Source organism: Durio zibethinus, chromosome 16 (genome assembly GCF_047325235.1).
Source record: "Durio zibethinus cultivar Kanyao isolate XHJ-2024 chromosome 16, ASM4732523v1, whole genome shotgun sequence".
NCBI lineage: Eukaryota > Viridiplantae > Streptophyta > Magnoliopsida > Malvales > Malvaceae > Durio > Durio zibethinus.
In genome coordinates this window covers 18,280,826-18,425,004 of record NC_143177.1, presented here as the reverse complement: position 1 = coordinate 18,425,004, position 144,179 = coordinate 18,280,826, and the positions used below count along the sequence as shown (strand labels likewise).

General features: G+C 25.1%; 3 protein-coding genes and 3 pseudogenes across 6 annotated transcripts; all 6 read left to right on the top strand.

Moving 5' to 3' along the window:
- The first annotated feature begins 18,716 nt into the window (after positions 1-18,716).
- Positions 18,717-25,443, top strand: LOC111289186 (aminoaldehyde dehydrogenase 1, peroxisomal pseudogene; annotated as a pseudogene).
- Positions 25,444-43,296: 17,853 nt separating this feature from the next.
- LOC111289185 (N-terminal acetyltransferase A complex auxiliary subunit NAA15-like) lies at positions 43,297-68,471 on the top strand (annotated as a pseudogene). The gene is made up of 26 exons (XR_016328629.1): positions 43,297-43,521; positions 44,561-44,639; positions 45,302-45,384; positions 45,475-45,624; positions 47,184-47,299; positions 48,029-48,134; positions 49,104-49,175; positions 49,277-49,392; positions 50,233-50,363; positions 51,019-51,098; positions 51,204-51,257; positions 51,390-51,463; positions 51,826-51,895; positions 51,994-52,089; positions 61,945-62,073; positions 62,177-62,259; positions 62,345-62,575; positions 65,715-65,838; positions 65,916-66,023; positions 66,145-66,276; positions 66,633-66,689; positions 66,810-66,907; positions 67,027-67,085; positions 67,174-67,285; positions 67,390-67,490; positions 67,984-68,471. The product of XR_016328629.1 is annotated as an N-terminal acetyltransferase A complex auxiliary subunit NAA15-like (transcript).
- A 1,893-nt stretch (positions 68,472-70,364) lies between these two features.
- Positions 70,365-123,796, top strand: LOC111295792 (N-terminal acetyltransferase A complex auxiliary subunit NAA15-like). 2 transcript variants are annotated; one of them, XM_089745282.1, is made up of 8 exons: positions 70,365-70,769; positions 71,513-71,598; positions 71,738-71,866; positions 71,969-72,051; positions 72,135-72,365; positions 73,410-73,586; positions 73,747-73,843; positions 123,689-123,796. In XM_089745282.1, exons 3-6 carry the CDS (start codon positions 71,804-71,806, stop codon positions 73,414-73,416), a joined length of 384 nt encoding a protein of 127 aa, XP_089601408.1. In that variant the 5' UTR covers positions 70,365-70,769; positions 71,513-71,598; positions 71,738-71,803; the 3' UTR covers positions 73,417-73,586; positions 73,747-73,843; positions 123,689-123,796. The 2 variants fall into 2 exon arrangements, with proteins under 2 accessions (XP_089601408.1, XP_089601409.1); XM_089745283.1 differs by lacking the exons at positions 73,410-73,586; positions 73,747-73,843; positions 123,689-123,796 and having other exon boundaries at positions 70,509-70,769; positions 72,135-72,683.
- On the top strand, positions 111,320-133,078 carry LOC111295791 (N-terminal acetyltransferase A complex auxiliary subunit NAA15-like; annotated as a pseudogene). The gene is made up of 26 exons (XR_016328628.1): positions 111,320-111,552; positions 112,264-112,342; positions 113,005-113,087; positions 113,178-113,327; positions 114,901-115,016; positions 115,743-115,848; positions 116,819-116,890; positions 116,992-117,107; positions 117,942-118,074; positions 118,728-118,805; positions 118,909-118,962; positions 119,095-119,168; positions 119,531-119,585; positions 119,699-119,794; positions 120,277-120,405; positions 120,509-120,591; positions 120,678-120,908; positions 124,027-124,150; positions 124,228-124,335; positions 124,463-124,588; positions 131,249-131,305; positions 131,428-131,525; positions 131,644-131,702; positions 131,791-131,902; positions 132,007-132,107; positions 132,601-133,078. The product of XR_016328628.1 is annotated as an N-terminal acetyltransferase A complex auxiliary subunit NAA15-like (transcript).
- On the top strand, positions 126,821-128,639 carry LOC149514387 (uncharacterized). Its single transcript, XM_089745043.1, has 3 exons — positions 126,821-127,028; positions 127,190-128,304; positions 128,420-128,639. Exons 1-3 carry the CDS (start codon positions 126,821-126,823, stop codon positions 128,501-128,503), a joined length of 1,407 nt encoding a protein of 468 aa, XP_089601169.1. The 3' UTR covers positions 128,504-128,639.
- A 2,984-nt stretch (positions 133,079-136,062) lies between the features above and the next one.
- On the top strand, positions 136,063-137,171 carry LOC149514386 (N-terminal acetyltransferase A complex auxiliary subunit NAA15-like). Its single transcript, XM_089744961.1, has 4 exons — positions 136,063-136,071; positions 136,540-136,668; positions 136,771-136,844; positions 136,937-137,171. Exons 1-4 carry the CDS (start codon positions 136,063-136,065, stop codon positions 137,169-137,171), a joined length of 447 nt encoding a protein of 148 aa, XP_089601087.1.
- Positions 137,172-144,179: the final 7,008 nt, after the last annotated feature.

Here is a 144,179-nt window from a genome sequence, read left to right as displayed (position 1 = left end):
AGATAATTGTTCTAATAGTCTTAACTATTTAAACTAATTCAACAAACACATTTATTTTTAAATCTTTATTAATTTTTGAAATAGTAATAAATTAATATCATTTTATTTTGAATAATTTTGCATGAATACCAATTATTCTAAATCATTGGTATTATTTTACAACAAAACAAAATGTCATAACGATTTGAAATAGATAATAGTTCAAATGGACATGACTATTTGAACTTGTTTGCTAAATAGATTTATTTTTTAAATCTCCAACTTATTAATTGTTAGAATATTAATAAATTAATATTATTTTATTTCGAATAAACTTTTATGAATAGAAACAATTGTTTTATGACCAAAGAAAAGATCATAATGATTTGAAATAAATATTTGTTCAAATAGTCATAACTATTTGAACTTGCTTGGTAAACAAATTTTTTTTAATCTTTTACTTATTAATTTTTTAAATTTTAATAAATTAATATTATTTTATTCTAAATAAGCTTGTATGAATAGAAACAATTGATTTATCACAAAACAAATAGTCATAACAATTTGAAATAGATAATTATTTAAATATTCATAACTATTTAAACATGTTCAGAAAAATAAATTTATTGTTTAAATTATTATTTATGAATTTTTTGAATATTAATAAATTTATATTATTTTATTCAAAATAAGCTTTCCTGAATAAATTCAATTGCTTTTTGACAAAACAAAAAGTCATAATGTGTTAAAATAGATAATTGTTTAGATAGTCATAACTATTAAAATTTTTCAGTAAACAAATTCATTTTTTTAATTCTCTTACTCATTCATTTTTGAAATATTAATAAATTAGTATTATTTTATTTTAAATAATTTATATTAACTGAAACAATTGTTTTATTACAAAACAATATGTTATAATGATTAGAAATAGATAATTATTCAACTAGTCAGACTATTTGAACTTCTTCAATAAATATATTTATTTTTTAAAATCTTTTACTTATTAATTATCGAAATATTAATAAATTAATATTTTTTTAATCCGAATAAGCTTGTTGAATAGAAACAATTGTTTTTTTGACAAAACAAAAAGTCATAACAATTATCTATTTCAAATTGAACTTAAAATAATGCTAATTAATTTAGAAAAAAAAATCAATAGGCCTAAAAAGGATTGCAAATGGATATTTTCTTTTTTTTTTTAAGTGAATTTCAAGGATGGCCATTTTTCATTTCAAGTATGGATATTTCTATTGAAAAAGAATTCTTAGGAGATGAAGTTATTTCTTTATTGATTTTAGATTTATTTGAATGTCTCATTTGCATGTTGTCACAATCAACTCTTTTCTTTTTATCTTTTTTTCTCTATCTTTTTTATATTCGTGTTTAGAATGTTCTATCTCAACTTTCTACTTAATTGAAGTCTAATGTTGAAATCTTTATTACACAATCCACTTTAGATGTTTATCAATCAGAATGGTGTAAAGGTTTAATTATTTAGTATGCAACCTACCTAGGTTTGGGTTCAGTGGATAGTAGTCATAAAATGACTAACAATTTGAAGTTTTTTAAACTAGTTTTAATGTCTTATATTTCTGCAATAATAATTCAAGGAATGGATGGCTTTTGCTAGAATGGTTAGTGTTGCATTGACTTTGTATTATAATTGATCAACAAAGTCTATTACTATGACATCAACATGTCCAATGACTTTTGGAAAGACTACCAATCCATATAGAGCTATAGCCATTGCCATTAACCCCTGATTATCATCCAAATACCCCTAGATGAAGTCTCACAAAAAACCTTATAGGATAACCTTACTTTCACATTTTGTCTTGACACATGTATCAATTTAAGGCAAGCTAAGTCCAAGCATTTGGACAAGCTTTTTACGATAACCCACCTTATTTGACCAATAAATCTTCTCTGGGTTTGGCAAGTCAAAATGAAGTAAAACAATGTACTCTTTAATTGTGGGCACTATATTTGTTTCATTAAAGATGAAACACTTATAAGAAGGATCCCAAAACTAAGGATGGCCTTGATCAGATTATTGTCCACATCCACTTGGAGTAGTGAAGCTGTGTGTCTATATTTATTCTTATATACCTTTTTCTTTGTCTTACTCATGCATCTCTAAATATTACTTGGGTCAATTAGGTTATTTTGTTAGAGATTGAGATGAACTCTTTCAGGCAATGATGAGATAAAACCCTTAGGCAAACAATTACCCTATTTTCTTTGACCTTTCTCTAACTTGATTTTCAATTAATGAGTAGATTCATAATAAATTGATGTAGACTTTGATTGCATTTGGCTTTCCATGGATGTAGGTATGAATAATATTAAAATCAATATAATTATACAAATCTTTAAAAATCTAATTATCATACCTATTATTAATTTTTGAAATAATAATAAAAAACCAATTAGATTTATAAATTATAATTATTATCTATATTAGATTTATAAATCATAATTATTATCTATATGGCTTTTTTTATTTATAATAATTTGAAATAGATAATTATTCAAATAGTAATAACTGTTTGAACTGGTCATAATTATTTAAATTGGTTAGGTAAATAGATTTATTTTTTAAATCTCTTCCTAATTTTTCAAATATTAAAAAATTAGTATTATTTTATTTCAAATAAGCTTGTATGTTGAAAAGCAATTGTTTTATGACAAAAAGAAAGGTAATAACAATTTTATTTAATAAGCTTGTATGTTGGAAAACAATTGTTTTATTACAAAACGAAAGGTAATAATGATTTGAAATACATAATTATTCAAGGCCATAATTATGTGATCTAATTTGGTAAGCTGATTTATTTTTTAAATCTCTTATTAATTTTTGAAATATTAATAAAGTAGTATTATTTTATTTTGCATAAGCTTTTATACTAAAACAATTGTTTTATGATAAAACAAAAGTTCATAACAATTTTAAATAGATAATTGTTCAAATAATTATACTATTTGAACTTGTTTAGTAAACATATTTATTTTTTCAAATCTCTTATTAATTTTCATAATGTTAATAAATCAGTATTTTTTTATTTTGAATAATTTTGCATGAACAAAAAGAATTGTTTTATGAAAAAATAAAAGGTCATAATGAATTGAAATAAATAATTATTCAAATGGACATGACTATTTGAACTAATTCGATAAACAAATTAACTTTTTAAATCACTTAGTTACTAATTTTTGGAATATTAATAAATTTATTTTATTTTATTTTGAATAAGCTTGTATGAACTAAAATAATTATTTTATGACAAAACAAAAGGTCATAATGATTTTAAATAGACAATTGTTCAAATAGTCGTAGCTATTTAAATTTGTTAATATTAGTTTATAATATTAATTATTAGTTCATACAAGCTTATAAAACAATTGATTAATATTTGCCTTGTCTCAAATATCATATTTCTGTATAATTATTATTTTAATTATCGATAATTTATTATAAAAGATCAAATATACATTTTTAAAGTATTTATGATTATTTTTAATAATTATTTAACAAATTTCATAAATTATATTATTATTTTATAGCTTATTTATTAATAAATATCGATAATTAAATAATAAAAATTAAATATTTAAAATTTAAAATTTAAAATTTTTAATTATTAACATTCAAAAAATTAATAAGCAAAATATATAAAAAAATAAATCTATTTACTAATCAAGTTTAAATAGTTATGACCATTTGAACAATTATTTATTTAAAATCGTTATGACCTTTTGTTTTAACAAAAAAAAATTGTTTTAGTTCATAAAAGCTTATCTAAAATAAAATAATACCAATTTCTTAATATTTCAAAAATTAATAAGCAAGAGTTTAACAAAATTAATTTGTTTACTTAACAAATTTAAATAGTTATGACTATTTGAACAATTATCTATTTAAAATCATTATGATCTTTTATTTTATCATAAAACAATTGTTTCAGTTCATACAAGCTTATTCGAAATAAAATAATAGTAATTTATTAAGATTCCAAAAATTAATAAGTAAGTGATTTAAAAAATGATTCTGTTTACCGAATTAGTTCAAATAATTATGGCCATTTCAACAATTATCTATTTAAAATCATTATGATCTTTTGTTTTATCATAAAACAATTGTTTCAGTTCATACAAGCTTATTCGAAATAAAATAATAGTAATTTCTTAATATTTCAAAAATTAATAAGTAAGTGATTTAAAAAATGATTTTGTTGACCGAATTAGTTCAAATAATTATGGCTATTTCAACAATTATCTATTTGAAATCAATACTACCATTTGTTTGGTCATATAACAATTGTTTTTTTATCATATAAGCCTTAGCATAAAATAATATTAATTTATTAAGTAAGAAATTTAAAAAATAAATTTATTTATCAAACCCATTTAAATAGTTATGACTATTTGAACAAATGTATAGTTTAAATCAGTTATTTAAAAAATAAAACCTTTTTGTTCTGTTATAAAACAATTATTCATGTTCATACAAGCTTATTTGAAATAAAATAATACTAATCTAATAATACTCTAAAAATAATAACTAAGAGATTTAAAAAATAAATTTATTTACTAAACTAGTTTAAATAGTTAAAACTATACGAACAATTATATATTTTAAATTGTTATGATCTTTGGTTTTATCATAAAATAATTTTTTCAATTCATACTAGCTTATTCAGAATAAAATAAAATGAATTTATTAATATTTCAAAAATTAATAAGATATTTAACAAATAATTCTGCTTATCTAACCAGTTCAAATAATTATAATTATTTGAACAATTATTTATTTTAAATAATTATGACATTTTGTTTTGTCATAAAACAAATGTTTTTCTCTATATAAGTTTGTGCGGAATAAATTAATACTACTCTATTAATATTTTAAAAATTAATAATAGATCTAAAAAATAAATCTTTTTAGATATATATTAATTAATAAAAATTAATAATTAAAATATTTAAATTAAAATCAATATTAAGATAATTAATAATAAATTATAAGTATTTATAATAATAATTATAACTAAGAAATAATTTAATTTATTAAAATTAACTGAATTAAGTTAATTAAATATTTATAAATAATAAATAAATAAACTAAGAAATAGCTATAGTTTTTATTAATTATAAATTAATTGATAATTAAAATTATTTAATTAAATTCATTCTAACTGTATAGATTATAACTAAGAATTTAATATTCTTATTTAATTATTATTATATATATTTTATTAGATAATTCAATTTGAATTAAATTTATTTATTACAAATTAGCTAATAGTAGTTATAAGATCACATGACAAATTTAAAGCTTTTATTCAGAATATAATTATTAATCAGTAAACATATTTAAATATTAATTTTTATGATTTATATTAATTTATAATTATTTATTAATTATGAATAAATTTATTAGATTGCTTATAAATTTATTCATAATTAATAAATAATTATAAATTAATATAAATGCTTATAAATTTATATAATTATGTAATATAATTATATTAAATAACGAATAGTTTATTTTTATTATAATTTATTTTTAATTAATAATTAATATTTGTGTTAATTGTAGCTATTTTGTTAAATATATATTATTTGATTTATTAAGTAGCTAATTAAAAATTATTTATAACAATAAATATAGTTATGTCAATGCATTCAAATATTCATAACTATTTGAATATTATTTTAATTTAAGTTTAAATTTGTTTTATTTTAAATAATAAGATACTAATATTTGAAATTTCTAAAAATTTCATAATTAGATAATTATTATTTATTCTCAAAAAATAACTATATTATTATCTTAATTAATTAAAATAATTAACTATCCTAATAATTATCTAAATTTATTATCAAAACTATTTAATTTTAATCTTTATTAAATTATTATTTAATTAAATATAAAGTTAAGTATTATAATAATGAGTATTTCAATTAATAAATATTAAATTGTGTCATGAGAAAATAAAAAGTCATAACAATTTAAAATAAGTAATTGTTCAAATAGTTATAATTGTTTAAACTTATTTGATAAATAGATTTATTTTTTAAATCTTTTACTTATTAGTTGTTTGAATATTAATAAATTTGTATAATTTTATTCGAAATAAGCTTGTATGAATAGAAAATTTTGTTTTAGGACAAAATAAAAGGTTATAGCGATTAGAAATAGATAATTATTCAAATAGTCATAATTATTTGCACTTGTTCGATAAACAGATTTATTTTTTAAATCTCTTATTAATTTTTTAAATATTAATAAAATAGAATTATATTATTTCAAATAAGCTAGTACAGATAGAAACAATTGTTTTGTGATGAAATAATTATTTTATGATAAAACAAAATGTCATAATGATTTGAAATAGATAATTATTTAAATAGCCATAACTATTTACACTGGTCAGGTCAATTAATTCATTTTTTAAATCTATTACTTATTAATTTCAAAATATTGATAAATTAGTATTACTTTATTTCGAATAAGACTGTATAAACATAAATAATTATTTTATGACAATACAAATGGTCATAATGATTTGAAATAAATAATTGTTCAAATAGTTATAACTAATTGAACTGATTTAGTAAACATTTTTTTTTTAATTTCTTACTTCTTAATTTTCAAAATATTAATAAATTAATATTGTTTTATTCTGAACAAACTTATATGCACAAAAACATTTGTTTTATGACAAAATAAAAAAAACATAATGATTAGAAATAGATAATTGTTCAAATAGTCATAATTATTTGAACTGGTTAGGCAAATTAAATTGTTTTTTAAATCTTTTGCTTATTAAGTTTTGAAATATTAATAAATTTGTTTTACTTTATTCCGAATAAGTTACTTAGAAATGAAAAAAATTGTTTTACGACAAAACAAAATGTCATAATGATTTGAAGTAAATAATTGTTTATATAGCCCTAAATATTTGAACTAGTTCAGTAAACAAATTTATTTTTTAAATCTTTTAGTTATTAATTTTCAGAATATTATTATATTACTATTATTTTATTTCAAATAAACTTGTGTGAATAGAAATAATTGTTTTATGAGATAACAAAAGGTTATAACAATTTGAAATATATAATTGTTTAAATAGTCATAACTATTTGAATTGATTCAGTAAACAAATTAATTTTTTAAATCTTTTATTAATTTTTGAAATATTAATAAATTAGTATTATTTTGTTCCAAATAGGCTTGTATGATAAAAAACAATTGTTTTATGACAAAACAAAGTTTATAACGATTTGAAATAGATAATTATTCAAATTCCCAGGATTATTTGAATAATTTTATAAACTGATTTATTTTTTAAAACTCCAACTTCTTAATTTTTGAAATATTAATAAAGCAATATTATTTTATTTTGGAAAAACTTTTATGTACTGAAACAGTTGTTTTATGATAAAATAAAAGGTCATAACGATTTTAAATAGATAATTGTTCAAATATTCATAATTATTTGAATTTATTCAGTAGATCGATTTTTTTAAAATTTTTTATTAATTTTCTAAATTTCTTATTAATTTTCTAAATTTTAATAAATTAGTATTACTATATTTCGAATAAGCATGTATGAACTAAAACAATTATTTTTTGACTAAACAAAATATCAGAATAATTTGGAATAGATAATAGTTTTAATAGTCTTAACTATTTGAATTGATTCGAAAAACACATTTATTTTTAAATTTTTATTAATTTTCAAAATAGTAATAAATTGACATTATTTTATTCTGAATAATTTTGTATGAATAGAAACAATTATTTTATAATAAAACAAAATATCATAATGATTTGAAATAAATAACAGTTCAAATGGACATGACTATTTAAACTTATTCGATAAACAGATTTATTTTTTAAATCTCTAACTTATCAATTTTTAGAATAATAATAAATTAGAATTATTTTATTTCGAATAAACTTGTGTGAATAAAAACAATTATTTTATGACAAAACAAAAGATCATAAAGATTTGAAATATATAATTGTTCAAATAGTAATAACTATTTAAACTTGCTCGGTAAACAAATTTATTATTTAAATCTTTCACTTATTAATTTTAGAAATATTAATAAATTAATATTATTTTATTTCGAACAAGCTTGTATGAATAGAAATAATTGGTTTATGACAAAACAAATTGTTATAACGATTTGAAATAGATAATTATTTAAATAGTCATAACTATTGAATGTGTTCAAAAAACATATTTATTTTTTAAATTTTTATTTATTAATTTTTGGCGTTTTAATAAATTTATATTATTTTATTCGAAATAAGCTTGCATGAACAAAACTAATTATTTTATGACAAAACAAATGGTCATAATTTTTTAAATAGATAATTATTTAGATAGTCATAACTATTTGAACTTGTTCTATCAATAGATTCATTTTTTAATTCTCTTACTCATTAATTTTTGATATATTAATAAATTACAGCTATTTTATTTCAAATAAGCTTATGTTAACTGAAACAATTATTTTATTACAAAATAGATGGTCATAATTATTTGAAATAGATAATTATTCAAATAGTCTTGACTATTTGAACTTGTTTGGTAAACATATTTATTTTTTAAATCTTTCACTTGTTAATTGTCAAAATATTAATAAATTAATATTATTTTAATCTGAATAAGCTTGTATGAACAGAAACAATTGTTTTAATACAAAATAAAAAGTCATAACAATTTTGTTTACAAAACTATTTCAAATAATTATGACTATTTGAATAATTATCTATTTCAAATTGTTATTACCTTTTGTTTTATCATAAAACAAATGTTTTTGTTCATATAAATTTGTTTGGAATAAATAATATTAATTTATTAATATTTCAAAAATTAATACATAAGAGATTTAAAAAATAAATATGTTTGTCATACCAGTTCAATTAGTTATAACTATTTGACCAAATATTTATTTCAAATTGTTATGACCATTTGTTTTATCATAAAACAATTGTTTCTGTTCATATAATCTTATTCGGAATAAAGTAATGCTACTTTATTAATATTTTGATAATTAATAAGTAATGGATTTAGAAAATGTATCATTTGGCTTGACCAATGCAAACAATTATTACTATTTGAACAATTATGACTATGTATCATTAACTTTTTCTCCTTTAAAATTTTTCTTTTTTTACTTTTTTTTCATGTGCTTTCATTTTTTTTTTGTTTTCATTTTTTTTTTGTTTTAAAATTTTCTATAACCTTTTTTTCTTTTTGTTTTATTTCATATTTTTGCCTTTTCATTTTTATTTTTTTCTAGTTTTTCTCATTTTTTTCAAATTTCTTTTTATTTCTTGTTTCCATTTTTTTTTTTTTGCACTTCCTTGTTTTGTTTTTATTTTTATTTTGTATTAACTTTTTCCCTTTGTTAATTTGTTTATCTTTAATTTTTTTTATTTTTTTCTTAGTAGTTTTTTTTTTGCTTATGTTTTCTAAACTAAATTTTTTTCTATTTTGTCATCCCTTTTCATTTTTTATCTTCTTTTAATTTTTTATCTTTGATTTTTTATACCTTTATTTCTTATTATTTGTTATATTTTTTAACTTTTGTTCGTATTTTACAAACTAATTTTTTTCTATTTTGCCACTTTTTTTAATTTTTTTCTTTTGACTCGATATTTTTTCATTTCCTTACTTTTTTATTTTTTCTATTTTGTGCTTTTGTTTATTTTTAATTTTTTTTCTCTTTTTTAGTACTTATTTTTTCTTTTGCTTTAATATTTTCTTTTATTTTATTTTTGTTTTTTTTATAAAAATTTTATAATGTTATGGATATTAAAACATTGTTGAATGAGACTTTGGCTTCATTAGAAGTTGAAGGTGTTATGTGCATGTATACTAATTAGATATCTAATTAGGATCATCTTGTATTTTATCTTAAAATTTGATTTTATTTATCGTGTAGTTTATCTAATTAACAAAATTATCTTGTATAATATTTTATCTTTTATTTAATACAATTTGGATTATTTTATTTATTATTTTGGATTGTATAATATTTATCTTTTATTTAATACAATTTGTTAAGAGATAATAATTATCTTTGTTATTTTCTTTTGGAATTTTATTGGCTTATATATAATAACACTAGTTTGGAATTGTTATATTTATCACTATTTACTTCATGTATCTATATTTTTGAATTTTTAACGATTTAAAAATTAAAAATTCTAAATTTAAATCAATAAATTCGAATCAAAATATTTTGCATCTAAACTTTCAAATTCAAATTAAGTTTTAAAACATAAATTAAAGATTGAACTTTGAAGAATTTTTTTATTTCTTTATTTACTTCTTTTTTCTTTTTTTTTTAACTTTTTTTGTTTTTTTTTTTTACTTTTTATGCATTTTCTTAATTTTTCATTCATTATTTCTCTTTTTTTTTATTTTCATTCATTTTTTTTTTCTTTTTATAGAATACTTTCTTCCTTGTTTTCTTTCTATTACTCTTTCATTACATATTTTCCTTCTTACTTTGATTTTCTTTTTTGTTACTTCAATCTAATTGGTCATTTATATTATTTTCTATTAATTTTTTTCTTTTTGTACTCTCTTTAATTTCATTCTTTATTTTTTTGAGTTTTTTCTTTTGCATTTCTTTCTAATTTATGTTTTTTTTTCCACAATTCCTTCTTTTGTTTTTATTTTTTATTTTGTATTAACCTTTTTTTTCTTTTAATTTTTTATCTTTGATCTTTTATATCTTTATTTCCTATTATTTGTTATATTTGTTATTATTTGTTTGTATTTTATAGACTAAATTTTTTTCTATTTTGTCATTTTTTCCTTTTTTATTATTTTATTATTTTTTCTTTTGACTTGTTATTTCTTCATTTCCTTACTTTTTTATATTTTTTTATTTTGTGTTTTTGTTTATTTTTAATTTTTCTCTTTTTTTGTATTTATTTTATCTTTTTCCATTTGCTTTAATATTTTCTCTTATTTTATTTTTCCTTTTATTTTTAATTTTTAATTTTTGTTATTTTTATAAAACTTTTTTATAATGTTATGGATATTTACTTTATTTTTTAATCTATTATGCTTTTGGTTTTTCTCATTTTTTTGTCACTTTTTTATTTTTTTGCTATTTTCTATTCTATTTTTATAATTTTTCCTTAATCCTTTTTTTTTATTTTTCTTTTAACTTATTTGTTCATTTACTTTCATTTTTTTGTTTTAATTTTTTTCTTTCTATTAAAATTCTTTATTCTTTTTATTTTATTTTATATATTTTGTATTCTCATTTTTTTATTTTTTTCTTGCTTTTTCTTATATCTTTTTGTTCGCACTTTTTTTTTATTTCTTATTTACAAATTTAAAACCTTAGACTTTTTTTTGTGCACTTCCTTTTATTTTTATTTTATTTTTTATCTTTGACTTTTTATATCTTTTTCCTATATTTGTTTTTTTTTTTTTTGTTTTTCTTTCCATATTCTAAACTAAAAGTTTTTTCTATTTTATATTTGAAATTTTTATTCATTTTGTTTTCTTTTATTTTTTTGTTCTTTTATTTTATTTTTTCCATTTTTGGTATTTTATTTAATTTTTTCTTTTATATTAATATTTTCCCTTAAATTATTTTTTCATTTATTTTTTACTTATATTTTAAAAAAATTTTATCAAGTTCAATTTTTTTTTTATTTTTTGAATGTTTTTTCTTTTTTCATTTTCTTATTTTTTATCTTTTTTTGGCTCTTTTTTGTTCTATTTTATAATTTTTCAATAACTTTTTCCCTTCAATATTTTCTTTCTTTTTGCTTTTTTATTTTTCATATGCTTTCATTTTTATTTGTTATAATTTTTCATTGTTTTAAAATTTGTTATATATCTTTTTCCTTTTTTTATTCCAAATATTTTGTCTTTTCATTTATATTCTTTTCTTGGTTTTCTTATTTTTTTTTCACAAATTTCCTTGCATTTCTTATTTGCATTTTTAAATTCTCATACTTTTTTTTTCCATTTTCTCATTTGGTTTTCATTTTTATTTCGCATTAACTTTTCTCTTTTTTAATTTTTTGTCTTTGACTTTTCATATTATTTTCTTATTATGTCTTATATGTTTTTCAATTTTTTGTATTTTTTGAACTAATGTTTATTCAATTTTTGTCTTTTTTTAATTTCTTACTTTTTATATTTTTGTTATATTTTTCTTTATTTTTTATTTTTTTCTTTTCTTGTGCTTTATTTATCTTTTTTATTTCGGTTTAATTTTTTTTATTTATATTTTCATAAATTTTTATAATGTTTTGGAATTTTTTATTTTTTTATTTTTTTATCTTTTTTCTTTTATTTTTTTATTTTATCATTGTAGGTTATTTTTTATTGCATTTTTATAATTTTCATTAACTTTTTCTCCTTTCAAATTTTTCTTCTTTTTTTAACTTATTTTTTCATGTCCTTTCACATTTTTTTTCGTTTCACTTTTTTTCTTTTTGTTTTGTTTCATATTTTTGCCTCTTCATTTTTTTTTTCAAATTTCTTTTTGTTTCTTGTTTCCAATTTTTTTTTTGCACTCCCTTGTTTTGTTTTTATTTTTATTTTGTATTAACTTTTTCCCTATGTTAATTTTTTATCTTTGATTTTTTTATTTTTTTCTTATAACTTTTTTTTGCTTGTGTTTTCTAAACTAATTTTTTTTCTATTTTGTCATCCCTTTTCATATTTTATCTTCTTTTAATTTTTTATCTTTGATTTTTTATACCTTTATTTCTTATTATTTGTTATATTTTTTTATCTTTTGTTCGTATTTTACAAACTAATTTTTTTCTATTTTGTCACTTTTTCTAATTTTTTTCTTTTGACTCGTTATTTTTTCATTTCCTTACTTTTTTATTTTTTCTATTTTGTGCTGTTTATTTTTAATTGTTTTCTCCTTTTTAGTACTTATTTTTTCTTTTTCCTTTTACTTTAATATTTTTTCTTATTTTATTTGTAGACACCCTATTTTGTCCGGGGTCTTTTATCAATTGAAACCAGTGCAAACTCGATTGTAAAAATTTTTATTTATTTTTATTTTAGATTTTTATTTCATATTTATCATTTTTTAATTTTTATCTTATGGTCTACTTATTGTTTATTTTCTTTTTCTATCTTCATTATCTGATTATTTAAAAAAAAGATTGAGATAGGCGTGATGATGATCAGAAAGCATAATTAGATGCTAATCTTTAGCATTGGATGACTAATTGGAATTGAACTGAAACTCTATCAACATGGTTTTATAAATCATTGTGATTCATAGTTTGAAAAGAATGAGGCAAGATAGAAGAAGAATCCGAATAAGAGAGAGAGAAAAGAGAGAGAACAAAAATAAAGTAAGAGTCGTAAAAAGACTCCGATATTCACCTATTTCCCCCGACTCTAGTAGCAACTTAGCCCAACATCACCCTTCTCCATCATTGCCATCACTAGCCTTAGTCCCATGTGATGCCATTACCAAATTGAAAATCAGACCTCATATTACACTGCCATTTTTGCTTAAGCCAAACTCTCACCATTACTACCAGAACCACTATTTCCATCCATAACCATTTCTAGTAGTATCCAAAACCAATTTTCACCTAACCACAATTCCATATTCGATAATAGAACCCAAGCAGCCAATAGCTAGCACTCGATATTCTATCAGCACTTGTAAATATCCCATTGAGAGTCTTTCTTGTCAATTCCATTCAACCTTTCAAAAAACCAAGTTTGCCACTGATTTTTGATTTATCGCTTTTGGTGATCCTCGATTCTCATCCTTGTCAAGCTGTAAAAATCAGGTTGGCCTGAACACAGCCAAGTCAAGTTGTAAGGAAATTAGAGTTCAGACAAATCTAAGTGCTTGTCTTGATCTTTCTAAGAAGTTACATGGCATCTGAGATTTGCCAAGTGACCAAAAGTTTAGAAAAAATCAGATTCATTCTTCATTCGAGTGCCATTTCGATCCTGACTTCTTTGGCACAACAATAGGAGACAAGCCTCGTGTTGGGTTGACGCGACGAGTGATGACAATGTTGTTTTATATTGGAAGAGAAATCGATGGTGAGAGATTATTGTTTCTAATATTTCATTTCTCGTCTGACTTCGTGTGTCAGCTCATCATCAAAGCTCGTCGTAACTATAGTAATATCGGTGTCGCACAAGTAGTTACTGTTTCGTGATCGAACGATCTTGCTTCAGATTTACCCTTCTCGACGGTGGTTGTTGCTCAGGCAACTGCTATCAATGTCTCCTTCGTTGATAAGGTGACGGTTATAGAAAGTTGTATTGACAACTATAGCGGACAGATTATGAGGCCTTAATGATGTTTTTACTGGTTGCATAAGTGGTTCTGAGAAGTTGGTTACTGAAATTCGTACTTTACATCATATTTTGGGAGGTACTTTCAACCTAAATGCTGCGTATCTGATCATCAAGACACTGCATCTCGTGTACCCAAGGTGCAAGAAATTGTTTCAAAAATTTTTGGTAAGTCTCCAAGCAAAGGGGTTAATCCTGATGAGGCAGTTGCAATAGAAGCTGTTATTCAATGTGGTATCCTTCGAGGTGATGTTAAGGAGCTGCTTCTGTTGAATGTAACTCCTCTGTCACTTGGTATTGAAACTCTTGGTGGAATTTTCACTAGGTTTATCAACAGAAATACAACTATCCTTACGAAAAAATCACAGGTTTTCTCTACTGCAGCAGACGACCAGACTCGGGTTTAAAGTTCTTCAAGGTGAACGTCACCTGGCAGCTAACAATAAGATTTTGGGTGAGTTTGATCTTATTGGTATTCCACCTGCACATAGAGGTTTGCCCCAAATTGAAGTCACATTCGACATAAACACCAATAGGATTGTAACTATTTCTGCTAAAGATAAGGTAACTAGAAAAGAGCAGTAGATCATAATCTGATCATCTGGTGATCTTTCAAAGGATGAGATTGAGAAGATGGACAAGGCTGCTAAATGAATTGCATTTGGTTGCTTTTGGATAAACGGACAGATCTACAATACAACATCTCGTCTTGTTGCACATGAAAGCATTGCAAAAGAATTTCTGGACAGGCTTATAAAGTGGACTAAAAAATATCAAGATTTTAGATCCTGTAGAAAAAGATTGTAGGCAGGCCCCTGCGTAAGGATGACACGCATAAATCGAGAAATGATCCAAATTTTTGTAAGATATTTCTTTCCCGATTTGACTTTTTGGTTGTAGCATGTCATTTATTTATTCATTTTTTTAATTTATTTTGTGTTTTCATGATTTAAAAACATTGGTTAATAATAAAAATAATAATTTCAAGAAAAAAATATTTTTGAGAAAAAGTTGAAAGTATCAATTTTCCTTGAAAATAAGTTTTCTAAAAAATATTTTGAGAAAAAGTTGAAAGTATCAATTTTTCTTGAAAATAAGCTTTCCAAAAAATATTTTGAGGAAAAGTTGAAAGTATTAATTTTCCTTGAAAATAAGTTTTCAAAAATGAATTTTTGAGGAAAAGTTGAAAGTATTAATTTTCCTTAAAAATAAATTTTCAAAAAAAGTTTTTTTGAGGAAAAGTTGAAAGTATCAATTTTTCTTAAAAATGAATTTTCAAAAAAAAGGTTTTTTTTTAGGAAAAGTTGAAAGTATCAATTTTTCTCGAAATTAAAGTTTCTAAAAAATATTTTAGGGAGAAGTTGAAAGTATCAATTTTTCCTGCACAAAAGTAATCATTTTTTCTTCCTTTTTATTTTCTTTTTATTTTCTTTAATGCTAAATAATCTGACGATGAAGCCTCTGCAAGTGAAACAGTAGTTTTCTTGCATACTCTTGAAGTGAGGAGATTTTTTCAATTTTTTGCTAAAAGTATTAGAATCAATTGAGAATAATTTTTAATAACTAATTACTTAATAAATTTTTAAGGCTTATTGGATAACACAAAATTAAGTTGGTACCATCTTTCGATGGGCATTGTGAGGGTGCTATAACCTTTCTCACACATAACCGAACTCTCGAACTCTGTTCTGATTAGTAGACCCAAACCTATTCTTTTAGGGACCCTTAAACTTAGGTGTTTCCTGAAAAGATAAATTCCTTAGGTGGCCAATCGTACCTAGATAAAAAAGATTGGTGGTGACTCCTTCAAGTCAATGTCTAGCGATAGATCCCCGGATCTCGACGCAGCTTGGTGACTTCACTGGGGACCTCTGAGAGTCAGGCCAACAAATAAATTTGTGTTATCTAAAAGCCTAATAAAATTGAACCTTTTTGTATAGATTTTTTATTCATTCATGTTTATTTACTTTATTAATTATGTCATTCATATGCATATGCATAACATGAGTTCTATACCCGAGCTCTGTCCCTCTATGAGAGAGTAAAGTACCTATTGCTTTCGTGAGATTTAATACCTCCGTAGTGGCTAATGAAATACTCTCATTCAAATTGAACATTTTTCGCTTGTAGCCTATAATGGGTGAGTATTAGGGTACCTTACTAGTCTGTGATAGACAATGATGTAAGGAGCAATTTGGAAACCTTTAGACTTTAACCTTGAACCACATATAGTGAACCTTAAAAGTGCTTAACCCTAAGATAGAGCAATTTCTACCTAATGATAGATATACCCTGAAACTAGGACACAAAAAGGGTGTTTATCTAATCATTTGATTGTCTGACTTTGTGCATCATTTTCATTATCATATGTAACATTATACCTCGGCATTACTTTCATTTCATTTATGAAACTAACGATGTTATTTGTCTGATTTTATACATCTGCATTATTTTCATGATCATGTTTTAATACAATCATTTGCATCCATTTCATATTAGATTTCATTCATAAAAATGTACATTTCATTCGTGCATAAACGTATCATACATAAAGCTTAGCATAGCATTTTTAATCATAATTATAGTGTTAAAGGTTCAAGGATAGCTCCACCAAATAACCCCACTCACCAATACAATACAAGAGCTCAAACTAGACTAATGGAATGAGAAAATTTCAATTGTCTCGAGAGAATAGAGAAACCTCAGGAGAAGTTAAAAGGGGAATTGAATAGGATTTTAGAGGCTTTGAACAAGTTAAACAAGGGGAAGGCAATAGAGGAGAATGCTAGCCAACAAGATCATCCCCTACAAGAGGAAGATGACCTACTATACCCTCATGGTTTCAAGCCACATCAAGTCCAATCTGCACAAAGTCCACCATCACAACTGTTCACCTATCCTGTAAGGTACATATATCCCAGAATGCCATCAGCTTTAAATCAAGGACAGTACCAAAATTATATAAATCTTGTCTTTACTGAAAAAGTAGTAGAACCAATATCAGTCCCTAATTTGGATGATCCAAAATAAAGAAAAAAGTTAAGGCCTAAGGAGAATAGGACTTTAGAAGCCTTAAAAGCTGAACAAAAGATAAACTTGTTGAAGAAAAGGCTACAAACAGTGGATGAAGTTAGTTTTTATGGCTCAGTTGATGCTTTTAGACCCTGTTTAATCCCTGATGTGGTTATTCCTCCAAAATTCAAGGTGCTGAAGTTCGAGAAATACGATGGTACAAAGTGTCTGAAAATTCACATTACTATGTACTATCGAAAAATGATTGCCTATGTCAATAATGAAAAGCTCTTGATACATGCATTCCAAAACAGCCTCACTGGTTCTGCTACTAGGTGGTATGTCCAACTGGGTAGAAATCGTATTCATTCTTGAAGTGATATGGCTCATACTTTTATTAGTCAATATCAGCATATAATAGACTTGGCTTTGAATCATCTTTCTTTACAGAATATGAAGAAGAAAGTAACTGAATCATTCAAAGAATATGTTCAGAGGTAGAAGAACATGGCTACTCAGGTGCAACATTTTTTGACTGAAAAAGAGACCACCGTATTATTTGTCAACATTTTGAAATTCTCCTATTATGAAAAGATGATAGAAAATGTCATAAAGAATTTTGCTGACATGGTGATTTCAGGCGAAATCATTGAGAATGCCATTAAAAATGACAAGCTGAAAGGAGGAGAAACCAAGAAGGCACCCAAGAAAGAAGAGACTGAAGCTCGAACTGTAGGTTTTGATAGATAGTTCAGGGGATATCAACCCTATCCACCGTCAAATTACTCTCCATACTATCCTACTATGAATAATACTTCATCTTATCCATACTAACCAGTCCCACAATCACCTAATTCATCCATATACCAGCCCATTTTTATCCTTCAAGCTCCCATATACAGCATTAATAGTTAAACTCCTGCAAGATCTAAAATTCATCCTATTAGCCTGACAAGTGGTTCACGATAGCAACGGACTATTTGAGAAAAGCTTGTATTTGATCTAATTCTCATGACTTATATGAAGTTATACCGAGAGCTCTATAATAGTCACATGATTGCCTCCAAGTAGTGTGGAGCTGTTCAAGTCATCTTATCTTAAATGATATGATCTTACAGCTCACTGTGACTACTACTATAGAATTACTGGTCATTACACTAAAAATTATATTACTCTAAAGCATGAGGTGCAACGATTAATCAAAGATGGAATGGTAAGTTTTGATCAAGAAAGAGCAACAGGGGAACACGAATACGAAGATTAGAGAAAGATCATAAAAAAAAAGTTTTTTAGACACTGGTTTGAGGATGAGAGTGAAACCAAAAAAAAAAAAAGGTAAACTGATTTAATATGATGGTCCAAATTTTACGTCGAATGTTACTTATCGACAGCGAGTGGAGAGAGCCTGTTCTCAAAAAGTGAATTTCAATTATCTATCCTGTAATTGAACAGAACATCGATCATATTCCAGTAGCTATAGCTGAAGATGTGAAGCTTGCGGTGGCTGCTACTTAGAGAGCTCTTTTTAGAAACAAAGGCAAAGATTGGGCTTCAGCTTCTGGCACTGTTTGTGCTAAGTATTTACTAGCCATCATTTTTAAAATAACAAAAAAAAAAATCTGAATTAACAAAGCTTAAGCAATTGATTACGAAAAACCACTTGATGAAGCAACTTGGGACATTGATGATGTTGCTGGATGTTTTGAGTACTATACGTACCTTGCTGAAGGTTTAGATGCGAAGCAAAATGTTGCTATCTCTCTTTCTATTAAGACATTTAAGAGTTATCTGCTTAAAAAATCACTTGGGGTCATTGGATTGATTACTCTATGGAATTATTTACTATTGATGGTCGTCTGAAAAGTAGCTTTTGCTTTGGCTGTAGATTGTGCTGCAATACTGAAACCTTCTGAGTTGGTATCTATCACATGTTTGAAGCTGGCTGACGTGTGTAGGAAGGTTGGTTTTCCTTCACGTATTTTGAACATTTTGACTGGATCGAGCCTAAAAGTTACGATTCTTTTGGCATCTCATCCCAATGTTGATAAAATTGTCTTTACCAAAAACACTACAACATGAAGCATGATAATGAAAACAACCGCTCAAATTGTTAAGCCTGTATCTTTAGAACTCACAGGAAAAGCCCAATCATTTTGTTTGAGGATCAAGAATATGAAGAGTCGCAATGAATCAATGGGGAGAGATAAAAATCTTTCACCTGATTGCACAGGGGCATGATTTTAAAGAGGATCTTAAAACTGATTGAATGCTACTTGTCATTCTAATAGTTCTTTTAAAGTAATGTTAGGATTTCTTTTTTGTAATATGATTTCACTTGTTATCATCTTAATAAGGGCAAGTTAATGCTTTTCATTACATTTTCTTTTTCACTCGATCATTATTCCATGCTCTGTTACCTTTCATAACTTTACATTCCCATTCTCAAATTTCAGATGATAAGTATTTAGACAATGATAACAATAATTCTGGGATTTAATTTTGAGAACTCATTCACATTAATATGAGGAGATCATTTGAGCAAAAAAGTAAACTGTTACTAGAGGTGAAATAGATATGTCTTGAAGATGTGCAATATTTTATACAGGTTCATGAGCTTTGTTCAATAGATAATGTTCAAGAAAAGTATTCACAATTGAGATGAAAAATGGTCATCTTTCTTTTACCATTCGAAAAACCATTTATTGCTACCCCTTTGAGCCTATTATGATTTCTTTTTCTGAAAAATCATAACCAAGGATCACCCTCTACACTGGGGGTAATTTTTGAAAAAAATATATCATAAAAGGTCTCAAAGATGGAAAGAGAAAGAAAAGCAAAAGAAAAAATAAATGTCACACATGATTTGGGGTAAAATAATGAGAATCTTTTGTGTGAGGAAAGAAAAAATAATAGAATGATGTGAGGGCAAAATGTCAAGTTGCATCAAATGATCTTTTGGTCTTGAACCTTTTTAATACATGTTTTGAGCCTATTATATCTATTTCTTTTATGACCCTTCACCTTGACCTACATTATAACCTTGAAAAGCCCATTTGGATCAAGTGTGAATGCTTAAATTGAATGATCATATATTAGGCAAAGACATGCTCATGATGAAACAATAGAATCATGCTATATTACTCTAAAGTTTGAGGTGTGAAAGATATCAACAATGGATAAAAATAAGAAAAAAGAAAAAAATTGATGAAAAAAAAAAGAAAAAATTAAGAAAAAAAAAGGAAAAAATTGAGAAAATGAAAAAAGATTCAAATTGAAAACCTGAAAGGGTGATTTTGGTAGAAAAAGATTTAGGTCAAATGGTTCACATGGATGGAAGATCAAAGACATATGAAGATCTTTCAAAGACTAGGGCAAAGTTCGTCAAGCTCAAAATGACTTTAACAGTAAATAGAATGAGTTTTTAAAAAATAATCCTAGATTAATGTTGAGAATTGTCTGAATATTCATCGTTTGGACATACCATTCATCCCAATGACATGTATCTAATTTATTTCCTTTCCCATTTGTCTTGTACCAAAATAGATCTTTATTGATTATCTTCAGCATAATTCACCTTGTGTTCTCTTATTGTTACACCCCTAAAATTAATTGAGAAAATGCTTGATTGCATTGTATTTGTCAAGAATTAAAATGATAATGAATGAATGAATATGTGCTTAAAAGAGTTTTACATTCATTTGAAAAGAAATCTAAGATGATGGTGGTAACAAAATGAAGAAATGGTAGAAACCTAAAAAAGATGATTTGAAAGGACATATGATGTGATCAAATGAAAAATATGATGATGGATTGGACAATAAAATGAAGATGGGGTAAATCTTGAAAAGTGGTATAATCAAGTGATGAATATGAGGATGTATTGATTGATATAACCTATGAGTTATGGTTAAGTGATGAAAATGATATGGAGCAATAGACAAAATTGGTACTGAAAAGCTTATGAATTATGACCAAATGATGAGTACAAGGATGAATTGGTCAACCTAACTTGCAAGTTATGATTGAATGATGAAAATAATCAGTGGATAAAGTTTATTTTGGGAATGGTTAGGGTTGAGAAACCTATAAGTGTGACCTAGTTCGGAATGGTTAATGCTGAGACACCTATGAGTAATGATCCAGTGATGGTGGATGAAACTTGTTCTGAAATTTGTTAGTGCTGAGAAGTCCATGAATGGTGGTCAAGTGATGATCGATTAATGAAACTTATTCCAAAGTATTGAGAAACTGAAAAAGAAAGACCTGCAAAATGGTAGAGTTTTGAGAGACATATTACCATAATTATTTAAAATTTTGTGACATAGATGTCTGCATTACATGCACCACGGGGGTATCATTGCTTGAATAATACATGCACATAATTCAATGAATTAAACTTTGTTTAGACATGCATGGCACTATGAGAATATAGGTTATCGCATTTGCACAATTAAGAAGGCATTTGCATCTTTGGTCATAACATTCATTCATGTAAATTTTTGAGTCACTTAAAAAAATTATGAATATTTTGATGAGAATTTTTAAGAACTCAAATGAGAATCTTTGAGTTTTAAAATGAGAATCTTTGAGTTTCAAAATAAGAATCTTTGAGGAGTGAAACCTTAAAGTTCGTCGAATATGAATCTTTAAACTAGAATGAAAAGTTTTAAACTTTTGGATGTGAATCTCCAAAATACAAAGCTTTAACTTTTTGGATGTGAATCTCTAAATTTTTAAATGAGAACCTTTGAACTTAGATGTGAAACTCTAAGTTTTATTGTTGAACCTTTGAACTCAAATGAAAAGCTTTGAATTTTTGGATGTGAATCATAAGCTTGCCAAATGCGAACCTTTAAAAAGCCTCGAACTTTTGGATATGAACTTTCAAAATTCAAATGAGGATCTTTAATGCGAGTCTTGCAAATTACAAATGCAAATCTTGAGATATTACAAATTTGAATGAAATTGAAATTTTGAGAATGAAATTTCAGTAAATTCTTATGAAGTTGAAAGATTCTTGCAATCTAAACCTCTAAATGTTGAACTCAATTTGTGAATCATTGAGTTCCCATTACAAAATTCCTTCAATGACGATCTATAACTCCTTTGAACATGATTGTTAAGGAGCAATTTACTTTCTAAAGTTATGGTGCCTCTATTTAGAGGAGTAATTTACTTTCCAAAAGTTACGATGCCTCTGATTAGAGGAGGCATTTATTTTTCCAAAGTCGTCGAGCCTCTGATTAGAGAAGCCATTTATTTTTTCAAAGTCATCAAGCCTCTGATTAGAGGAGCAATTTATTTTTCCAAAGTTTCGTTGCCTCTATTTAGATGAGCAATTTATTTTTCAAAGTCGTTGAGCCTCTGATTAGAGGAGCCATTTATTTTTCAAAGTCGTTGAGCCTCTACTTAGAGGAACTTTGATCAAATTTAAAAAAAAAAACAAAAAAATAAAAAAATTACCTTGGTTTAGAGGAGCTTTGTTTATGTTTCTCAAAGTCGTTGAGCCTCTGCTTAGAGGAGCTTTGTTTATGTTTCTCAAAGTCGTTGAGCCTCTGCTTAGATGAGCTTTGATTAAAATTTAAAAAAATAAAAAAAAATAAAAAAATTACCTCTGTTTAGAGGAGCTTTGTTTATGTTTCTCAAAGTCATTGAGCCTCTGCTTAGAAGAGCTTTGATCAAAATTTAAAAAATAAAAAAAACAAAAAAAAGGTAAAAAAATCCAGTTGAGTCTTGAATGGGTGTCTACGTCTTTGCACAATTTTTATTTCATAGAAAATGTGCAAAGAGGGGCAGCTGTAGACACTCCATTTTGTCCGGGGTCCTTTATCAATTAAAACCAATCAAGCTCGATTGTAAAAATTTTTATTCATTTTTATTTCAATTTTTTATTTCATATTTATCATTTTTTAATTTTTATCTTATGGTTTACTTATTGTTTATTTTCTTATCTTTATTATCTGATTATTTTTTTTAAAAAAAAAGATTGAGATAGGCTTGATGATGATCAAAAAGCATAATTAGATTCTAATATTTAGCATTGGATGACTAATTGGAATTGAACTGAAACTCTATCGGCATGGTTTTATAAATCATTATGATTCATAGTTTGAAAGAGAAGAGGCAAGATAGAAGAAGAATCCAAATACGAATGAAAGAAAAGAGAGAGAACAAAAATAAAGTAAGAGTCATAAAAAGACTCTGATATTCACCTATTTCCCTTGACTCTAGCAACAACTTAGCCCAACATCACCCTTCTTCATCATTGCCATCACTAGCCTTAGTCCCATGTGATGCCATTGCCAAATTGAAAACAGACCTCATATTACACTGCCATTTTCGCTTAAGCCAAACTCCCAGCATTGCTGCCAGAACCATTATCTCCATTCATAACCATTTCCAACAGTATCCAAAACCAATTTTCACCTAACCATATTCCAAATTCGGTAATAGAACCCAAACAGCCAATAGCTAGCACTCGGTATTCTATCATTACCTGTAAATATCCCATTGAGAGTCTTTCTTGTCAATTCCATTTAACCTTTCAAAAAACCAAGTTTACCACTGATTTTTGATTTACTGCTTCTGGTTATCCTCGATTCCCATCCTTGTCAAGCTGTAAAAATCAGGTTGGCCTGAACATAGCCAAGTCAAGTTGTAAGAAAATTAAAGTTCAGACAGATCTAAGTGCTTGTCTTGATCTTTCTAAGAAGTTGCATGGCATCTGGGATTTGCCAAGTGACTAAAAGTTTAGAATAAATCAGATTCATTCTTCATTCGAGTGCCGTTCCAATCTCAACTTCTCTGGTGCATCGATAAGAGACAAGCCTCGTGTTGGGTTGATGCGACGGGTGATGAATTATTGTTTTATGTTAGAGGAGAAATCAATGGCGGGAGTTTATTGTCTATGATATTTCATTTTTCGCCTAACTTCGTGTGTCAGCTCAGCATCAAAGCTCGTCGCAACTGTAGTAATATCAGTGTCGTGCAAGTAGTTGTTGTTTCGTGATCGAACGATCTTGCTTCGAATTTACCTTTCTCGACGGTGGTTATTGTTTAGGCAACTGCTATCGATATCTCCTTCGTTGATGAGGTGGCGATTGTAGAAAGTTGTATTGACAACTATAGTGGACAGATTGAGGGGCCTCAATGATGTTATTGCTGGTTGCATAAGTGGTTCTGAGAAGTTGGTTACTGAAATTCATACTTTGCATCATATTTTGGGAGGTACTTTCAACCCGAATGCTGTGTATCTGATCATGAAGACACTGCATCTCATGTACCCAAGGTGCAAGAAATTGTTTTAGAAATTTTTGGTAAGTTTCCAAGCAAGGGGGTTAATCATGATGAGGCAGTTGCAATGGGAGCTACTATTCAAGGTGGTATCCTTTGAGGTGATGTTAAGAAGCTACTTCTGTTGAATGTAACTCATCTGTCACTTGGTATTGAAACTCTTGGTAGAATTTTCACTAGGTTGATCAACAGAAATACAACTATCCCTATGAAAAAATCACAAGTTTTTTTTACTGTAGCAGACGACCAGACTCAGGTTGGAATTAAAGTTCTTCAAGATGAACGTCACCTGGCAGCTGACAATAAGATTTTGGGTGAGTTTGATCTTGTTGGTATTCCACCTGCACGTAGAGGCTTGCCCCAAATTGAAGTCACATTCGACATAGACGCCAATGGGATTGTAACTGTTTCTGTTAAAGATAAGGCAACTAGAAAAAAGTAACAGATCACAATTCGATCATTTGGTGATCTTTCAAAGGATGAGATTGAGAATATGGACAAGGCTACTGAATGGACTGCATTTGGTTACTTTTGGATAAACAGACAGATCTACAGTACAACATCTCGTCTTGTTGCACATGAAAGCATTGCAAAAGAATTTCTGGACAAGCTTGTAAAGTGGACCAAAAAAATCAAGATTTCAGATCCTGTAGAAGAAGGTTGTAGGCATGGCCCCTGCGCAAGGATGACATGCCCGAATCGAGAAATGGTCCAAATTTTTGTAAGATGTTTTCTTTCCCGATTTGACTTTTTTGTTGTAGCATGTCATTTATTCATTCATTTTTTTAATTTATTTTGTGTTCCATGATTTAAAAACATTGGTTAATAATAAAAATAATAATTTCAAGAAAAAAAATATTTTTGAGAAAAAGTTGAAAGTATCAATTTTCCTTGAAAATAAGCTTTTCAAAAAATATTTTTGAGAAAAAGTTGAAAGTATCAATTTTCCTCGAAAATAAGTTTTCTAAAAAATATTTTGAGGAAAAGTTGAAAGTATCAATTTTTCTTGAAAATAAGCTTTCCAAAAAATATTTTTAGAGAAAAGTTGAAAGTATCAATTTTTCTTAAAAATAAGTTTTCAAAAATGAATTTTTGAGGAAAAATTGAAAGTATTAATTTTCCTTAAAAACAAATTTTCAAAAAAAATTGTTTTGAGGAAAAGTTGAAAGTATCAATTTTCCTTAAAAATGAATTTTCAAAAAAAAAATTTTTTTGAGGAAAAGTTGAAAGTATCAATTTTCCTCGAAATTAAAGTTTCCAAAAAATATTTTTAAAAAAAGTTAAAAGTATCAATTTTCCTTAAAAATAAATTTTCAATAAAGTTTTTTTGAGGAAAAGTTGCAAGTATCAATTTTCCTCGAAATTAAAGTTTCTAAAAAATATTTTAGGGAGAAGTTGAAAGTATCAATTTTTCCTACACAAAAGCAATCATTTTTTCTTCCTTTTTATTTTCTTTAATGTTAAATAATTCGACGATGGAGGCTCTGCAAGTGAAACAATAGTTTTCTTGCATACTCTTGAGGTGAGGAGATTTTTTCAATTTTTTGCTAAAAGTATTAGAGTCAATTGAGAATAATTTTCAATAACTAATTACTTGGTAAATTTTTAAGGCTTATTGGATAACACAAAATTAAGTTGGTACCATTTTTCGATGGGCGTTGTGAGGGTGCTATAACCTTCCTCACATGTAACCGAACTCTCGAACTCTGTTCTGGTTAGTAAACCCGAACCTATTCTTTTAGGGACCCTTAAACTTAGGTGTTCCCTGAATAGATAGATTCCTTAGGTGGCCAATCACACCTAGATAAAAAAGATTGGTGGCGACTCCTTCAAGTCAATGTCTAGCGATAGATCCCCGGATCTAGATGTTATGATATTATTTTTCCTTTTATTTTTTATTTTTGTTTTTTATAAAAATTTTATAATGTTTTAGATATTAAAACATTGTTGAATGAGACTTTGGCTTCATTAGAAATGGAAGGTGTTATGTGCATTTATACTAATTAGATATCTAATAAAGATCATCTTGTATTTTATCTTGAAATTTGTTTTTATTTATCATGTAATTTATCTAATTAACAAAATTATCTTGTATAATATTTTATCATTTATTTAATACAATTTGGATTATTTTATTTATTATTTTGGATTGTAAAATATTTATCATTTATTTAATACAATTTGTTAAAAGATAATAATTATCTTTGTTATTTTCTTTTGGAATTTTATTGGCTTATATATAATAACAGTAGTTTGGAATTGTTATATCCATCACTATTTAATTTATGTTTCTATATTTTTACATTTTTAATGATTTAAAAATTAAAAATTCTAAATTTAAATCAATAAATTCAAATCAAAATATTTTGCATCTAAACTTTCAAATTCAAATTAAGTTTTAAAACATAAATTAAAGATTGAACTTTGTAGAATTTTTTTATTTCTTTATTTAGTTCCTTTTTCTTTTCCTTTTTTTTAACTTTTTTTATTTTTTTACTTTTTACGCATTTTCTTAAATTTTTATTCATTATTTCTCTTTTTTTTATTTTCATTCTTTTTTTTCTTTTTAATAGAATACTTTCTTTCTTGTTTTCTTTCTATTACTCTTTCATTACATATTTTCCTTTTTACTTTGATTTTTTTTTTGTTACTTCAATCTAATTGGTCATTTACATTATTTTCTATTAATTTTTTTCTTTTTGTACTCTTTTTACTTTCACTTTTTTTTAAAGGTTTTTCTCTTTTATTTTATTTGGGTTTTTTTTTTGCATTTCTTTCTAATATGTCTTTTTTTTTCCACACTTCCTTCTTTTGTTTTTATTTTTTATTTTGTATTAACTTTTGTCTTCTTTTAATTTTTTATCATTGATTTTTTATATCTTTATATCTTATTATTTGTTTTATTATTTGTTTATGTTTTATAGACTAAATTTTTTTTCTATTTTGTCATTTTTTTTCCATTTTTACTATTTTTAATTTTTTCTTTTGACTCGTTATTTCTTCATTTCCTTACTTTTTTAATTGTTCTCTTTTTTAGTACTTATTTTATCTTTTTCCTTTTGCTTTAATATTTTCTCTTATTTTATTTTTCATTTTATTTTTTATTTTTGATATTTTTATAAAACTTTTATAATGTTATAGACATTTACTTTATTTTTTAATCTCTTTTTTTTGTTTTTCTCATTTTTGTTGTCATTTGTTTTTGCTATTTTCTATTCTATTTTTATAATTTTTCATTAATCCTTTTTTTCTTTTTCTTTTAACTTATTTCTTCATTTACTTTCATTTTTTTTGTTTTAATTTTTTTTCTTTCTATTAAAATTTTCTATTCTTTTTTCTTTTTATTTTATTTTATATATTTTGAATTTTCATTTTTTTAATTTTTTTCTTGCTTTTTCTTAAATCTTTTTGTTCACACTTTTTTTTATTTCTTCTTTACAATTTTAAAACCTTAGACTTCTTTTTTGTGCACTTCCTTTTATTTTTATTTATATTTTTTATTAACTTTTATTTTATTTTTTATCTTTGATTTTTTACATCTTTTTCCTATATTTGTTATTTTTTTTGTTTTTCTTTCTATATTCTAAACTAAAAGTTTTTTCTATTTCATATTTGAAATTTTTATTCATTTTGTCTTTTTATATTTTTTTTATTCGTTAATTTTTTATTTTTTGTTTTTGTTTATTTAATTTTTCTTTTATATTAATATTTTCTCTTAGTTTATTTTTTATTTATATTTTAACAAAATTTTATCAAGTTCAATTTTTTTTATTTTTTGAATCTTTTTCAATTTTTTATTTTTTAATCTTTTTTTTGCTCTTTTTTGTTCTATTTTATAATTTTTCAATAACTTTTTCCCTTCAAATTTTTTTTCTTTTTGCTTTTTTTTTTCACATGCTTTCATTTTATTTGTTTTAATTTTTTCATTGTTTTAAATTTTTTATATTTCTTTTTCCTTTTTTTATTCCAAATCTTGTCTTTTCATTTTTATTCTTTTCTTGCTTTTCTTTTTTTTTTCACAAATTTCCTTTCATTTCTTATTTCCGTTTTTAAATTCTCATACTTTTTTTTTCATTTTCTCCTTTGGTTTTCATTTTTATTTCGCATTAAATTTTTTCTTTTTTAATTTTTTGTCTTTGACTTTTTATATTGTTTTCTTATTATGTCTTATATGTTTTTCAATTTTTTGTATTTTTTGAACCAATTTTTTTTCATTTTGTCATTCCATTTCATTTTGAAATTTTAATTCAATTTTTTTCCTTTTTTTCTTTTCTTGTGCGTTATTTATCTTTTTTTTATTTTAGTTTATTTTTTCTTTGTTTATATTTTCATAAATTTTTATGGTGTTATGGAATTTTTTATTTTTCTATCTTTTTTTTCTTTTTTTATTTTATCATTGTCGGTTATTTTCTATTGCATTTTTATAATTTTTCATTAACTTTTTCTCCTTTCCAATTTTTCTTCTTCTTTTTACTTATTTTTTCATGTGCTTTCATATTTTTTTTCTTTTCACTTTTTTCTTTGTTTTAAAATTTTCTATAAACTTTTTTTCTTCTTGTTTTATTTCATATTTTTGCATCTTCATTTTTTATTTTTTTCTTGTTTTTCTCATTTTTTCTCGAATTTCTTTTTATTTCTTCTTTTCAATTTTTTTTTGCACTTTCATGTTTTGTTTTTATTTTTATTTTGTATTAACTTTTTCCCTTTGTTAATTTTTTTATCTTTGATTTTTTTATTTTTTTCTTATTACTTTTTTTTTGCTTGTGTTTTGTAAACTAAATTTTTTTCTATTTTGTCATCTTTTTTTTCATTTTTTATCTTCTTTTAATTTTTTATCTTTGATTTTTTATACCTTTATTTCTTATTATTTGTTATATTTTTTATTTTTTGTTCATATTTTATAAACTAATTTTTTTTCTATTTTGCCATTTTTTCTAATTTTTTTCTTTTGACTCGTTATTTTTTCATTTTCTTACTTTTTTATTTTTTCTATTTTGTGCTTTTGTTTATTTTTTCTTTTTCCTTTTGCTTTAATATTTTTTCTTATTTTATTTTTGTTTTTTTATAAAACGTTTTTAATGTTATAGATATTAAAACATTGTTGAGTAAGACTTTGGCTTCATTAGAAATGAAAGGTGTTACGTGCATGTATACTAACTAGATATCTAATTAAGATCATCTTGTATTTTATCTTGAAATTTATTTTTATTTATCGTGTAATTTATCTAATTAACAAAATTATCTTGTATAATATTTTATCTTTTATTTAATGCAAATTTGATTTTTTTTATTATTTTGGATTGGATAATATTTATATATTATTTAATACAATTTGTTAAGAGATAATGATTATCTTTGCTATTTTCTTTTAAAATTTAATTGGCTTATATATAATAACACTAGTTTGGAATTATTATATCTCTCGCTATTTACTTCATGTATCTATATTTTTACATTTTTAACAATTTAAAAATTCTAAATTCTAAATTTAAATCAATAAATTCAAATCAAAATATTTTGCATTTAAACTTTCAAATTCAAATTAAGTTTTAAAACATAAATTAAAGATTGAACTTTGTAGAACTTTTTTATTTCTTTATTTACTTCTTTTTTCTTTTCCTTTTTTTAACTTTTTTGTTTTTTTTTCAACTTTTTATGCATTTTCTTAATTTTTCATTCATTATTTTTTTATAGAATACTTTCTTTCTCGTTTTCTTTCTATTACACTTTCATTACATATTTTCTTTTTTACTTTGATTTTTTTTTTGTTACTTCAATCTAATTGGTCATTTACATTATTTTATATTAATTTTTTTGTACTCTTTTTACTTTCATTCATTATTTTTTATTTTTTCTTAAGGCTTTTCATCTTTATTTTTTTGGGTTTTTTATCCACACTTCCTTCTTTTGTTCTTATTTTTTTATTTTGAATTAAATTTTCTCTTCCTTTAATTTTGTATCGTTCAACTTTTATATCTTTATTTCTTATTCTTTATTATATTTTTTTATTATTTGTTTGTATTTTATAGACTAAATTTCAAAAAATAAATGGCAAATACAATAAGAAAAAAAATAGCAAAAGATAAAATAAAGTACAAAAAAGAAAAAAATAAAAAATAAACAAAAAAACAAAATAGAAAATGAAAAAAACTAACGAATCAGAACAAAATAATTCAAAAAAATGAATAAAAATTTCAAAATGAAAGGGAAAGACAAAATAGAAAAAAAATTTAGTTAATAAAATAGAAACAAAAACAATAAGAAAAAAATTAAAAATTAAAATTAAAAAAGAAAATAGTTAATACAACATAAAATAAAAATAAAGGAAGTGGAAAAAAATAGCATGAGATTTTAAAAATGCAAACAAGAAATAAAAAGAAATTTGTCAAAAAGAAGAAAATCAAGAAAAAAAATTAAAAAAAATCATAAGATATTAAATAAAACAAAAAAAGCTTATAAAATAATAATAATAAAGAAAAGTTAATAAAAACAAAATGAAGTGAGAAAAAAGATATAAGAAAAAGCAAGAAAAAAATAAAAAAAAATGAAAATATTAAATATATTAAAAAATAAAAAGAATAAAGAATCTTAAAACAAAGAAAATTTTTAAACAAAAAAAAAATGAAAGCATATGAACAAATAAGCAAAAATTTTGAACCTTATAAAATTATTTTGAACCTTATAAAATAATAAAAATAAAATTATTTTGAACCTTATAAAAATTTTTTAAAATATAAATAAAAATAAAAGAAAAAATAAATTAAGAGAAAATATTAATATAAAAAACTAAAATAAAATACTAAAAAAGAAAAAAAAGTAAAAAAATAAAAAATTATCAAATCAAAAAAATATAAAAAGACAAAAGAATAAAAATTTTAAATATAAAATAGAAAAAACTTTTAGTATAAAATATACAAAGAAAAACAAAAAAAAATATAACAAATATAGAAAAAAAGATATAAAAAATCAAAGATAAAAAATAAAATAAAAGTCAACATCAAATATAAATGAAAACAAAAGTAAATGCACAAAAAAAGAAGTAGAAAAAAGTGTGAACAAAAATGTATAAGAAAAAGCAAGAAAAAAATAAAAATACATAAAAAACAAAACAAAAAATGAACAAAGAATTTAAAAACAAAAAAAAGGAAAGCAAATGTACATATAAGTTGAAACAAAAAGAAAAAAATTAATGAAAATTTACAACAATAGAATAGAAATAACAAAAAAAATAAAAAAATGACAACAAAAATGAGACAAAAAAAAGAATAAAAGATTAAAAAAAAAAGTAAATATCCATAACATTATAGAATTTTTATAAAAAATAACAAAAAATAAAAAATAAAAGGAAAAATAAAATATGAGAAAATATTAAAGCAAAACGAAAAAAGATAAAATAAGTACTAAAAGAAGAAAAAAATTAAAAATAAACAAAAACACAAACTAAAAAATAAAAAAGTAAGGAAATGACAAAATGAGCCAAAAGAAAAAATTAAAAAAAATACAAAAACTAATAAAAATGAAAAAAATGACAAAATAGAAAAAAATTTAGTTTATAAAATACAAACAAAAAATAAAAAATATAAGAAATAATAAGAAATAAAGATATAAAAAATCAAAGATAAAAAATTAAAAGAAGAAAAATGTTAATACAAAATAAAAAATAAAAACAAAAAAAGAAAGCATGGAAAAAAAAACACAAATTACAAAAAAAATGCCAAAACAAACCCAAAAAAATTAAAGAAGAAAAATCTTAAGAAAAAATAAAAAATGAATAAAATAAAGATAGAAAGTAAATAGAGTACAAAAGGAAAAAATTAAAAGAAAATAATGTAAATGACCAATTGGATTAAAGTAACTAAAAAAATGAAAGTAAAAAAAGAAAATATGTAGTGAAAGAGTAATAGAATGAAAATAAGAAAGAAAGTATTCTGTAAAGAAAAATATACTAAATAATAGAAAAATAATAAATGAAAAATTAAGAAAATGCATAAAAAGCAAAAAAAAACAAAAAGCTAAAAAAAGGAAAAGAAAATGGAAGTAAATAAAGAAATAAAAAAAATTTTACAAAGTTCAATCTTTAATTTATATTTTAAAACTTAATTTGAATTTGAAAGTTTAGTTGCAAAATATTTTGATTTGAATTTATTGATTTAAATTTAGAATTTTTAATTTTTAAATCGTTAAAAATGTAAAAATATAGATACATAAAGTAAATAGTGATAGATATAATAATTTCAAAAGAAAATAACAACGATAATTATTATCTCTTAACAAATTGTATTAAATAAAAGATAAATATTATACAATCCAAAATAATAAATAAAATAATAAGTAATATGTAAAATAATCCAAAATGTATTAAAAAAAAAGATAAATATTATACAATCCAAAATAATAAATAAATTAATAAGTAATCAATAAAATAAATAAATAAATACAAATAAGCAATAAATAAAATAGTCCAATTGTATTAAATAAAAGATAAATATTATACAAGATAATTTTGTTAATTAGATAAATTACATGATAAATAAAAACAATTTTCAAGATAAAACACAAAAAGATCTTAATTAGATATCTAATTAGTATACATGCACATAACACCTTCAATTTCTAATGAAATCAAAGTCTCATTCAACAATGTTTTAATATTCAAAACATTATAAAATTTTTATAAAAAAACAAAAATTAAAAATTAAAAATAAAAGGAAAAATAAAATAAGAGAAAATATTAAAGCAAAAGGAAAAAGATAAAATAAGTACTAAAAAAAGAAAAAAAATTAAAAAAATAAAAGCACAAAATAGAAAAAAATAAAAAAAAGTAAGGTAATGAAAAAATAATGAGTCAAAAGAAAAAATTTTAAAAAACCAAAACTAATAAAATTTTCAAAAATGAAGAAAAAATGACAAAATAAAAAAATAGCTTATAAAATACAAACAAAAATAAAAAATATAACAAATAATGAGAAATAAAGATATAAAAAATCAAAGATCAAAAATAAAAGAAAATAAAAAATGAAAAGGGATGACAAAGTAGAAAAAAATTTAGTTTAGAAAATACAAGCCAAAAAAAGAAAAAAGACAAAAAAATAAAAAAAATTAACAAAGGGAAAAAGTTATTACAAAATAAAAATAAAAAAAAAACAAGTGCAAAAAAAAGAAAAAATAAATAAAAAGAAATTTGTGAAAAAATTAGAAAAACTAGAAAAAATAAAAAATGAAAAGGCAAAAATATGAAATAAAATAGAAAGAAAAAAATTATAGAAAATTTTAAAACAAAGAAAAAAGTGCAAACAAAAAAAAATGAAAGCACATGAAAAAATAAGTAACAAAAAAAGAAGAAAATTTTAAAAGGAAAAAAAGTTAATGAAAATTTATAAAAATGCAATAGAAAATAACCAACAATGATAAAAAAAAGATAAAAAAATAAAAAAATCCAAAACATTATAAAAATTTATGAAAATATAAATAAAGAAACAAAATAAAAAATAAAATAAGAAAAAATATTAAAGCAAAAGAAAAAAGATAAATAAAGTAAAAAAAAGAAAAAAATTAATACCAATAAGAAAAGAAAAAAAAAACAAAAATACAATAAAAATATAAAAGTAAGAAAAAAAAAGACAAAAATTGAATAAAAATTTCAAAAATGAAAAGGAATGACAAAATGAAAAATAAATTAGTTTACAAAATGCAAAATAAAATTCAAAAACAAATAAGAAATAATAAGAAAACAATATAAAAAATCAAAGACAAAAAATTAAAAAAGATAAAAGTTAATGCAAAACAAAAATGAAAGCCAAAGAACAAAATGCAAAAAAAAAAAAGCATGAGAATTGAAAAACACAAATAAGAAATAAAAAGAAATTTGTGAAAAAAATAAGAAAAGCTAGAAAAGAATAAAAATGAAAAGACAAAAGATTTGAAATAAAAAAAGAAAAAAATATATAAAAAAATTAAAAACAATGAAAAAATTAAAAACAAATAAAAAATGAAAGCATATGAAAAAAAGAAAGCAAAAAGAAAGAAAATTTTGAAGGAAAAAAGTTATTGAAAAATTACAAAATAGAACAAAAAAAGTAAAATAAGATAAAATAAAAAAAAATTTTAATTTTATATAATTTTTTAAAATATAAATAAAAAATAAATGAAAAAATCAATTAAGAGAAAATATTCATATAAAAGAAAAAATAAAAAATAAAATACTAAAATAATAAAATAATAAAATAAACAAAAACAAAAAATAAAAAAGTGAGAAAGTAAAAAATTAGTGAATCACAAAAATAGAAAAAGACAAAATGAATAAAAATTTCAAATATAAAATAGAAAAACTTTTTAGTTTAGAATATACAAAGAAAAACAAAAAAAAATATAACAAATATAAGAAAAAAGATATAAAAAATCAAAGAGAAAAAATAAAATAAAAGTTAATACAAAACATAAATAAAAACAAAAGAAAATGCACAAAAAAAGAAGTCTAAGATTTTAAAATTATAAAGAAGAAATAAAAAAATGTGAATAAAAAGATATAACAAAAAGCAAAAAAAAATAAAAAATGATTATACAAAATATATTAAAAAATTAAAACAAAAAAAAAAATGAAAGCAAATGAACAAATAAGTTAAAAGAAAAAGAAAAAAATTTTTAAAAAAAAGAATTAATGAAAAATTATAAAAATAGAATAGAAAATAGCAAAAAAAAAAAAAACAATGACAACAAAAATGAGACAAACCAAAAGAATAAAAGATTAAAAAATAAAGTAAATATCCATAACAATATAAATTTTTTATAAAAAACAACAAAAATTAACAATAAAAAATAAAAAGAAAAAATAAAATAAGAGAAAATATTAAAGCAAAAAGAAAAAGATAAAATAACTACTAAAAAGAGAAAAAAATAAAAAAGTAAGGAAATGAAGAAATGAGTCAAGAAAAAATTAAAAAATACAAAAACTAATAAAAAATGACAAAATATAAAAAAATTTAGTTTATAAAATACAAACAAAAAATAAAAAATATAAGAAATAATAAGATATAAAGATATAAAAAATTAAAAGATGAAAAAAGTTAATACAAAATAAAAAACAAAAATGAAAGAAGAAAGTGTGGAAAAGATTTTTAAAATATAAAGAAATAAAAAAATGTGAAAAATATATAAGAAAAGCAAAAAAAATACAAAAATAAAAATACAAAAGATATGAGATAAAATAAAATAAACAAAGAATAAAAATTAAAACAAAAAAAAAGCTTATGAATGCATAGGAACAAATAAGAAAAAAAATTAACAAGAAAAAAAGAGTTAAACAAAAATTATGAAAATAGCAAAAAAGTGAGCAAATGAGAAAATAAAGAAAACCAAAAGAAAAGAAAGATTAAAAAATAAAGTATCCATAAACAACATAAAAATTTATAAAATAAAATAAACAATTAAAATAAAAGTAAAAAATAGGAAAAATAAAATAAAATAAAATAAAATATTAAAGCAAAAGATAAAAGATAAAATAAAGTATTAAAAAAAGAAAAATTAAAAAATTAAAATGAACATGAAAAATAACGAATCAAAAGAAAAAAGTAAAAAAGACAAAAAAAATGATTACAAATTTCAAAGATGAAAAGGAATGATAAAATAGAAAAAAATTAGTTCATAAAAATACAAAAAAAAAACTAAAAAATATAACAAGTAATAAGAAAAATATATAAAAATCCGAAGATAAAAATTAAAAAAAGGTAATACAAAATAAAAATAAAAATAAAAGAAATAAATGCAAAATAAAACACAAAAATTAGATAGAAAATACTAAAAAAATCCTAAAAAAAAAAGAAGAAAAACCTTAAGAAAAAATAAAAAAATCAAAAAAATAAAGATAAAAAGTAAAGAGTATGAAAAGAAAGAAAAAATTAATAGAAAATAAAATAAATGACAAATTAAATGGAAGTAACAAAAAAAAATCAAACTATAAAGGAAAATATTTAGTAAAAGAGGAATAAAATGAAAACAAAAAGATAGTATTTAGCAAAAAAAAAAAAGAATGGAAATAAGAAAAATATATAAACTAAATAAAAGAAAAATAAAAAGTGAAAAATTAAGAAAATCCATAAAAAGTAAAAAAAAAAAAAACAAAAAGCTAAAAAAACCATAAAGAAAAGGAAATAAAGAAATAAAAAAAAATTCTAGAATGCTCAAATTCTAATTTATGTTTTAAAACTTAATTTGAATTTTAAAGTTTAAATGCAAAATATTTTGATTTGACTTTATTGCTTTAAATTTAGAATTTTTAATTTTTAAAATTTAAAGTTATAATTAAATTTAATTTAACAAATATCTAATTGAATGAGTAATTTAAATTTGAATCTTTTAGTTTTTTTTGTTTTAAAACTAAATTTGAATTTTTAAGCTTTTAGATATAAAATATTTTTATTTGTAATTATTGATTTAAAGTTGTATATTTAAACCAAATTAGTATTTTGAATTTGTTAAAAGTTATAATTGAGGTTAACTTAGCACAATACCTATTGAAGAAGTAATTTAAATTTGAGCCTTCTAAATTTTTTTCTAAGTTTCATTCAAATTCAAAATAAACTTTAAAAGTACTCTTAAAATACTAAAAAAAAAAATTTCTCGAGAGGTTTTTTTTTTCTTTGTAAACAAAATTAGTATTCTAAAAAACAAAGATAGCATAAACAATATTACAATTTAAAACATGCTTGAAAATTAAAAATATTCAAAAGCTTTATTTAAAAATGAATCATCTAACAAGCTCTAGGCCATGCCATATGATTAACAAAACTAAAAATTATAATAAGAGCCAATAAAATTTGAACAATGTAAAAATATAGATACATGAAGTAAATAATGATGGAGATAACAATTCCAAACTAGTGTTATTATATATAAGCCAATAAAATTCCAAAAGAAAATAACAAAGATAATTATTATCTCTTAACAAATTCTATTAAATAAATGATAAATTTTATATAATCCAAAATAATAAATAAAATAATAAGTAAAAACAAGATAATTTGTTAATTAGATAAAATACATGATTAATAAAAACAAATTACAAGAAAAATTACAAGATAATCTTAATTAGATATCTAATTAGTATACATACACATAACATCTTTCATTTCTAATGAAGTCAAAGTCTCATTCAACAATGTTTAATAATAAGGTGATCTACCTTTAAGTTAAACACAAGCAACATGCCACATATATAGAGAACAATGCTATTTTAGAAACAAAAACAATCAAACTTGAACTTCATCATTTAAGATCATAATGAACTACAAATCCCAAAGTAAAATGATTCAAGGCAAAGACTGCCTACAAGATAAACCTAATCACATCCATTACTGTCCCATATATCAATTGAACCTCAAGCTCTAAATCAAACATTAGAAATGTTTAACTCAAAACCCCAAAGATATAAAAGTAGAAGGCCTTTAAGAACCTAAAGATAAATTAAAACTAAAGCAACAAAAACTTAACAAGAAAAGATTAGAATGAAAAGCCAAAGATAAAAAGTAGTTTTGCATCTCAACATAAATACACAACAATTAAAAATAAAAATAAAATAAAAGATAACCATATTAAAAATAAAAATAAAAGGTAAAATAACATAAAAAATATTAAAATGAAAGAAAAAAGATAAAATAAAGTACTAAAATAAGAAATAAATAAATAAAAATAAGGAAAAAGAAATTAAGAATGAAAAAAAAGGTAAGAAAATGAAAAAATAATGAATAAAAATAAAAAAATGAATAAAAATTTCAAAAATGAAAAGGGATGACAAAATAGAAAAAAATTTAGTTTAGAAATACAAGCAAATATATATATAAGAAGAAATAAGAAAAATTAACAAAGGAAAAAAGTTAATATAAAATATAAATAAAAACAAAAGAAGAAAGTGCAAAAAAAAAAATGGAAACAAAATAAAAAGAAATTTGTGAAAAAAAGAGAAAATCAAGAAAAAAAGAAAAAAGTATATAGAAAATTTTAAAACAAAGAAAAAGGTGAAAACAAAAAAAATATGAAAGCACACAACAAATAAGTAAAAAAAAAATATTTAAAAGGAAAAAAGTTAATGAAAAATTATAAAAATGCAATAGAAAATAGCCAACAAATGATAAAATAAAATAAAAAGCAAAAGAAAAGATAAAGAGATGAAAAAATAAAAAATCCAAAACATTATAAAAATTTATGAAAAAATAAAAATAAAAATAAAATAAGAAAAAAAATATTATAGCAAAAGAAAAAAATAAAGTACAAAAAAAGAAAAACATAATACCAATAAGAAAAAATTTTAAAATATACAAAAATACAATAAAAATAAAAAATGAAAAAAGAAAAATAATGACTCAAAAATAAAAATAAAAAAAAAGAAAAGGAAAATGAATGACAAAATGAAAAAAATTAGTATGAAAAATACAAAAAAATGAAAAAAATAATAAGAAAATAGTATAAAAATCAAAGACAAAAAAATTAAAAAAGAGAAAAGTTAATATAAAATAAAAGTGAAAACCAAAGAAGAAGTCCAAAAAAATAAAAATAAAAAGAAATTTGTGAAAACAAATAACAAAAGTAAGAGAAGAATAAAAATTAAAACAAAAAAAAAATGAAAGCATATGAAAAAATAAGTAAAAAGAAAGAAAATTTTATAGTAAAAAAGTTATTAAAAAATAATAAAATAAAACAAGAAATGAGAAAATAAAAAAATAAAAAAAAACCAAAAAAACCAAAAAAAAGAAAAAAAGATTCAAAAAATAAAAAATAAAAAAAATCAAAACTTTATAAAAATATTTTAAAATATAAATAAAAAAAGAAAAAAATAAAATAAAATACTAACGAAAAAACAATAACAATAAGAAAAGCAATTAGAAACAAACAAGAAAAAGAAAAAGAAAATAAAAAATTAACAAATCAACAAAATAATAAAAAAAAGAAAAAGAATAAAAATTTCAAAAATAAACAAAAATGTCAATAGAAAAAAACTTTTAGTTTAGAAAATATAAAGAAAAACAAAAAAAATAAATATAGAAAAAAATATAAATCAAAGAAAAGTTAATACAAAAATAATAAAAACAAAATGAAGTGTGAAAAAAGATATAAGAAAAAGTAAAAAAAATGAAAATACTAAATATATAAAATAAAATCAAAATAAAAAACAAATGAAGATTTCAAAAATTAAATGGGATGACAAAATAGAAAAAAATTTAGTTTAGAAAATAAAAGCAAAATATATATATATAAGAAGTAATAAAAAAACTTAACAAAGGAAAAAAGTTAATACAAAATAAAAATAAAAACAAAACAAGACAAGGAAGTGCAAAAAAAAAAAAAAAAGGAAACAAGAAATAAAAAGAAATTTATGAAAAAAAGAGAAAAAAATGAAAAGACAAATATGAAATCATACAAAAAGAAAAAATATATATAAAAAATTTTAAAACAAAGTAAAAGGTGAAAACAAAAAAAATATGAAAGTACATGAAAAAATATTTAAAAAAAAAAAAGAAAAATTTAAAAGGAAAAAAGTTAATAAAAAATTATAAAAATGCAATAGAAAGAAAATAGCCAACAAATGATAAAATAAAAAAAAAGTAAAAGAAAAGATAAAAAGATGAACAAAAAAAATCTAAAACCTTATAAAAATTTATGAAAATATAAATAAAAAAGAAATAAAAAATAAACTGAAAAAAATAAAAATAAGAAAAAATATTAAAGCAAAAGAAAAAGGATAAATAAAGTACAAAAAAAGAAAAAAAATCAATACCAATAAGAAAAGAAAAAAAATAAAAATATACAAAAATATAATAAAAATAAAAAAAGTGAGAAATGAAAAAATAATGACTCAAAAATAAAAAATAAAAAATGAATAACAATTTTCAAAAATGAAAAGGAATGACAAAATGAAAAAAAAAAGTATAAAAAATACAAAAAATAAAAAAATAATGAGAACGCAATATAAAAAATCAAAGACAAAAAAAAATTTTTAAAAAAGAAAAGTTAATATAAAATAAAAATGAAAACCAAAGAAGGAAGTGCAAAAAAAAAGTATGAGAATTTAAAAACGCAAATAAGAAATAAAAAAAATTGTGAAAAAATAAGAAAAGTAAGAGAAGAATAAAAATTAAAACAAAAAAATGAAAGCATATGAAAAAATAAGTAAAAAGAAAGAAAATTTTGTAGGAAAAAAGTTATTGAAAAATAATAAAATAGGACAAGAAATGAGTAAATAAAAAAATAAAAAATAAAAAATTCAAAACTTTATAAAATTTTTTTAAAATATAAATAAAAAAGGACAAATAAAAAAAATACTAACGAAAAAGTAATAAAAATAAGAAAAGTAATTAGAAATAAACAAAAAAAAATAAAAAAATAAAAAATTAACAAATCAACAAAATAATAAAAAAAGACAAAATGATTAAAAATTTCAAAAATAAATAGGAATGTCAAAATAGAAAAAAACTTTTAGTTTAGAAAATACAAAGAAAAACAAAAAAAAAAACAAATATAGAAAAAAAGATATAAAAAACTAAAGAAAAGTTAATACAAAATATAATAAAAACAAAATGAAATGAGAAAAAAGATATAAGAGAAAGTAAAAAAAATAAAAAAATGAAAATACTAAATATATAAAATCAAATCAAATAAAAAAATTTCAAAAATGAAAAGGGATGACAAAATAGAAAAAAAATTAGTTTAGAAAATATAAGCAAAAAATATATATAAGAAGTAATAAGAAAACTTAACAAAGGAAAAAAGTTTATACAAAATAAAAATAAAAGCAAAACAAGGAAGTGCAAAAAAAAAAGAAACAAGAAATAAAAAGAAATTTGTGAAAAAAAGAGAAAAACAAGAAAAAAATAAAAATTAGAAAATGTACCCATTTCTTCTTAACTTCTTTTTTCCTTCTGGTTATTTTATCACCAAAATCTCGTCTGCTTTTATGTACATGTTACACTCATTCTTTTTACTTGTGAAATATGGCTTTTCATGATTCTGTGTGTATGGCTATTAAGAAATTGTTTTTTCAAGCTACCTTTTGTTCTTTTTTCCTTCCACTGTTTAAATTTTGCTTTTTCCTTGCCATGAAATTGTTTTGATCAGTATTGTTCTTGAATACTCCACTGCTTTTCACCATGTTGTAAATTGAAATTTTCTAAACTAAAGTTGGAATATTTGGTGGCTCTACCGTACTTGACGATGAAAATTTCTTCTTTCATCATATATGATTGTAGAAAAAATCATCTTTATAATGAACATACTTGCCCCATCTCTTACTTTGATCTTGTTATCAAATTATTAGGGATAACAACAGGTTGGATTAGGGCATTCTCTAAGTCGGTTTGGGTAGTATGAATTTGGATGGTAAGATTAGGGCATCCTAAAAGTCGATTTGGGTAGTATGGTTTGGATGGTATTTTGATAGTAAAATATTATAATTCATTGTAGGTTGCCATAAAGTTCGAATAGTGTTTTAAAGATACTAATTATTCGAACTTGATTATAAATAATAATATTTTAATATTATAGATTTATTTAAAAATTATTTGTTATGAAGATAATACTTAAATTAATTCATTCAGTGTTCTAATTTATAATTTTAGCTTTTATTTATTTTATATGGATTACTTTCATTTATTAATTTAATTTCTTTTAATAATATTTTTTAAAATCAATTTTAAATTTGAATTTAAAATTTAAAATTTAACTTAATAAACGAATATTTAATGAGTTTGAACAATAATGGGTTTTTTTTATATATTATGTGAGTTAGATTTAGATAATAAAATTAAAAATTATTTGAGTATTTATTGAATTCAAATATTTTAATAAATAAAAAAATTGGGATACTTAAAATTAACATATATCCTATTTTTTGTCATTCATAAAATTCGTAACACAATTTATAAAAGCAGGCTTCCCTGCTAGTTTTAAACCGAAGAAAAACAGGTTCTATTTCTTCTTCTGAAATCATCATAAGAATTAAATATTTTTATGATCTTTTGATTTAATATGTAATACAAAGATAATACGATTATTTAAAACGGTAAATTTTAGTATTCACTTTATTTTTGTTTAGCTATTATTTGAAATAAAAGTTTTCTCAAATTATTTTCGATTAGTTTGTACTCTGAAACAACTTGCTTATCAAACCATCGAACATATTTTATTAGTGATTGAGGTTATCTTTTAGTATGTCGGATTTAAAAACAAACTAAAGTGACATTTTTAATTGATATTTGATACTAGCATAGATGATTAGAAAATGATTGGGCCTACGAAAAAAGACAATGAGAGAATTATAAAATTAAGTACTTCATAAAAATATTTATTATTTGATTTTATAATAAAATAATTATTAAAAATATTTATAAGTAAAATTAGTAAAAAGTTAAAATTACATCTCAATATTTAAATGTACATATATTTTGATTAAATATATATGTAACGTATAATAATCATTTAAATTTTAAATTAATACCTATTAAACATTAAAGTGATAAAAATAATTTATATTTTTATTAATTTTATATGTTAAGTATCTTAATATCAATTAATAAAAATTTGTGAGATCATCTTTTAGTAAATTTTCCGTCAGACAAATGAACCAACGGTCCATATATATTAATCAAAAAGCTATTTATTTATTCCTTTTTAATTTTACTCTTGTTCAAGCTTCTTGTTGACCGTAGGGTTGAAGCAGCAGATAACGCCACCACTCTATTCTCTCTCTTGCAAACCCCTAACTCTCACTTCTTCAAGTCTCAATCTTCTCATTTTTTTTTTCTCTTACGATTCTTGTTTTTCTTCTAAAATTTTCTAATTTTCTTCAACAATGGGAGCTTCGTTGCCTCCGAAGGAAGCTAACCTCTTCAAACTCATTGTCGTAAGGCTTCGATTCTCTTTTCTCCCTCATTTTTGAGTTCGTATCTACGTATTTCTAGTTGGTATTTATACTTGTATTTTGCTTTCTTATTTTTTGTTTATTGGATCGCACTTCTTTTTTCTTTTTGTTCTTTGCTTGCAAAACCCTAGCTGGATACTGGTCTGTTTGCTTGCTGAGAAAATCGGTGGATATCAATTATGAATGCAAATTTGGACTAGATAAGCTTGTTTGTCAATTAGGTATTTGCTTTTGGGCAATTTTTCGTATAAATTAAATTCATTTTCTTTGTTCTGTTTAGCGATTGAAGCTTAATTAAGTTTATTGCTTTGCTTAATTTAGGTCAATGAATTCGATTTGTTGAAAAGCAACTTTAAAAAATTGAATTTTGCTTTGACCTTTTTTTTTTTTTTTTAAGTAAGGATGCTCGTTGTGCTTTCCTTTTGGTGATAATTCATTTGTATCATTACGGAGAAAATTAGAGAAATGAAAATAAAAGGGTTTGGTGACTCTTCCTACTTTAGTAATTTCTCTTGTATGTTGCCAATTTTTTAAAATAGGAATTTTGTTGGTTCCTAATGGGAAACAATTGTGGCATTTTGGCTTTGATGCACATAAGCATTCAAGACAATAACAAACTTTGTGAAACAATCTATTTAAGAATTTGATAAATTGACTGGGACAATTTTTAATGTAATTGTAGGCTTTGCTGGTTAAACTTGAATATTTATATATTTTAAGAACTTGTTCATATTAGATATAGAATAGCAACATTTGGATGTTTTCCACACGCTATTGAGAGTTTTCCCCCCTTCCCTCTTATTGCTTCTAATTTATAGTGAAAACTAGAGTTTTGACGGGTGAATTCTTACTCTATTTTAACTTCTATAGTAATGGACTCTTGACACAGTTTTTTTGCCTGATTTTTATGTAATTAATATTTATCTGTTATTATACTCTAGCTAATTCTCATAACTGAATTTTTATTGCTTTGGAGGTCCATGTGCTATTGCTAAAGCTCTTGTATAATTTATCATTGCAGAAATCATATGAAACTAAACAGTACAAGAAAGGACTAAAGGCTGCAGATGCAATACTGAAAAAGTTTCCTGACCATGGAGGTAGTTTAATTTTAAGCACTTATTTATTTATTTGTTTTTGGCTGAGAGGCACTTATTGTTTAGTGTTTATGTTTGCATGGTTCTTGTAAATGTACCTGTATAAAGATGCAAGAACTCTGAAACAAAAAGAACTTTACACTTTAGAGGAAAAAGGGGCTGTCACTAGATAGTTTATGTTGTTATCAAGGTTATTGGTTTCGATAATCCTTACAAGAATGCCTCTAAGTTTGACATGATTGTTTCTGTAGACTGTATGTCCCTTTCTCATGTCTTATGATTGATGTCAATTGCATTTTTGAAAGCACTAGCTGTATGGTGACTAGTCCATGATTTATGATGGTTCTAGAGATAAGTGGAACATTCTAGCAGTATCAATGTGGAGATATTCTCTATCAACTGAACATATTGCATTAATTTCGGGTTTATAACTACATTTTTAACCTATACAGTTCGAAATCTGCAATATTTGAATACCTTCTTCATCTTGGTTGGGTTTTGTGAATATTCATTAGTGTGCGGTATTGGTAGAGTGTAGTAGCATTTTGTTTAATGTATCCATCCTTTTAAATATGCAGTTTCCAAGCAATATTTTATACTATCTGGTAACTGTTTGTTTGTTGTGTTTGTATGTTGTCATATGGGCTTTTATTCATTATTGTCAGAAACATTGTCAATGAAGGGGTTAACCTTAAATTGCATGGATCGGAAAACTGAAGCTTATGAGCTTGTTCGGCTAGGTGTAAAGGTTATCTTATTTATTTTCTTTTGGTTGCTATAATGTCAAAGCAGTGTCACTTTTTCCTAACATTGTTTTCATGTTTGTGCCTTAATGTAGAATGATGTAAAAAGTCATGTTTGCTGGCACGCTTATGGTCTCCTCTATCGGTCAGATAGAGAATACAGGGAGGCTGTCAAATGCTATCACAACGCTTTGAGAATAGATCCAGACAACATTGAAATACTACAGGACTTGTCACTCTTGCAGGTATACCTTATTTACCTTCCTTCTCTATGATTTGTACATCTAGACTCAGTGTTAAATCTAAGATGTTTATCTGTTGTATGCTTAATGTTAAGTAAGAACACTTGCTTGTCATGGTATTTTTCGAACATTTAAAGGAGTTTCTCTGTATAAGATTTCTTGTAAGCTTTGTGGTTTGCCTAAAAGATTTTTCAGATTCCATTGTAGAATTTGAGAATCTTAAGTATTAGGGTACTTATAGGCAAGTCAATATTGCAACTAAAATAGTTTGGTGCCAACTTTTGTGCAACTGTAAGTTTTGTGGTAGTTGGTAAGGGCAGGTTCATTGTGGTAACTTAATATAACTGGATGAAAACACCAAGATCAGCTACATAGTTAGTAGTGAAGTGAAAATAAATTTTATGAAATTTGAAGCTGTTTAGTTGCTTGACGGAATCTACTAGTAGATGGATAGAAAAGGCATAATTATATTAAGATAGTAACAAAAGAGACGAAGATATATGGCTTAAAACAGAGGAATGGAATTTATGGAGATAACTCAACTAAAAGGGAGAGGCTGTATGAGACCATGAAAAAAATATCTTCTTAAACACTTAGAAAGTAGATGAGTCAGCTGGTTTTATAACTTTGAAAATTTAGATCATAGTTTTGGTAGAAACAATTTATGGCTTCAGGGGAAGGAAAAGGATATAACAGACATCATCTGATATTCTGGCAGCAGATTAATATGAGAGATGGTTCAGATTTAGTATCTTAATTGAAGGTTTTGTTTTGAGGCACACGCAAAAATAAAACATAAGTAATATAATCAGAAGCAACCAGTCTGATTTGATCCTTTCATTCTCATTATACTGTAACAAGCAACCACCTTGAATTGATAGTTTCTGGTCTATCACCACAGATCCTTTTTATCTCTCATTCTACTAGTTCCTTAATGGTTGAAAGTGTTTATAGAATGACAAGTAATATAATCAGAAGCAACCAGTCTGATTTGATCCTTTCATTCTCATTATCCTGTAAGAATCAACCACCTTGAATTGATACTTTCTGGTCTACCGCCACAGAACCTTTTTCTCTCTCATTCTACTAGTTCCTTAATGTTGAAGGTTTTAACATTAATGACCTTTGCAATTAGAAAGTGTTTATACTTTCTGGATCAGATCTGGTTCGGTTCTTCTCTTAATTTCATCTGCCCATGTGCCTTACTGCTCCAGAATAGTAACAAAAGTCGGTGTCTTTGATACTGAAATTGATGATTTTCATTTCTATTATTCTCCCTCGATGCTTTAGCGCTTGCCTTATTATGGATTCTTAACTCATGATTTCAGATGATTAAGTCATTTGTTGGCATTAACTTATTTGTGCCCCCCCCTTATTTGTGGTTTATATGCCTTGAAAAGTTAAAGGAAAAAGTATGAAGATGATGAGCATTTGTCTTTCTACTAAGATATGAAGTTTGAGAGAAATTTTTTGGATTTGATCATGGTTTTGTATTTTCTCATTGTCATGTTTCAGGTTGTATCAGAAATTATTACATTTATGTTTTATCTTTTGCATTGCAGGCACAAATGCGAGATTTGACAGGATTTGTTGATACAAGACAACAACTTTTGCATTTGAAACCAAATCATCGCATGAACTGGATTGGCTTTGCTGTAGCCCACCATTTAAACTCATAGTACTTGCCCTTTATTTTTTTCTTTAAAAAATTTGTTCCAATTCTTATGCTAACTTTCACCAATTTCTGTTGACTTTTATTTTGTGAAACATGTTTAGAGTGTTGTTATTGTTATTTATACTTGAAGGTCCAAATTGAAGGGCCTTTTGGTATTGAAAGTTGAAATATTTGTTGATATAATGAAAGCCTTTCTTTAAATTAAATGCGTAATCAGGACTTAATGTTTCTAATTGTATGATCAAATGGGTGCTAACATGGATGAAATTACTGTTGATTTTTAACACGTGGTTCATATTGTTTGTATGACTTTAACTAAACATCCAATAAGATATCAAACTTCTTTTATGACAATATATGGTGGGTGTAGAATGTGTTAAAGATGTTACTAATATGTATAGATAGGTGGGTAGATAGATAGGTACCCTACTATTCTAAGCTGGTTGCACTTGCATTTATGAAATTTGGTTGCAAATTAGCCTTTTACAAACAATGCCTAGTTAACTGCAGAGTTCTGTTGTTTTTGCTATAGTTTTATATGGAGACAATGATGATGCCATATTTTCATTTGGCTTTATATATGAATGAATTGAAGTTGTTGGCACAACAGTTACGAGGGTTTTTCCTTTTCTGTCCCTGTCTTAGCCAAGTAGTTCTAAGTGAATGAAGTCTTATTAATTTCATTCATCCTTTAGGTATTTATGCTGTATTCCTTTTTTTGGTTGATATTAGTGGTGCAAAAGCAGTTGAAATTTTGGAAGCATTTGAAGGGACATTAGAAGATGATTATCCACCAGATAATGAACGTTGTGAGCATGGTGAAATGCTTTTATATAAGGTATTGGTCATGTACTTCAACTCTTTTTTTTTTGCATGCATATGTATGTGGGATGTGGCTGTAATTTCACATGAGTTGACTTCATTATACAGACATTCAAAATTTTAGAATTTATACTAACATATAATGGGAGTGGCTGATTTGGTGTCACTTGTTAACCAGATGCCAACACAGTTAGTGAAATTATCCATAAACCAAATAAAGTAATTAAATATACAAAAATTAAAGATTTTTAATGCTTTTACCTTCTTTATAAATGGGGTCCCTTTTTTGAATTAATTCTAATTTTTTTCACATGCAATTAGAAAACCTACCCATTTCTTCTTAACTTCTTTTTTCCTTCTGCTTATTTTATTGCCAAAATCTCATCTACTTTCATGTACATGTTACACCCATTTTTTCTACTTGTGAAGTATGGCTTTGCATGATTCTGTGTGTATGGCTGATAAGTTAAATTAAATGATCTCCAAGTTTACTTTAATCTGAGATGGAGGACTAACTAGTGGCCTATAGTGGTATTTGGCATCTATAAGATATTTAATTCTTGATGTATTCATGTTAGAGAGAAATATGGCTTGTTCACTAATTGTTGGGCCTTCTACCAGTAATCATATCTGTGGTGTTTGTACTTAGCAGCTCTGAATCTTAATAATTGCTAATCTCCAATTATATGTTCTGTGGAACCATTTCGGAATTTTTGTTTCTGACATCGTAATAAATTAGTCTATCTTTCTTTTTGACTACTCTTTTTTGGTTTAACACCATTAACATGATTCGAAAACAGCTTAACCAATTGGACAAGTACCTACAAGCCTTAGCCCTTGCAGTAGCATTTATTTCTTTAATAATATATTGGCATAGAAATATGCATAACTACATTCATTATGCATAATGGATGCTGTACATCTAGACTAGTGGTGCCCCCTGCTGCTTTTCTGATGTTTATGAGGGTATGGTATTTTTCTCCAGATCTCTTTGCTAGAGGAATCTGGGTTTCTTGAGAGAGCACTTGAGGAATTGTATAAGAAAGAGCCAAAAATAGTACGTGTCAAATGTATAATGCCTGAATACTTTTAACATTAAAAATTTTGTAAGTTTTGAATTTTTGGACATTAAAATTCTAACCAATTCTATTATTCTAGGTTGATAAATTGACTTACAAAGAACAAGAGGTTTCTCTTCTGGTGAAACTTGGATGCCTAGAAGAAGGTGCCAATATTTACAAGGCTTTACTTACCATGAACCCTGACAATTACAGGTGAGTCTTATGCATTTGGTACTCTTTTGAAACACCTAGTTAAGCTCATTAATAAATCTTTCATAGCAAAGAATATTAGTCAACTCTTTCCTTTTATATAGCACTTCTTGAAGTTATAATTGACTTCTTTTTCTCAATGCCGTGGTGTATTATTATTGTAGGAAATGAAGAACAATTAATATTCTGAATAGTTTGTGTGTTTAAATATATTTTTGTTGGGCTAATAGGTTTTTCAATTCTTCTTGTAGTAACACCCAAATTCCTTTACCTATGTTAGAACTTTATGAAGGGTTAAAAGAATGGTAGAAATAGTCATTATTTTTTATGTTCTATTTTCGTTGGTGCTTTAAGCTTGAAACTAATCAGTGTGTATCCCTTATGTCACAAATTCAATCGTTTTTTAGTTTTAAATTTTGTTTCTTTAAGCTTTTGCTTATACTTGTGCGTGTTACATTTACATCATGGTATCTTTACATAAAATGAGGTTATTTTTATTTTTTTCATTCTTGGGATTGTTTTATATCTCTCTGTCCTGTCAAGCCCTTTGCTTAGCTCTTTTAGTAAAAAGAAGCATTATGCACCACCTCATATATAAATATAATTAAAAAGTAGCAAAGCAACTATGAGCAGAACTGTAATTCTATACTACTATATGTGTCAACAGTCTCTTGGGTGCTTTCTCAGATTGGGAAATGAGGAAAATTCTTTTACAGAACTGTTAACTTATGTCTCTTCACTCAGTATATGCCTATATATCGGCACAATTTATTGCTATTAGGTCTGATAAACCAGGAGCCAACCAACTTACAATTTTTGTATTTGTATATGTATATTTTTCAGATATTATGAAGGCTTGCAGAAATGCTTTGGCCTGTATTCTGAAAATGCCAAGTATTCCTCTGATGAATTTGATCGATTGGATGCATTATACAAATCACTTTCACAATAGTACACTTGGTCTTGTGCAGTTAAGGTGATGGATTTATGTTGTGCTTCTGTTTTCATTAGGAATTTATGATGGATGTTATCGATACATTCTGTTTATTGCAAAAACTCCCTAGTGGTGGAATGTGCTAGTCTAAACTGTTTTATTATGTCTTAACTGTTAGTCATATTAATTTCATTTTCTGTTTTGTATCTCTTTTTTTTTATTATTTTTTTTATGAGCTCCAAATGGTACCTTGGGATGTTCTGTTCATTATATTTACTCTGGATTTCTTCTCTCTCTCGCTCTCTCTCTTATTTATGGAATCACATGATGCAAATCCAACGAAAACCTTACTTTTCTGCAGAGCTGTCAAGCTTTCTCCCCTTTTCTAGAGAGAGGAAGGGTGGCTATTTTTACAAATACTCTTGTAGGGATCTTATTTTTCTTGATGGCTTGATAAGAAATTATGTGACAAAAATCTAGTGATGTGCTTCTACAACAGACACAATCCATTCAATAGCTTGTGATATTCTTAAATAATCTAGAAATAGATAGTTGTGGTATTATGCTGAAATACTTAATTGATGTCTTGATGTGACAATTGTAAGAACTCTAGGTGGTTAAAATTATGCTTTCATATGCTTCACCCTTAGAGATTTGACATGGACTTATATTAGAACTTTGTTTTCTCAATTTTTAAAGGATACCTCTTGATTTTCTGCAAGGAGACAAATTTTCTGAAGCAGCATTTAATTACATTAAGCCTCTTCTAACAAAGGTATATACATCCAATGAGATTTTTTTTTTTTTTTTTTTGTGTTAGTTTGACTGGTGTTTTTAGTTTGTTGGGTGAAATAATGATATATTTTCTTGGTGGTCTCAGGGGGTTCCATCTTTATTCTCAGACCTTTCTCCCTTGTATGATCACCCTGGAAAGGTAAGTTTTCTTACTTACATATTCTAAAAATAGAATTAAGTTTCTAAATATTGATTATTCTAAACTGCTTAGCAACTGGTTGGAGCTTGATTTCATTAGGATTGATTGCCTGCTTTGTTGACACTTACACAGGCAGACATATTGGAACAACTTATTCTTGAGTTGGAGCATTCAATTAGGACCACCGGCAGATACCCTGATAGCCAGTATATGCTTTAAAACCTTGTGTAATATTTTATTAAGTCTTAAAAGCAAATAAATGTTTAGATTTACTACTCTTTGAGGTAATATAGACTTCCAGCCCTTATGTGATATTCTAGTAAGTCTTAACAGTGTCTAAATGTTTAGATATTGGGTGTGGTCTGAGTGCATTTTTTTCTTTTACTGCTTATTGTTTGGTGAAGTCCTCAGTCATTTATGTGTTGTTATCTATTAAACAAGTACATAATGGTTGTCCCATATGGTTGCATGTGAAGTTTCTATATGTTTTTGTTTGTATGCTAATACACAAGCACGCATTTGGTATTATGCTGAGTCATTTCTTGCTTGTGTTTCATATTGAGTGCAGGACAGAGAAAGAGCCCCCTTCAACGCTTTTATGGATTTTATTCTTTTTGGCTCAGGCGGGTAATCATCAGGTTTCCTCACCCCGTGGGCCATGGCCTTTTCTTCTTTTCTTGCTATAAATGTTTGGTGCTTTCTTTGCATTTGAGTAACTTTGAATTTATTGATGCAGCATTATGATAGAAAAGGCCAATATGATGTTGCTCTTTCAAAAATTAATGAGGCCATAGAGCACACACCAACTGTAATTGATTTATACTCTGTCAAGGTTTGTTCTCGTCTTCAATCTTCAAATTTTTGCATTGGCTTCATCTGCTGGTTTTAGATTTTTGTTAGCTGGATTCTTTTATTTTATTTTTTGATCTTATATTTTGAAATCTTTTTGCCTGGTTTGTCTCGCATCTCACAAGGTATAGCAATACCTGAAAATCTTTCTAGATATTTCCTTGTAGTTGTCGTTCACTTGTAAGAGACTTATCACTTTCTATGATACTTATCACTTTCTATGACACTGACCTTGATTGAATATATTGTTTTGCACTAAATTGTGCAAAGTTTATATACATTCATTTAAAATGCATACTAGTTTTTCTTTGTGGACCTTAAGTCTTGATGGGCATTGGGCAGGCATATGACCTCCTTTCTTAGGTTTTAGGGTTTTTGGTACATGGCTATTGTTTCTTGATGAACCTTTTTACTATCTGTCATAACGTCTAGATCTGGGGATCTATCGCTAGACATTGACTTTTAGGAGTCGCCACCAATCTTTTTTATCTAGGTGCGATTGGCCACCTAAGGAATCTGTCCTTTCAGGGAACACCTAAGTTTAAGGGTCCCTAAAAGAATAGGTTCAGGTCTACTAACCAGAACAGGGTTCGGGAGTTCGATTACGTGTGAGGAAGGTTATAGCACCCTCACAACGTCCATCAAAAGATGGTACCAGCTTGAATTTGTGTTATCCAAAAGCCTTAAAATTTTACCAAGTAATTAATTATTGAAAATTATTCTCAATTGACTCTAATACTTTTAGCAGAAAATTGAGAAAATTCCCTCACCTTAGGAGTATGCAAGAAAAATTACTGTTTCACTTGCAGAGGTTCCGTCGTCGGATTAGTTAAAGAAAAATCAAAATAAAAAATCAAAATAGAAAGGAATGAAAGAATGATTTTTTTTTTTTGTGTAGGAAAAATTGATACTTTCAACTTTTTTCCAAAAATTATTTTTTTTGAAAATTTACTTTTAAGGAAAATTGATACTTTCAACTTTTCCCTAAAAATATATTTTTTGAAATTTATTTTTAAGGAAAATTGATACTTTCAACTTTTCCCAAAAATATTTTTTGGAAATTTATTTCTAAGAAAAATTGATACTTTCAACTTTTCCTCAAAAACCCTTTTTGAAATTTATTTTTAAGGAAAATTGATACTTTCAACTTTTCCCTAAAAATATTTTTTTTGGAATTTTTTATTTTTATTTAAAGAAAATAGAATAATAAAAAAAAATGAAAGTGAAAATAAATAAAAATAAAAAAACAAAATAAAAATAAAATAAAGATAAAAAGAATATTAAATAAACCTAATTTAATAAATAAATAAAATAAAAAAACAAATAAACAAATAAATGAAAAAAAAAAAAAACCTGGAGCGGCTCGGATCGAGGCTCGGCTCGGCTCGAGGAGCGGCTTGGGGAAGCTCGGCTTGGCTCGAAGGGGGCAGGCACGCGCGGGTCAGAATCGGGTCGACGCTCGGGTTTCGGCAAAACGCGCGGATCCTCTGATTAACTTAAAGCCAAAACGACGTCGTTTTGGGAGGGTATAAAAGGCAATCCCCTTCGTTTTTCGGTAGAACGCTCCTCCCCTCTCTCTCTCTTCTTCTCTTTTCCTCTCTTTTCTCTCTAAAAGCTGAAGAACACCGGTGCCGGATTCTGGAAAATGTCGTCGGAATCTGAAAATTTCGTCGGAAGTTGGTCGGAATATCATCGGTTTCTGGGAATATTCGTCGGAAACTGGGCAGGTTGCCGGAAACTTCAATGTTCGTCGGAATTGTTGCTGGAAAATTCAAATTTCGCCGGAATCTGAAAATTTCTCAGAAATTTCCAGAAAAATTTTTTGCCAAAAATTTCTAAAAAATTTTTCTCACTCCCAGAACACTTCTAAACTTTTCTTAGCTTCCTATACGCCTCCTTTTCTCTCAAATCAGTAGCTTTGCTTACTATTTTCTGTGTGTGTTTGCATCTGTTCCAGGGGTCTTTTATATAGGGATTGATCAGGAGTTCCTGATCAATCTCAATTCCTCCTTGGACGGGAATTCAATCTTTGAATCCAACTGGACTCTTCTGATTGAATTCCCATTCCCAGTGGGATTCTTCAACTTCAATCTCAGCCCTCCAAAAATAAAAATCAAATAAAAAAATAATAATAGATAATTAGAAAAGAATCAGATACGGATCAAGAAAAGAGAAAGAAAAAAAAATTATTAACAGATAATTAGGAATACAATAAGATAAACCAAAAAAAAATATTACAAGAAAAAGAGAAAAAAATAATAATAATAAAATAATAATAATATAATAATATATATATAACTATATAAATACATTACATATAAATATTAACAGAAAATAAATAAATAAATAAAGATATACATATATTAATATATAATAATAATAATAAATAATAAAATACATAAAATACAAAAAAAAAGAAAAAAAAATACAGGGTTACAATTGAATTGGGCCTTACCCATTTGGGCCAAGCCCAATTGATCTGGGCCTGGACCCAATTGGGTGTCTACAGCTGCCCCTCTTTGCACATTTTCTGTGAAACAGAAATTGCGCAAAGACGTAGACACCAAATCCAGATTCAACTCAACGTTGTCACTTTTTGTTTTTTATTTTTTTGACCAAAGCTCCTCTAAACAGAGGTTCAATGACTTTGAAAAATAAATTTCTCCTCTAAATAGAGGCACCACGACTTTGGAAAGTAAATTGCTCCTCTAAACAGAGGCATCACGACTTTTGAAAAGTAAATTGCTCCTCTAAACAGAGGTAACGGAACTTTGAAAGTAAATTGCTCCTCTAAACAGAGGCACCACGACTTTGAAAAAGTAAATTGCTCCTCTAAACAGAGGGACCACGACTTTGGAAAAGTAAATTGCTCCTCTAAACAGAGGCAACGGAACTTTGAAAAAATAAATTGCTCCTCTAAACAGAGGCACCACGACTTTGAAAAATAAATTGCTCCTCTAAACAGAGGCACCACGACTTTTGAAAATAAATTGCTCCTTGACAATCATGTCCAAAGGAGTTGAGAATTGTGTTTGAAGGAATTTCAGGAGATTATGCCCAAAGCTCTTATAAATCGATCATGATATCAAAAGACATCCTATTTCAAGGATTAGGAACTTACCTGACAAGTTTTTTCTCAAACTTGCAAAGTCTTTTCATATCTGTCTTCTCCATGTGGGATGTTGGAACACCCTTGCTTCTTGGATTTATACACTATACTTTCCTGAAAGTAGTGTATGCTATGCAAATGCATATGAATTTCAATGCATGTTATGCAGATGTTGGCCAATTAATTCCTATTCAATGTATGGTACTCAAATTTCTCAAGCTCTTTTCTTAGGCATCAAGCCCTTCTATTCTTCAGAGATCCAATTACACTGCTCTTCTAAGATTGAACCAGTGTAGCTCTCAATTGTCTTTTTCACTCACATTCTTCCTTGTTCAATTTCTCAATACTTTGGAATAAGCTTCATCAATCGATCATCATTTGACCATCATTCAATGAATTTCTCAGCACTAACAAATTTCAAAACAAGTTTCATCCACCATCACTGGGTCATTACTCATAGGTGTCTCAGCATTAACCTTTCCAAAACAGATTTTGTCCTCATCATTCAATCACAACTTACAAGTCATATCGACCAATTCATCCTTGTACTCATCACTTGATTGTATCACTGCTCCATTATATTCTTCATTTGATCACATCATATATCTTTTCAAATCATCTTAGATTTCTTTTCAAATGAATGCAAGACTCTTTTAAGCACATATTCATTCATTCATTATCATTTCAATTCTTGACAAATACAATGCAATCAAGCATTTTTCTCAATTCATTCTAAGGGTGTAATGATAAGAGAACACAAAGTGAATTATGGTAAAGATAATCAATGAAGATCTGTTTTGGTACAAAGCAAATGGGAAAGGAAATGAATTGGATACATGTCTTTGGGATGGATGGTATGTCCAAATGATGAATATTCAAACAATTCTCAACATTAATCTAGGATTCTTTTTCAAAAACTCATTCCATTTGAAGCATCTTGAGCTTGGCAAACTTTGCCCTAGTCTTTGAGGGATCTTCAGATGTCTTTGATCTTCCATTCATGTGAGCCATTTGACCTGGATCTTTTTCTATCAACCTTTCAGGTTTTCAATTTGGATCTCTCTTTTTCATTTTCTCATTTCTTTCTTCTTTTTTTTTTTTATTTTATTTTTTTTCATCATCTCTTTTTCCTCATTTTTCATCTATTGTTGATATCCTTCATACATCAAACTTTAGAGTAATGTAGCATGATTCCATTGCTTCATCATAAGCATACCTTCGCTCAACATATGATCATTCAAATTGAGTATTCACACTTGATCTAAATGGACTTTTCAAGATTGTAATGTAGGCCAAGGTGAAGGGTCATAAAAAAATGGATATAATAGGCTCAAAACATATATTAAAAAGGTTCAAGACCGAAGGATCATTTGATGCCGCTTGGCATTTTGCCCCCACATCATTTCACTACTTTTCTCTTTCCTCACACAAAGGATTCTCATTACTTTGCCCCAAGTCATGTGTGGCATTTTTTTATTTAATTTTCTTTTTTTTTGAGACCTTTTGTGAAAATTTTTTTTTTTTTTTCAAAAATTACCCCCCAATGTAGAGGGTGATCCTTGGTTAGGGTTCTTTAGAAAGAAAAAAAAAATGATAGGCTCAAAGGGGTAATAATAAATGGTTTTTTCAAATGGTAAAAGAAAAATGGTCATTTTTCATCTCAATTGTGAATACCTTTCTTGAACATCATCTATTGAACAAAGCTCATGAACTTGTATAAAAGATTACACATCTTCAAGACATTTATTTCACCTCCGGTAACAGCTTATTTTTGCTCGAATCATCTTCTCATATTAATATGGATGAGTTCTCAAAATTAAATCCCAGAATCATTGTTATCATTGTCTAAATATTCATCATCTGAAATTTAAGAATGGGAATGTAAAGTTATGAAAGGTAACAGAGCATGGAGTAATGGTTAAGTGAAAGAGAAAAATGTAATGAAATGCATTGACTTGCCTTTATTAAGATGATAACAAGTGAAGTCATATTGCAAAAAAAGAAATCTAACATTACTTGAAAAGAAATCGTAAAATGATAAAAAACTTCAACCAGCCTTATCTCCATTAAAAATTAGCCCTCTATACGATTAGGTGAAGAAATCCCCATTGACATCTTGCCCCTCAATTCATTGTGACTCTTCGGCCCCTTTTTGTTCTTGACCTTCACTCAAAACGCTGACATTAGGTGTTGTTGCTTTTTCTTGATCAAAACTTACCATTCCATCATTGATCAATCGTTGCACCTTATACTTTAAAGCAGTGCAATTTTTAGTAGAATGGCTAGTAATTCCATAGTGGTAGTCACAGCGGGCTGTAGGATCATACCACTTTGGATAGGGTGGTTTAAGCAGTTCCACATGGTTGGGGGCAATCAAGTGGCTATTATAGAGTTCTCGATATAACTCTGTATAAGTCATAGGGATTGGATCAAATATAGGTTTTTCTCGAGTAGTCCGTTGTTCTCGTGAGCCACTTGCTGGGTTAGTAGGGCGAACTTGAGTTCTTACAGGAGCTTGAATGTTAAGGCGGTAAGTGGATGAATAAGATGGTTGTGGAGCTAACTGGTATGGGTAGGATGAGGCATTATTCGCAGCAGGATAGTATGAAGAGTAACCTTGGGATGGATAGGGTTGATAACCCCTGAATTGTTGTCTATCAAAGCTCACAGCTTCAGCTTCAGCTTCTTTCTTTTTTGATGCCTTCTTGGTTTCTCCTCCTTTCAACTTGCCATTTTTTATGGCACTTTCAATAATTTCTCCAGAGATCACCATGTCGGCAAAATTCTTAGTTGCATTCCCTATCATCTTTTCATAATAGGGAGGCTTCAAAGTACTGACAAATAACACTGTAGTTTTTTTCTCAGTCAAAGGAGGTTGTACTTGAGAAGCAATATCCCTCCACCTCTGGGCATACTCTTTAAAAGACTCATTTGACTTTTTCTCTAGATTTTGTAAAGATAAACGATCAGGGGCCAAATCGATGTGTCGATATTGACTGATGAAGTCATGAGCCATATTGCTCCAAGAGCGAATGTGGGTCCTATTCAACTGAACATACCACCTGGCAGCAGAACCAGTAAGGCTATCCTGGAAGACATGCATCAAGAGTTTTTCATCATGTGCATGAGCTGCCATCTTTCTGCAATACATGGTGATGTGGGTTTTGGGGCACTTTGTACCGTCATATTTTTCAAACTTCGGTACTTTGAACTTATGGGGGATAATCACATCAGGAACTAGGGAGAGCCCAGCAGCATCAACTGACCCATAACAGCTAAATCCTTTCACAGCCCGTAGCCTCTGCTCTAGCATGCTAATTTTAGAGCTTTCCTCAGCTTCCACCTTTATCTTTCCCTTCTCCTTCTCTTCTAGATCAGGAATTGGTTCTGCTGCCTTTTCAGTGAAGACAGGATTTATATAGCTATTATACTGTCCTGGGTTGAAAGCTGATGGCATTCCAGGATGTGCGAAATGTTGTGGCGGGACCTCTTGAGCAGACTGGGCCTGAGGTGGACCAAAACGTGGAGGGTACAAAGGGTCAGCCACTTCTTGTAATGGGAAAACTTGTTGGCTTGTATTTTCTGCAACTCCTTTTCCTTTATTCATGTTATTAAGAGCCTCCAGAATCTTGTTTAGTTCACTTTCAATCTTTTCCTGAGCTTTTTCTAGCTTTTCAAATCTATGAGAACTTTCTTCCTCCATTTGCCTTGCTCTGGACCTTGTGTTGTATGGATGAGCAGGGTTTTCGCTAGATGGAGCTATCCTGGAACCTTGAGTACCATACTTATGATTAGAAATGTTATGCTATGCTTTATGTATGGTGCTCAAATGAAATGCACATTTTTCTAAATGAAATCTAATATGAAATGGATGCAAATGATTGTGTTAAAACATGGTCATGAAAATAATGCAGATGCATAAAATCAGACAAACAATACAGTTAGTTTCATGGATGAGATGAAAATGATGCTGATGCATAATGTTACATATGGTAATGAAAATGATACACAAAGTTAAACAATCAAAATGATTAGATAAACACCTTTTTTTGTGTCCTAATTTTAGGGTATATCTATCATTAGGTAGAAAGAGCTCTATCCTAGGTGTAGGCACTCTTAAAGTTCACTACATGCGGTTTTAAGGTCAGAGTCTAAAGGTCCTCAAATTGCTCCTTACATCCCTGTCCATCACAGACTAGTAAGGCATCATAATCCTCACCCATTACAGGCTACAAGCGGAAGAGGTTCAATTTGAGTGGGAGTATTTCGCTAGCCACTACGGAGGCATTAGACCTCACGAAAGCAATAGGTACTTTACTCCCTCCTAGAGGGACGGAGCTCGGGTGTAGAGCTCATGTTATGCATATGCACATGAATGACATAATTAACCAAGCAAATACACATAAATGAATAATAACACATATATACAAGAAGGGTTCAATTTTATTTAGCTTTTGGATAACATAAATTATTTGCTGGCCTGACTCTCAAGGTCCCCAGCGGAGTCGCCAAGCTGTCATAACGTCTAGATCCGGGGATCTATCGCTAGACATTGACTTTTAGGAGTCGCCACCAATCTTTTTTATCTAGGTGCGATTGGCCACCTAAGGAATCTGTCCTTTCAGGGAACACCTAAGTTTAAGGGTCCCTAAAAGAATAGGTTCAGGTCTACTAACCAGAACAGGGTTCGGGAGTTCGATTACGTGTGAGGAAGGTTATAGCACCCTCACAACGCCCATCAAAAGATGGTACCAGCTTGAATTTGTGTTATCCAAAAGCCTTAAAATTTTACCAAGTAATTAATTATTGAAAATTATTCTCAATTGACTCTAATACTTTTAGCAGAAAATTGAGAAAATTCCCTCACCTTAGGAGTATGCAAGAAAAACTACTGTTTCACTTGCAGAGACTCCGTCATCGGATTAGTTAAAGAAAAATCAAAATAAAAAATCAAAATAGAAAGGAATGAAAGAATGATTTTTTTTTTGTGTAGGGAAAATTGATACTTTCAACTTTTCCCCAAAAATTATTTTTTTTGAAAATTTACTTTTAAAGAAAAATTGATACTTTCAACTTTTCCCTAAAAATATATTTTTTGAAATTTATTTTTAAGGAAAATTGATACTTTCAACTTTTCCCTAAAAATATATTTTTTGAAATTTATTTTTAAGGAAAATTGATACTTTCAACTTTTTTCAAAAATATTTTCTGAAAATTTATTTCTAAGGAAAATTGATACTTTCAACTTTTCCTCAAAAACCCTTTTTGAAATTTATTTTTAAGGAAAATTGATACTTTCAATTTTTCCCTAAAAATATTTTTTTTGGAATTTTTTATTTTTATTTAAAGAAAATAGAATAATAAAAAAAAATGAAAGTGAAAATAAATAAAAATAAAAAAACAAAATAAAAATAAAATAAAGATAAAAAGAATATTAAATAAACCTAATCTAATAAATAAAAAAAATAAAAAAACAAATAAACAAATAAATGAAAAAAAAAAAAACCTGGAGCGGCTCGGATCTCGGCTCGGCTCAAGGAAGAGAAAACGGCTCGAGGAGCGGCTTGGGGAAGCTCGGCTTGGCTCGAAGGGGGTAGGCACGCGCGGGTCAGAATCGGGTCGACGCTCGGGTTTCGGCAAAACGCGCGGATCCTCTGATTAACTTAAAGCCAAAACGACGTCGTTTTGGGAGGGTATAAAAGGCAATCCCCTTCGTTTTTCGGCAGAACGCTCCTCCCCTCTCTCTCTCTTCTTCCCTTTTCCTCTCCCTTCTCTCTAAAAGCTGAAGAACACCGGTGTCGGATTCTGGAAAATGTCGTCGGAATCTGGAAATTTCTCCGGAAGTTGGTCGGAATATCACCGGTTTCTGGGAATATTCGTCGAAAACTGGGTAGGTTGCCGGAAACTTCAATGTTCGCCGGAATTGTTGTTGGAAAATTCAAATTTTGCCGGAATTTTCGCTGGAATCTGGAAATTTCTCAGAAATTTCCAGAAAAATTTTTCGCCAAAAATTCTAAAAAATTTTTCTCACTCCCAGAACACTCTTAAACTTTTCTTAGCTTCCTATACGCCTTCTTTTCTCTCAAATCAGTAGCTTTGCTTACTATTTTCTGTGTGTTTGCATCTGTTCCAGGGGTCCTTTATATAGGGATTGATCAGGAGTTCCTGATCAATCCCAATTCCTCCTTGGACGGGAATTCAATCTTTGAATCCAACTGGACTCTTCTGATTGAATTCCCATTCCCAGTGGGATTCTTCAACTTCAATCTCAGCCCTCCAAAAATAAAAATCAAATAAAAAAATAATAATAGATAATTAGAAAAGAATCAGATACGGATCAAGAAAAGAGAAAGAAAAAAAAAATTATTAACAGATAATTAGGAATACAATAAGATAAACCAAAAAAAAATATTACAAGAAAAAGAGAAAAAAAAAATAATAATAAAATAATAATAATATAATAATATATATATAACTATATAAATACAATACATATAAATATTAACAGAAAATAAATAAATAAAGATATACATATATTAATATATAATAATAATAATAATAAATAATAAAATACATAAAATACAAAAGAAGAAGAAAAAAAAAAATACAGGGTTACAATTGAATTGGGTCTTACCCATTTGGGCCAAGCCCAATTGATCTGGGCCTAGACCCAATTGGGTGTCTACACTATCTTTTGGAGAAATATTATTTACTTCTCTTTGGTGACAGAGTCGGATACTGAAACGTGCTGGTGATTTGGTAGCTGCAGCTTCATTGGCAGATGAAGCTCGGTGTATGGATCTCGCAGACCGTTATATAAACAGTGAATCTGTGAAGCGAATGTTGCAGGCTGATCAGGTTCTAAAGCTCCCCCCTTCATCTTTTATCATAGTTAATATTTGTCACTGTAAATTTCTTTCAGTATTACTGTACTGTTCACAAACTTTTTCCACTCTTGAAGGTGGCTTTGGCAGAAAAAACTGCTATTTTGTTCACAAAAGATGGGGACCAGCACAACAACCTTCATGACATGCAGTGCATGTGGTCTGTTTTTGTTTATTACCTTCGACATGTTGTTGTCTCTAATTATAATTTGGGTGCACCTACTAAGTGTTATCCATCTTTTGAGGTATGAACTTGCTTCTGGTGAAAGTTACTTTCGACAAGGTGATCTTGGACGGGCCCTGAAGAAATTTTTAGCTGTGGAGAAGCACTATGCTGATATTGCTGAAGATCAATTTGATTTCCATTCTTATTGTTTGCAGAAAATGGCACTCTGTGCATATGTTGAAATGCTAGAATTTCAAGATCGGTTGCATTCACATGCTTATTTTCACAAAGCAGCAGCTGGTGCCATCAGGTGAACATTTTTGTTAGGATCTGCAAGCTTTTCAATGATTTGCAATAGACTTATTCCGTTTGGTTGTGGCCTGTACGTGAAAAATGCTATGTAATCTCTGTGGTCTACTTGTCTGGGTGCTTTTAGCTTCTGTCACCTATTGTTGATCAACACATGCATGTGATGCTTCACTTTGGATTAGATTTTCTTTGCCTCCCTCTTTTTCCTTTTGTCTTTTGGGGAATGGGGGATTATTGCATACATATATATTGCATTAATCATATGTTGCAATGATGTGTTGTCTGAACCTTGCTTTCAAAGCATGAAAAACTTCCTAAAGGTAACTGTTGTTCATTACTTACCCTTGTACAACCATTCATTTGTTAATTAGACACTCCCATTATGATATCCAGTCTAATTCAAGACTCTTCTAGCAGCCCCTCCATTAATAGGGGAGGGGCTATCTGATTCCCTTCCACTACTCTAGTTTTTCCTTGAATCTTGGATGTACGGATTTACAACATTTTTCAAGACAAAACCTCGCTAAGTTTATAATCAAGAAAGTATCAAGATTCCTTTTCTTACATTTGTTTTTGCTAGAAAAAATTTTTCGAGTTATATGAGCAAAACAGAATATAGGGTTCCAAGTTTTTTGTTGATCAAGCAACAACCTGATTTGAACTAGAGAATAAGGGATTTGCAGTCCCTCGCCTTACTGGTTGGCCATGTCACCAAAGGTTAGAAACAAAAAAAATGAGAGTATCCCCTTTTTAGTTATAGATTGGAACCATACCTTCAATTAGTTATAGTATCTCAAGTAAAAAATTAGTATTGTTCCTTTTTTCAATAAAAAAAAATTCCTTAATTTGATTTATATTATATTATAATAATATAACAACAATTATGATTCTATGTAAACCCCAGAACAAAAGTTATTACACAGCTATAGTTATCTAATAATGTATTTCATCTATCTAGATATGATGTCCATAGGGAATTAGCAAAAATTTATCATGCTTCAATTTTTCATTGAATAGATTAAAATTAAAGAAAAATAGAATTTTGCATAGAGCACGTTGTGTGTTTTCTCCACTAGAGTTCTATAATGGAATAAAAAAAGGAAAAGAATATAAATAGAAATGCTATATCTGCGCATGTTTAATAAATACAAGCCTCTTTTCGTGCATACTTCAATCATATTCTAAATATTCTACTAAAAAATAAAAAACTAAAAAGTTGGTGAAATGTCTCTCTGTAAATCATTTTTTGAACAATGGAATCTATGGAAAAGTTAAGTTCTAGAAAAATCAACTCTCTCCCTATATATATTTTATGATTATTTTCTCTTTATCTAAATGAATAGATAAAATTAGGAATTCATTTTATTTTTCTAGTATTCAATTGGATTGGAATATGTAATATCATAATAATGGTAGCAATGGAATTATTATTATTATTATTATTATAATGGTAGCAATGGAATTATTATTATTATTATTATTATTATTATTATTATTATTATTGATATTCTATACAAAACTCCATTCGGCTAAATGGCTATCATATTGACTATCCTAAGGCCTTTTTTTGTAACTGATAGATTCATAAGTTTTTCCTTAATTCACTTTTACATGGATTATTGAAAATTAAAAGTATATCTAAATGAAATATCTAATAAATTGACTAATTCAAAATTTTCAAATTAGCGGTTTTTTTATTCCTGAATATCCAACTCACTAATTAATTCTTTATAGTGTATTTTATTTTTCTTTGATAAATAAGATAGTAGCCATCGATGTTTTCCTACAATTTTACATAGACCGTTTTGAGGTAAATAATCTTTTTTGTGCAATTCCTAATTTGAGGTAAATCTTTTTATCTTATTTGTGAAACTAATTAGTTGAAATTCAATGGACTCCTTGTTTTCTTTTTTCTCCCCTTGAAAATGAACTGAGATCCATGAATGAATTTTTTTATCATAAAACAAAATTTTCTCTCTTCTTTTTGAATGTGAATTTTAATAATGAGTAATAATAATACTAGTCATTTTGATATGCACAATGATTTTAAGTTCGTTATGAACTTTATGATTTTTTCAAATAATGTTAATCAATCTGTTTTTCAATTTCATTTGTATAGGAATACAAAAGAGAGTTTTAGAGTTCAAATAAGAGGCTGTTGTTGATTCATTTGTTGATCTAATTGATATGTATGTGATTAAATTAGTATTATGTATCAGAATGCTATGTAAGACAATCCTTGTGCCCCGTCTCTTTGTTTTATATACCTGATGGACCAAATACATAATATATAGGAAAATGTACCATTAACGAATTTTCAACTGTGGATACATGTCTATCCTTACCATATAGAAACAAATGCTATTAATAAGCCAATTATGTTATACTATAAAGCAGTTTTTTTTTTTGTGGCTTTACACATACCTTAGTTGCAATAACTCCTCTTGCCCTGGTAGGAGGTCTGAAGTTCAAATGCTCTCCCACAAATTATTAACTATTAAAAGAAGATGCAAATATTTGGATCTGCTTAAAAAATTTGTTTTCAAATGATGCTCAAGTCAAATTTAATTTAACAAGTATTCTAGATTATAGTTTCTGATTTTTATAAGGTTATATACTTGTTTCATACTTAGGATGGTGTTTTATGTTGTACGTAGGGGATTCTTATTATGTTGAGACCTTGTGGTATATGCCAAACAGGATAAAAATTTTGCTTGGTAGTCTCAATTTGCTTTCGTTATATCTTTTGTAAGTTCATATTCTTGTGATGTTATTACTGAAAGGATTAAATGTTCCTTGCAGGCATATTGAAATTTGAGATTGTGGCTTTTTAAATGATAGGAAGGCGGCGCCTGGGATTTCTGTTGGGTTAAGGATGGAGAATTGCATGTTACTGTACCAAAATTTATTTGTTGATTATAGCTTTTTATATTGATCTTATTGATTTGATGGTGAAATGGAATGGGATGATATAGTGACAGGCCATGCAACAATTAAGTAATAGTTTTTGTGATTGATCCATTGTCCCATTTCTATGTTGGTGTTTCTTTCTCTGAAACTCTTGGCTTGAAACTGGTGATTACTTCAATTTTGAACCTTTTCTTTCTGCATTGTGATAATTATTGGATTTTGAAGTGCAAATGCTATCTAAAGTTGTTTGATTCTCCTTTGAACTCACTGGCTGAAGAAGAGGATGACACATCAAAGACTCCTTCTCAGAAAAAGAAAATGAAGAAGCAGAGGAAGGCGGAACGAGCTAAGAAAGTATATCAGCTTGTTTTGGTGATTCTTGGCTAACACTCTCTTTGATGATTTCATTCTGATGCCGTGTATTATTTTAGGAGGCAGAGGAGAAAAATGAAGAATCAAGTTCTAGTGGCATCTCTAAGTCTGGGAAACGACATGTTAAACCTGTAGATCCTTATCCTTTTGGAGAAAAATTATTGAAGGTTACCTATTATTATCTTTTCCCTGTGCTTTAGATTCCTGATTAAAGTCCTCGTGCTGTAAAAATGTGTTACGCTAATGCCTATTAAGCTAAGACTGTTTAATCTGTATTTTTTTTTTCAGACAGTGTATCCCTTTTCAGAAGCAACAAAGTACTTGAAGTTGCTTCAGAAGAACTCACCTGATTCTTTGGAGACGCACTTACTTTCTTTTGAAGTAAATATGAGAAGGCAGAAGATTTTGCTTGCCTTTCAGGTTATATTTTCCAAGAATTGAACATGAGATGTGTTTCTTGTTCTTTTTGTGTTTGGTCAACTAGAACTGATATTTAATTGTCAGCTAGTGGTTTGTGAGGAAGCCCCTTCTCTTGTTTTCTCCTCTCTTTTTTCACTTGCTGCCTGTGGATATGTTCTTGAAATAAAGAAACTGTACCTTTTAACCAAACATCCTTTTCTTATTACTCTACTCACTCAATGAATTTATGTGTGAATTAGATAGTTTGCACGGCATATCTTTGAGTTGTAGAACAATGGTTTTGTGCAGTAGTACTTTTACTATTTCATGAGCTCATATTAGTACGTTTGTCTTGGTTTTATTTTGTTTTCTTGAAGGCTGTAAAGCAACTGCTAAGGCTGGATGCTGAGAATCCAGATTCACATCGCTGCTTGGTATGTAACATCTGCCCTACCATATTTGTGCACTGCCATGCACAACTGCATTCTTTTCTGTTCTTAGATACAAAGATCATGTAATCTTTACGATGCTTATTTGAATTTAATCTAATGCAGATTAAATTTTTCCATAAATTGGGCTCAATGCCTGCTCCATTAACTGATGCTGAAAAACTTGTTTGGAGTGTCTTAGAAGCTGAGCGTCCATCCATCAGGTTCTCTTTGAAATGGCTTTATGATAGCTATTGCCCCTACTAGAATTTTGTTGTGTTACTGTTACTATTATTATTTTGATTCCTGATGCATTAAATCCCTTTATTTTCTCTTTCCGCAGTCAATTGCAGGAGAAAACTCTTAGTGAGGTGAACAAAGTTTTCCTTGGTAAACATGAAGGTATTACGACCTTTACATAACATGATGCATTTTAGGTTCCTTGAGGTAGGTTGTATAATCATGCAAATTTCACTTTTTGGTTCTGCAGAATCTTTGATGCATATAGTGGCAGTTGCAGAAATGTTATATACCTTGGAGCAGACCAAGAAACTTGAGGCTGTTAAGTTAATTGAAGATTCATGCAATAAAGTCATGCCAATGTAATGCCCTTAGTGTACATTAAAATTTTTGCTGTTTGATGTCGATTCCATGCCTTGCAACTTACTCTTGAGATTAATTGTTTCTTTCTCTTTTGCTTGTCCAGGAATGGGGCACTTGGACCAGTACTGGTGTGGAAACTCAAGGACTGTATTGCAGTCCATAAACTCTTAGAAAAGGTTCTTATTGACCAAGATGCTGCTTTGAGTAAGTATAATTCTCCACATAAATTGATGCTGACTAGAAATTTGGCTTTGACTCCATTAACAACTAATGAAATTAATTACTGTTGTTTGTTTAGAAAGTATTTTAGTAAGAATATTAATGGTATTGAAATTTTGATATACTGTTAATTGAATATTATAGATTAGATGCCTAAAAATAAAACATTAAATTAGGAATTTTAAATTTATGGTTTCAACATCATTCAGTGACTTTTTTGAGATGTATCTCACGAGTTCTGATTGCTTGGTTTTTGTTATTATGATGCTTAATCTTTGAAAGTTGGATGCTGTGATTATTATTGGCATTTTAAAGAAAGGTGGACTTTCATGATAATAATTTTCTCACTTTCTTATTGATGTTTATTTAATTGAAGTTGCAAGCTATGTGACAAAATTATTCAAGAAATGATTGTTTATTCTTTCATTAGGCCCTCTTTATTGATAGCTTATTAGACAATTGAAGTAAAATTATGTAGACAATTTGAAAGAGTGCTTTGCAGCAGGCGGAAAAAAGGAGCGTCTTGAAGTTGTGCAGGCCATGACAATGCTTTCTTCTGTTGCTTTGAGATCAAAATTTTCGCTGCCTTTCTAATCGTGAAATGCATTCCTTTGCAAATGTGTATAATTTATCTGCATTTATGATTTTAGGGTTGAAATATATATATATATATATATATATATATTCTTTTAATTTGCTCAGCATTTGGTTGAGATCTTTAGAGATATCTGGCTCCATGGTTTTGCCCCAAAATTTGAGGTGCTATAGAAAATTTTTGGGTACTGCTGAAGAAATCTTCTGGTCAGCATGGGAAGAACACTGTTTTAGGGCCAATCTTTGCCTTTGGAGCATGTTGTACTTCGCCCCTTTTATTAGTTGCCATTTATAAACAGTACATAATGTGGAGAATTTTGCTACAGAGCTGACAAGAGTGGCTATCAAAAATTCCCAGTTTTGTTGTTCTAAGTCTCGTCTCTTATGGTTTGCTGTTTGAATTTTATTATGGAGGAAAGGTGGATAATTAGCAACAAAAAGTGGATTTTGATTGGATTATAAAAATTTATTATTAGTTGAAAAAGGTTAATCAAATCTTGTTGAGATGCTACAGAAAATTATTTTTCTTTAAAATTTATATAATTTAAATTATTAATATAATTTTTAATGTTATAATAAAACATATAAATTTAATATCGTCAATAAAAAGTAGTTACTTTTATTTTCGAAAAATTAAATCATTTTATACCAATACGATTAATTATAATTATAGGTAAATCAAATATAATATAAAATTATTATGATTTATCTATTATTTTATGCATTAAACATAACTAAAAATATTAAATAATAATATTGTATGTAATTGGATGATTAAATTGTTAAACACTTAATTTTTTTTGTTTGAGTAATTGTTAATTATTAGATTTTTAAAATTTTCTTAACCATTCAAATTTGAATGTCATAATATATTTTGATTTGTTAATTTTTTTTTAATACATTAAAAGTTATTTGATTATAATTATAATTTTTAATGGTATATAATTTTATAAAAAACCAAAAGAAGTGTTTCCATATATTTATAATTCCCAACGTTATGGAAAAACATGAAATCTCAATTTTTAAGCTTTGGAATATTCTTTAAAAAACCTCGAAGAAAAAATAAAATTTAAGTGATTAATTTTTTAAAATTTTTAATTTATTAATTTAATTTGTATGAAAAAAAAATTAAACATTTAAAATATTTATAATTTATAATTTTAAAAATCTGACTAAATTAAAATTAAATTAAATTACATATTATTTGAATCAATAATTATCACAAAGATCTCGCACCACAAGTTTTAAAAAAAAAAAATTCATATATCTCTTTGCTAGTTTGCATGAACAATTTTATTAACGTGTTATGAATTTTTTTTCTTTCTTTCAACACTTTATTGAGTTTTTCTTTTATTAATTATAATCAAGTAAGTCAATAAAGATTGGTGCAAATGATTAAAGTTTAAGATGTAAATGTAAAGTATCTAGATTTATGATAATTAGATTCAAATCTTTAATGATTTTTATTAATAAATAATTTATTAATTTTTAAAAATAAGATAATTTCTCTTATTTTTAAATTTTTTTTTACAAAAAAATATAATAAAATAAAAACGTTATAAATATAAAGAGAATCTAAGAACACACAATGTCTTCAAAAAAGATTTGATATATTTAACTTGGTTTTCTTCTCAACTGATTCATTATTTCAATTTTTCGTTCATGATTTTGCTAATTTTCTTCTTGATAATATAGTTATCAACAATGTTTTAGAAGCTGATCATGGGGTGCGGTGATGGTTGACCCCATGAAATCATAAACACCACCACGTGTCTTTGAGAATGGGACTAATGAGAAGGGAAGGGTCCTCCCCTTATTTTGAGAAAAGTCTAAATTTCTAAATCACCAAATAAAATGATCAGCTTCTTTTTTTTTTGGTGAATTGGTGAGGGGTTTTTTTGTAATTGCAGATATTTATCAGTCTTTCACCATCCTTCTGGCCAATTTTGAGAAACGATGCTATTTCTTCTCACTAGTTATCCTTGCAACTTTTAAGCTTTGGCTTGGCTGGACTTTTGATTAAAGTTTGGTGTGGGGGTAATTTAGATTTTAATTTAGAATTGCTTTTGCTAACATTCGCATCCTCCATTCTTCCTCAACTTTGTTTTCGTTAGAAAAATGAAATTTCTTTTAAAATTGATGGGGCTCCTCCACTTTTTCTATTTGCATTTTTTTTTCTTCTGAAGTGCATTTTTTTTTCATTTATATAAAAAAAGCAAAGCTGATTTTCATCAAATATGTTTTTCATTTAGTCACTACATTTATTTTAAAAAAGTCAATTTTTAATTTAAAATTTAATTGGTTAAGTTTCAACGGTTAGATTTTCTTGCATTTTAAATTTAAAAACCACTGTCTTCAGCCATTCTTCTCATCATTTCAATTTTCTTTCTCTCAAATTTAGGTTTTTCATTTTTGGATTCCCTTTCGGCTTGGAATATAGATTATTGTCGATAATATCGACATCAAGCAAGTAACGAGTCGATTCAACTTTCCTTGAGATTGGGCATCAAGATTAGGTTGGGAAATTAGGGTTCTTGATCTAATAAGAGGGAAATTAATTCCTTTGAGGGGAAGGAATTTTTCTCGACCATTGGTTAATCCAAACAAAGTAGAGAATTAGTTGGTGGAGGACAAATTGGAATGTGTGAGGAATTTGGAGACCTTCTGAAGGTTTGATTTCTACTATCTTAATTTTATTTAAATTTTTTTACTTCAAATAATGCCCGATTTGATTTTTTTCTATTTTTTTTTATGATAAAATGTGTTCTCGTTATAGACTGCAGATAATGATAGTGCTAGTGTAAGCTGGTTTATTATGTCTTAGCTGTTAGTCATATTAATTTGATTTTCTATTTGGTATTTTTTTTAATGAGCTCCAAATGGTACCTTAGGATGTTCTGTTCATTATATTTACTCTGGATTTCTTCTCTCTCTTATTTATAGAATCACATGATGCAAATCCAACGAAAACCTTACTTTTTGGTAGAGCTATCAAGCTTTCTCCCTTTTCTAGAGAGATGATGGGTGGCTATTTTTACAAATACTCTTGTAGGGATCTTGTTTTTCTTGATGGCTTGATAAGAAATTATGTGACAAAAATCTAGTGATGTGCTTCTACAATAGACACAGTCCATTCGATGGCTTGTGATATTTTTAAATAATCTAGAAATAGATAGTTGTGGTATTATGCTGAAATACTTCATTGATGTCTTGATGTGACAATAGTAAGAACTCTACTTTGGTTAAAATTATGCTTTCTTCCTGTAACCCACATTTGTTATGTATTCGTTCATGAGAATTGTAATTATTGTTGTTACAATGTGCATCATTATTGCCAATAAATGTTACTTCCTTTATGATGTATGATGAATGTTCTAGGACTTATATTAAAACTTTGTTTTCTCAATTTTTAGAGGATACCACTTGATTTACTGCAAGGAAACAAATTTCGTAAAGCGGCAATTGATTGCATTAAGCCTCTTCTAACCTTTATATCCAGGTGAGATTTTTTTTTTGTATTAGTTTGACTGGTGTTTTTTAGTTTGACTGGCTATTGTTTCTTGATCTTTTGGAGAAGTTCTTGGAATTTTCTTGAAGCTGGGTCTATGTGTATTTTATTTACTTCTCTTTGGTGACAGAGTCGGATACTGAAACATGTTGGTGATTTGGTAGCTGTGGCTTCATTGACAGATGAAGCTAGTTGTATGGATCTTGCAGATCGCTATATAAACAGTGAATCTGTGAAGCGAATGTTGCAGTCTGATCAGGTTCTAAGGCTTCCCCACTTCATCTTTTGTCATAGTTAATATTTGTCACTAAATTTCTTTCGGTATTATTGTACTGTTCACAAACTTTTTCTACTTTTGAAGGTGGCTTTGGCAGGAAAAACTACTGTTTTGTTCACGAAAGATGGGGGCCAGCACAACAACCTTCATGACATGCAGTGCATGTGGTCTGTTTTTGTTTATTACCTTCCACATGTTGTCTCTAATTATAATTTGGGTACACCTACTGAGTGTTATCCATCTTTTGAAGGTATGAACTTGCTTCTGATGAAAGTTACTTTCGACATGGTGATTTTAGACGGGCCCTGGAGAAATTTATAGCTGTGGAAAAACACTATGCTAATATTACTGAAGATCAATTTGATTTCCATTCTTATTGTCTGAGAAAAATGACACCACGTGCATATGTTGGAAAGCTAAAATTTAAAGATTGGTTGCATTCACATGCTTATTTTCACAAAGTAGCAGCTGGAGCCATTAGGTGAACATTTTTGTTAGGATCTGCAGCCTTTTCAATGATTTGCAATAGACTTATTCTGTTTGGTTGTGGTCGTACGTGTAAAATGCTATGCAAGCTTTGTTGTCTACTTGTCTGGGTGCTTTTAGCATCTGTCACCTATTGTTGATCAACACATGCATGTGATGCTTCATTTTGGGTTAGATTCCTTTTTGCCTCCCTCTTTTTCCCTTTGTCTTTTGGGGAATGGGGGATTATTGCATACATATATGTTGCATTAATCATATGTTGCAATGATGTGTTGTCTGAACCTTGCTTTCAAAGCATGAAAAACTTCCTAAAGGTAACTGTTCTTCATTACTTACCCTTGTATAACTATTCATTTGTTAATAATTAGACACTCCCATTATGATATCCAATCTAATTGAAGACTCTTCTAGCAGCCCCTCCATTAATAGGAGAGGGGATATCATATCAAGATTTTTGATTCCCTTCCCCTACTCTAATTTTTCCTTGAATCCTAGACGTAAGGATTTACAACATTTTTTAAGACAAAACCTTGCTAAGTTTATAATCAATAAAGTATCAAGAGTCCTTTTCTTGCACTTGTTTTTTCTAGAGAAAATTTTTTGGGTCATATGAGCAAAGCAGAATATAAGGTTCCAAGTTTTTTGTTGATCAAGCAACAACCTGATTTGAACCGGGGAATAAGGGATTTGCAATCCCCCGACTTACTGGTTAGCCTTGTCACCAAAGGTTAGAAACCAAAAAGAATGAGTGTATCCCCTTTATAACTTTAGTTATAGATTGGATCCTCATTGTGTAAAAAATGTTGAATCCTAAAGGCTAGGAACATTTTTCAAATGACTCTTCTTGGTTTCTCATCCTTCATTGGCAGGATTGAGACAGAGTAATGATCTTCTTTATGAGGGAAGATTACTCAAAAGGCTGTTTAGAAAGCATTCTCCAAATTGCTATAAAAACCAACCATCATAGCAAAACGGCAGTGTCTGTGTTTCTTCATTTTTGGGTTCTTCCACACACTGAAATAACCTTTGCTATCAACAGGAGCTGACCTCAACCTCTAGACCTTGTGATCCTTTATGTTGAGTTGATGAAGCTAGCTCGTTAGATTTTGAAGTTACTTACCAGCCAAAGACTAATTTGTTAAAAACTATTGGTGTTTTCACAGCAGCTTTAACAGGGACTGTGGCAATTAACCTATCCTAGGTTACCAACATCCAGGTTTATCTTCAATTTCTTGTGCAATCTTTTCTTTGTAGGTTGTAATCATTTTTTCATCTTTGGCGAATATTTTGTATATTCTTGTATTATGCACAGAAGCCTTTCTTAATTTGATCTAATTTTATAATGCATATTTCTATGGCATTGCTTTTTGTAATAGGATATGCAGGCATTATCTTTGAAGAATTTCTAGCCTTCAATAAAAGTGGAATAGATTGTTGATGGCTGTGAGTTTATGGGTGGTAAGGAGCATAGGGGTAAAAATGATTCTCAGATGTTTAGGATTGGACTGTGTTTTTCTGATGTCCCTCTTCTTGTAGTTTGCATCATATTTATCATTCTCATAAATTGGGATGAAAACACAAAATTTTGTTGCGTATTGGATGCTTTATTCAGTACTATGTCAGGTTTCAACCTGTTTCTCTCATGTTCATTGGTGGTGGCCTAATGACCCGATTTTCATTCAAGAGTTAATGAAATACAGGATGCTGGGGCTCTAAACTTATTTCTTGATCTACTAGTTTTATTGGTCTATGTTTTTTGGTGAGCAATGGCTTGTCTTTTTATGAAGTGATCATTGCAATTTAATATCTTTTATTTTTAATTTATGTTATAGCCCACTTCCCATTTAAAGGAAGGATCATCTCCAATTTAAACCAATTCCAAGGAACTACCCTAGCAATGAATTAAGATAACAAAGCTAGGTACCTACCCTCATGGTCAATTGGGAGAGCCAAAGTTTGTGTTTGTGTGTGGCTTGTTACCATCACTAGGAATTCTGTCAATGGTTACTATGACTATCTCCCTTTATTAATGGAATTCTATGGTCTACTTATGCTAATGCATCTGACTTCTATACGAAAAACTTTTTTTTATCATTTTCTTATTTATTTCTGCCTTTATCTGTTAATACTTGTGTAATAATGCTTGAGCCATTCACATTTGTAGGCTCTTTCAACTGGTTTAGCTGTTTCAGAGCTGAAACATGCATCTGCTGAATCATTTTTTCTTGCTTGGTGCAATGACCATTATAGAGATAATTGATGCCCCTCAAGGATTTGAGCTGGTTACTGACAATATAACCACTCTAAAGCCATGGACTCTGCTTTGGGTGGTGAGTTAATTTCTTTCGGCTATAGTCATACTGACAATTTTATCATTAATGGTTCATATATGAATCTAATTGAGAGTTCAATTACACGATGAAGCATACCCTGTGGCCTAATTTACCCACCGACCGTGAAATTTATCTAGTGGGTATAAACCAATGATGTAGATGATTACAACTGATAAGATGGATTCAGAATAATCTTAAATGTGCATACTTATGTATCATGGCTAAAGTTATTAACCTGCCGAAGAAAATTGGAGAAAGGACAAAAAAAATGCAAAAGTTATGTTAAAGTATTCATTAGTGCTTTTCATGATTCAAGTCCAATCTCACATCCTGGAAATTAAAAAATTAAGCTCTTAAAATTTTTAAATCTTGGCCCATTCATGTCCCAAACCAGTGCACTAGAAAAATCTTTGTAGTTAATTTTCAATTATAAGATAAAGATTTGATGTTGCAACTTAATCAAAAAGACCTTAATTATGTCTTACCTTGAAGAATAAAGCAGACGATGGCCTTTAGTATTTGCCCTAAGCTTTAATTGTAAATATTCTTGTTTGATTAAAATCTCTTTTAGCATTTGCCAATCAATAGATGTTAGTATTTTGGATTTTTTTGATGGTATAGGATTTTTGTAATTATCATTGAGAAACTACTTTTTTAGGAAGATCAATTATCATTTAATGTTTTGCTCATAGAAATCTATTAATTTTTGCATTAATGATACTAAAATGGAGAGAGGTTATCTAGGTGAGTACAAATACCAATATTTTCATCATGTTTATTTATGGCATTTGTTGTAAAGTAATGGGATATTCACAGAACAAATGTAATTTTTTTAATGGATTTTTCTTTTTGGTTCCAAAGGAACTTATCGAGGCTACTGCTTTGCGATAGCATATGTTGAATGATATGCCACTTCAAAAGAAAGCTTACATCTTTTCATATTGTATTCTATAAAACTCTAAAACGTGTCTTTTTTCGTCTTTCATTAGATGTGTGTTCTCATTGAGTTTTTCTTATGTTATGTTATGATTATTCATTGAGAAAGTAAGTTAATGTTATCTTAAGGTTAGGGTTAGTCTTTAACAATATAAGGCCTTCTATTTAGAAAGTAATGGATAATTATCTTAGGGTTGTATTGGGGTTAAATTTATTTAGGATATATTGGAGGTTTTGAGTTTAGGTTAAGGTTATAATACTTTGTTTGTGAGCTTGGGGTTGTTCAATCAATAAAATGAGTTGGTAATGAATGTGGTTAGCTGTTGCTTTATTCATTTCTTATTGCCTTACTTTTACTTTATTTGCTAGCTGTCCTTGTTTTCATTTTGTTTATTTGTTGCATTGGTTTTGATCAGTTTTGACTTACTTTTTTTTATAGTTGTTGCATGGCCCCCAAGTTTTTCTATTTTTATTTTTCAAATAGCATTGTTATAGTTATACTTGGGGGAAACACTAAAATTATCCTATGGCATGACAATTATGTTTAACTCAACTAGTATGTAATTGTTATATGACACGTTGAATGGAAACAGTAATATCCCTAAGCATCTCTATAAATGTCTTTTCTTGTTGAGATTTTGTTTTCATGTTCGGTTTTGGTCCGCTAAGATTATTTGGTTCCATGACAATTGCATTTAACTTAAATGGTATGGACTTATTATATCACATCTTGCTGATTTTAGAATGGTATGTGACTTTGAATGAAACTTCCTCTTGTTATTTGGCTTTTTAAAATGGAAACATAATATTCCTAAGCATTTTTGTCGATATCTTTTCTCATTAAGATTTTGTTATATCAGATTCTTTTTGTTTCATTTTTTCATTTTTTGTGTACATGAGTTGAGTTTTGTAATTTTGATTTTGAAAAAGTCTTTGGATTGTGGTTTCGTAAGTATGATTGTTATTTGGTAGTCTCTGTGGAGCTCAATGGATTGTGCTCTTGCAAGCTTGCAAAGATGGGAAGAATTAGAGATTCAAATTTGTATAGTTGTGTTGTGCATGTTAGGAGTTAGTTATTTTTTGTTGGTTCAACTTTATTTCTTGATGGATTAATTTCTTAGGTTTAATTTCTGAAACTAAGTTCTACCAAACCCAAAGGTTGAGTGTTAAAAGGAAGATTCCTTGCCTCTTTTGTTATTAGAGTTAGTTATCATCTTTGACCATTTATAGTTGTCGTTTTTTTCTCATTGAGGTTTTGTTGTGTCATGTTTTGATTTTTCTTGTGACACATTTATCTATATTAGTTTAGTTTTTGGAATTTAACTTTTTGAAAAACCCCTTAGTTGTGGCTTCTTAAGTGTGGATATTATTTAGTAGTTGTCTGCTCTAAGCGAATAGCTTGCATGATAATGAGGAATTCAATTTCTGTGCCTCTTGTGTATGTATATTTTACAAGTTTTTTGTTTTGTTTATTACAATCTTTTTGTTGTATGATAGAATGGTTTCTTTCTTTTAATTTTTGAAACTTAATTTTGACGAGGATAGAAATTGCTGCTTAAAAAAAAGATTATCTGTATGAGCTGTGTGCTCTAAGCAAATGGCTTACAGTATAAGGTGAATTCAATTTTTGTGCATCTTGTGTGTCTAAAACTTAATTTTGACATGCATTGTGGTTGAATGCTTAAAAGGAAGATTATTTCCTTTTGCTGGATTCTTTGAAACTCTAAATATATGTTGTCGTAGGCTCTCAGTTGGTGTCTTCCTCATTGAGATTGTGTCTTGATTCTTCTTGTGTCATTTTTAAATTTTTACATAAATTAGGGCTTTGTAACTTTACTTTGAAAAATTTCTTGGGTTGTTCTTCCTTTAGTGTGGTTTGTGATTCATTGGTCTCTATGAAACTTATGCGTTATGTACTCCAAGAACAACTTGCAGTGTAGGGAGAATTAATGATTCTAAAGTTGTATGTGTGTAAGATTTAAGGATTAAAAATTTGTATAGCTGTGTATGGGGGTTTCCTTGTTTTTTTCTTTGTGTGCTCTAAGCTAATGGCTTGCATGATTAGCTGAATTCAATTTATGTGCCTGATGTGTGTGTAGGTGTATTTTGGAAGTTTTTTGTTTTGTTGATTTCACTCTGTTTGTTACAGAACAAGTTGGTTTGTTGGGTTCAATTTTTGAAACTTAATTTTTACATGCATTGTGGTAAAATGTTTAAAAGGAATATTATTTCTTTTTGCTGGATTTTTTGAAACTCTAAATATGTGTATGGGAGTTTCCTTGTTGTTTTGTAGTGTATGGGGAATTAAGGATTCTAAATTTCTATGGTTGTGTAGCATTTAAGGATTAAAAATTTATGTGGCTGTGTGTATGGGAGTTTCCCTGTTGTTCTACTCTTTGTGTGCTTCAAGCAGTGAATTCAATTTCTGTGCCTCTTATGTGTGTAGGTATGTGTTTAGAGAGGTTTTTATTTTGTTGGTTTCACTCTATTTGTTACAGGGCAGATTGGTTTGCTGGTTCAATTTCTGTAATTTAATTTTGACATGCATTGTGGTTGAATGCTTAAAAGGAAGATTATTTTCTTTTGTTGGATTCTTTGAAACTCTAAATATATGTTGTCATAGGCTCTCAGTTGGTGTCTTTCTCATTGAGATTGTCTCTGGATTCTTCTTGTGTCATTTTTAAATTTTTACATAAATTAGGGCTTTGTAACTTTACTTTGGAAAATTCTTTGGGTTGTTCTTCCTTTAGTGTGGTTTGTGATTCGTTGGTCTCTATGAAACTTATGCGCTATGTGCTCCAAGAACGACTTGCAGTGTAGGGGGAATTAAGGATTCTAAAGTTGTATGTGTGTAGGATTTAAAGATTAAAAATTTGTGTGGCTCTGTGTGTATGGGAGTTTTCTTCTTGTTTTTCTTTCTGTGGCATGACAGATGAGGTTCTTAGGTTTCACTGGCTTGGCTTTTTTAGTTATTGATGTTGTCAAACTTTTCATTGTGGTTGCATCTAATTTGATGAAGTTGTTTGAGAATGCATTAGGAGAATGTTACTACAAAAAAAATTCCTGGGTTGTGGTTTCTTCATTCATGAGTGTGCCTAGTTGTCGTCTATTTGTCTCTTTGAAGCTTAATGGGCTATGTGCTCGAAGCATACCTTGCAGGATAGAAGGAATTAAAGTTTCAAAATTTCTATGTCTGTGTGTTTGTTGGTTTTATTCTGCAAGTTGGCTTCTAGATTTCATTCTCATAGCTTCTGATTAATGTCTAATTTTTTGTTGTAGTGCTTTTGACTTGCTGGAGTTTGATCTGAACTTCAATTAATATTTAATCTCTTATGCTTTAACATTCCATTTAAATTTTAGTTTTATCTTTTGTGTATAGATTGTAATTTTGTAAACTTTTCTTAGTTGTGGTTGCATTTAGTAGTCTATACGAAAATTTGTATGGTTGAGTTTTCTATTTTTTATTTTTTTATTTTGCTAGTTCAACTCTGTTGCATGACAAATTGTAATCTTAGGTTTAATTTCAAAAACTTAATCCAGCCTCGCACTGAGGATGAGTGCTTACAATGAAGAGTACCTATTTCTTCTTGTGTTGTGTTTGATTCTTCTTGTTTTGTTGATTTCACTTTACTTTGTTGCATGATGGATTACTTTCTTAAAATTAATTTCATAAACTTAAATCTAGTTAAGCACTGAGATGGAAGATTGCCTCTTTCTTATTGGATTCTTTGAAAATCTATGATCTTGCATAGAATTTTTGTTGTATTGTATGGTAACTTTCGATGATAACTGTATTTGTTCTAGTACATTTCAGATCATGAAGAGTTTGATTAAAGTTGCTAAAATTGTGTTTCTGATTATAATATAGACTTTGTTTTTTTAAGTAACACTGTTATTATTGGAAGCACCCTGACTTATGATGTGGTTGGTGGCTGTTGTTTTTTAACTTTGGTATATAATTGTTGTATATTTATGTTGAGATGCAAAACTACCTCTTATCTTTGGCCTTTCATTATAGTCTTTTTTTTGTTAAGGTTTTGTTGCTTTAGTTTTAATTTCTCTTTAGGTTCTTAAAGGCCTTCTACTTTCGTATCTTTGGGTTTTCGAGTTAAAACATTTATAATATCTTATTTGTGAGCAATGGATGTGATTAGGTTTATTTTGCAGGCAGTCTTTGCCTTGAATCTTTCTACTTTAGGATTAGTTCATTATGGTCTTAAATCATGAAGTTCAAGTTTGATTGTCTTTATTTCTAAAATAGCATTGTTCTTTATATATGTGGCATGTTGCTTGTGTTTAACTTAAATGCAGATCACCATATTATTAAACATTGTTGAATGAGGCTTTGACTTCATTAAAAATTGAAGGTGTTACGTGCATGTATACTAATTAGATATCTAATTAAGATCTTGTATTTTATCTTGAAATTTATTTTTATTTATCGTGTAATTTATCTAATTAACAAAATTATATTGTATAATATTTATCTTTTATTTAATACAATTTGGATTATTTTATTTATTACTTATTATTTTATTTATTATTTTGGATTGTATAATATTTATCTTTTATTAAGAGATAATAATTATCTTTCTTATTTTCTTTTGAAATTTTATTGGCTTATATATAATAACACTAGTTTGCAATTGTTATATCAATCACTATTTACTTCATGTATCTATATTTTTACATTTTTAACAATTTAAAAATTCTAAATTCTAAATTTAAATCAATAAATTCAAATCAAAATATTTTGCATCTAAACTTTCAAATTAAAATTAAGTTTTAAAACATAAATTAAAGATTGAATTTTGTAGAATTTTTTTATTTCTTTATTTACTTCCTTTTTCTTTTCTTTTTTTTTTTTAGCTTTTTGTTATTTTTCTTACATTTTATGCATTTTCTTAATTTTTGATTTATTATTTTTTTGTTATTTAGTATATTTTTCGTTTTTTTTTGTTTTCATTCCTTTTTTTAAAAAAAACAAAATACTTACTTTCTTATTTTCATTCTATTACTCTTTCACTACATTTTTTTTTTTGTTACTTCGATTTTTTCCTTACTTTAATCTAATTGGTCATTTACATTATTTTCTATTAATTTTTTTTGTACTCCTTACTTTTTATCCTAATTTTGTTCATTTTTTTTTCTTAAGGTTTTTCTTCTTTATTATTTTTTCTTTTTGGCATTTTTTTCTAATTTGTGTTTTTTTTTTCACATTTCCTTCTTTTATTTTTATTTTTTTATTTTAACTTTTTCTTTTTTTAATTTTTTATCTTTGATTTTTTATATCTTTACTTCTTATTATTTGTTATATTTTTTAGTTTTTATTTGTATTTTATGAACTAATTTTTTTTCTATTTTGTCATTTTTCTCATTTTTTTCATTTTTATTAGTTTTTGTATTTTTTTAAATTTTTTGACTCATTTTTTCATTTCCTTACTTTTTTATTTTTTTATTTTAACTTTTTCTTTTTTTAATTTTTTATCTTTGATTTTTTATATCTTTACTTCTTATTATTTGTTATATTTTTTAGTTTTTATTTGTATTTTATGAACTAATTTTTTTCTATTTTGTCATTTTTCTCATTTTTTTTCATTTTTATTAGTTTTTGTATTTTTTTAAATTTTTTGACTCATTTTTTCATTTCCTTACTTTTTTATTTTTTTATTTTATGTTTTTTTTAAATTTTTGCTCTTTTTTAGTACTTATTTTATCTTTTTCCTTTTGCTTTAATACTTTCTCTTATTTTATTTTTTCTTTTATTTTTATTGTTAATTATTATTTTTAAAAAAATTTTATAATGTTATGGATATTCACTTTATATCTTAATTTTTGTTGTCATTTTTTATTTTTTTGGTATTTTTTTTCTATTTTTATAATTCTTCATTAATTCTTTTTTTCTTTTTCTTTTCACTTATTTGTTTATTTGCTTTCATTTTTTTGTTTTAATTTTTTATATATATTTTGTATTTTCATTTTTTTATTTTTTTCTTGCTTTTCTTTTTTTTTTTTTGTTCACATTTTTTTTATTTCTTTTTTACAGTTTCAAAATCTCAAGACTTCTTTTTTTGTGTACTTCTTTTTGTTTTTGTTTATATTTTGTATTAACTTTTTATTTAATTTTTTAATCTTTGATTTTTTGTCTTTTCTTTTATATTTGTTCTATTTTTTTTTGTTTTTCTTTGTATATTCTAAACTAAAAGTTTTTTCTATTTTATATTTGAATTTTTTCTTCATTTTGTCTTTTTATATTTTTTATTAGCTAATTTGGATTTTTTATTTTTCATAAATCTTTTGTCTTTTCATTTTTATTCTTTTCTTAATTTTTTCACAAAATTCTTTTTATTTCTTATTTTCATTTTTAAATTCTTATAGTTTTTTTTGTTGCATTTTCTTCTTTGGTTTTCATTTTTATTTTGCATTAATTTTTCTCTTTTTTAATTTTTTGTCTTTGATTTTTTATATTGTTTTCTTATTATTTCTTATATGGTCTTCAATTTTTTGTATTTTTTAAAATATTTTTTCTATTTTGTCATTTCCTTTCATTTTTTAAATTTTTATTCAATTTGTCTTTCTTTATTTTTTATTTTTGATTCATTATTTTTTATTTTCTTACTTTTTTTTTATTGTATTTTTTGTTTATTTTATATTTTTTTGTATTTTATTTATCTTTTTTGTTTTGCTGTAATATTTTTTTCTTATTTTATTTTTATTTTGGTTTATTTTTTATTTATTTTTTTATTTATATTTTCATAAATTTTTATAATGCTTTGGATTTTTTTATTTTTCTATCTTTTTTTCTTTTTTTTATTTATTGTTGTTGATTATTTTCTACTGTTTTTTATAATTTTTCATTAACTCTTTTTCCTTTTCAATTTTTTTTTTACTTATTTTTTCATGTGCTTTTATATTTTTTTTCTTTTCACTTTTTTCTTTGTTTTAAAAATTTTTATAAAACTTTTTTTCTTTTTATTTTATTTCATTATTTTGCCTCTTCATTTTTTTCTTTTTTCTTGTTTTTCTAATTTTTTTCACAAAGTTCTTTTTATTTCTTGTTTCCATTTTTTTTTACACTTCCTTGTTTTGTTTTTATTTTTATTTTCTTTTAACTTTTTCCTCTGTTAATTTTTGTATCTTTGATTCTTTTTTATTTTTTTCTTATTACATTATTTTTGCTTGTATTTTCTAAATTTAATTTTTTTCTACTTTGTCATCCTTTTTCATTTTTGAACTTCTTTTAATTTTTTATCTTTGATTTTTTATATATTTATATCTTATTATTTTTTATATTTTTAATTTTTTGTTTGTATTTTATAAACTAAATTTGTTTTCTATTTTGTCAATTTTTTCTTCATTTTTGAAATTTTTATTAGTTTTTGTATTTTTACAATTTTTTCTTTTGACTCGCTAATTTTTCATTTCCTTTTTATTTTTTGTATTGTGTTTTTTTTAATTTTTTTCTCTTTTTTAATGCTTATTTTATCTTTTTCCTTTTGCTTTAATATTTTTTCCTTTTAATTTTAATTTTTAATTTGTTATTTTTTTTATAAAAATTTTATAATGTTATGGACATTAAAACATTGTTAAATTAGACTTTGATTTCATTAGAAATTGAAGGTGTTATGTGCATGTATACTAATTAGATATCTAATTAAAATCATCTTGTATTTTATCTTGAAATTTATTTTTATTTATGGTGTAATTTATCTAATTAACAAAATTATATTGAATAATATTTATCTTTTATTTAATACAATTTGGATTATTTTATTTATTATTTTGGATTGTATAATATTTATCTTTTATTTAATACAATTTGTTAAGAGATAATAATTATCTTTATTATTTTCTTTTGGAATTTTATTGGCTTATATATAATAACATTAGTTTGAAATTGTTATATCTATCACTATTTACTTCATGTATTTATATTTTTACATTTTTAACGATTTAAAAATTAAAAATTTTAAATTTAAATCAATAAATTCAAATCAAAATATTTTGCATCTAAACTTTCAAATTCAAATTAAGTTTTAAAACATAAGTCAAAGATTGAACTTTGTAGAATTTTTTTATTTCTTTATTTATTTCCTTTTTTAAAGCATTTTGTTTTCTTACTTTTTAAACATTTTCCTAATTTTTCATTTATTATATTTTTGTTATATAGTGCATTTTTCTTTTTTCTTTTTTACAAAATACCTTCTTTCATGTCTTCATTATATTATTCTTTCCTTACATATTTTCTTTTTTACTTTGATTTTTTTGTTCTCCAATCTAATTGGTCATTTACAATGATTTCTATTATTTTTCTTCTTTTTATTTTTGGGTTTTTTTTGGCATTTCTTTTTAATTTGTGTTTTTTTTCCACACATCTTTCTTTTCTTTTTATTATTTATTTTTTATTCACTTTTTTTTTAATTTTCAATTTTTGATTTTTTATATCTTTATTCTTATTATTTGTTATATTTTTTATTTTTTGCTTGTATTTTATAAACTAAAATTTTTTTCTATTGTCTTTTTCTTTTTTTTTCTTTTTTATTAGTTTTTGTATTTTTTTTATTTTTTCTTTTGATGCATTTTTTCATTTTCTTACTTTTTTTTAATTGTGTTTTTGTTTATTTTTAATTTTTTTACTACTTATTTTATCTTTTTCTTTTTGCTTTAATAATCTCTTTTGTTTTATTTTTTCTTGATAATTTTTGTTATTTTTTATAAAAATTTTATAATGTTATGGATATTTACTTTATTTTTTAATCTTTTTTTCTTTTGGTTTGTCTCATTTTTGTTGTCATTTTTTTTATTTTTTTGCTATTATCTATTTTATTTTTATAATTTTTCATTAATTCTTTTCTTCTTTTAACTTATTTGTTCATTTGCTTTCATTTTTTTTCTTTTAATTATTTTTATATATTCTGTATTTTGTATTTTCATTTTTATTGTTTTTTTCCTTTTTTTTTATATCTTTTTATTCACACTTTTTTTTATTTCTTCTTTACAATTTTAAAATCTTAGACTTTTGTTTTTTGGTGAACTTTGTTTTGATTTTATTTATATTTTGTATTGACTTTTATTTTATTTTTTGTCTTTGCTTTTTTATATCTTTTTTTCTACATTTGTTATATTTTTTTGGTTTTTTTTTGTATATTCTAAACGAAAAGTTTTTTCTATATTATATTTGAAATTTTTATTCATTTTGTCGTTTTATATTTTTTTTATTCTCCAATTTTTTATTTTCTTGCTTTTTTACTTTTTGTTTTTTTTTAATTGTTATTTTTTTAGTATTTTATTTTATTTTTTTGTTTATATTAATATTTTCTCTTAATTTTTTTCCTTTACTTTTTACTTATATTTTAAAAAATATGTATAAACTTCAAAATTTTTTATTTTTATTTTGTGAATCCTTCTTATTTTGTTTTCCTATTTTTTGTCTTTTTTTTGCTTTTTTTTTCTATTTTATAGTTCTTCAATAACTTTTTTCTTCAAAATTTTATTTCTTTTTGCTTTTTTTTTTCATATGCTTTCATTTTTTATTTGTTTTAATTTTTTCATTGTTTTAAACATTTTTATATTTTTTTTATTTTGAAATCTTTTGACTTTTCATTTTTATTATTTTTCTTGCTTTTCTTACTTTTTTTGCAAATTTTTTTCTTATTTGCGTTTTTAAATTCTTGTACTTTTTTTTTGGCATTTCTTTTTTGGTTTTCATTTTTATTTTGTAGTAACTTTTCTTTTTTTTAGCTTTTTGTCTTTGATTTTTTATATTGTTTTCTTATTATTTCTTATATGTTTTTCAATTTTTTTTAAACTAATTTTTTTTTATTTTGTCATTCCTTTTCATTTTTCAAATTTTTATTCAATTTTTTTTTTATTTTTTATTTTTTTACTTTTCATATTTTTTATTATATTTTTGTTTATTTTTTAATTTTTCTTTTTTTATTGGTATTGATTTTTTCTTTTTTTGTACTTTATTTATCTTTTTCCTATTTTATTTTTATTTATCTTTTTTATTTTGGTTTTTTTTTATTTTTTTTTAATTTATATTTTCATAAATTTTTATAATGTTTTGGATTTTTTTTCTTTTCTTTTATTTTTGCATTTTCTTTCATTAACTTTATTTCCTTTTAATTTTTTTTCTTTTTCTTTACTTATTTTTTCATGTGGTTTCATATTTTTTTGGATTGCATTTTTTTCCTTGTTTTAAAATTTTCTATAAACCTTTTTTTTTTGTTTTATTTCATATTTTTGCCTCTTCATTTTTTTTCTTGTTTTTCTAATTTTGTGCAGAAATTTCTTTCTATTTCTTGTTACCATTTTTTTTTTGCACTTCCTTGTTTTGGTTTTTTTTATTTTGTATTAAAATTTTGTATTTTGGAATTTTATTAGCTTATATATAATAACACTAGTTTGAAATTGTTATATCTATCATTATTTACTTCATGTATCTATATTTTTACATTTTTAACGATTTAAATCAATAAATTCAAATTAAAATATTTTACGTCTAAACTTTCAAATTCAAGTTAAGTTTTAAAACATAAATTAAAGATTGAACTTTGCAGAATTTTTTTTATTTCATTATTTACTTCCTTTTTCTTTTCCTTTTTTTAGCTTTTTGGTTTTTTTTTACTTTTTATGCATTTTCTTAATTTTTCACTTATTATTTTTTTGTTATTTACTATATTTTTCTTTTTTTTTTTTACAAAATACTTTCTTTCTTCTTTTCATTCTATTACACTTTCATTACATATTTTTTTTTTACTTTGATTTTTTTTGTTACTTCAATCTAATTGGTCATTTACATTATTTTCTATTAACTGTTTTCCACTCTTTACTTTCTATCTTCATTTTTTTTTTCTTAAGGTCTTTTTTCTTTATTTTTTTTGTTTTTTTTTGCATTTCTTTCTAATTTGTGTTTTTTTTTCACACTTCCTTCTTTTGTTTTATTTTTATTTTGTTTTAACTTTTTCTTCTTTTAATTTTTTATCTTTGATTTTTTATATCTTTATTTTTTGTTATTTGTTATATTTTTTATTTTTTGTTTGTATTTTACAATCTAAATTGTTTTTTATTTTGTCATTTTTCTCTTTTTTTTTTTCATTTTTAACAGTTTTGTATTTTTTAAAAAAAATTTTGACTCATTTTTTCTTTTCCTTCTTTTTTTTATTTTTTTTTCTCATTTTTTTCTCTTTTTTAGTACTTATTTTATCTTTTTCCTTTTGCTTTAATACTTTCTCTTATTTTATATTTTTTTACTTTTATTGTTAATTTTTGTTATTTTTTATAAAAATTTTATAATGTTATAGATATTTACTTTATATTTTAATCTTTTTTTTCTTTTGGTTTGTCTCATTTTTGTTGTCATTTTTTATTTTTTTTTGGTATTTTCCATTCTATTTTTATATTTTTTCAGTAATTCTTTCTTTCTTTTTCTTTTAACTTATTTGTTCATTTGCTTTCATTATTTTTTAATATATTTTGTATTTTTATTTTTTTTTATTTTTTCTTGTTTTTCTTATATCATTTTGTTCACATTTTTTTTTATTTCTTCTTTACAATTTCAAAATCTCAAGACTTCTTTTTTTGGGTACTTTCTTTTGCTTTTATTTATATTTTGTAATGAATTTTTATTTTATTTTTTATCTTTGATTTTTTCCTTTTTTTTATATTTGTTATATTTTTTTCTTTGTATATTCTAAACTAAAAGTTTTTTCTATTTTATATTTCAAATTTTTCTTCATTTTGTCTTTTCATTTTTTTTATTAGCTAATTTTTTATTTTTTTCCTTTTTTATTTTTTCTTTTTGTTTAGTTTTTTTTCGTTTTTTACTATTCTATTTTATTTTTTCTTTTATATTAATATTTTCTCTTAATTTATTTTTTCATTTATTTTTTATTTTTATTTTTCGAATATTTTTTATTTTTTCATTTTCTTATTTTGTCCTGTTTTTTTCTATTTTTTCTTCTATTTTATAATTTTTCAAAAACTTTTTTCCTTCAATTTTTTTTCTTTTTGCTTTTTTTTTTTTCACATGCTTTCATCTTTATTTGTTCTCATTATTACATTGTTTTAATATTTTTTACTTTCTTTTTTTCTTTTTTATTTTAAATCTTTTGTCTTTTCATTTTTATTCTATTCTTGCTTTTCTTTTTTTTTTCACAAATTTCTTTTTATTTGTTATTTGCATTTTTAAATACTAATAGTTTTTTTTTCAATTTCTTCTTTGGTTTTCATTTTTATTTTGCAATAACTTTTTTCTTTTTTAATTTTTTGTCTTTGACTTTTTATATTATTTTCTTGTTTGTTCTTATATGTTTCTCAATTTTTTGTATTTTTTAAACTATTTTTTTTCATTTTTTCATTCATTTTTGAAATTTTTATTCATTTTCTGTATTTTTTTATTTTTCATTCACTTTTTTTATTTTTTTACTTTTTATACTTTTATTGTATTTTTATTGGTATGGATTTTTTTCTTTTTTTTGTATTTTGTTTATTTTTTTTGTTTTACTTTAATATTCTTTTCTTATTTTCTTTTTAATTTTCTTTTTTATTTTGGTTTATTTTTAATTTCTTTCTTTATTTAAATTTTCACAACTTTTTAGAATGTTTTGAATTTTTTATTTTTCAATATTTTTTTCTTTTCTTTTTTTATTTTATCATTGTTGGTTATTTTCTATTACATTTTTATAAATTTTCATTAACTTTTTTTCATTTGTTATTTTTTTTTTGCTTTTTCTTATATCTTTTTGTTCACACTTTTTTTTCTTCTTTACAATTTTAAAATCTCATACTTTTTTTTGTACACTTTCTTTCGTTTTTATTTATATTTCCTATTGACTTTTATTTTATTTTTTATCTTTGATTTTTTACATTTTTTTCTATATTTGTTTTTTTTTTCTTTTTCTTTGTATATTCTAAACTAAAAGGTTTTTGTATTTTATATTTGAAACTTTTACTCATTTGGTCTTTTTACATTGTTTTATTTCTTACTTTTTTACTTTTTTTTGCTTATTTTTAACTGTTATTTTTTTAGTATTTTATTTTATTTTATCTTTTATATTAATATTTTCTCTTAATTTATTTTTTTTATTTTTTATTTATATTTTAAAAAATTTGCATAAACTTTAAAATTTTTTTATTTTTCTTTTGCGAATCTTTTTTATTTAATTTTATTATTTTTTGCTATTTTTTGTTCTATTCTATAATTTTTCAATAACTTATTTCCTTTAAAATTTTCTTTCTTTTTGCTTTTTTTTTTTTCATATGGTTTCATTTTTTATTTGTTTTATTTTTTTCATTTTTTAAAATTTCTTACATTCTTTTTTTTATTTCAAATCTTTTATCCTTTCATTTTATTCTTTTTCTTGTTTTTCTTTCTTTTTTTGCAAATTTCTTTTTATTTCGTATTTGCGTTTTTAAATTCTCATACTTTTTTTTTGCATTCTCTTCTTTGGTTTTCATTTTTATTTTGCATTAACTTTTCCCCTTTTTAGTTTTTTGTCTTAGATTTTTTATATTGTTTCCTTATTATTTCTTATATGTTTTTCAATTTTTTTGCATTTTTTAAACTAATTTTTTTTTATTTTGTCATTCTTTTTCATTTTTCAAAATTTTATTCAATTTTTGCCTTTTTTTATTTTTTATTTTTGATTCAATATTTTTTATTTTCTTTCTTTTTATAAATTTGATTATAGTTTTGTTTATTTTTTTCTCTTTTTTTTGTACTTTATTTATCTTTTTTCTTTTGCTTTAATATTTTTTCCTATTTTTATTTTTATTTCTTTTTTCATTTATTTTTTCATAAATTTTTATAAAGTTTTAGATTTTTTATTTTTATTTTTTTTATTTTCCATTAACTTTATTTCCCTTTAATTTTTTTCTTCTTCTTTACTTATTTTTTCATGTGTTTTCATATTTTTTTTGTTTGCACTTTTTTCTTTGTTTTAAAATTTTCTATAAAGTTTTGTTTTCTTTTTGTTTTATTTCATATTTTTGCCTCTTCATTTTTTATTTTTTTCTTGTTTTTCTAATTTTTTTCATAAGTTTCTTTTTATTTCTTGCTTCCATTTTTTTTTGTGCACTTCCTTGTTTTGTTTTTATTTTTATTTGTATTAACTTTCTTCATTTGTTAATTCCTTCATCTTTGATTTTTTTTATTTTTTTCTTATTACTTTTTTTTGCTTGTATTTTCTAAACTATTTTTTTTCTACTTTGTCATCCCTTTTCATTTTTTATATTTTTTATCTTTGATTTTTTATATCTTTATTTCTTATTATTTGTTATATTTTTTATTATTTGTTTGTATTTTATAAACTAAATTTTTTTATTTTGTCATTTTTCTTCATTTTCAAATTTTTTTTGTTTTTGAATTTTTTTTAATTTTTTTGACTCATTTTTTCATTTTCTTACTTTCTTATTTTTTTCTATTTTGTGCTTTTGTTTATTTTTAATTGTTTTCCCTTTTTAGTACTTATTCTATCTTTTTTCCTTTTGTTTTAATATTTTTTTAAATTTTATTTTCCTATTATTTTTTACTTTTGTTATTTTTGTATTTTTATAAAAATTTTATAATGTTATGGATATTAAAACATTGTTGATGAGACCTTAACTTCATTAGAAATGGAAGGTGTTATGTGCATGTATACAAATTAGATATCTAATTAACATCATCTTGTATTTTATCTTGAAAATTATTTTTATTTATCGTGTAATTTATCTAATTAACAAAATTATCTTCTATAATATTTAATACAATTTGAATTATTTTATTTATTACTTATTATTTTATTTATTATTTTGGATTGTATAATATTTATCCTATATTTCATACATTTTGTTAAGAGATAATAATTATCTTTGTTATTTTCTTTTGGAATTTTACTGGCTTATACATAATTTGAATTATTTTATTTATTATTTTGGATTGTATAATATTTATCTTTTATTTAATACAATTTGTTAAGAGATAATAATTATCTTTGTTATTTTCTTTTGCAATTTTATTGGCTTATATATAATAACACTAGTTTGGAATTGTTATATCTATCACTATTTACTTCATGTATCTATATTTTTACATTTTTATCGATTTAAAAATTAAAAATTTTAAATTTAAATCAATAAATTCAAATCAAAATATTTTGCCCCTAAACTTTCAAATTCAAATTAAGTTTTAAAACATAAATTAAATACCAAACTTTGTAGAATTTTTCTTATTTCATTATTTACTTCTTTTTTGTTTTCCTTTTTTTTTTTTACTTTCTATTTTATTTTATTTTTTACTTTTTATGCATTTTCTTAATTTTTCATTTATTAATTTTTTGTTATTTACTATATTTTTCTTTTTTTTTTACTTTCATTTTTTTTTTTACAAAATACTTTCTTTCTTGTTTTCATTCTATTAATCTTTCAGTACATATTTTCTTTTTTACTTTGATTTTTTTTCATTACTTCAATCTAATTGGTCCTTTACATTATTTTCTATTCATTTTTTTTGTACTCTTTACTTTCTATCATAATTTTTTTCATTTTTTATTTTTTCTTAAGGCTTTTTTTCTTTTTTTTGGCATTTCTTTTTAATTTGTGTTTTTCTTCCACACTTCCTTCTTTTGTTTTTATTTTTTATTTTGTATTAACTTTTTTTTCTTTTAATTTTTTATCTTTAATTTTTTATATCTTTATTTCTTATTATTCATTATATTTTTTATTTTTTGTTTGTATTTTATAAACTAAAATTTTTTTTATTGTCAATTTTTTATATTTTATTTTTTTAGTAATTTGTTTTTTCTTTTTCTGTTAACTTATTTGTTCATTTCCTTTCATTTTTTTGGTTTTCATTTTTTATATATTTTGTATTTTTTTCTTGCTTTTTCTTATATGTTTTTGTTCACACTTTTTTTTCATTTCTTCTTTACAATTTTAAAATCCCAGACTTCTTTTTTTGTGCACGTCCTTCTGTTTTTATTTATATTTTGTATTGACTTTTATTTTAGTTTTTATCTTTAATTTTTATATCTTTTGTTTCTACATTTGTTATATTTTTTTATTTTAAGTTTGAAACTTTTATTCATGTTGTCTTTTTATAGTTTTTTATTCTCTAATTTTCTTATTTTCCTACTTTTTTATTTTTTTGTATTTTAATTTATTTTTACTTTATATTAATATTTTCACAAATTCCTTTTTATTTGTTATTTTCATTTTTAAATTCTTACACTTTTTTTGTTGCATTTTCTTCTTTGGTTTTCATTTTTATTTTGCATTAACTTTTCTCTTTTGTAATTTATTGTCTTTCATTTTTTATATTATTTTCTTATTATTTCTTATATGTTTTTCAATTTTTTATATTTTTTAAAATATTTTTTTCTATTTTATCATTCCCTTTCATTTTTGAAATTTTTATTCAATTTTTACCTTTTTTTATTTTTGATTCATTTTTTTATTTTCTTACTTTTTATATTTTTATTTTATTTTTGCTTATTTTTTATTTTTTCTTTTCTTATTGGTGTTGATTTTTTTTCTTTTTTTGTACTTTATTTATCTTTTTTGTTTTGCTTTAATTTTTTTATTTTTTTATTTTTTATCTTGGTTTATTTTTATTTCCTTCTTTATTTCTATTTTCATAAATTTTCATAATGTTTTGGATTTTTTAATTTTTTTATTTTTCTCTCTTTTTTCTTTTCTTTTTTTATTTATTGTTGTTGGTTATTTTTTATTGTATTTTTATAATTTTTCATTAACTTTTTTCCCTTCTTTTTTCATGTGCTTTCACATTTTTTTCACTTTTTTTGTTTTAAAAATTTCTATAAAACTTTTTCTTTTTGTTTTATTTCATATTTTTGCCTTTTCATTTTATTTCTTGTTTTTCTAATTTTTTTCACAAAATTCTTTTCATTTCTTGTTCCATTTTTCTTTTACACTTCCTTGTTTTGTTTTTATTTTTATTTTGTATTAACTTTTTTCCCCTATTAATTTTTGTATCTTTGATTTTTTATTTTTTTTATTTTCTAAATTAAATTTTTTTCTACTTTGTCATCCCTTTTCATTATTGATCTTCTTTTAATTTTTTATCTGTGATTTTTTATATCTTTATATCTTATTATTTGTTATATTTTTTATTTTTTGTTTGTATTTTATAAACTAAATTTTTTTTTCTATTTTGCCATATTTTCTTCATTTTTTAAATTTTTATTAGTTTTTGAATTTTTTTAATTTTTTCTTTTGACTCGTTATTTTTTCGTTTTCTTACTTTTTTTTTTTTACTTTGTGCTTTTTTTAATTTTTTCTTTTTTTTAGTGCTTATTTTATCTTTTTCCTTTTGCTTTAATATTTTCTCTTTTTTCCTTTTATTTTTTATTTTTGTTATTTTTGTTTTTTATAAAAATTTTATAATGTTATGGACATTAAAACATTGTTGAATCAGACTTTGACTTCATTAGAAATGGAAGGTGTAACGTGCATGTATACTAATTAGATATCTCATTAAGATCTCGTATTTTATCTTAAAATTTATTTTTATTTTTTGTGTAATTTATCTAATTAAAAAAATTAGATTGTATAATATTTATCTTTTATTTAATCCAATTTGGATTATTTTATTTATTACTTATTATTTTATTTATTATTTTGGCTTGTATAATATTTATCTTTTATTAAGAGATAATAATTATCTTTGTTATTTTCTTTTGAAATTTTATTGGCTTATATATAATAACACTAGTTCAGAATTGTTATATCTATCACTATTTACTTCATGTATCTATATTTTTACATTTTTAACAATTTAAAAATTATAAATTATAAATTTAAATCAATAAATTCAAATCAAAACATTTTGCATCTAAACTTTCAAATTCAAATTAAGTTATAAAATATAAATTAAAGATTGAACTCTGTAGAATTTTTTTTTCTTTATTTACTTTCTTTTTCTTTTCTTTTTTTAGCTTTTTTTTATTTTTATGCATTTCCTTAATTTTTCATTTATTATTTTTTTGTTATTTACCATATTTTTCTTTTTTTTATTTCAATCTTTTTTTTTTTTACAAAATACTTTCTTTCTTGTTTTCATTTTATTACTCTTTCACTACATATTTTCTTTTTTACTTTGATTTATTTCGTTACTTCAATCTAATTGGTCATTTACATTATTTTCTATTAACTTTTTTTTGTACCCTTTACTTTTTATCTTCATTTTTTATTTTTTCTTAAGTTTTTCTTTTTTATTTGTTTTTTTTGGAATTTCTGTCTATTTTGTGTTTTTTTTCCACACTTCCTTCTTTTGTTTTTTTTTATTTTAACTTTTTCTTCTTTTAATTTTTACCTTTGATTTTTATATCTTTACTTCTTATTATTTGTTATATTTTTTTATTTTTTGTTTGTATTTTATAAACTAAATTTTTTCCTATTTTGTCATTTTTCTCATTTTTTTCATTTTTATTAGTTTTGGTAGTTTTTTTAAATTTTCTGACTCATTTTTTTCATTTCCTTCTTTTTTTTAATTTGTGTTTTTATTTATTTTTAATTTTTTTCTCTTTTTTATTACTTATTTTATATTTTTCCTTTTATTTTTATTGTTAACTTTTGTTATTTTTTATAAAAAATTTATAATGTTATGGATATTTACTTTATTTTTTAATCTTTTTTTCTTTTAGTTTGTCTCATTTTTGTTGTCATTTTCTATTTTTTGGTGTTTTCAATTCTATTTTTATAATTCTTCAATAAATTTTTTTCTTCTTTCTTTTTTTCTTTTTCTTTTAACTTATTTGTTCATTTGCTTTCTTCGTTTCGTTTTTATTTTTTATATGTATTTTGTATTTTCATTTTTTATTTTTTTCTTGCTTTTTCTTATACCTTTTTGTCCACACTTTTTTTTATTTTTCTTTACAATTTTAAAATCTCTTTATATTTTGTATTGACTTTTATTTTATTTTTTATATCTTTTTTTCTACATTTGTGATTTTTTTTCATTTTATATTTGAAATTTTTATTCATTTTGTCTTTTTATATTTTTTTATTATCTAATTTTTTATTTTCTTACCTTTTTATTTTTTAGCATTTTATTTTATTTTATTTTCTTTTATATTAATATTTTCTTTTAATTTATTTTTCTTTTATTTTTTATTTCTATTTTTAAAAAATTTTATAAAGTTCAAAATTTTTTATTTTTATTTTTTGAAACTTTTTTATTTTCTCATTTTCTTAATTTTTTGCCTTTTTTTTTCTATTTTTTGTTCTATTTTACAATTTTTCAATAACTTTTTTTCTTCAAAATTTTCTTTCTTTTTGCTTTTTTTCATATGCTTTCATTTTTTTAGTTCTTTTAACTTTTTCATTGTTTTAAAATTTTTTATATTCTTTTTTTAATTTTAAATCATTTGTCTTTTCATTTTTATTCTTTTCTTAATTTTTACACAAATTTCTGTTTATTTCTTATTTTCGTTTTTAAATTCTTGTACTTTTTTTGTTGCATTTTCTTATTTGGTTTTCTTTTTTATTTCGCATTAACTTTTCTCTTTTTTAATTTTTTGTCTTTGATTTTTTATATTTGTTTCTTATTATTTCCTGTATGTTTTTCAATTTTTTGTATTTTTTAAAATATTTTTTTCTACTTTGTCATTCCTTTTCATTTTTAAAAATTTTATTCAATTTTTACCTTTTTTTTATTTTTTACTTTTTTTATATTTTTTATTGTATTTTTGTTTATTTTTTCTTTTTTCTTTTTTATTGGTATTGATTTTTTTATCCTTTTTTGTACTTTATTTAACTTTTTCGTTTTACTTTAATTTTTTTCTTATTTTTTCTTTTATTTTTTATTTCTTTCTTTATTTATATTTTCATAAATTTTTATAATGTTTTGGGTTTTTTATTTTTTTATTTTTCTATCTTTTTTTCTTTTCTTTTTCTATTTATCATTGTTGGTTATTTTCTATTGTATTTTTTAAAATTTCTCATTAACTTTTTTCTTTTAAATTTTTCTTTTTTTTACTTGTTTTTTCATGTGCTTTCATTTTATTTTTTTTCACATTTTTCTTTGTTTTAAAAATTTCTATAAAACTTTATTTCTTTTTGTTTTATTTCAGATTTTTGCCTCTTCATTTTCTATTTTTTCTTGTTTTTCTAATTTTTTTCACAAAATTATTTTTATTTCTTATTTGCGTTTTTAAATTCTTATACGTTTTTTGTTGCATTTTCATATCTGGTTTTCATTTTTATTTTGCATTAACCTTTCTATTTTTTAATTTTTTGTCTTTGATTTTTTATATTGTTTTCTTATTATTTCCTATATGTTTTTCAATTTTTTGTATTTTTTAAAATATTTTTTTTATTTTGTCATTTCCTTTCATTTTTGAAAATTTTATTCAATTTTATTCAATTTTTATTTTTTATTTTCTTACTTTTTATATTTTTTATTGTATTTTTATTTATTTTTTATTTTTTATTTTTTATTGGCATTGATTTTTTTCTTTTTTTGCACTTTATTTATCTTTTTTCTTTTACTTCAAATTTTTTTTCTTATTTTATTTATTTTATTTTTTTCTTTCTTTCTTTATATTTTCATAAATTTTTATAATGTTTTGGATTTTTTTATTTTTTTATTTTTTTATTTTTCTATCTTTTTTTATTTTTTTATCGATCGTTGTTCGTTATTTTCTACTGTATTTTTTATAATTTTTTATTAACTTTTTTTCTTTTAAATTTTTCCTTTTTTTTACTTATTTTTTCATGTGCTTTCATTTTTTTTTTGTTTTCACTTTTTTCTTTGTTTTAAAAATTTCTATAAAAGTTTTTTTCTTTTTCTTTTATTTCAGATTTTTGCCTCTTCATTTTTTACTTTTTCTTGTTTTTCTATTTTTTTTCACAAAATTCTTTTTATTTCTTATTTATGTTTTTAAATTCTTATACTTTTTTGTTACATTTTCTTATTTGGTTTTCATTTTTATTTTGCATTAACTTTTCTCTTTTTTAATTTTTTGTCTTTGATTTTTTATATTGTTTTCTTATTATTTCTTATATGTTTTTCAATTTTTTTTTATTTTTTAAAATATTTTTTTATTTTGTCATTTCCTTTCATTTTTGAAAATTTTATTCAATTTTTGTCTTTTTTATTTTTTATTTTCTTACTTTTTATATTTTTTATTGTATTTTTCTTTATTTTTTATTTTTTATTGGCATTGATTTTTTTCTTTTTTTGCACTTTTATTTATCTTTTTTGTTTTACTTTAATTTTTTTTCTTATTTTATTTATTTTATTTTTTTCTTTCTTTATTTATATTTTCATAAATTTTTATAAAGTTTTGGATTTTTTTATTTTTTTATTTTTCTATCTTTTTTTATTTTTTTATCTATCATTGTTGGTTATTTTCTATTGTATTTTTTATAATTTTTTATTAACTTTTTTTCTTTTAAATTTTTCCTTTTTTTTTCTTATTTTTTCATGTGCTTTCATTTTTTTTTTTTTTCACTTTTTTCTTTGTTTTAAAAATTTCTATAAAAGTTTTTTTCTTTTTGTTTTATTTCAGATTTTTGCCTCTTTATTTTTTACTTTTTCTTGTTTTTCTAATTTTTTTCACAAAATTCTTTTTATTTCTTGTTTCCATTTTTTTTTTACACTTCCTTGTTTTGTTTTTATTTTTATCTTGTATTAACTTTTTCCCTATGTTAATTTTTCTATCTTTAATTTTTTTCATTTTTTCTTATTACATTTTTTTTGCTTGTATTTTCTAAATTAAATTTTTTTTCTACTTTGTCATCCCTTTTCATTTTTGATCTTCTTTTAATTTTTTATCTTTGATTTTTTATACCTTTATATCTTATTATTTGTTATATTTTTTATTTTTTGTTTGCATTTTATAAAGAAATTTTTTTTCTATTTCCTCATTTTTTCTTCATTTTTAAAATTTTTTTTGACTCGTTATTTTTTCTATTTTGTGCTTTTTTTAATTTTCATACCAATAAATTAAGAGATAGTAAATAAATTATACTTAAATTATTTAAATGTATTCAAATCTTATATTATAAAAATTAATATTAATAATTATTTAAATTATTAATAATATTATAATGATGTTAATTTGATATAGATTAATAAATCTAACATTAACAGCTAATATTTAAATAATTATAATTATAAATACAATTAAATATAGTATATTTCAAATTAATACTATAATAACTATAATAACTATTAATAAATAATATGAATTAATAATTATTTTAATTTAATAATCATTATTAAATAATATCAATAAGATTAATATAATATATAATTAATTATTAGTTATTTAATAATCCTTAATATTTATATATATAATTATTTATAGTAATTATAAATATTATTTAATCATTATAAATATTTATTTATTATATTTATTAATTTATATTAGTTATAATATAGTTTATAATTAATAAATATTTTATAATAATATTTATAATTAATTATTGTTTAAGTACTATATTTAATTATATTTACAATTATATTATTATAAATATATTATAATAATATAATTTATATCAATTAAATAAGTATTTAATTATGATAAATATTTAATTATAATTAATTTTATATGAATGATTAATAATTATAATATAATATATTTATTATTATAATAAATTATTAATATATAAATTAAAATATTATAATTTACAAATAATACTAATTAATTATAATAACTAATAATTATTCATATAAATTAATTATATATTAATATTTAATTTTTTTATTATTAAATTTATTATAGTTATATTTTAATTATAAACTTGTATGAAAATTAATTAATTAATTTAATATTTATATACCAATAATTATATATAAATTAAATTATATATAATTAAATTATAAAAATTATTAATATTATTAAACTAATTTAACCATTTATGAAATATTAGATAATAATTCATTAATTCATTATAATTTATAAAAAACCTATAATGATACGAATTTTAATAATTAAAGTTATCAGATATTATAAATTAATATTATTAGTATTAGAATAACTCAATTGTATAAGTTAACTAATTTACTAAATCTTATAAAATTAATAATAATATGTATTATTATATTAATATAATAAATTATTATAATTATAATATTATAATTTAGTAAATATTTAATTAAATATTATAATAATAATAATTAGTTAATAATTGATATAAAAATTAATTAATAAATTATTTTTTTCGAAATAAGCTTACATGAACACAACAAATTGTTTTATGACAAAACATAAAGTCATAATATTTTGTGATAGATAATTGTTCAAATAGTCATGACTATTTGAACTTATTCGGTAAACAGATTCTTTTTTTTAATTCTCTTACTCATTAATTTTCAGAATATTAATAAATTAGTATTATTTTACTTCATATAAGTTTGTATGAACTGAAATAATTCTTTTATTACAAAAGAAAATGTCATAATAATTTGAAATAGATAATTATTTAAATGGTCATCACTATTTGAACTTATTCGTAAATAGATTTGTTTTTAAATCTTTTACTTATCAAAATATTAATAAATTAATATTATTTTAATCGAAATAAACTTGTATGAATAGAAACAATTGTTTTATGACAAAACAAAAAGCCATAGCAAGTTGAAATAAAAAATTACTTAAATAGTCATAACGATTTAAAACTTGTTCAGTAAATAAATTTATTTTTTAAATTTTTTACTTATTAACTGTCTTAATTTTAATAAATTTGTATTATTTTATTTGAAATAAGCTTTTATGAATAGAAACTTTTATTTTATGACAAAACAAAAGGTTATAGTGATTTAAAATAAATAATTGTTCAAATAGTCATAATTATTTAAAATTGTTTAGTAAACAAATTAATTTTTAGATTATTAGTAAATTAGTATTAATTTATTTTGAATAAGTTTATATGAACTGAAACAATTCTTTTATAATAAAACAAACGTTCATAAAGATTTAAAATAGATAATTAATCAAATAGTTATGATTATTTGATCTAGTTCGGTAAACAAATTTATTTTTAAAATTTTTTACTTATTAATTATCGATATATTAATAAATTAGTATTTGTTTAATCCAAATAAGGATTAATAACTATTTGAACTAGTTTGATAAATAGATTTATTTTTTATGTTCATGTTCTCACATTTTATGGCTAATTCATTATAGGCATCTTGTAGTTCATCAAATGTACATGAATATAAATCATATGGATTAGAAGTTACTTGGGCTCATCAAGAGCCATGAGACATAGATTGGCTATTTCCTCCTCATTTGATTCATTTTTGGAGAAGTCACTATCGCTTGATGTTGCAACCATTGCTTTTTTCTTTGGCTTTGTCATGTTTTACTTCTTCCACAAAGGACAATCAAAATTAATATGGCCTAGTTTGTTACATTCATAGCAAATGATTTGATCCCTTTCTCTTCTACTTGATTCTCTTTTAGTCATTTTCCTTTGTGGTCTTTTTCTACTTGAAAATTTGTTCATCCTTATGAACATCTTGAATCTATTTGTAAACATGGTCATCTTTTCATCTTCATCATCCTCTTCTTATCCAAGATTTTTTTTCATCTTCTTGAAATGTAGATTTGAGAGCAATGTCACCTTTCTTGATTGGTTCTTGTCACCTTTTGAGCTTTATTTCATAGGGAAGGAGAGAACCCATTAGTTTATCCAAAGAGAGTGTGTGAGGATCTTTGGACTTTTTAATGGTGGTCACTTTAGCTTCTCATCTCTTTGGTAGACTATTGAGAATTTTCTTCACCATCTCTACATTTGAGTAAGTCTTCCCGAGAGCCTTAAACCATTAATGATGTCGGTGAAATAGTTTGACATCTCACTAATGGTTTCATCTTGAATAACTCATAATCATGAATGAGCATGTCAATTTTTATCTTTTTCACTTGATTTGTATTTTCATAAGTGACAGCTAACTTATCCCAAATTTTTTTTACATTTTCACACAAAGAAATTTTATTGTACTCATTAGGCCTTAATGTATAAAAGAGTGTATGCATTGACATCCCATTCACTCTCTTGCTTGATCACCTCCCTACCATCCACCATCTTCATTGAAATTTGAATACCATTTACAATGACCCTCCAAACCTCATAGTCATTAGCTTGAATGAATAATCTCATCTTAGTCTTCTAATATGAGTAGTTGTCTCCAACAAAAAGATGAGGTCTTACAATTGAATGCCCTTTACTTTCAAGAAATGTTGTAATTATTTTATTTTTCATAAGACACACCTCTTGTTGGCCACTATATTTGTTGTAGCTTGAGGATGGCTGTTTCACATTGATCACCATTTTTTTTGAGCCATTTTCAGGATCATTATTGGGTTGTTAGACCTACAAAAAAATAGTACTAGCTCTGATACCAATTGTTAGCTCAAAAACTTGAAATAAACCAAGAGGGGGTGAATTGGTTATAATAAAATTTTTAAAATCAATACTTAATAATTACAAATTCAGCAAAACAATTTATCTAAGCAAAAAAACAAAATGAATAAGAGTAAACAAGAGATAGAGTTAGAGAATTAGACACCAAGATTTATAAAGGTTCAGTCTTTTCTTTAGGCACCTACGTCTTCTCCCTTAGCCTCTCTTGCTAAGGAGTTCGACCCATTATATGTTGAACACAATACAATTTAGCTTCTCAAAGCTTTGCACAATCAACTCTACAAACTCTTAAGGGTTATCTTCCCCCTTAAGCTCACAATCTCACAATACAATATTTTTTGACGTGTTTTGCAAACTTAAAGAATCTCTTTAAGGTTGGGTGTTTGTTAATTTGAAGTACACAACAGTATTGACAAGAAATTTAGAGAAAAACTAGTATGAGTAGGATTTTTTACACTTTTCTCTCTTTGAATTGCTTTGAATGCTTGAACAAGGTGGTTGGTGAATAGCAATAAGTTCTCTTAACTCTTTTTTCTCTTGTTCTACAGTGGAAGGCTTATTTATAGGTAAAAAAAAGTTGAGAGCCGTTGTCTTGTATTTAATGCTTCAAACCTGTAAAAATCAGATAAAATATGGCTGTTAGGGCCTTTTGGGACTCAAGGGATCGGTCCCTTCCTTTAGGGGATCAATTGGGTCAGCTTTAAAACACCCTAAAATTATGTATAAAAGGCCTTACCTGATCGATCTGGTAATGCACCTGATCGATGCCTTTTGCTCATTTTCAAACGAGAAAAGTATTCTTTTTCAAAACAGATCGATCCCTTTAATGGAGGGATCGATCCCATGCCTAAGTGATTGATCCATTTTTTAGAAATTTGAACAAGGAAAACATTTTGTATGAAAAAGTGATCGATCCCTTTAATGGGAGGATCGATCGAGTAAGCTTGAAACCCTAGCCAATTAATCCTTACAAGGAGAGGATCGATTGATTTTTACCAAAACTTCACAAATTTTACTTCTAGAAGAAAACTGGATCGATTTGGTAATGAGGGGATCGATCCCTTCCCTTAGGGGGTCGGTCCCTTTTATCAAAACATGCATTAATCCCTTTTTGTTTCAAGAATTTAACTTGTTTTGGTTCTTAAATGAATTTTACCAAGATAGAAGAGTGAAAAATGTTCAATTTAAGATTAGAAGAGATTGATTCAAGTTAGACAAATTTTTGTTTTGTCAAATCAAAACATTTAATCAATTTAAGGCCAACATTCTTCTTAATTAAAAAACAATAATTTTTAATTAGTATTATTTTAGCTATAATTTAGTATCAAATAATTATTATATTTTTATTAAATATATATCAAATATGTAATTATGAATTACAATATTAATTATATAATAATTATAATATTTTATAATTCAGTAATTATAATTCAAACTTATTTAGTCGATAAATAGATTTATTTTTTTAAATGTCTTTCTTATTAATTTTTTGAATATTAATAAATTAATATTAATTTATTCTGAATAAACTTGTATTAACTAAAACAATTTTTTTGTGACTAAACAAAAGGTCAAAATAATTTCAAATAGATAATTTGTTCTAATAGTCTTAGCGATTTAAACTAATTAGGTAAATAAATTTAATTTTTAAATCTATTAATTATTAATTTTTAAAATATTATTAAATTAGTATTATTTTAATTAGAATAAGTTTGTATGAACAAAACAATTCTTTTATCACAAAAGAAAAGGTCATAACGATTTGAAATAAAGAATCATAAATATAATAAATATTTATAAAACTATATATTAAATTATATTATTATTAAAATTAGTTAATATATATAATATTTCAAAAAACATTTATTATTATAATTAATTAAAACAAACCAATAGTCATATGCTTATCTCAAATTATACTATTTATTAATATTAATATAATTAATAATTTTAATTATTTATATAAATTTGTAACAAATATTTTATGACTACTGATTATTTATTATAAATAACTAAAATTTCAAATTAATAAATTATTGATTTTAGTATAATTCAATAATAAGTTAATTAATAACAAAGAGTTATAATTAATTATTAGTTTAATATTCTATTAGTTTCATTCTAATAAAATAAAATAAATTAATTAAATAATATAATTATTTATTATATTATAATTATTAATATTAAATAAGCTAATATAGGAATATAATAACTATTATTATAAATAGTCATAATTATCAATTTTTTAATAACTATATAATATTATAATTAAATATATTATATTTAATATATAATTATTAAATAAAAATTAATTTATAATTATAAATTAATAATTATTATAATTAATTAATTATAATAAATCAGTATTAATATTTTTTATTAATATTAATAATATAATTATATAATATTAATATTTATCAAATAATATATTACATAAATTAATAATAATTATCATAATTATTTATAAATTAATTATCATAATAGTTATCATTAGTACCATAATTATTTGAACTAATTTCTCTATCATATATATAAATTATTATGTTATAACTAATAATAATTGGATAAATTATTATTATTTTTTTAAGATTATAATTATTATTAATTAATATTATAATATTTATTATAATTTATAATAATATAAATTAATTAATTAACTTAAATTAATTAAATATAATTAATTATTATTCAAATAATATTAATTATATGATAAATTATAATATATTTTATTAATATATTTAATATTATATTATAATTATAATATATTAATATAATTATTAATTTGAATAATTAATTAATAAAAGGTTATAATGACTTGAAATATATAATCGTTTAAATAGTCATAATTATTTGAATTAGTTCAGTAAACAGATAATCTCTTACTTATTAATTTTTAAAATATTAATAAATATTGTTAATAATTTAAAAATTAATAATATATTAATAATTCTAATAATTAATTATGACTATTTTAATAATGAATTGTTTAATTATTTATATAAATTCTGTATTAAATGAACTAAGATAATTGTAATAATTATTATTATAATAATTTATAATATATTATTTATAACACGTTCAAATAGTTATAACTATTTTATTAAATAGTAAATCTAATTTACTAATTTAATATTAAATTAATATAATATAACTATATATTAAATTATAATATAATTAATTAATATAATTGAATATTAAGCTATTAATTAATAATATTGTTTTAATATTATAACAAACTTATTTCAAATCTATTTACAGAATAAGTTCAAATAGTTATGACTATTTGAATAATTATTTATTTCAAATCATTAAAATAATAATAAATAATTATAATAAATATAATAATTATAAATAACTTAAATATATAATAGTTATTAATATTATATAATTAATAAATAAATAATATATTATATAATTATATAGTATAATATATTAGTATAATTTATAAATATGATATAATTAGATTATTTTATCAAATAGTTAAATAATTATTTGTAATCATGAATTAAGATTTGTATTTTAACTATATTAATATTAATTGTAGTATTATATTTAAATTATATAATTAATAATATTATTTAATATATTACTAATATAGAAATAATATAACATAATTATTAATTTCAAATAAGCATGTATGAGTTGAAGCAATTACATTAAATTTAAATTATAATAAATACTAATAATTTATTAAATAAATATTATTTTATTAATTTTTTTTAAAAATTTAAACTAATACTTATATTAAATTGTAATACATTATAATAATCAAATAATTGAAATAAATTTTGATTTTAATATTATAACTACTGAAAATTTGGATTATAAACTTTAATCAAAAGGAATTTATTAATTATTTATTGTTATATTAAATTAATAATAATAATTATTCGTTATTTGATAATAGATTAAATATTTATATTTGTTTATTTTTATATAAAAATATACTCATTCATTATAATATAAAACAATAAATATTTAATATTATTTGACAAATAATATATAATATATATTTATATATTCAAAAAAGATAATATTATTTTAGTATTTGTTAATTAATAATTGTTGAAATATTACTACTATTATTAAAATTGAATACTAATCAATATAACAGGTCACTTGTTAATTTATCATTAATTTTATAATATTAATTAATTATAAAATATTATAAATATTCTAATATTATAATTAATATTATAAAATTATAAAACTATTTATAAATTTAAAGTAATAGATAATTTAATAAATTACTACAATAATTTATTTTACTAATTTAACAAATGGGATTTGAAAAAGTCTTAACTAGGCTTCAAATATAACGATAATTATAATTAATAAATATTAATTAATTAATTAATTAAACTATTAATTGTTAAATTATAAAGTGATTTAAAAAATAAATCTATTTATCAAACTTGTTCAAATAGTTATGACTATTTGAGCAATTATTTACTTCAAATCTTATCATATTAATATTATATAATTTATCCAATATTAGTAATAATTAATTGTACATTAATAAATATAATATATTAGTTTATATATTATAATTAAATAATATAATTTCAATTAGTTACATTATTAATAATAATAATTATTAAATAATTATAAATATTATATATTATACTTATATTTAGAATATAAATTAATAAATTATATAATTAGTTATAATTATATAATATTAATAATTAATTTATTGTTCACAAATAAAGTAAATAGTTGTGATAATTTAATTATATTACATTATAATTATTTATTAAAAATAACCATCATATTTTTATAAAATTATATTAGAATAAATAATTTATTATTCGTTTATATTTTATAATTATAATTTAATATAAAATAATATTAATTTATTATATTTATAAATTATATATAATTATTAATTTATAATCTTATAATTATAATATATTAATAATAATATGATGTTATTTAAGTAATTATATAAATATAAATTAATAATAATACAATATTATAAAGTGACTTAATTATCAATATGTTTATGATATAAATAGAAATAAATGTTATATATTAAATAAATTATAATAGTTTTAATATTTAATTTCAAATCATTATTAATAAATTCAACATATTCCTAACTTATAGATGATTTATTTTTATTAATTATTAATATAATTAATATTAAGTTAATATTAAATTTTAAATTCTTATAAATTATTATATATTAAGTAGGTTAATACTTATAATTAATATTATTATATTATTTTAGATGATATTTAATCTACTTTTTAATAATTAATTATAGTTATTTATAATTATTAAATTATCAAATAGTTAGTTTAAATAATAATTATTAATATATAAATATATTATATATTATAAATCTAATTTAGATTATATATAATTAAGTAATATTAAATTATATTATCTAATAATATTTATATAACATTATATTATTTAATTAATGAATATTTAAATATTAATATTAATTATATTTATATTAAATATATTATAATTAATTATAATATAATTATATATATTATAATGTAATAATATAAATTATAATATTAATAATTTGATATATAACTAAAATATTTTAATATATAAAAATATATTCTTTACTTTTTAAATCAGAATTATTTAAAAAATGATTACTTATATATATTAATAAATAAAATAACTATATAATTTTTATAATTAATTAATTCTCAAAGTGATGTTATATTTTTTAAATATAAATATACTATAGTTATAATAATAAATATTATTAGTACTATTAGAATAATTATCAAATAACTAAAAATAATTATTAAATTATTAATAATAACAAATAAGTTATAACAATTATTACATAATTAAATTATATAATTATTAATATTAGTTAATCAAGTTATATGTTATAAACTATTCTTAATATAATAATTATATTGAAATTATAAATTGTTTTATATATGTAAATTCTTCATATATAAGATAATAACTTAATCAATTTATATTAACTTATAAATTTGATAACTATTATTTTACAATTGTCTTATTATGTTATTATATAATTTATTAATTATTAATTTGTAAATAATTTCTTAAATATTATAAATAAAATAGTAATAATATATATTATAATATATATTAAATATTGTTAATAATATGTTTACCGAACAATTATATATTAATAAATAAAATAACTATATAATTATAAATTAATAATTATTATAATTAATTAATTATAATCATTTAGCATCAATATTTTTTTATTAATATTAAAAAATATAATTATATAATTATATTTAAAAAAAAAATTTATTAAATATATTAATAATTATTATAATAATTATTTATAAATTAATTATAATAATAGTTATAATCAGTACCATAATTATTTGAACTAATTTCTCTATCACATATATAAATTATTATGTTATAACTAATAATAATTGGATAAAACTATTATTATTATATTATTATTATTATTTTTAAAGATTATAATTATTATTAATTAATATTACAATGTTTATTGTACTTTATAATAATATTAATTAATTAATTATACTTTATAATAAGAAAAGCAATTAGAAATAAACAAGAAAAAGAAAAAGAAAATAAAAAATTAACAAATCAACAAAATAATAAAAAAAGAGAAAATGAAAAAAAATTTCAAAAATAAACAAGAATGTCAAAATAGAAAAAAACTTTTAGTTTAGAAAGTATAAAGAAAAACAAAAAAAAACAAATATAGAAAAAAATATAAAAAATCAAAGAAAAGTTAATACAAAAATAATAAAAACAAAATGAAGTGTGAAAAAAGATATAAGAAAAAGTAAAAAAAATGAAAATACTAAATATATAAAATAAAATCAAAATAAAAAACAAATAAAGATTTCAAAAATTAAATGGGATGACAAAATACAAAAAAATTTAGTTTAGAAAATACAAGCAAAATATATATATATATATATATAAGAAGTAATAATAAAACTAAACAAAGGAAAAAAGTTAATACAAAATAAAAATAAAAACAAAACAAGGAAGCGCCAAAAAAAATGGAAACAAGAAATAAAAAGAAATTTGTGAAAAAAAGAGAAAAAAATGAAAAGACAAATATGAAATAAAACAAAAAGAAAAAAAAGTATATAGAAAATTTAAAACAAAGTAAAAGGTGAACACAAAAAAATATGAAAGTACATGAAAAAATAAGTAAAAAAAAGAAGAAAATTTTAAAAGGGAAAAAAGTTAATAAAAAATTACAAAAATGCAATAGAAATAGCCAACAAATGATAAAATAAAATAAAAAGCTAAAGAAAAGATAAAAAAATGAAAAAATAAAAAATCTAAAACCTTATAAAAATTTATGAAAATATAAATAAAAAAGAAATAAAAAATAAACTGAAAAAAATAAAAACAAGAAAAAATATTAAAGCAAAAGAAAAAGGAGAAATAAAGTACAAAAAAAGAAAAAAAATCAATACCAATAAGAAAAGAAAAAAATTAAAAATATACAAAAATATAATAAAAATAAAAAAACTGAGAAATGAAAAATAACGACTCAAAAATAACAAAATAAAAGATGAATAATAATTTCAAAAATGAAAAGGAATGACAAAATGAAAAAAAAAATAGTATAAAAATACAAAAAATGAAAAAAATAATGAGAAAGCAGTATAAAAAATCAAAGACAAAAAAATTTAAAAAAAAAGTTAATCTAAAATAAAAATGAAAACCAAAGAAGGAAGTGCAAAAAAAAAAGTATGAAAATTTAAAAACAAAAATAAGAAATAAAAAAATTGTGAAAAAATAAGAAAAGCAAAAGAATAAAAATTAAAACAAAAAAATGAAAGCATATGAAAAAAAATAAGTAAAAAGAAACAAAATTTTGTAGAAAAAAAAGTTATTGAAAAATAATAAAATAGGACAAGAAATGAGTAAATAAAAAAACCAAAAAATAAAAAAATTCAAAACTTTATAAAAGTTTTTAAAAATATAAATAAAAAAATACTAACGAAAAAATAATAAAAATAAGAAAAGTAATTAGAAATAAACAAAAAAAGAAAAAGAAAATAAAAAATTAACAAATCAACAAAATAATAAAAAAAGACAAAATGATTAAAAATTTCAAAAAAAAATAGGAATGTCAAAATAGAAAAACTTTTAGTTTATAAAATACAAAGAAAAAAAAAAACAAATATAGAAAAAAAGATATAAAAAACTAAAGAAAAGTTAATACAAAATATAAGAAAAACAAAATGAAATGACAAAAAAGATATAAGAAAAAGAAAAAAAATGAAAATACTAAATATATAAAATAAAATCAAAATAAAAAAATTCAAAAATGAAAAGGGATGATAAAATAGAAAAAAATTTAATTTAGAAAATACAAGCAAAATATATATATATATATAAGAAGTAATAAGAAAACTTAACAAAGGAAAAAAGTTAATACAAAATAAAAATAAAAACAAAACAAGGAAGTGCCAAAAAAAATGGAAATAAGAAATAAAAAGAAATTTGTGAAAAAAAGAGAAAAACAAGAAAAAAAAATAAAAATTAGAAAACCTACCCATTTCTTCTTAACTTCTTTTTTCCTTCTGGTTATTTTATCGCCAAAATCTTGTCTACTTTCATGTACATGTTGCACTCATTCTTTCTACTTGTAAAATATGGCTTTTCATGATTCTGTGTATATGGCTATTAAGAGATTGTTTATTCAGGCTACCTCTCGTTCATTTTTCCCTCCATTGTTTTATATTTTGCTTTGTCCCTGCCATGAAATTGTTTTGATTGATACTGTTCTTGAATACTCCATCTACTCTTTACCATGTTGTAAATTAGATATTTTCAAACTAAAGTTAGAATATTTGGTGGCTCTACTGTACTTGACGATGAAAATTTCTTCTTTCATCATATATGATAGTAGAAAAAATCATCTTTATAATGAACATACTTACCCCATCTCTTACTTTGATCTTGTTATCAAATTATTAGGGATAACAACAGGTTGGATTAAGACATCCTCTAAGTCGGTTTAGGTAGTATGGATTTGGATGGTAAGATTAGGGCATCCTAAAAGTTGATTTGGATAGTATGATTTGGATGGTATTCCGATAGTAAAATATTATAATTCATTGTAGGTTGCCATAAAGTTCAGATAGTGTTTTAAGGGTACTAATTATTCGAACTTGATTGTAAATAATAATATTTTAATATTATAGATTTATTTAAAAATTATTTATTATGAAGGTAATATTTAAATTAATTCATTCAATGTTTTTATTTATAATTTTAGCTTTTATTTATTTTATATGGATTACTTTCATTTATTAATTTAATTTTTTTAATAATATTTTTTAAAATCAATTTTAAATTTAAATTTAAATTTTAAAATTTAACTTAATAAACGAATATTTAATGAGTTTGAACAATAATGAGTTTTTTTTTTATATATATTATGTGAATTAGATTTAGATAATAAAATTAAAAATTATTTGAGTATTTATTGAATTCAAATATTTTAATAAATAAAAAAATTGAGATACTTAAAATTAACATATATCCTATCTGTTGTCATTCATAAAATTCTTAACACAATTTATAAAAGCAAGCTTCCCTGCTAGTTTCAAACCGAAGAAAAATAGGTTCTATTTCTTTCTCTGAAATCATCATAAGAATTAAATATTTTTGTGATTTTTGATTTAACATGTAACGTAAAGATAATATGATTATTTAAAACGACAAATTTTGGTATTTACTTTATTTTTGTTTAGCTATTATTTGAAGTGAAAGTTTTCTCCAATTGTTTCCGATTAGTTTTTACTTTGAAACAGCTTGCTTATCAAAACATTAAACATATTTTATTAGTGATTGAGGTTGTCTTTTAATATGTCAGATTCAAAGACAAGCCAAAGTGACTTTTTTAATTGATATCTGTTACTAGCATAGATAATTAAAAAATGATTGGGCCTATAAAAAAAAAAAACAAGGAGAGAATTATAAAATTAAGTACATAAAAATATTTATTATTTGATTTTATAATAAAATAATTAATAAAAATATTTATAAGTAAAATTAATAAAAAGTTAAAATTACATCTCAATATTTAAATATACATATATTTTGATTAAATGTATATGTAACATATAATGATCATTTAAATTTTAAATTAACACCTATTAAACATTAAAGTGATAAAAATAATTTATATTTTTATTAATTTTATATGTTAAGTATCTTATTATGATATCAATTAATAAAAATTTGTGAGATCACCCTTTTAGTAAATTTTCCGTCGGACAAATGAACCAACGGCCCATATATATTAATAAAAAATTATTTATTTATTCCTTTTTAATTTTACTTTTGTTCAAGCTTCTTGTTGACCGTAGGGTTGAAGCAGCAGATAACCCCACCACTCTATTCTCTCTCTTGCAAGCCCCTAAATCTCACTTCATCAAGTCTCAATCTTCTCATTTTTTTTTCTCTTACGATTCTTGTTTTTCTTCTAAAATTTTCTAATTTTCTTCAACAATGGGAGCTTCGTTGCCTCCGAAGGAAGCTAACCTCTTCAAACTCATTGTCGTAAGGCTTCGATTCTCTTTTCTCCCTCATTTTTGAGTTCGTATCTACGTATTTCTAGTTGGTATTTATACTTGTATTTTGCTTTCTTATTTTTTGTTTATTGGATAGCACTTCTTTTTTCTTTTTGTTCTTTGCTTGCAAAACCCTAGCTGGATACTGGTCTGTTTGCTTGCTGAGAAAATCGGTGGATATCAATTATGAATAGAAATTTGGACTAGATAAGCTTGTTTGTCAATTAGGTTTTTGCTTTTGGGCAATTTTTCATATAAATTAAGTTCATTTTCTTTGTTCTGTTTAGCGATTGAAGCTTAATTAAGTTTATTGCTTTGCTTAATTTAGGTCAATGAATTCGATTTGTTGAAAAGCAACTTTAAAAAATTGAATTTTGCTTTGACTTTTTTTTTTTTTTAAGTGAGGATGCTCGTTGTGCTTTCCTTTTGGTGATAATTCATTTGTATCATCATGGAGAAAATTAGAGAAATGAAAATAAAAGGTTTTGGTGACTCTTCCTACTTTAGTAATTTCTCTTGTATGTTGCCAACTTTTTAAAATAGGAATTTTGTTGGTTCCTAATGGGAAACAATTGTGGCATTTTGGCTTTGATGCACATAAGCATTCAAGACAATAACAAACTTTGTGAAACAATCTATTTAAGAATTTGATAAATTGACTGGGACAATTTTTAAACTCTTGTATATTTTATCATTGCAGAAATCATATGAAACTAAACAGTACAAGAAAGGACTGAAGGCTGCAGATGCAATACTGAAAAAGTTTCCTGACCATGGAGGTAGTTTAATTTTAAGCACTTATTTATTTATTTGTTTTTGGCTGAGAGGCACTTATTGTTTAGTGTTTATGTTTGCATGGTTCTTGTAAATGTACCTGTATAAAGATGCAAGAACTCTGAAACAAAAAGAACTTTACACTTTAGAGGAAAAAGGGGCTGTCACTAGATAGTTTATGTTGTTATCAAGGTTATTGGTTTCAATAATCCTTACAAGAATGCCTCTAAGTTTGACATGATTGTTTCTGTAGACTGTATGTTCCTTTCTCATGTCTTATGATTGATGTCAATTGCATTTTTGAAAGCACTAGCTGTATGGTGACTAGTCCATGATTTATGATGGTTCTAGAGATAAGTGGAACATTCTAGCAGTATCAATGTGGAGATGTTTTCTATCAACTGAATATATTGCATTAATTTCGGGTATATAACTACATTTTTAACCTATACAGTTTGAAATCTGCAATATTTGAATACCTTCTTCATCTTGGTTGGGTTTTGTGAATATTCATTAGTGTGCGGTATTGGTAGAGTGTAGTAGCGTTTTGTTTAATATATACATCCTTTTAAATATGCAGTTTCCAAGTAATATTTTATACTATCTGGTAACTGTTTGTTTGTTGTGTTTGTATGTTGTCATATGGGCTTTTATTCATTATTGTCAGAAACATTGTCAATGAAGGGGTTAACCTTAAATTGCATGGATCAGAAAACTGAAGCTTATGAGCTTGTTCGGCTAGGTGTAAAGGTTATCTTATTTATTTTCTTTTGGTTGCTATAATGTCAAAGCAGTGTCACTTTTTCCTAACATTGTTTTCATGTTTGTGTCTTAATGTAGAATGATGTAAAAAGTCATGTTTGCTGGCACATTTATGGTCTCCTCTATTGGTCAGATAGAGAATACAGGGAGGCTATCAAATGCTATCGCAACGCTTTGAGAATAGATCCAGACAACATTGAAATACTACGGGACTTGTCACTCTTGCAGGTATACCTTATTTACCTTCCTTCTCTATGATTTGTACATCTAGACTCAGTGTTAAATCTAAGATGTTTATCTGTTGTATGCTTAATGTTAAGTAAGAACATTTGCTTGTCATGGTATTTTTCGAACATTTAAAGGAGTTTCTCTGTATAAGATTTCTTGTAAGCTTTGTGGTTTGCCTAAAAGATTTTTCAGATTCCATTGTAGAATTTGAGAATCTTAAGTATTAGGGTACTTATAGGCAAGTCAATATTGCAACTAAAATAGTTTGGTGCCAACTTTTGTGCAACTGTAAGTTATGTGGTAGTTGGTAAGGGCAGGTTCATTGTGGTAACTTAATATAACTGGATGAAAACACCAAGATCAGCTACATAGTTAGTAATGAAGTGAAAATAAATTTTATGAAATTTGAAGCTGTTTAGTTGCTTGACAGAATCTACTAGTAGATGGATGGAAAAGGCATAATTATATTAAGATAGTAACAAAAGAGACGAAGATATATGGCTTAAACCAGAGGAATGGAATTTATGGAGATAACTCAACTAAAAGGGAGAGGCTGTATGAGACCATGAAAAAAATATCTTCTTAAACACTTAGAAAGTAGATGAGTCAGGTGGTTTTATAACTTTGAAAATTTAGATCATAGTTTTGGTAGAAACAATTTATGGCTTTAGGGGAAGGAAAAGGATATAACAGACATCATCTGATATTCTGGCAGCAGATTAATATGAGAGATGGTTCAGATTTAGTATCTTAATTGAAGGTTTTGTTTTGAGGCACACGCAAAATAAAACATAAGTAATATAATCAGAAGCAACCAGTCTGATTTGATCCTTTCGTTCTCATTATACCGTAACAAGCAACCACCTTGAATTGATAGTTTCTGGTCTATCGCCACAGATCCTTTTTATCTCTCATTCTACTAGTTCCTTAATGGTTGAAAGTGTTTATAGAATGACAAATAATATAATCAGAAGCAACCAGTCTGATTTGATCCTTTCATTCTCATTATCCTGCAAGAATCAACCAGCTTGAATTGATACTTTCTGGTCTACCGCCACAGAACCTTTTTCTCTCTCATTCTACTAGTTCCTTAATGGTTGAAGGTTTTAACATTAATGACCTTTGCAATTAGAAAGTGTTTATACTTTCTGGATCAGATCTGGTTCGGTTCTTCTCTTAATTTCATCTGCCCATGTGCCTTACTGCTCCAGAATAGTAACAAAAGTCGGCGTCTTTGATACTGAAATTGATGATTTTCATTTCTATTATTCTCCCTCGATGCTTTAGCGCTTGCCATATTATGGATTCTTAACTCATGATTTCAGATGATTAAGTCATTTGTTGGCATTAACTTATTTGTGCCCCCCCCCCCCCCCCCCCCCCTTATTTATGGTTTATATGCCTTGAAAAGTTAAAGGAAAAAGTATGAAGATGATGAGCATTTGTCTTTCTACTAAGATATGAAGTTTGAGAGAAATTTTTTGGATTTGATCATGGTTTTGTATTTTCTCATTGTCATGTTTCAGGTTGTATCAGAAATTATTACATTTATGTTTTATCTTTTGCATTGCAGGCACAAATGTGAGATTTGACAGGATTTGTTGATACAAGACAACAACTTTTGCATTTGAAACCAAATCATCGCATGAACTGGATTGGCTTTGCTGTAGCCCACCATTTAAACTCAAAGTACTTGTCCTTTATTTTTTTCTTTAAAAAATTTGTTCCAATTCTTATGCTAACTTTCACCAATTTCTGTTGACTTTTATTTTGTGAAACATGTTTGAGAGTGTTGTTATTGTTATGTATACTTGAAGGTCCAAATTGAAGGGCCTTTTGGTATTGAAAGTTGAAATATTTGTTGATATAATGAAAGCCTTTCTTTAAATTAAATGCTTAATTAGGACTTAATGTTTCTAATTATATGATCAAATGGGTGCTAACATGGATGAATTACTGTTGATTTTTAACACGTGGTTCATATTGTTTGTATGACTTCAACTAAACATCCAATAAGATATCAAACTTCTTTTATGACAATATATGGTGGGTGTAGAATGTGTTAAAGATGTTACTAATATGTATAGATAGGTGGGTAGATAGATAGGTACCCTACTATTCTAAGCTGGTTGCACTTGCATTTATGAAATTTGATTGCAAATTAGCCTTTTACAAACAATGCCTTGTTAATCGCAGAGTTCTGTTGTTTTTGCTATAGTTTTATATGGAGACAATGATGATACCATATTTTCATTTGGCTTTATATATGAATGAATTGAAGTTGTTGGCACAACAGTTACGAGGGTTTTTCCTTTTCTGTCCCTGTCTTAGCCAAGTAGTAAGTGAATGAAGTGTTATTAATTTCATTCATCCTTTAGGTATTTATGCTGTATTCCTTTTTTTGGTTGATATTAGTGGTGCAAAAGCAGTTGAAATTTTGGAAGCATTTGAAGGGACATTAGAAGATGATTATCCACCAGATAATGAATGTTGTGAGCATGGTGAAATGCTTTTATATAAGGTATTGGTCATGTACTTCAACTCTTTTTTTTTTTGCATGCATATGTATGTGGGATGTGGCTGTAATTTCACATGAGTTGACTTCATTATACAGACATTCAAAATTTTAGAATTTATACTAACGTATAATGGGAGTGGCTGATTTGGTGTCACTTGTTAACCAGATGCCAACACAGTTAGTGAAATTATCCATAAACCAAATAAAGTAATTAAATATACAAAAATTAAAGATTTTTAATGCCTTTACCTTCTTTATAAATGGGGTCCCTTTTTTGAATTAATTCTAATTTTTTTCACATGCAATTAGAAAACCTACCCATTTCTTCTTAACTTCTTTTTTCCTTCTGCTTATTTTATTGCCAAAATCTCATCTACTTTCATGTACATGTTACACCCATTTTTTCTGCTTGTGAAGTATGGCTTTTCATGATTCTGTGTGTATGGCTGATAAGTTAAATTAAATGATCTCCAAGTTTACTTTAATCTGAGATGGAGGACTAACTAGTGGCCTATAGTGGTATTTGGCATCTATAAGATATTTAATTCTTGATGTATTCATGTTAGAGAGAAATATGGCTTGTTCACTAATTGTTGGGCCTTCTACCAGTAATCATATCTGTGGTGTTTGTACTTAGCAGCTCTGAGTCTTAATAATTGCTAATCTCCAATTATATGTTCTGTGGAACCATTTCGGAATTTTTGTTTCTCACATCTTAATAAATTACTCTATCTTTCTTTTTGACTACTCTTTTTTGGTTTAACACCATTAACACGATTCGAAAAAAGCTTAACCAATTGGACAAGTACCTACAAGCCTTAGCCCTTGCATTAGCATTTGTTTCTTTAATAATATATTGGCATAGAAATATGCATAACTACATTCATTATGCATAATGGATGCTGTACATCTAGACTAGTGGTGCCCCCTGCTGCTTTTCTGATGTTTATGAGGGCATGGTATTTTTCTCCAGATCTCTTTGCTAGAGGAATCTGGGTTTCTTGAGAGAGCACTTGAGGAATTGTATAAGAAAGAGCCAAAAATAGTACGTGTCAAATGTATAATGCCTGAATACTTTTAACATTAAAAATTTTGTAAGTTTTGAATTTTTGGACATTAAAATTCTAACCAATTCTATTATTCTAGGTTGATAAATTGACTTATAAAGAACAAGAGGTTTCTCTCCTGGTGAAACTTGGATGCCTAGAAGAAGGTGCCAATATTTACAAGGCTTTACTTACCATGAACCCTGACAATTACAGGTGAGTCTTATGCATTTGGTACTCTTTTGAAACACGTAGTTAAGCTCATTAATAAATCTTTCATAGCAAAGAATATTAGTTAACTCTTTCCTTTTATATAGCACTTCTTGAAGTTATAATTGACTTCTTTTTCTCAATGCTGTGGTGTATTATTATTGTAGGAAATGAAGAATAATTAATATTCTGAATAGTTTGTGTGTTTAAATATATTTTTGTTGGGCTAATAGGTTTTTCAATTCTTCTTGTAGTAACACCCAAATTCCTTTACCTATGTTAGAACTTTATGAAGGGTTAAAAGAATGGTAGAAATAGTCATTATTTTTTATGTTCTATTTTCGTTGGTGCTTTAAGCTTGAAACTAATCAGTGTGTATCCCTTATGTCACAAATTCAATCATTTTTTAGTTTTAAATTTTGTTTCTTTAAGCTTTTGCTTATACTTGTGCGTGTTACATTTACATCATGGTATATTTACATAAAATGAGGTTATTTTTATTTTTTTCATTCTTGGGATTGTTTTATATCTCTGTCCTGTCAAAGCCCTTTGCTTAGCTCTTTTAGTAAAAAGAAGCATTATGCACCACCTCATATATAAATATAATTAAAAGTAGCAAAGCAACTATGAGCAGAACTGTAATTCTATACTACTATATGTGTCAACAGTCTCTTGGGTGCTTTCTCAGATTGGGAAATGAGGAAAATTTTACAGAACTGTTAACTTATGTCTCTTCACTCAGTATATGCCTATATATCGGCACAATTTGTTGCTATTAGGTCTGATAAACAAGGACCAACCAACTTACAATTTTTGTATTTGTATATGTATATTTTTCAGATATTATGAAGGCTTGCAGAAATGCTTTGGCCTGTATTCTGAAAATGCCAAGTATTCCTCTGATGAATTTGATCGATTGGATGCATTATACAAATCACTTTCACAATAGTACACTTGGTCTTGTGCAGTTAAGGTGATGGATTTATGTTGTGCTTCTGTTTTCATTAGGAATTTATGATGGATGTTATCGATACATTCTGTTTATTGCAAAAACTCCCTAGTGGTGGAATGTGCTAGTCTAAACTGTTTTATTATGTCTTAACTGTTAGTCATATTAATTTCATTTTCTGTTTTGTATCTCTTTTTTTTTATTATTTTTTTTATGAGCTCCAAATGGTACCTTGGGATGTTCTGTTCATTATGTTTACTCTGGATTTCTTCTCTCTCTCTCTCTCTCTTATTTATGGAATCAAATGATGCAAATCCAACGAAAACCTTACTTTTCTGCAGAGCTGTCAAGCTTTCTCCCCTTTTCTAGAAAGAGGAGGGGTGGCTATTTTTACAAATACTCTTGTAGGGATCTTATTTTTCTTGATGGCTTGATAAGAAATTATGTGACAAAAATCTAGTGATGTGCTTCTACAACAGACACAATCCATTCAATAGCTTGTGATATTCTTAAATAATCTAGACATAGATAGTTGTGGTATTATGCTGAAATACTTAATTGATGTCTTGATGTGACAATTGTAAGAACTCTAGGTGGTTAAAATTATGCTTTCATATGCTTCACCCTTACAGATTTGGCATAGACTTATATTAGAACTTTGTTTTCTAAATTTTTAGAGGATACCTCTTGATTTTCTGCAAGGAGACAAATTTTGTGAAGCAGCATTTAATTACATTAAGCCTCTTCTAACAAAGGTATATACATCCAATGACATTTTTTTTTTTTTTTTTGTGTTCGTTTGACTGGTGTTTTTAGTTTGTTGGGTGAAATAATGATATATTTTCTTGGTGGTCTCAGGGGGTTCCATCTTTATTCTCACACCTTTCTCCCTTGTATGATCACCCTGGAAAGGTAAGTTTTCTTACTTACATATTCTAAAAATAGAATTAAGTTTCTAAATATTGATTATTCTAAACTGCTTAGCAACTGGTTGGAGCTTGATTTCATTAGGATTGATTGCCTGCTTTGTTGACACTTACACAGGCAGACATATTGGAACAACTTATTCTTGAGTTGGAGCATTCAATTAGGACCACCGGCAGATACCCTGATAGCTAGTATATGCTTTAAAACCTTGTGTAATATTTTATTAAGTCTTAAAAGCAAATAAATGTTTAGATTTACTACTCTTTGAGGTAATATAGACTTCCAGCCCATATGTGATATTCTAGTAAGTCTTAACAGTGTCTAAATGTTTAGATATTGGGTGCGGTCTGAGTGCAATTTTTTCTTTTACTGCTTATTGTTTGGTGAAGTCCTCAGTCATTTATGTGTTGTTATCTATTAAACAAGTACATAATGGTTTTCCCATATGGTTGCATGTGAAGTTTCTATATGTTTTTGTTTGTATGCTAATACACAAGCACGCATTTGGTATTATGCTGAGTCATTTCTTGCTTGTGTTTCATATTGAATGCAGGACAGAGAAAGAGCCCCCTTCAACACTTTTATGGATTTTATTCTTTTTGGCTCAGGCGGGTAATCATCAGGTTTCCTCACCCCGTGGGCCATGGCCTTTTCTTCTTTTCTTGCTATAAATGTTTGGTGCTTTCTTTGCATTTGAGTAACTTTGAATTTATTGTTGCAGCATTATGATAGAAAAGGCCAATATGATGTTGCTCTTTCAAATATTAATGAGGCCATAGAGCACACACCAACTGTAATTGATTTATACTCTGTCAAGGTTTGTTCTCGTCTTCAATCATCAAATTTTTGCATTGGCTTCTGCTGGTTTTAGATTTTTGTTAGCTGGATTCTTTTATTTTATTTTTTGATCTTATATTTTGAAATCTTTTTGTCTGGTTTGTCTCGAATCTCACAAGGCATAGCAATACCTGAAAATCTTTCTAGATATTTCCTTGTAGTTATCGTTCACTTGTAAGAGACTTATCACTTTCTATGATACTGACCTTGATTGAATATATTGTTTTGCACTAAATTGTGCAAAGTTGATATACATTCATTTAAAATGCATACTAGTTTTTCTTTGTGGACCTTAAGTCTTGATGGGCATTGGGCAGGCATATGACCTCCTTTCTTAGGTTTTAGGTTTTGGTACATGGCTATTGTTTCTTGATGAACCTTTTTACTATCTTTTGGAGAAGTACTTGGAATTTTCTTGAAGCTGGTTCTATGTGTATATTATTTACTTCTCTTTGGTGACAGAGTCGGATACTGAAACATGCTGGTGATTTGGTAGCTGCAGCTTCATTGGCAGATGAAGCTAGGTGTATGGATCTCGCAGACCGTTATATAAACAGTGAATCTGTGAAGCGAATGTTGCAGGCTGATCAGGTTCTAAAGCTCCCCCCTTCATCTTTTATCATAGTTAATATTTGTCACTGTAAATTTCTTTCAGTATTACTGTACTGTTCACAAACTTTTTCCACTCTTGAAGGTGGCTTTGGCAGAAAAAACTGCTATTTTGTTCACAAAAGATGGGGACCAGCACAACAACCTTCATGACATGCAGTGCATGTGGTCTGTTTTTGTTTATTACCTTCGACATGTTGTTGTCTCTAATTATAATTTGGGTGCACCTACTGAGTGTTATCCATCTTTTGAAGGTATGAACTTGCTTCTGGTGAAAGTTACTTTCGACAAGGTGATCTTGGACGGGCCCTGAAGAAATTTTTATCTGTGGAGAAGCACTATGCTGATATTCCTGAAGATCAATTTGATTTCCATTCTTATTGTTTGCGGAAAATGACACTCTGTGCATATGTTGAAATGCTAAAATTTCAAGATCGGTTGCATTCACATGCTTATTTTCACAAAGCAGCAGCTGGTGCCATCAGGTGAACATTTTTGTTAGGATCTGCAAGCTTTTCAATGATTTGCATTAGACTTATTCCGTTTGGTTGTGGCCTGTACGGGAAAAATGCTATGTAATCTCTGTTGTCTACTTGTCTGGGTGCTTTTAGCTTCTGTCACCTATTGTTGATCAACACATGCATGTGATGCTTCACTTTGGACTAGATTTTCTTTGCCTCCCTCTTTTTCCTTTTGTCTTTTGGGGAATGGGGGATTATTGCATACATATATATTGCATTAATCATATGTTGCAATGATGTGTTGTCTGAACCTTGCTTTCAAAGCATGAAAAACTTCCTAAAGGTAATTGTTGTTCATTACTTACCCTTGTGCAACCATTCATTTGTTAATTAGACACTCCCATTATGATATCCAGTCTAATTCAAGACTCTTCTAGCAGCCCCTCCATTAATAGGGGAGGGGCTATCTGATTCCCTTCCACTACTCTAGTTTTTCCTTGAATCTTGGATGCACGGATTTACAACATTTTTCAAGACAAAACCTCGCTAAGTTTATAATCAAGAAAGTATCAAGATTCCTTTTCTTACATTTGTTTTTGCTAGAGAAAATTTTTCGAGTTATATGAGCAAAACAGAATATAGGGTTCCAAGTTTTTTGTTGATCAAGCAACAACCTGATTTGAACCGGGGAATAAGGGATTTGCAGTCCCTCGCCTTACTGGTTGGCCATGTCACCAAAGGTTAGAAACAAAAAAAATGAGAGTATCCCCTTTTTAGTTATAGATTGGAACCATACCTTCAATTAGTTATAGTATCTCAAGTAAAAAATTCGTATTGTTCTTTTTTTCAATAAAAAAAAATTTCTTAATTTGATTTATATTATATTATAATAATATAACAACAATTATGATTCTATGTAAACCCCAGAACAAAAGTTTTTACACAGATAGTTATCTAATAATGTATTTCATCTATCTAGATATGATGTCCATAGGGAATTAGTAAAAAATTATCATGCTTCAATTTTTCATTGAATAGATTAAAATTAAAGAAAAATAGAATTTTTCATAGAGCACGTTGTGTGTTTTCTCCACTAGAGTTCTATAATGGAATAAAAAAAAGGAAAGAATATAAATAGAAATGCTATATCTACGCATGTTTAATAAATACAAGCCTCTTTTCGTGCACACTTCAATCATATTCTAAATATTCTACTAAAAAATAAAAAACTAAAAAGTTGGTGAAATGTCTCTCTGTAAATCATTTTTTGAACAATGGAATCTATGGAAAAGTTAAGTTCTAGAAAAATCAACTCTCTCCCTATATATATTTTATGATTATTTTCTCTTTATCTAAATGAATAGATAAAATTAGGAATTCATTTTATTTTTCTAGTATTCAATTGGATTGGAATATGTAATATCATAATAAAGGTAGCAATGGAATTATTATTATTATTATTATAATGGTAGCAATGGAATTATTATTATTATTATTATTATTGATATTCTATACAAAACTCCATTCGGCTAAATGGCTATCATATTGACTATCCTAAGGCCTTTTTTTGTAACTGATAGATTCATAAGTTTTTCCTTAATTCACTCTTACATGGAGTATTGAAAATTAAAAGTATATCTAAATGAAATATCTAATAAATTGACTAATTCAAAATTTTCAAATTAGCGATTTTTTTATTCCTGAATATCCAACTCACTAATTAATTCTCTATAGTGTATTTTATTTTTCTTTGATAAATAAGATAGTAGCCATTGATGTTTTCCTATAATTTTACATAGACCTTTTTGAGGTAAATAATCTTTTTTGTGCAATTCCTAATTTGAGGTAAATCTTTTTATCTTATTTGTGAAACTAATTAGTTGAAATTCAATGGACTCCTTGTTTTCTTTTTTCTCCCCTTGAAAATTAACTGAGATCCATGAATGAATTTTTTTATCATAAAACAAAATTTTCTCTCTTCTTTTTGAATGTGAATTTTAATAATGAGTAATAATAATACTAGTCATTTTGATATGCACAATGATTTTAAGTTCGTTATGAACTTTATGATTTTTTCAAATAATGTTAATCAATCTGTTTTTCAATTTCATTTGTATAGGAATACAAAAGAGAGTTTTAGAGTTCAAATAAGAGGCTGTTGTTGATTCATTTGTTGATCTAATTGATATGTATGTGATTAAATTAGTATTATGTATCAGAATGCTATGTAAAACAATCCTTGTGCCCCGTCTCTTTGTTTTATATACCTGATGGACCAAATACATAACATATAGGAAAATGTACCATTAACGAATTTTCAACTGTGGATACATGTCTATCCTTACCATACAGAAACAAATGCTATTAATAAGCCAATTATGTTATATTATAAAACAATTTTTTTTTTTTTGTGGCTTTACACATACCTTAGTTGCAATAACTCCTCTTGCCCTGGTAGGAGTTCTGAAGTTCAAATGCTCTCCCACAAATTATTAACTATTAAAAGAAGATGCAAATATTTGGATCTGCTTAAAAAATTTGTGTTCAAATGATGCTCAAGTCAAATTTAATTTAACAAGTATTCTAGATTATAGTTTCTGATTTTTATAAGGTTATATACTTGTTTCATACTTAGGATGGTGTTTTACGTTGTACTTAGGGGATTCTTATTATGTCGAGACCTTGTGGTATATGCCAAACAGGATAAAAATTTTGCTTGGTAGTCTCAATTTGCTTTTGTTATATCTTTTGTAAGTTCATATTCTCATGATGTTATTACTGAAAGGATTAAATGTTCCTTGCAGGCATATTGAAATTTGAGATTGTGGCTTTTTAAATGATAGGAAGGCGGCACCTGGGATTTCTGTTGGGTTAAGGATGGAGAATTGCATGTTACTGTACCAGAATTTATTTGTTGATTACAGCTTTTTATATTGATCTTATTGATTTGATGGTGAAATGGAATGGGATGATATAGTGACAGGCCATGCAACAATTAAGTAATAGTTTTTGTGATTGATCCATTGTCCCATTTCTATGTTGGTGTTTCTTTCTCTGAAACTCTTGGCTTGAAACTGGTGAGTACTTCAATTTTGAACCTTTTCTTTCCGCATTGTGATAATTATTGGATTTTGAAGTGCAAATGCTATCTAAAGTTGTTTGATTCTCCTTTGAACTCACTGGTTGAAGAAGAGGATGACACATCAAAGACTTCTTCTCAGAAAAAGAAAATGAAGAAGCAGAGGAAGGCGGAATGAGCTAAGAAAGTATATCAGCTTGTTTTGGTGATTCTTGGCTAACACTCTCTTTGATAATTTCATTCTGATGCCGTGTATTATTTTAGGAGGCAGAGGAGAAAAATGAAGAATCAAGTTCTAGTGGCATCTCTAAGTCTGGGAAACGACATGTTAAACCTGTAGATCCTTATCCTTTTGGAGAAAAATTATTGAAGGTTACCTATTATTATCTTTTCCCTGTGCTTTAGATTCCTGACTAAAGTCCTCGTGCTGTAAAAGTGTGTTACGCTAATGCCTATTTAAGCTAAGACTGTTTAATCTGTATTTTTTTTTCGGACACAGTATCCCTTGTCAGAAGCAACAAAGTACTTGAAGTTGCTTCAGAAGAACTCACCTGATTCTTTGGAGACGCACTTACTTTCTTTTGAAGTAAATATGAGAAAGCAGAAGATTTTGCTTGCCTTTCAGGTATTATATTTTCCAAGAATTGAACATGAGATGTGTTTCTTGTTCTTTTTGTGTTTGGTCAACTAGAACTGATATTTAATTGTCAGCTAGTGGTTTGTGAGGAAGCCCCTTCTCTTGTTTTCTCCTCTCTTTTTTCACTTGCTGCCTGTGGATATGTTCTTGAAATAAAGAAACTGTACCTTTTAACCAAACATCCTTTTCTTATTACTCTACTCACTCAATGAATTTATGTGCGAATTAGATAGTTTGCACGACATATCTTTGAGTTGTAGAACAATGGTTTTGTGCAGTAGTACTCAGGGATTCAAAAAACGGGTTGATAGCGGAATAGCGGCCGCAAAATTGCGGTAGCGCTGCCTTCCGCCACCGTTAATGTATAGAAAACGGTTGAAAAATTCATTCCCATCAAAAACGGAGAATAACGGTCACAAAATAACGGCGTAACGGGCAATAGCGGCAATAACGGACCGTTATTGTCGCTATTCCGTTTTTCTACTCACGGATCTAATAGTTTTAACAAAAAAACAAAATTTTACGCCTGCAAAATAAAACAACAAATCTGCAAAAGTAAAAGTAAAAGCCAAATCAAAAAATAAAGCTCACAATCTCAGATCTTTATCATAAAAAAAAATTGTAAAACGAGCTAGAAAACAGAGTTTCAAGTTTCAACCATTCAAACGGCATTTTCGGCATTCAAATTCAAATCAACCTCAAGTTTTCGATCAACATTCAAGAATCAAGATCAAACAAGGTAAGAAAAGAAAGTTAAATTACTTTTTTTTTTTGTAAAATTTTTGTAAAATGATCGATCTGTTGTGTCTTGTGAGAGTTTGAAAGATGAACGAGATCTGTAGATATTAGGTAAGTCAGCAAGTGATAGTGATAAAGGGATGTGAGAGAAAATGAGAGACGAAAAAAAAAATTTTTTTTTTCTGGAAAGCCAGAGAAAGTAAAGACGAAGAAGATGATGAACAGTAAAATGAAATGTTTCTAGAATGGTCTCGGCTCGGGTTGTTAGAAAGAGTCAAACAGATTGATATATTTAGGCACGTGGAGAGATTGGAGGGGGGTGGGAGGATTGGGTGTGGTGGGGCGTTGGGGGGGAAGGTGGGGAGGGATTGGGTGTGGATTGGGTGTGGTAGGGTGTTGGGAGGAAGGTGGAGAGGGATTGATGGGGTGGGGAGGGATTGAGTGTGGTAGGGTGTATGGAAGGTGGGATTGAATTTTTTTATTTAATTTTGTAATTAATTTTTGAAAATTTTTTAGATAAAATTTAATTAGTGGTTTTGAAAATTTATAATTAATATAATATATAGATATTTTAAATGAAAATTTTGATAAAATTTTTTGTATAAGTTAGATGAAAAATAATTAAAATTAAATATTATATTTTGATTGTGTTATATATTAATTTATAATTTTGCATATGAATTTTAATTTTTTTTGTTGTTTTGATATTTATATTATTGTCAATTCTTTTGATATTATATTAATTCTTGTTATTTTTGTGTAATTATTGAAGATTGTGTTTATTATATAATTATTAAAAGTTGTTTGTGATAAAAAAAATTTTATATCAATTATTGTATCAAAAAAATTAAGTTACTTAACAAATTTAGCATTTTATGATCTATTATTCTTATTAAGATTAAAAACTAAAAAATAAAAAATATAGGTTTGAAAATTTTATTAAAATATAAGTTTGAAAACTTTTAATTTTTGAAATTTTTTTTAGATAAAATCTAATTAGAGGGATTGAAGATTTATAATTAAAAAAATAAAAGATTAATAATTTAATATGATATACATAGAGATTGTAGATGAAAATTATTGATAAATTTTTTATATAAGTTAGACAAAAATTAATTAAAATTAAATATTATATTTTGATTGTGTTAGATATTAATTTATAATTTTGTATATGAAATTTAATAATTTTTTTTGTTGTTTTGATATTTATATCGTTGTCAATTCTTTTAATATTAGATTAATTCTTATTATTTTTGTGTAATTATTGAAGATTGTATTTATTATATAATTATTTGAAGTTATTTGTGATAAAAAAATTAATATCAATTAGTGCATCTAAAAGATTAAGTTATTTAATAATATTCTTAAGATTAAAAACTAAAAATTAAAAAATTTAGCCTAAAATCAATTTTTAATGATGTAATAAGTAATATTAATATTTCTAAATATAAGTTTATTTTGTTTTTATACAAAATAGTAAGTATGCCACCACGTGAAGAGTTCCCGAGTAAAGGAGTAGAGGGCGCGCCAAGTGATGATATAGGTTGGCATTTTGGAACACCTGTGCCAAATACAAGAGGAAATGTTTCATGTAAACTTTGTGGTAAAGTTGTAAAAGGAGGAATAACACGTTTCAAAGAACACATTGCTCATAAAACTGGCAATGTTGCACCATGCCCCAACGTTACTGGTATGTTATGTTTTTTTAATTTCTTTGAAAATATTATTGTTAATTTCTTAATAAAAATTATAAAATTACATAAGCATGTGCAACTAATTTTTTCTTTTTTTAAAAACTATATTATTAATAGGTATAGTAAGAGAAAGCATGATGAAACTCCTTCAAGAAAGCAAATAAAAAAAGGCTGACAACAAAAGAAGAAAAAAATGAATTTTTATCACAGTTAAGAGGGGAAGATGATTATGAAGGATTTATTGATGAAGACATTGCTACTAGACAAGTCGTGCGAGATAGTATCCAATCACAACATGAGTGGCACAGAAGACAAGAATTCAGACAAAGAACTAGTGGTTGGAGTAACATATATGAAGAAGGACGAAGCTCTCATGGTTCAGTTGCTGAATATTTTGAAGAAAGAACAAGAACTCCAAATGAGTCTGAATTTTCATTAAGGGGAGCTGTTCCTGAATTGGTTAGAAGTAAAAGTTCAAGACAACCAAAAGTAAGTGATTCATTTCTAAAGACATTAAGAAGAAAAATGGGTGAATCAGTATCAAAATTTTTGATATATGATCGACTTCCTTTTCAATTAGCAAATTCCCCATGGTTGCATAATTTGATTTCTGTGGCAGCAGAAGTTGGCCAACATGTAAGACTTCCAACACCTTATGAGGTCTTAGATGTGTATTTAGAGTCTGAGTATCAACAAGTTCATGAATGGGTTAATGGATTAAAAGCTTATTGGAATGAATTGGGTGTCACTTTGATGTGTGATGGTTGGACCAATAGTTTGAATCAAATGCATATCATTAATTTTTTTGTTTACTGTAGTAAAGGGACTATTTTTTGGAAATCTATAGATGTCTCAAGTGTTCGTAGTAGAGATACAAACTTTTACTACATATTATTAGATGAAGTTGTGGAAGAAATTGGAGAAAAATACATTGTTCAAATAGTCACTGATAATGAGGCAGCACTTAAGGCCGCAGGAAAAAGACTAATGGAGAAGAGAAAACATTTGTATTGGACAGCATGTTCAGCTCATTGTTTGGACTTGTGCCTTGAAGATATTGGGAGGAAAAAAAATGTGGCAAAGGTTTTGGATGATGCAAAGAAAGTGACTTGTTTTTTATACAATCACATTTGGACTGTTAATTTGATGAAGAAATATACACAAGGGAAGCAAATACTTCGTCCTGCTCTTACCCGATTTGCCACTCATTTCATACAATTAGAAGAAATAATAAGGCAAAAGCAAAGTTTGAGAGAGATGTTCAATTCAAAGGTTAGTACTTAGTAATTAGTACAATTATTTAAATCTAGCATCTTTTTATAATATTATTGTTTTAAAATATTAATTTAAAATATATTATTCTAAAAATTTATTGATGAATATATAGGAATTTAAAGATTCAAAATGGGGACAACAAAAATCTGGACCTGCTTATGAAGTCAAAAAAATCATTTTGGAAAAAGATTTTTGAAAAAAAGCAGGTGATATAATAAAAGTTTATGAGCCTTTAGTAAAAGTGTTGCGCCTTGTGGATGGTGATAAAAAACCAACAATGTGCTTTATTTACGAGGCTGTGGATAGAGCTAAACAAGCAATTCAACAAACTTGTCGTTATTCTGCTGAATATGAAAAGATTATTGACAATAGATGGAGTTTCATGCACTCTGACTTGCATTCAGCTGGTAAGTAAACCAAGAATATAGATGGTATTTAAAAAATATGTTTATTTTTTATACTTAAATTGCTTATATATTTATTTTTTATTCCTTTAATATAATATTGTTATAAATTATGTTTAGGTTACTATCTAAATCCACAATTTCAATTTGGAGTGAAACATTCTGCAAATGTATTTAAGGAAACATTAGAAGGTATAAAAGCAGTTATTGAAAGATTAGAACCTTCGATAGATACTCAAATCAGAATGATTAATCAGGTTAGTATTTAATACTATTTTATAACTTTAACATTTGTTTTATGTATTAAAAATTAAATTATTTTTTATTTATTCATTTATTATTGTATTTTCAATGATGTAGTTGTTATTATTTCGAGACAAGCATGAAACATTTGGTAGTCCACAAGCACAAAGAGCTTGGAAGCAAATGAATCCAGGTAAATAGTAAGTTAAATAATTATAATTTATTTATATTATTTAATTGTATAGCCCATTGAAATTTAATTTAAATAATTTTATACAGCTGAGTGGTGGATGATATATGGCACTTGTGTTCCTGAATTACAAAAACTAGCAATCAAAGTGCTTAGTCAAACAACATCTGCATCAAATTGTGAACGTAATTGGAGCACATTTAGCTATATTCACACCAAAGCAAGAAACAGATTGAAGTTTGCAAGACTCTAGAAACTTGTATATACCTATTATAACATGAGGTTGAGGATGAGACATCAAAAAAGAATGAGCATTGATGAAATAAATAATAGTTTTAATCCTATTAGCCTTGACCATATTTTTGAAGATGATGATCCACTAACAGAATGGTTGCAAGAGAAAGAAAATCCTCTATTAGATGGTCAAAACTCTGATTGGTTACCTGCAGATAATTCTGATAATGAAATGAATGTTGAACGATCACGTCAATCTCAAGAAAGGAATGTATCTCATTCAAGTTCAAGTCCAACACCAAGTCAGAGTGATGATGGTGGTGGTTTAAGTCCAGATGATGATGGTGATGGAGATGGTGATGGTGATGGTGCGAATTTTGGTGATAATATGGATGCAAATCGACCTTACAGCCCACTTAGAGGAGAATTTGGGCTTGCTGCTACTGGTGGACTTTTTATTAATATGGCAGAATACGGAGGAAATCCATTTGCTGAATCTAGTGAGGGTCAAAGTGCACGTACAGCTCGATCAAAAAGAAAAGCAAAGAAGCACCACTATGAAATTTCTAGAGGTTCTTCATCTTCAGGTGAGAGATCAAATTCTAGTAACTTTGAGTATAGTGAATCATCTGTTAGTACTCAAAGACATTACTATCCACCAGAACAACATAATTTTCAACCTCCTCATGGTTATTCACCTCCATATGGTTATTATCCACCTCAAATGTATCCTCCACCTCCTCAAATATATCATCCACCTCAAATGTATCAGTTACCACAAATGTACCCTCCACCACAAATGTATCATCCTCAAATATATCCTTCATCTCAAATGTATCAAGAACAAAGGTCTCAGGGATGTTGCTACTGGTGGACTTTTTATTAATATGGCAGAATACGGAGGAAATCCATTTGCTGAATCTAGTGAGGGTCAAAGTGCACGTACAGCTCGATCAAAAGGAAAAGCAAAGAAGCACCACTATGAAATTTCTAGAGGTTCTTCATCTTCAGGTGAGAGACCAAATTCTAGTAACTTTGAGTATAGTGAATCATCTGCTAGTACTCAAAGACATTACTATCCATCAAAACAACATAATTTTCAACCTCCTCATGGTTATCCACCTCCATATGGTTATTATCCACCTCAAATGTATCTTCCACCTCCTCAAATATATCATCCACCTCAAATGTATCAGTTACCACAAATGTACCTTCCACCACAAATGTATCATCCTCAAATATATCCTCCACCTCAAATGTATCAAGAACAAAGGTCTCAGGGATGGAGATGGAGTCAACTTGGCTCTCAAAGTGAAGATAGAGAATCTGATCCTCCTCGTCATTCTATCATGTGGTAAATTTGAAATATGTATCAATAATTGTAGTTGATGGAATTTGAAATTATTATATTTTTAAGTTTGTAATTTTATTAAATTAAATGCTTGGTATTTAACATATTATGTTTTGTTAATATTTGATTTGTCTAGAATTAATATTGAATATGAACTTGGCCAAAAAAAATTTTATGGATAAATCAAATATGAATGCTTTTTATAATCTAAATAAAATTGTGAATAATTTTTTTAGAAAATAAAAAACATAGTGTCATAAAACTATTTTTAAAATCATTGAATAAGAGTTTTTATAATTATAATTATTACATTTTATAATAAATTGTGCAAAAAAAAAAAATTTCACGACCGTGATGACCGCAGTGACCGCAATTATCTCCGTTATATCCGAAAACGCGACAAATATTACGCAACCGAAAATGTGACCGCGACCGCTATTTAAATCTCTGGTAGTACTTTTACTATTTCATGAGCTCATATTAGTACGTTTGTCTTGGTTTTATTTTGTTTTCCTGAAGGCTGTAAAGCAACTGCTAAGGCTGGATGCTGAGAATCCAGATTCACATCGCTGCTTGGTATGTAACATCTGCCCTAACATCGCTGCTGCTAAAGCCATGCACAACTGCATTCTTTTCTGTTCTTAGATACAAAGATCATGTAATCTTTACAATGCTTATTTGAATTTAATCTAATGCAGATTAAATTTTTCCATAAATTGGGCTCAATGCCTGCTCCATTAACTGATGCTGAAAAACTTGTTTGGAGTGTCTTAGAAGCTGAGCATCCATCCATCAGGTTCTCTTTGAAATGGCTTTATGATAGCTGTTCCCCCTACTAGAATTTTGTTGTGTTACTGTTACTATTATTATTTTGATCCCTGATGCATTAAATGCTTTATTTTCTCTTTCCGCAGTCAATTGCAAGAGAAAACTCTTAGTGAGGCGAACAAAGTTTTCCTTGGTAAACATGAAGGTATTACGACCTTTACATAACATGATGCATTTTAGGTTCCTTGAGGTAGGTTGTATAATCATGCAAATTTTACTTTTTGGTTCTGCAGAATCTTTGATGCATATAGTGGCAGTTGCAGAAATGTTATATACCTTGGAGCAGACCAAGAAACTTGAGGCTGTTAAGTTAATTGAAGATTCATGCAATAAAGTCATGCCAATGTAATGCTCTTAGTGTACATTAAAATTTTTGCTGTTAGATGTCGATTCCATGCCTTGCAACTTACTCTTGAGATTAATTGTTTCTTTCTCTTTTGCTTGTCCAGGAATGGGGCACTTGGACCATTATTGGCGTGGAAACTCAAGGACTGTATTGCAGTCCATAAACTCTTAGAAAAGGTTCTTATTGACCAAGATGCTGCTTTGAGTAAGTATAATTCTCCACATAAATTGATGCTGACTAGGAATTTGACTTTGACTCCATTAACAACTAATGAAATTAATTACTGTTGTTTGTTTAGAAAGTATTTTAGTAAGAATATTAATGGTATTGAAATTTTGATATACTGTTAATTGAATATTATAGATTAGATGCCTAAAAATAAAACATTAAATTAGGAATTTTAAATTTATGGTTTCAACATCATTCAGTGATTTTTTTGAGATGTATCTCACGAGTTCTGATTGCTTGGTTTTTGTTATTATGATGCTTAATCTTTGAAAGTTGGATGCTGTGATTATTATTGGCATTTTAAAGAAAGGTGGACTTTCATGATAATAATTTTCTCACTTTCTTATTGATGTTTATTTAATTGAAGTTGCAAGCTATGTGACAAAATTATTCAAGAAATGATTGTTTATTCTTTGATTAGGCCCTCTTTATTGATAGCTTATTAGACAATTGAAGTAAAATTATGTAGACAATTTGAAAGAGTGCTTTGCAACAGGCGGAAAAAAGGAGCGTCTTGAAGTTGTGCAGGCCATGACAATGCTTTCTTCTGTTGCTTTGAGATCAAAATTTTCGCTGCCTTTCTAATCACGAAATGCATTCCTTTGCAAATGTGTATAATTTATCTGCATTTATGATTTTAGGGTTGAAATATATATATATATATATGATTTTAATTTGCTCACCATTTGGTTGAGATCTTTAGAGATATCTGGCTCCATGGTTTTGCCCCAAAATTTGAGGTGCTATAGAAAATTTTTGGGTACTGCTGAAGAAATCTTCTGTTCAGCATGGGAAGAACACTGTTTTAGGGCCAATCTTTGCCTTTGGAGCATGTTGTACTTGGCGCCTTTTATTAGTTGCCATTTATAAACAGTACATAATGTGGAGAATTTTGCTACGGAGCTGACAAGAGTGGCGATAAAAAATTCCCAGTTTTGTTGTTCTAAGTCTCGTCTCTTATGGTTTGCTGTTTGAATTTTATTACGGAGGAAAGGTAGATAATTAGCAACAAAAAGTGGATTTTGATTGGATTATAAAAATTTATTATTAGTTGAAAAAGGTTAACCAAATCTTGTTGAGATGCTACAGAAATTTATTTTTCTTTAAAATTTATATAATTTAAATTATTAATATAATTTTTAATGTTATAATAAAACATATAAATTTAATATCGTCAATAAAAAACAGTTATTTTTATTTTCGAAAAATTAAATCATTTTATATCAATACGATTAATTATAGGTAAATTAAATATAATATAAAATTATTATGTCTTATCTATTATTTTATGTATTAAACATAACTAAAAATATTAAATAATAATATTATATGTAATTGAATGATTAAATTGTTAAATGCTTAATTTTTTTTGTTTGAGTAATTGTTAATTATTAGATTTTTAAAATTTTTTTAACCAATCAAATTTGAATTTCGTCGTATTATATTTTGATTTGTTAATTTTTTTTAATACATTAAAAGTTATTTGATTATAATTATAATTTTTAATGGTATATAATTTTATAAAAAATCAAAAGAACTGTTTCCGTATATTTATAATTTTATTTCTTCAAATCCAACGTTACGGAAAAACATGAAATCTCAACTTATAAGCTTTGGAATATTCTTTAAAAAAAATCTCAAAGAAAAAATAAAATCTAAGTGATTAATTTTTTTAAATTTTAATTTATTAATTTAATTTGTATGAAAAAAAAAATTAAACATTGAAAATATTTCAAATTTATAATTTTAAAAATCTGACTAAATTAAAATTTAATTAAATTACATATTATTTCAACCAATAATTATCTCAAAAGATCTCGTACCATAAGTTTAAAAAAAAAAAATTCATATATCTCCTTACTAGTTTGCATGAACAATTTTATCAGCGTGTTATGAATTTTTTTTCTTTCTTTCAGCACTTTATTGAGTTTTTTTTTTATTAATTATAATCAAGTAAGCCAATAAAAATTGGTGCAAATGATTAAAATTTAAGATTTAGATGTAAAGTATTTAGATTTATGATAATTAGATTCAAATCTTTAATGATTTTTTATTAATAAATAATTTATTAATTTTTAAAAATAAGATAACTTTTCTTATTTTTAAATTTTTTTTACAAAAAATATAATAAAATAAAAATATCATAAATATAAAAAAAATCTAAGAACACACGACGTCTTCAAAAAAGATTTGATATATTTAACTTGGTTTTCTTCTCAACTGATTCATTATTTCAATTTTTCATTCATGATTTGCTAATTTTCTCCTTGATAATATAGTTATCAATAATGTTTTAGAAGCTGATCATGGGGTGCAGTGATGGTTGACCCATGGAATCATAAACACCATCACGTGTCTTTGGGAATGGGACTAATGAGAAGGGGAGGGTCCTCCCCTTATTTTGAGAAAAGTCTAAATTTCTAAACCACCAAATAAAATGATCAACTCTTTTTTTTTTGGTGAATTGGTAAGGGGTTTTTTGGTAATTGCAGATATTTATCAGTCTTTCACCATCTTGTTGGCCAATTTTGAGAAACGATGCTATTCATTCTCGTTAGTCATCCTTGCAACTTTTAAGCTTTGGCTTGGCTGGGCTTTTGATTAAAGTTTGGTGTGGGGGTAATTTAGATTTTAATTTAGAATTGCTTTTGCTATCATTCGCATCCTCCATTCTTCCTCAACTTTGTTTTCGTTAGAAAAATGAAATTTCTTTTAAAATTGATGGGGCTCCTCCACTTTTTCTATTTGCATTTTTTTCTTCTGAAGTGCATTTTTTTTTCATTTATATAAAAGAAGCAAAGCTGATTTTCATCAAATATGTTTTTCATTTAGTCACTACATTTATTTTCAAAAAGTTAATTTTTAATTTAAAATTTAATTGGTTAAGTTTCAACGGATAGATTTTTTTGCATTTTAAATTTAAAAACCACTGTCTTCAGCCATTCTTCTCATCATTTCAATCTTCTTTCTCTCAAATTTAGGTTTTTCGTTTTTGGTTCCCTTTTGGCTTGGAATATAGATTATCATCGATAATATCGACATCAAGCAAGTAATGAGTCGATTCAACTTTCCTTGAGATTGGGCATCAAGATTAGGTTAGGAAATTAGGGTTCTTGATCTAATAAGAGGGAAAAATGAATTTTTCTCGGCCATTGGTTAATCCAAACAAAGTAGAGAATTAGTTGGTGGAGGACAAATTGGAATGTGTGAGGAATTTGGAGACCTTCTAAATGTTTGATTTCTACCATCTTAATTTTATTTAAATTTTTTTACTTCAAATAATGCCCGATTTGATTTTTTTTTATTTTTTTCTGATGATAAAATGTGTTCTCGTTATAGACTGTAGATGATGATATTGCTAGTGTAAGCTGGTTTATTATGTCTTAGCTGTTAGTCATATTAATTTGATTTTCTATTTGGTATTTTTTTTAATGAGCTCCAAATGGTACCTTGGGATGTTCTGTTCATTATATTTACTCTGGATTTCTTCTCTCTCTTATTTATAGAATCACATGATGCAAATCCAACGAAAACCTTACTTTTTTGTAGAGCTATCAAACTTTCTCCCCTTTTTTAGAGAGAGGAAGGGCGACTATTTTTACAAATACTCTTGTAGGGATCTTGTTTTTCTTGATGGCTTGATAAGAAATTATGTGACAAAAATCTAGTGATGTGCTTCTACAATAGACACAGTCCATTCGATGGCTTGTGATATTCTTAAATAATCTAGAAATAGATAGTTGTGGTATTATGCTGAAATACTTCATCGATGTCTTGATGTGACAATAGTAAGAACTCTAGGTGGTTAAAATTATGCTTTCATATGCTTCACCCCTAGAGAGTTGACATGATGGCTAATTCTTTTATTAGTGGCTATCTTTGTCTCATTCTTTTAGTTAAACTGACTTTCCTATATAAAAACCTTTTGACGATGGGCCAGGTTATGGCATGATTGAAATAAAGTGTCAAACACTAGAGCTTTTGGAATTTGACTCATGCAGTGAGGATGTATTTAAATTGTTTTCTTCCTGTAACCCACATTTGTTATGTATTCGTTCATGAGAATTGTAATTATTGCCGTTACAATGTGCATCATTATTGCCAATAAATGCTATTTCCTTTATGATGTGTGATGAATGTTTTATGACTTATATTAAAACTTTGTTTTCTCAAATTTTAGAGGATACCACTTGATTTACTGCAAGGAAACAAATTTCGTAAAGCGGCAATTCATTGCATTAAGCCTCTTCTAACCTTTATATCCAGGTGAGATTTTTTTTTTCTTGTATTAGTTTGACTGGTGCTTTTTAGTTTGACTGGCTATTGTTTCTTGATCTTTTGGAGAAGTTCTTGGAATTTTCTTAAAGCTAGGTCTATGTGTATATTATTTACTTCTCTTTGGTGACAGAGTTGGATACTGAAACATGTTGGTGATTTGGTAGCTGTGGCTTCATTGACAGATGAAGCTAGGTGTATGGATCTTGCAGATCGCTATATAAACAATGAATCTGTGAAGCGAATGTTGCAGTCTGATCAGGTTCTAAGGCTTCCCCACTTCATCTTTTGTCATAGTTAATATTTGTCACTAAATTTCTTTCGGTGTTATTATACTGTTCACAAACTTTTTCTACATTTGAAGGTGGCTTTGGCAGGAAAAACTGTTGTTTTGTTCACAAAAGATGGGGGCCAGTACAACAACCTTCATGACATGCAGTGCATGTGGCCTGTTTTTGTTTATTACCTTCCACATGTTGTCTCTAATTATAATTTGGGTACACCTACTGAGTGTTATCCATTTTTTGAAGGTATGAACTTGCTTCTGATGAAAGTTACTTTCGACATGGTGATTTTGGACGGGCCCTGGAGAAATTTATAGCTGTGGAGAAGCACTATGCTGATATTACTGAAGATCAATTTGATTTCCATTCTTATTGTTTGAGGAAAATAAAACCACGTGCATATGTTGGAAAGCTAAAATTTAAAGATTGGTTGCATTCACATGCTTATTTTCACAAAGTAGCAGTTGGAGCCATTAGGTGAACATTTTTGTTAGGATCTGCAACCTTTTTAATGATTTGCAATAGACTTATTCCGTTTGGTTGTGGCCTGTACGTGTAAAATGCTATGCAAGCTCTGTTGTCTACTTGTCTGGGTGTTTTTAGCGTCTGTCACCTATTGTTGATCAACACATGCATGTGATGCTTCATTTTGGGTTAGATTCCTCTTTGCCTCTCTCTTTTTCCCTTTGTCTTTTGGGGAATGAGGGATTATTGCATACATATATGTTGCATTAATCATATGTTGCAATGATGTGTTGTCTGGACCTTGCTTTCAAAGCATGAAAAACTTCCTAAAGGTAACTGTTGTTCATTACTTACCCTTGTACAACTATTCATTTGTTAATAATTAGACATTCCCATTATGATATCCAATCTAATTGAAGACTCTTCTAACAGCCCCTCCAATAATAGGAGAGGGGATATCATATCAAGATTTCTGATTCCCTTCCCCCACTCTAATTTTTCCTTGAATCCTAGACGTAAGGATTTACAACATTTTTGAAGACAAAACTTTGCTAAGTTTATAATCAAGAAAGTATCAAGAGTCCTTTTCTTGCACTTGTTTTTGCTAGAGAAAATTTTTTGAGTCATATAAGCAAAGCAGAATATAGGATTTCAAGTTTTTTGTTGATCAAGCAACAACCTGATATGAACCGGGGAATAAGGGATTTGCAATCCCTCGACTTACTGGTTAGCCATGTCATCAAAGGTTAGAAACCAAAAAGAATGAGTGTATCCCCTTTATAACTTTAGTTATAGATTGGATCCATACCTTCAATTAGTTATAGTATCTCAAGTAAAAAAATTAGTATTGTTCTTTTTTTCTTTCAATAAAAAATTTTTTTAATTTGATTTATATTATAATGTAATAATATAACAACAATTATGAGTCTAGGTAAACCCCATAACGAAAGTTATTGCACGGCAACAAAAAGTTTAACCCAACAATGAAAAGCAACTTGAGGTTTTTGTTCTTTTCATCCCTATGCCATTATAAAAAATTTTATCTTTACGAGTACCCATTTGCATGTTCATTGATTTATGATTTGGGTGAGTGTTTTTTTATTTCATTTTGTGTCTTTTGTCATTTATTGTCTTGCTTATAAGTACTCCAGTTTAAGGGTACCCATTTGCCTGTACTGCTAGTTCATACATTTGAAGATTTTATCTTGGTTAATGAGGAGGTCAAATAATTTGATAGAATTTCAAGCTATTGCTATTGGAAATTACCTTCTGCAGATGTTTAGCTCAAAAATCAGATTGATTTAGTTAGATATATGAGGATTGATTAGGAGATACTGTCTGGTGTAATATAAAAGATTTTGGCTAAAGGGCTTAAATGAGCAAGTTCAAGTCCTAAAAGTAGCCTCATTGTGTAAAAAATGCTGAATCTTAAAGGCTAGGAACATTTTTCAAATGACTCTTCTTGGTTTCTCATCCTTCATTGGCAGGATTAAGGTTGAGTAATGATCCTCTTTATGAGGGAAGATTACTCAAAAGGCTATTTAGAAAGCATTCTCCAAATTGCTATAAAAACCAACCATCATAGCAAAACGAAAGTGTCTATGTTTTTTCATTTTTGGGTTCTTTCACACACTAAAATAACCTTTGCATATCAACAGGAGCTGACCTCAACCTCTGGACCTTGTGATCCTTTATGTTGAGTTGATGAAGCTAGCTCGTTAGATTTTGAAGTTACTTACCAGCCAAAGACTAATTTGTTGAAAACTATTGGTGTTTTCACAGCAGCTTTAACAGGGACTGTGGCAATTAACCTATCGTGGGTTACCAACATCCAAGTTTATCTTTAATTTCTTGTGCAATCCTTTCTTTGTAGGTTGTAATCATTTTTTCATCTTTAGCGAATATTTTGTATATTCTTGTATTATGCCCAGAAGCCTTTCTTAAGTTGATCTAATTTCATAATGCATATTTCTATGGCATTGCATTTTATAATAGGATATGCAGGCATTATCTTTGAAAATTTTCTAGCCTTCAATAAAAGTGGAATAGATTGTTGATGGCTGTGAGTTTATGGGTGGTAAGGAGCATAGGGGTAAGAATGATTCTCAGATGTTTAGGATTGGATTCTGTTTTTTTGCTGTCCCTCTTTTTGTAGTTTGTATCATATTTATCATTCTCATAAATTAGGATGAAAACACAAAATTCTGTTGCGTATTAGATGCTTTATTCAGTACTATGTCAGGTTTCAACCTATTTCTCTCATGTTCATTGGTGGTGGCCTCATGACCTGGTATTCATTCAAGAGTTAATGAAATACAGGATGCTTGGGCTCTAAACTTATTTCCTGATCTACTAGTTTTATTGGTCTATGTTTTTTAGTGAGCAATGGCTTGTCTTTTTATGAAGTGATCATTGCAATTTAATATCCTTTATTTTTAATTTATGTTGGAGCCCACTTCCCATTTAAAGGAAGGAGCATCTCCAATTTAAACCAATTCCAAGGAACTACCCTAGCAATGAATTAAGATAGCAAAACTATGTACCTACCCCCATGGTCAATTGGGAAAGCCAAAGTTTGTGTTTGCGTGTGGCTTGTTACCATCACTAGGAATTCTGCAAATGGTTACTATGACTGTCTCCCTTTATTAATGGAATTCTATGGTCTACTTATGCTGATGCATCTGACTTCTGTATGGAAAACTTTTTTTTATCATTTTCTTATTTATTTTCGCCTTTATTTGTTAATACTTGTGTAATAATGCTTTGGCCATTCACATTTGTAGGCTCCTTCAACTGATTTAGCTGTTTCAGAGCTGAAACATGCATCTGCTGAATCATTTTTTCTTGCTTGGTGCAATGACCATTGTAGAGATAGTTGATGCCCCTCAAGGATTTGAGCTGGTTACTGACAATATAACCACTCTAAAGCCACAGACTCTGCTTTTAGTGGTGAGTTGATTTCTTTCGGCTAACAAGAGATAGAGTTAGAGAATTAGACACCAAGATTTATAAAGGTTCGGTCCTTTCTTTAGGCACCTACGTCCTCTCTCTTAGCCTCTCTTGCCAAGGAGTTCGATCCATTATATGTTGAACACAATACAATTTAGCTTCTCAAAGCTTTACACAATCAACTCTACAGACTCTTAAGGGTTATCCTCTCCCTTAAGCTCACAATCTCATAATACAATATTTTCTGCGGTGTTTTACAAACTTAAAAAATCTCTTTAAGGTTGAGTGTTTGTTAATTTAAAGTACACAACAGCATTGACAAGGAATTTACAGAAAAATTGATATGAGTAGGATTTTTTACACTTTTCTCTCTTTGAATTGCTTTGAATGCTTCAACAAGATGATTGGTGAATAGCAATAAGTTCTCTTAACTCTTCTTTCTCTTGTTCTACAGTGGAAGGCTTTATTTATAGGTAAGAAGAAGTTGAGAGCCGTTGCCTTGCATTTAATGCTTCAAACCTGCAAAATATTAGACAAAATATAGTCGTTTAGGCTTTTTGGGACTTAAGGGATCAATTGGGTCAGCTTTAAAACACTCTGAAATTATGTATAAAAGGCCTTACCTGATTGATCCCTTATATAGGGGAATCGATACCTTTTGCTCATTTTCAAACGAGAAAAGCATTCTTTTTCAAAATAGATCGATCCCTTTAATAAAGGGATCGATCCCATGCCTAGGTGATCGATCCATTTTTTTTGAAATTTGAACGAGGAAAACATTTTGTATGAAAAAATGATCGATCCCTTTAAGGGAAGGATCGATTGAGTAAGCTTGAAACCCTAGCCAATTGATCCTTACAGTGAGAGGATCGATTGGTTTTTACCAAAACTTCACAAATTTTGCTTCTGGAAGAAAACTGGATCGATTTGGTAATGAGGGGATCGATCCCTTCCCTTAGGGGGTCGGTCCCTCCTATCAAAACATGCATTAATCCCTTTTTATTTCTAGAATTTAACTTGATTTGATTCCTAAATGAATTTTGCCAAGATAGAAGAGTGGAAAATGTTCAATTTAAGATTAGAAGAGATTAATTCAAGTTAGACAAATTTTTGTTTTGTCAAATCAAAACTTTTAATCAATTCAAGGCCAACATTCTTCTTAATTAAAAAACAATAAGTTTTAATTAGTATTATTTTAGCTATAATTTAGTATCAAATAATTAGTATATTTTTATTAAATATATATCAAATATGTAATTATGAATTACAATATTAATTATATAATAATTATAATATTTTATAATTTAGTAATTATAATTCAAACTTATTTAATAGATAAATAGATTTATTTTTTTAAATGTCTTTCTTATTAATTTTTTGAATATTAATAAATTAGTATTAATTTATTCTGAATAAACTTGTATTAACTAAAACAATTATTTTATGACTAAACAAAAGGTCAAAAAAATTTCAAATAGATAATTGTTCTAATAGTTTTAGCTATTTGAACTAATTAGGTAAATAAATTTAATTTTTAAATCTATTATTTATTAATTTTTAAAATATTATTAAATTAGTATTATTTTAATTAGAATAAGTTTGTATGAACAAAACAATTCTTTTATGACAAAAGAAAAAGGCCATAACGATTTGAAATAGAGAATCAGAAATATAATAAATATTTATAAAACTATATATTAAATTATATTATTATTAATAATTAGTTAATATATATAATATTTCAAAAAACATTTATTATTATAATTAATTAAAACAAACCAATAGCCATATGCTTATCTCAAATTATACTATTTATTAATATTAATATAATTAATAATTTTAATTATTTATATAAATTTAGAGTAACAAATATTTTATGACTACTGATTATTTATTATAAATAACTAAAATTTCAAATTAATAAATTATTGATTTTAATATAATTCAATATTAAGTTAATTAATAACAAAGAGTTATAATTAATTATTAGTTTAATATTCTATTAGTTTCATTCTAGTAACATAAAATAAATAAATTAAATAATATAATTATTTATTATATTATAATTATTAATATTAATTAAGCTAATATAAGAATATAATAACTATTATTATAAATAGTCATAATTATTAATTTTTTAATAACTATATAATATTATAATTAAATATATTATATTTAATATATAATTATTAAATAAAAATTAATTTATAATTATAAATTAATAATTATTATAATTAATTAATTATAATAAATCAGTATTAAAATTTTTTATTAATATTAATAAATATAATTCTATAATATTAATTTTATCAAATAATATATTAAATATATTAATAATAATTATAATAATTATTTATAAATTAATTTTCATAGTAGTTATCATTAGTACCATAATTATTTGAACTAATTTCTCTATCATATATAAAAATTATTATGTTATAACTAATAATAATTGGATAAAATTATTATTATTATTTTTAAAGATTATAATTATTATTAATTAATATTATAATATTTATTATACTTTTTAATAATATAAATTAATTAAATATAATTAATTATTATTCAGATAATATTAATTATATGATAAATTATAATATATTTTATTAATATATTTAATATTATATTATAATTATAATATATTAATATAATTATTAATTTGAATAATTAATTAATAAAAGGTTATAATGACTTGAAATATATAATTGTTTAAATAGTCATAATTATTTGAATTAGTTCAGTAAACAGATAATCTCTTACTTATTAATTTTTAAAATATTAATAAATGAGTATTATTAATAATTTAAAAATTAATAATATATTAATGATTATAATAATTAATTATGACTATTTTAATAATGAATTGTTTAATTATTTATATAAATTCTGTATTAAATGAACTAAGATAATTGTAATAATTATTATTATAATAATTTATAATATATTATTTATAACACGTTCAAATAGTTATGACTATTTTATTAAATAGTAAATATAATTTACTATTTTAATATTAAATTAATATAATATAACTATATATTAAATTATAATATAATTAATTAATATAATGAATATTAAGCTATTAATTAATAATATTGTTTTAATATTATAACAAACTTATTTCAAATCTATTTACAGAATAAGTTCAAATAGTTAGGACTATTTGAATAATTATTTATTTCAAATCATTAAAATAACAATAAATAATTAAAATAAATATAATAATTATAACTAACTTAAATATATAATAGTTATTAATATTATATAATAAATAAATAAATAATATATTACATAATTATATAGTATAATATATTAGTATAATTTATAAATATGATATAATTAGATTATTTTATCAAATAGTTAAATAATTATTTGTAATCATGAATTAAGATTTGTATTTTAACTATATTAATATTAATTATAGTATTATATTTAAATTATATAATTAATAATATTATTTAATATATTACTAATAAGAAATAATATAACATAATTATTAATTTCAAATAAGCATGTATGAGTTGAAGCAACTATATTAAATTTAAATTATAATAAATACTAATAATTTATTAAATAAATATTATTTTATTAATATTTTTTTAAAAATTTAAACTAATACTTATTTTAAATTGTAATACAATATAATAATCAAATAATTGAAATAAATTTTGATTTTAATATTATAACTATTGAAAATTTGGATTATAAACTTTAATCAAAAGGAATTTATTAATTATTTATTGTTATATTAAATTAATAATAATAATTGTCCGTTATTTGATAATAGATTAAATATTTATACTTGTTTATTTTTATATAGAAATATACTCATTCATTATAATATAAAACAATAAATATTTAATATTATTTGACAAATAATATATAATATAGATTTATATATTCAAAAAATATAATATTATTTTAGTATTTGATTAATTAATAATTGTTGAAATATTACTACTATTATTAAAATTGAATATAAACAATATAACAGGTCACTTGTTAATTTATCATTAATTTTATAATATTAATTAATTATAAAATATTATAAATCTTCTAATATTATAATTAATAT

Coding starts and splice junctions, on each gene's coding strand:
- LOC111295792 (XM_089745282.1), top strand. CDS start 71,804: ATGGATCTTGCAGATCGCTATATAAACAGTGAATCTGTGAAGCGAATG. Junction 71,867..71,968: donor GAATGTTGCAGTCTGATCAG/GTTCTAAGGCTT, acceptor CTACTTTTGAAG/GTGGCTTTGGCAGGAAAAAC. Junction 72,052..72,134: donor CATGACATGCAGTGCATGTG/GTCTGTTTTTGT, acceptor CATCTTTTGAAG/GTATGAACTTGCTTCTGATG.
- LOC149514387 (XM_089745043.1), top strand. CDS start 126,821: ATGCCACCACGTGAAGAGTTCCCGAGTAAAGGAGTAGAGGGCGCGCCA. Junction 127,029..127,189: donor ACCATGCCCCAACGTTACTG/GTATGTTATGTT, acceptor CCTTCAAGAAAG/CAAATAAAAAAAGGCTGACA. Junction 128,305..128,419: donor GAGAGATGTTCAATTCAAAG/GTTAGTACTTAG, acceptor ATGAATATATAG/GAATTTAAAGATTCAAAATG.
- LOC149514386 (XM_089744961.1), top strand. Junction 136,669..136,770: donor GAATGTTGCAGTCTGATCAG/GTTCTAAGGCTT, acceptor CTACATTTGAAG/GTGGCTTTGGCAGGAAAAAC. Junction 136,845..136,936: donor AACAACCTTCATGACATGCA/GTGCATGTGGCC, acceptor CATTTTTTGAAG/GTATGAACTTGCTTCTGATG.